At 32.5% G+C, this 144179-nt stretch overlaps 3 protein-coding genes across 3 annotated transcripts; all 3 read right to left on the bottom strand.

Annotated features, from left to right (window-relative positions):
* Positions 1-27572: 27572 nt before the first annotated feature.
* On the bottom strand, positions 27573-43485 carry MS3_00002555 (uncharacterized protein). Its single transcript, XM_051210151.1, has 4 exons — positions 41553-43485; positions 40143-40163; positions 31914-38781; positions 27573-29897 (listed from the first exon to the last, which is right to left on the bottom strand). Exons 3-4 carry the CDS (start codon positions 32038-32040, stop codon positions 29554-29556), a joined length of 471 nt encoding a protein of 156 aa, XP_051073147.1. The 5' UTR covers positions 32041-38781; positions 40143-40163; positions 41553-43485; the 3' UTR covers positions 27573-29553.
* A 37063-nt stretch (positions 43486-80548) lies between these two features.
* Positions 80549-109568, bottom strand: GLIPR2_2 (Golgi-associated plant pathoproteinsis- protein 1). The gene is made up of 10 exons (XM_035731519.2): positions 109386-109568; positions 109288-109334; positions 109157-109237; positions 103599-103771; positions 99644-99718; positions 96752-96919; positions 94019-94081; positions 87854-87904; positions 86251-86319; positions 80549-81195 (listed from the first exon to the last, which is right to left on the bottom strand). The coding sequence occupies exons 3-10, from the start codon at positions 109201-109203 to the stop codon at positions 81131-81133; spliced, it is 711 nt and encodes a 236-aa protein (XP_035586032.1). The 5' UTR covers positions 109204-109237; positions 109288-109334; positions 109386-109568; the 3' UTR covers positions 80549-81130.
* A 6174-nt stretch (positions 109569-115742) lies between these two features.
* On the bottom strand, positions 115743-142301 carry GLIPR2_1 (Golgi-associated plant pathoproteinsis- protein 1). The gene is made up of 5 exons (XM_051210128.1): positions 142116-142301; positions 125902-126074; positions 124007-124081; positions 120058-120225; positions 115743-116229 (listed from the first exon to the last, which is right to left on the bottom strand). Exons 1-5 carry the CDS (start codon positions 142157-142159, stop codon positions 116183-116185), a joined length of 507 nt encoding a protein of 168 aa, XP_051073146.1. The 5' UTR covers positions 142160-142301; the 3' UTR covers positions 115743-116182.
* Positions 142302-144179: the final 1878 nt, after the last annotated feature.

Raw genomic sequence — 144179 nt, 5'->3', positions numbered from 1 at the left:
CGCGCGTTTCGTCCTATTTGGGACTCGTCAGCTGCATGTACCTGCATCTCAGAGTTGATGTTCACTCTTGGACTCGAACTCAGTACTGTTAGCTTCGAACGCCATCGTGTTATCCATATTTGCTTAAAAAGCATGTGACATAAGGCTATATCGATGCAATCCGCACAAGATGTACATATGCCTACATGAGACTGATCAATTGCAGTCTTAAATGACAATGGAAAGATACAAGTAAAACAACACCAAGCGAATTTATTTCACTCGATATCTATCATAAACTCTGAATAGATCTTAACGTTTCGTTTTAATACTGATAAACTACTATTTGATTATTGTTTTCTCATACATAAATCTATTAAGTGAATGCTTATAAAGCATTTGAAATTATCTATAAATGCAAGATAAGGTTTATTTCCTATATGATACATTTAGCAATGCTTAAACCATTACAATTTTAGGCAACAAAAAGAAATCCACTTTCATCAATCAACATAACGTAATCTAATCTTGTGAAAGAAAAGGATTAATTCTAAACTATGCAGATGTTAGAATAATTATTTTACATTAGTAAAAAGATTCAAACCAGATGATAGATTGAGAAAATTACTCAAATGAATGTAAATTGTTCTTAGAGAAAATTGTTCAGACACCAAATGTAACTTGAACAATTAAGATTGTTTTGTTTTTTTCTTAGACAAACCATTAAAATGTAATCAATAAATGTAAAGTACATTATTCAATTAGAAAAAAATTAAACATTCCAAAAATCTTTTATAGTTGAATTCATGAGTCCATTGAAGCTAAACCACCATGGGCACCCGGGCAGTATCACAGCCCTCACACAAATCAAATGAGCTTTGTGTGGTGCATATGTATCTGGTGCCCCCTTGTACCAATATCTGTGTTCAAATAAATAAATAAAACCAACAAGGAATACCTAGAAGCACCAGATGGTCATTTCGTGTTAGTATGGGACTCCTCAACAGTGCATATCGACGATCCTAGTTTAAATGGTGAATTGATCATAACTAGACAACCACTAAAATCTAGTAAGCACTAGACAAACTATTTAGTCCTAGTATGAAACACTTTAACAATGCACAACCACAATCCTCTCATATGAAATCAAACCTAGAAACTATGATTTTATACATGAACGTTTATTCTCTTAACCACTGACGCAGTATCCAACGACGTTAATCAATGTGTGATTATTCAAATAGTAATCGATCAACTATAACTTACTTCTATAATCTCTTTCAATAACAACTATAGGTGAAACAAAGAAGACAGAAAAATATTTGGAAAAATACACATTTATTTATTTATTTAAATAAAAATAAAAATGAATGAAAAGTAATTTCACTGTTTGAAATCATGAGTAAATCGAAGCTAGACCACCACTGAAAACCTGGAAGTACTGGCCGGCCGTTTCGTCCTAGTATGGGACTCCTTAGCAGTGCTTCCTGGTTTTCCATGGTGGTCTAACTTCAATTGACTCATGATTTCAACCAATGAAGTTTCTAAAATCTCCACAAAACCCATTCTGAAAAAGTAATTTGTAATAAAGTGTTGAAAATAAAAATTAAAAAAAAATTAGTATGAATTAACCATTGTTAACACACACGCACACACATACACGCACGCACACTCGCACATACACACTTAAAACACGCGTACACACACTTTCGGAAACGAGGTAATAATGAGCGTTTGTAAATTTATTTTTTCAGTATTTTTTTGTTTTTAATGAGCAGTTGGGAAACTTTTTATTATTTTTTTTTTGAAAACAAAACTAAGTAAACACTTGATTCAATCGAATTTAAGAAAATATGCGTAGTAGTTAGTCACTAATCAATCTATTGAATTAATAATAAGATTTAAATGAAGAGATTGATGTCCGTTTGTTGTTGTTGTTTTGTTTGTTTTTTTAGTACTCATAAAATAGTTTATCTTACCCCACTCAAGTTGTTTCACATTCTCGAAATATACCCTAAATGATGTAGTTAATATTAATGTTTTGTTGATGTTATTGTTGTTGTTGTTAGAATGTTTAGTTTTAGTACTAAATTATTCATTAAAAATGATTGTTTTTATTTCTATTTAATTAATCAGTTGGATAATTGAATATAATGCTGAATTGTAGTGATTAATTATATAAGTACACTATTATTATAATTTAAGATGACTAAATTATTGTAGACTTATAAGCAAAGATAGTGGCTAAAAGTGGAATGCAGGGCGCACGTTTCGTCTTATCTAGGACTCGTTAGTTGGATGTCCCTGATACCCAGAGTTGATGTTCACCCTGAGACTCTAACCTAGTAACGTTCGCTTCAAATGTCATCGCGTTATCCACTTATCTATTGAGTCCCAGAGTGAACATCAACTCTGAGATGCAAGTACATGAAGCTTACAAGTCCCAAATAGGACGAAACGCGCGTCAAACTGGATTCCACTGCCAGCAACTATCCATTTTTGCACATAATGTTTGTGACTTAAGGTAATATGTACATATACTAATAAGAGACTGATCTATTGCATTCTTGAACGTCAATTGGAAGATCCAAGTAAACAATACTGTAGATCACCAACGTAGATGATCTACGTCGAAATGATTGGAGGCCTACTCGAGTTAGACGTGAATGTTGTGACAAACTAGCTAACGTCGAAGTCACACCTCATGGTCAGCACCTTACGTGGACTACCCCAATGACGTATCAAGGTAGGGCTTAGTGACATTTCGCTGGTCCTACAATACCAAGTAAACTTATTGTATACTTAATTTTCAAATGAAATGTTTGTTCATGTTATCTAACGATATGGTAAACTTCATTCTTCATTTAATTGGATTGATTAACAGCATTTATGAACAAAATATGGAAAATATTAAACTTGAGAAACAAGAATAAGCTGATCTATCATTACGATTTTTCTCTTTCAATAATCTGTCTATCAAACAAGCTCTAGGAATTGTGGTTCAAAGTTTTTCACGGCTACATTACTTCACAATGTTTATATTAATTTTAGTTTCAAGATGCATAGTTACTAGCTAATCAATTATTTTAAGGCTTGTCAGGAATCATTGCGAAATTAAGTGAAAAATAACCGTTTCATAAAGAATAATGGTGCACATGGGCTCCAGTATCCTGTGGGAACAAATGGCGTATGGACCAATCGTTGACCACCGGCTACCATGGGAATGCATCTCCTTACGATGCTCCACTGCCTTGTGGTTCAGACCTTCAGGTCGCAGGCTCGGGGAGTGGCCCCCTGAGAAAACCACCTGCTTCGGTTTGGGCACCCAGGCAGTATCACAGCCCTCACACACATCGAATGAAATTTGTGTGGCGCATATTTATTTGGTGCCTCCTTGTATCAATATCTATGTGTTAAAATAAAATAAATAAATAATAAATACATAAAGAAGAATAATTGTGAACCAATAAAAAGAAAAAAAATAAAACTTACTATTATGTCCACGTTGTTTACAGTCTACAGGTGAATAAAGCGGTACTATATCTGTAGAAAGATGAAAATCACTTTGGTGTTCATGTTTTCTTAAAAAAATTTAACTGTTTTTAAACACTGTTCTCCCGCCTCTTCATTGTAAGTGACAAATTTCGGACGATAATGTAACTCACCAACGTCATCATAATCATCACCATTATTATTATTATTATCACCATTATTTTAACCGTGACAAATAAATTCATCATAAGAGTGATACTTTCAACCAAACAAACAATAGTATAACTTACCAGATTGAATACAGGTAAGTAAACGTGTTAACTAATGACTCGTTATAAAGTCTTTACTTCGCATGGAAACTTGCGATATGATATATAAATGAGATTAATTTTGATTATTTGAATAGATGGAGAAGTATTTTTGTTCACTGTTTTTATTTGCTATATAAAACAGGGTTAATGCTAGGGACTGTTTCTATGCTCATCACTACATTCATGTAATATCAATGTATACATTATCTATACAGAGGTTTAAATGAAAGAGAATTTAGTTTGAATTTACCTAGATATCATAACTTTTCTGTCAGAATAACTGCCTTAAAGTTATCTTGGGAACATTTATTAGAATATATTGTTGTAGAAGAGTTTCAGTTTAAGTGACTTATCTTAATCTACCATGATTATAGTCTCACTGTACTAAGTATGACAAAATATAAATATTTAAATGATCTATTGAACTTACATGAACAATATTGAATCCCTTTGCCCGAAGCGCTTGAGCTTCCTAAATTAATAGAGATTAAAGAAAATGTAATTAATGCATAAAACTGTACTGTACTCAGCTGATATTATGAACTGAATCTAAGACCTTCGACCTTGCACTCGAACAATCCATCTCTAGATCAATAAACCAGCATCCAGTGGTGCCATTATTTAACTTCAATCAATCCACGATATTGCGTAACTGCCTCCCATTGACTTCGGTGGGTTAGTGCCTCACACCTTACACGGTTAAGTTATACTGGCCACAGCTTCTCACTAGAGCTCTGGAAATTTCCTTTCGAATCTAGTCACTAGTAAGCACGTGATAATTTTCAATACAAGGTTGTAGAGATCGCTAAATCTTGTTGAAATTATGAACCGACCAATGTTACACCACCAGTCAAAACCTGTAATGCTATTGGCGATTTAATTTGGAGTCTTCCCAGTTCCACAAGATTATTAGGTGATTTCTTTGTGCACCTAGTCCGAGTAAATATCATGGGTTGGCACTGTGGTTTTACCATGCCGTCATAGTACAATAGAAGAACTCCATAGAGTTTTAAAACAACACAGAATTAAAGCATATTACAAAACGACAAACACCCTTCGAAATGCTTTAGTTCATATGAAGGGAAAAAATCCCGTTTATATCAACACAGAATTGTGTTTACAAATTGGAATGTGCTGATCGTGATGCCTTTTATATCGGAGTGTTATCTCGTGAAATCTCGACTCGAGTAAAAGAACATCTTAGGTACACAAAGAAACCACCTAATAATCCGATGAAACTGGAGAGATTCCAAATGAAATCGCCGATAGCAGTCCATGCCATTTTCTACAACTATCAAGGCGATACTGAAAATATAAAAGTAATTTAAAATGACTTTTCCAACTATAAAGAAATGCGAGTAACTGAAGCTTTCTATATACTGTCTAATTCTAATTCTTTCAATAATGAAGAAGGCCTCACTATCCGTTTGACTTCGATAATCTATCTGAATTACCATGTCTGTTTCTATTTACATCTCACATCATTATCGTACATACAAATTATACTCTATCCTTTTGCACCACAAATATCACATTTTTTATCCTTTAACACACAGTCCTACACACAAATACTCAAACATGCTTCACATAAGTCAACATGACCTGAATGACATGACATGACTTGATTAAAACTGTTCCTGGTTGATCACACTAAATATTCCTGCTTTATTTCTTTGAACAATTTAAACTTGAGTTGATTTAATTTGTTCATTCACGTTTTGAAGAAGTGCCTTACACTGAGTGACGAAACGTCAGAAAATTTAAAAATTTAATTTTTCTATTCATTGGGATATTACAAATATATTACTTTTATTGGTAAAACTCAATATTTGATTAGCCTTCATTACGTATTCTAGTTACACACATTCTAGTAGTATTACTTAATCATCTTAAAGATTGATCTCAAAAATCACTAATTTCTATTGACGGTTAAGCTTAAATGCAAGATACTGTATCATCATATAAAGTTTTGTTGACTGCCCACCATTATAAACATAATAAATTGAATTACAACTAGAGACTAATGAAGACTATCGATAACAAATATTTTCACTAATGTAGGTCAAATGATTACAAGAAACACCGGAAATATCTTTATGATCTTTTGTAGTAATCAATATTATATAAATTTGAATTAGAAAAGTTCATTAACACTTGTGTCAATCAAATAGTTTCAGATGTGGCGGCAGATAAATCTTAGTATTTGACATTCAAATATGATTCTTCCATAACTCTACATATCAAATGGGAAACTTGTTTAATTATAAACTTGAAATATTTTTTACATTAGCCAGAGTTCTTTTAAATCATCCCGTTTTTGATATTCAAGATTGCAACTGATCAGTCTTTTTTGGCAAATATGTATATTCTGTGCGGATCAGCTCGATTTAACACTGCTATGGTGTAGATATTAAACCTTAGTCCTGGTATACTGAACTGATAAGTCCCAAATGGAACGAAATGTACATACTGGATTTCGCTACCGAACTGTGTTTAATTTGACAATGACAATGTCAAGGCAAACTGCACAAGATGCACTTTTGGTATAAGGTGTCTGATCAATTACATCCTTTAAAATTATCAACGGGAAGATTCGAATGATCCTTACAATTAAATTAAAGTATATCGCTGTTACACAAGTCAGTAGATATTTGGACTCAGTAATTAAATGTAAAACGCTCAATGTGTTTTACGTAAAGGTTACTGGGTTCCAGCTCGTATGGATATCAACACGAATGCAGATATATCCAGCTGACATGTCCTAGAAAGCACGGAACACGTGTTCTGGATTGCACCACGAGCCACTTCCCAACTCTGCTTCCAAATGTTTATATCTCCAATGGATGGCAAATAATTTGTTACACTTCATTCTGAACTTTTGCAAACAAGTAAAATGAAATGATTTACCTTAGGTTGTTGATACCACTTTTATATAACATAAACCGTGTCAAACTATCGTAAGACTCAGATTTTTCTAACCTCAACTCACTTATGTGTCCATTTTTGGATCAATGAACTAAAGATTTCGTTCCATTCAAATGATTATCATTTATGTGTTAAAAGCTATTATATACTAAATTGTAACCAAATAGTATGATTCGAAATTTCCAATATATCACTGAGTTGTTTTATTAATCAGTATGAAAAACCATCAGTTATTGTGACATGTAATTTATAATACAATTAGGTGAACAAATGATCAAAGAACTTACTTAATGTACTGTTACCTACACATTGAAAAATAAGATAATAATCGCTTAGATACTAATATTAATATATAATCATTGAAAACAACATTCAGACTGTATGTGAAGTGTTATCAAACAATTTATAATATTTGTTTAATTCAGTGAAATATTAAATCCCATATCTATCTGCATAGAATATTCCAAGCAAAGTACTAAACTGACTATTCATTATCGGAAAGGGGTCTCCAGTAATCTATCATTTATTTTGTCAGTTAAAGTAATTTAGAATACTTATTATGTTATTATGTTAATGAATAATTAAAGTTATACCACCATGGAGAGCCTGGAAGCACTGGAATGCCGTTTCGTCGTAGTGTGGGTCTCCTCGGCAGTACGCATACACGATCCCAATCGCGGGACTAGAACACAAGACCAGTAGAATTCAACCGGGTCTGTTGTGAGATAGTAACCCACTGAAGACAATGCTGGACGGTGGCTCGATTTCGTAGATTGGTGAAAGTTAGACATTAACACCGATGGGTGCCAACTCGGTGGTCTGGAAATAAGCGTTCGCTTGAGAGACCGATAGTTCCTGAGTTTGAATCCCGCGAGGGGGTCGTGTATGTGCACTGCTGAGGAGTCCCACACTACGAGGAAACGGGCGCTCAGTACTTCGAGGCTCCCCATGGAGGTGTAGCTTTAATTATTCATTAACATAATAACATAATAAGTATTCTAAATTCTTTTAACTGATGAAATAAATGATAGATTACCAAAAATACGATAGATAAAGTACTTCTGTTGACAAATTCACTAATATACTATGCTGAGTTATAAACTATTAATTCAATAATGTCCAGTAATTCACTAGCCTACATCTATCCTTAGTGAAATTTACTTCTAAATAGATTATTTGTTTATTTGTATACCATTTAACAAGATATACCTTCCAGGAAAAGTATTTCTTCATTATAAGCAAAAATGGAGAGTAGCTAGAAGTGGAATCCAGTTGCATGTACCTGCATCTCAGAATTGATGTTCACTCTTGGACTTGAACCCAGTACCGTTCACTTCAAACGCCATCACATTATCCACTTAGCTACTGAGTCTTTATAGCCACTTGCTTGTGCAAAGTGAATATATTTCTTTATTGCTCTAACATGACCATACTAACTCCAATGTTTTATTTGACTAAAGAATTTATATTGTTTATTTAATCTATGTTTCAATCAATTTAACTTTCTAAACATTGTAATATAGTAATAATTATATTCAGCATTGATCATTGGGCAGAAATTTATCAGTGTAAAGAACTGAAAAGGTTATTTCAATAAAAATCATAAATATATGAATCAAAATATACAGTTTAACTTACAGTCATCATCTGTAAAAGGATTACATTAAAAGCAAAATAGTTTAATTTAGATGCAGAAAACGCTCATGGTAACATATAAGGCATAACTTTAAAACAATCGATTTGATGTTTTTGATTGAGATCATGAATCCATTGATATCAGACCATCATTGTAAACCTAGAAGTACTGGACGGCCGTTTGGTCCTACTATGGGACTCCTCAGCAGTGCGCATACTGCAGATAATTACAAATGGTGGTTATAGCAATTATAAATCATAAGATTTAAAGTACTAGGTCTGTGGTGTGTGCTACTAATGGTGCACATCTAAGTAATATATATTATCAATCGAAAGTGAAATATCTGGTGGCAGAAGGTTAAGAGGATCAAAGGAAAGAGAATGAGAACAGAGAATGATTGGTGTGGAAACGAGAGAACAATCAAATTTGAGACAGTTGATTGACATTTTGCAAGTGAAGTATTTACTATATGGTTGTCGTTTGAAGCGAACGGTACTAGGTTCGAAGTCCAAGAATGAACATCAACTCTGGGATGCAGATAAATCCAGATGACGAGTCACAAATAGGACGAAACGCGCGTCAAACTGGATTCCATCTTTGCTTATAATATTTGTGGCTTAAGGTAATATCGAGGCATTCTGAACAGTATGCACCTATACCAATAAGAGACTGACCTATTGCATTCTTGAACATCAATGGGAAGATTCAAGTAAACAATACCATGTAAATTTATTCTGTAATTTCGTATTAAAATACATTTGGTCATCCCCACCTTAGTTCTCGTTCACTAATAGTGGAATGGTATAACAGATTTTCATTTGAATAAGATGAAGTAAACTTAGAAAAATACGAATCTATTAATTAATGCATTCAAATATGATACAGTGTACGTAATCATAAACTGTATATCTATTTTGGTTCAAATAAAAGTATATTAAACAAAAAAAGAAAACGAGCAGTGTGTAAAGTTTAGTCCAACCAATAAAGAAATTAAATCCTGTCTTTCCAATGTATAGTATTATTCATTACATTAATGCCTATGAACGTTTATATAACGAAAGGTCTTACATAAGTTGTAGAATTGAATAAACAATTAATAGATAATGATGTATATCAGTAGTAAATTTAATGTTTTTATCTTCATAGCTCGTAAACATAAGCTGAATAATGATTAACAAGATGTACCAAATTACACTGATTTCATCTTATTCTACAAATCATATTATTATTGACTTGATAGTGTGTACTATGAAGATCTATTAACTCCGCCTGGAGCCCCTCTGCGGGCTACTGCCGGTCCCAAACCCGGATAAAGGAGGAGGGTTGGGCATGGTGTTAGCGACCCCATCCTATAGAAAACTAACTCGCTAAAAGAAAGCCAACCAGAAAAAAAATATTCGAACCATTTAAACTCTGCCCTGGGAGTCAGAAGGTCTTCAGTTAGAAGAATTATGATGCCTCGTGATGAAAGCCGAGTTCCTTCGGAAGTCACAAGACCGATTCCCCTTCTGACAACCAGAGCAACAATTTAGTCAGGTACATGGAATGGTCGTACAATGTGACAGACCGGGAGAGTCTTCCAAACTGCTGCAGCATGAAGATCTATTAAGTAATGAAACACTAGTGTTCTAGTTTATAATGTAGTAAGTAAACGTTACAAAATAGTAATAAACACTATGTATGTATATATCTATATATGTATGAACTTACTTTCATCTATGAAATAAAGCAGATCAAAGCAAGAAATCAGAAACCGATTCAAATTAACATACTAAATATCTTTTATTTAACTGGAATTATACACTTTGTGAAGTAATCATTATTCCGTTATTCTAGAATTATATATTTTTAGAGTTTAATTCCAAATAGTTGGTTATGATTATGATTTTTTTTCATTTTTTTAAAATACTACTGAAAACTTATAGAATTAACAAGCATATATCATAAATCTGTTTTAAGCATCAGAATGGGGTATTTGTGTGTATGTGTGGATATTATAGTAATTTTAATAGTTGAGATCATGAGTCAATTGAAGCTAAACGAAACGATCGTTCAATTCTTCCAGTTTTTTTCCATGGTGATCCAGCTTCAACTGACTCATAATTTCAACAATTAAAATCTGTTATTATTATTATTATTATTATTATGAATACTATGAATTTTATACTTATCTAATTGAAAAGAGAAAACTATAAACAAGCACTCTTTCATGTAATCGATTTGAACATAGCTCCTTTCCCATATCAAGAATCATCATAATTAATGAATAAGTGAATAATGTACATGGTAGGCAATAAGATACACTTGGAATTTATCATACTATAGACAATATTTTGGTGATTTAGGACGAAAGAATCATTTTTAGAAAATTTTCACTAAATGAAGAAAACATATGGTACATAAAATAAAGCTCTTTCAAATACCGTAAAAATAATTACCGAAATGTAATCACATATTATTAAAGTAACATATTTCTATTTCCTAAACAACACCGTAATCTAATAGTTGAATTCATGAGTCGATGTAAGCTAGACCATCATTGAAAACCTGGAAGCACTGGAAGGCCATTCCGTTTTAGTATGGGACTCCTCAGCAGTGCGCAAACACGATTCCTCACGCAGCGTTGAAATATAGGACCTTCAGCCTCACGCATGAAGGTTTAATCTATAGACCACCGAACCGGCATCCAATAGTGTTAATGTCCAAATTACATCCGTCCATGAATCGCTGAGCAACAATTCATCCGTTGTCTGAGGTAGATACCTGACTCTACCCGACACGGACTGGAATCCATTGGTCACAACTTCTCACAAGAACCCTAGAAAATCCATCTTGAAGCAAGTGACTAATGAGTACTGAATTCAATTTCAATCGTATTCTACATCAGTTAGTCACAACAACGTCATACATTCAGCTCATTATACTTCGTGGAATCACAATGCTTAAAAACGATTGCTTCATGTTCAATCCATTCAACATTTTCATGATTAATTCTGTTTACAATACACACATTATGTGTCAATCGTGAACAATTTCAACAAATCTAACTAACAAATATGTATTGATGGCATCGTTAATGACAGTCAATCTGTGTATAATCACAATAATTGACATACTGAAGTGTAACATATAAAATTGGAATGCATGGAAATGCATGCTGAGTGAAAACATCAATTTCCAATTTATGGTATTCATTTCAAGTGTGAAATTTGTTTCTATCTGTTCGATGTGATGATCTGGCTGACATATGACAGATCAGGTGAATGGAATTACACCACCTTCATCTCACTCCACAAATTGCATTCCATTCACATTGAGGAGAAGTGCTCATCAACTCGATCAATTGTATACATGATCACTTTCCATTGTGCAGTGCCCACACGCACACACATTGTTTCCTCCATACTACTCATTACAATACATATAGGTATATATTTTTTGGTATATAACAGACAAAATGAACTTACTTCCATCTGTGAAAAACAAATCGAAACAAGAAATCACATCAGATATTTGAGTAGTTGTACAAATATTATTTATTTGTATGATGTGATTGAGGTTGGTGTAAATTATGTATTGTTCGTCAATTATAAACATGGATTTCACTCTTATCACCAAATTTGAATGATTTCATTCTCACACTAGAACACAATTCCAAATGTACAGTCACTTATCATCACCATTATCATCATATGAATGTTTAATGGGATTCGAATGACATTGTCAGTCGATGTGAATTTCTGTGACCTATCATCACTTGTCATCTGACAAATGAGCTGTTCGTCAACCACTACACAATCAGCAACATATTGAGGTTTCATCAATCAACACAACCTTTGTTATTTCATTCACAACTATCTATTCTTAAAAGTATTCAAATACTCGTCAATAAAGTCATTCTGTTTACACGTGAATCTGAAACGTGAATTATCTGGTGCACCTTAATTATAACAACCAGTGACCAACAGTACACGATGTGTTTGATTAGTAATATGTGCAATTCACATAGTTCATCTACTATCTGACTACCGACAGTGTGCAATGTCGCAATAATAAACACTTGTGCAATTGAAGTGTATGATACATGTCGAAACTTCACTTAGTTAAACATTTTGTAAATTTGTGAAGTTTGACTAGTAGTTGAGTGGTTCTGAATGTATTAGAAAGTTTATAACGAGAATATGTATAATATTGTGATGATTTTGAACGTACGTTGTTCGTCTTCTAAATTGGGATTAAATCGAATATTTAAATGATATTAGGATAGTGATGATTGTGATTCGACTAAATTAGTGTTTATTATTTGAGCTTTGTAAACCTTGATTAGGCCTTGAGGTTAATATCATGTTTCCTCAGGTTCGTCATATGAATAATCTTTTTGATGTAACAATTTAGTTCGTGTATCGTAACTAATTTAATTTCATAACTGACTGATCCCTGGGTGGTGACCAATATCATGCGTGTCAAGTCCTTCGTAGTGCAGACCGAATGCTATCGACCAAGTTGAAACATGGCCACTAGTCTAGGTTACTCGACATTGCGCGCACCATGTTGAGATGGGTTTTTGGTTGGAGGTAGTCAACAGGAGACTCTGGACCCCGGTTTCGTGCTATTTGGCACTCGTCAACAATGTGTGCCTGTAATCTTGAGGAAACCTGTGCTCTCTGACGGACCCGATCCCATATCACCTAGCTTCACAGTCAGAGACGTTACAACTGGGCTTTCCGGACCGTGACCGACCTCCTGTAGGACTGAGATGATTGGTTACTGGGTGGTGATCAATGTCATGTTTGTAAAGTCCTTCCTAATGTAAACTTTTCCATTAATTTCATTTTAGTAGTAAACGGTGCGGATAGCCCAGTGGTAACGTCTCTGACTGTGAAGCTAGGTGATATGTTATCGGATCAGTCAGAGAGCACAGGTTTACTCAAGATTACAAGCACACCTTGCTGACGAGTACCAAATAGCATGAAACTCGGGTCCAGATTTTCCTGTTGACTACCTCCAACTGCCATCCTATCTAATTTGATTTCATATAATTTCTATCAAACGTTTTTATGAGTAGCCGTCAAAAGTCAATTCTTGTTTCATCCTACATATTTGTGTAATTAAGAGTATACTAAAATGACATCCGTGATGTAATCCGCGACTTAAGCTGAACAAAAACCGCCTGTGGAAGTACAGTGACACTGATCCTGTTAAAAGATGATAATGTTTGATGGATATACCGTATATCAGTTTTATAGTGTCGCTAGTCACTTTACTTATAAAATGCTTATGACTTAATGGTGATCTGTATGGCAATATGTATAGGATCAATGGAAAAATTAAAAAATCCAATACTACTGAATTAAAACCATAATATTTTATTCCTTTTTAGAACAAATAGAAGAATATTTGAAAGTGTATACTAGTTGTTCAAATATTCATTAGTTGAAATTTTTGTTAATTTTCAAAATGAATAAACTATGTTGCCTAATTTTTCCAATGATCAAAATCATCAGTATTTACATTGTTTATGTAGTGAACGAGAACATAAGTGAGGACAATCAAATGTATTTGAACACAACATTACAGAATCTCTTAGTAGAATCTAAGAACCATACAGCAAATACATCATTTACAAAACATCACTTAATCGTATCAGACTTGATTGTTACTTCGTTTCCAAATCAATCATTCTCTGTTGTCATTCTCTTTCCTTCGATCCTCTTAACATTCTGCCATCAGATATTTCACTTCCCATTGATAATATATACTACTTATATCTGTCGACATCAGTAGCATACACAATATATGTAACCAACAAAAATGAATTATAGATACTAATTCAAAATTACCACTAATAGTCATGCTTTAATTTTGAACATTGTTCTGTACTATCAGTTGTTGATCATTAAGTTAAACTGATAATTTTTACAGGGATAAAAGATTCATCATATACACTACATAATAAATATGTTTATTTGTGAATTGAATATGATGAATGACTATTGCCTTATTGATGTTTCGATAATTTCATTAATACCACAGAAAATCTAAAAGGCATTAGAACTTACTTATATAACTAGATCCTGAAATTAAAATGAAGGATAATACATGTAAATATTGTTATTGACTAAAGATACTGAACTAGAATAATGAAGATGTATTTTATTCACATGATTCTATATACATATACTTTCGTGACAATAGTTTTCAAGCTGAGCTGAATGGTTTTCGACAAGTATCATATCTCAATTGGAGTTCCATGAAAATGAATGCATGATATGTAAGTGCTGATAATCAGGTCATACTAAAATCAGGCTGAGTCATCTCAAAAATTGTGCAACTTTTCACATACAAACAACATTTCCAATGAAACAGACTTACTGCATATGAAAGGAGAAGTTTGAAAATATTTACCGTCATATCAATAAATTTTGTTGCTAACGACTTTAGATGATAGCGGTAAGATTTAAAATATTCTGAGCAATTATAACAAAAACGCCTGGAGTCCCCCTGGAGCTACTGCCTGTCCTAAGCCCGGACAAAAAGGAGGGTTGGGCATGGGGTTAGCAAATCCATCCCGTAGAAAAATAACTCACTAAATAAAGCTAACCAAAGTAATTGTAACAAAAGCTGCTGACAAATCATTCCTTACGTATCTAAATCTTATATCAGGTCTATTAATCATTTTTCCCTGTAAGTAAAGATTTTGAAGTTTTCTTACTCTTTCGTGTCCGATCAATTTTTTACTTCAGGGTATGTTTCTAACGTTTCATTATATTTTCTTGAATTTTCTTTTAGTCAGTACTGCCGATTTCTAAGTTATATTATTCTCCTATGTTTATATGTTATGAGAATAATACTGACTGATGATTCTTTCCACAAGGGACTAGGATGTGAAATTTGTAATAAACTTATTGTAAACGATTGTAACTTCATCATTATTGAATAGGAAACTATCCATTCACTGTAAGCATTGGAAAATACTACCGATTTTGATTTAGTGATTGACGCTTCTGGTATTATTGATAAAAATGTAGTGATTAAACGTTTTAAGATCTTGTAGTTGTATGACGCTAAACAAACCGTTTTTATGAAGAGATCTGATGGCTTTAAAAAAACTAAGCTCGAGGAACTTAACACTACTGAAAGCATTACCCTGAGCTACAAATTTATGAAGATCTGATTTCATCAATTTTATTGTTACATCAAAAGCGATTCAACACGAAATTGCAAAAAAATGTCACAACTAAACAAAAAGACACGTTTGCCTAGGAAGACTGAATCGTACGAGTAGATATAATTTCTTGAAAATGGACAATCATAAAGTGTTACACAGTTTCTTGGAGTCTATAGCCTTCACTAATAATAGAAAGATTTGATAAACTAATTTACAAATGCAAACAATCGTTAGGCTTTGAAGCGTATCTGATAAAATCATTTGAACTGATTATATATGGTGACATAACTATTTCACATATCGGTAGTATTAATGTAAAGACATGGAATTAAACTTTGGCAAAATTCTTCTTGTACTATAACAAATTTGTATTTATTACTCCGAAAATGAAGGAATTTAAGCTGAAATCAATAGGGTATCGGACAAAGTCTTTATAATTTTAGTACACTGAAAACGTTCGTCAATAGGATTTGTTGCATAAGTGACGATCATTTGTGTTGTAATTTATTCATTGTATCGTATAATTCACCATACCAACGACAAAACGTTCACAATAGGCTACATAACAATTAGGAAATAAGCAAAGATGGATAGTGGATAGCAGTAGAATAAGTGATTCGCGTTTCGTCCTATTTGGGACTCGTCACCCCCATTGCACAAGCAAGTGGCTGTAAAGACTCAGTAGCTAAGTGGATAATGTGATGGCGTTTGAAGCGAATGGTACTAGGTTCGAGTTCAAGAGGGAACATCAACTCCGAGATACAGGTACGTCCAGCCGACGAGTTCCAAATTGGACGAAACGCGCGAACTGGATTCCACTTCTAGAAACTATCCATCTTTGTTCAGAATGCTTGTGAATTAAGGCAATATCGAGCAAGATGCACAGTATGCAAATATACCAATAACAGACTGATCAATTGCATTCTTGAACATCAATGAAACGATTCAAGTTAACAAAACCAAGTGAATTTAAATAGCAAATAATTTACAAATATTTTAAAAAACCAACAGAACAATTGAACTTACTTCCATCTGTAGCAAAACAAACGAATGAAACAAAGACCTCATGATTATTTATGGGATTAGGATTTTATACAAATTCATTTAATTCATTATATTTTCAGTATGAGTTTATGGAGATTATTAAGTTTTTGATTGAGATCATGAATTGATTGGTGTTAGACTGTGGATACTCACTGGTGAGGAGTCCCACAATAGGATGAAATGGCCATCCAGTACTTTCAGGTTTTCAATGGTGGTCTAACATCAATCGGTTCATGATCTCAATCATTATATTTTATTGAATTGTTATACTTTTAAAGCTTTTACAATTTATAATTTGAGGGAATGATAATTCAGTTATAAACTTTTATTATGCATAATTTCTTATTCCAGAAAATAAATAATTTAATGTACAATCACTTTTAACATTGATACAGTTTCAAGTGCGATACGAATCTCAGTCTAGTTTTTTGATAAAATATTTAACTACTACTGATGAAACATTTCATATAGTAATATGTTTCGTTATTATGTGTTTTCTTTAAGAACCATTATTCGCTTTTACAGAATGAAGAAACTTCTTATATCTAAGTACTATGATAAATAGTAACGATAATACATTATTATGCATGCAAACCCCATTCTGATCATAATCATTATGTGCTCATTAGTGACTGGTTCCAAGATCATTCAATGGAGTGCTAGTGAGAAGTCGTGACTAGTGGAGTCTAACCCGTTTCGGGTAGAGACAGGTATCTACCTAAGACAATGGATGAATGATTGTACAAAATCATGGATCGATGGAAGTTAGACGTTAACACTGCTGGATACCGGCTCAGTGGTCTAGAGTTTAAGTGTTCGCACTCGAAGCTGATAGATCCTGGGTTTGAATCCCGCGAGATGGGGTCGTGAATGCACACTGTTGAGGAGTCCCATACTAGGACGGAATGGCCATGCATAAAACATGTAAGCAATTTAATTTTAAACATAGCAATTATTTAAAGCTGCTAAAATTAATTTGAATTCAAGATAATGAAAATGTTAATAAGATGAGGATGATAATGACTTAAAATTTCAACATACATTGATCACTTTCTGAATAGAAAGAAAAATCAATTACATAGAGTTACACTGAACTAACAGAAAACAACATTTACAAATTGAAGTTCAACTTTATGGATGACAAGTAATTGACATTTATATAGTCAGTCTAAAAGATAGATAATAGTAACTCCAATATTAATGTATGGTTAAAATGAAAGTTTTGTTTATTTAACACTAATTATCTCTCATGTATAAGAGAATAATAACTTCCAGGTCTTCATTGGTTATCTTACAAACACTTAACTATTCTATGTAATAGGGATCATTTCAGTAGGATATTAAACTATATTTAGTTCACTTTCAGTTAGAATCGAATCAATATACGATACTACTAATTCGTAGTTAATAAATGGAGCTTTTGATTATGTTCAAATGACAATTCTTTAAATTAGAACAACACATATAAGCGAACAATTGTTTTCAATTAGATCGTCATCAGGCTTTACTCCAATATACATGAATATCTATACGAACCAATCAATCATCTTATTTATAGTATTCATACTGTAGATAAATCGGAAGCATTTCGAGTGATCTGTTGTATAGCTCCATCATTTCCTAACGGAGTTCGTTCCCGCCTCCTACATATAGCTGAAGCCATAGGAATTCGTACATATAACCCCAATTTATGTGTACAGCAGAAATTCGTAACCCTCATCCCTTCCATGGCCAGTTATAACTTAACAAACGATTTTTTAAAATTTTTGTTATTATGATTTATTTATTTTATTCTATTTTTGTTATCATTAACCTTATTTTCACATCCAGTATTTGTCTGTAATTTTCCGCCTATTGCCGTTTGTATTCTTCACTATCTAATTATTTACACAATTCTTATTACTTATCATATTTTATTATTCCTACTATTATCAGTTCACCTATCTTCCTACTATCAACTTGTACTTTTACCTATTATGTGTAGAGACTTATTCTATTTCATTGTGATTATTGACTCATATTGCCTTGATTGGCTTACATTTTCGTATAAATATTCATGTATATTAGATTAAAGCCTGATGACGATCTAATTGAAAACAATTGTTCGCTTATATGTGTTGTTCTAATTTTCACAATGGGAATCTTAAAAATTCTCTAAATGTTATGTTATTCTTTATTCGCTTTCTAACTGAAAACATTGTACTTTTGTGTCTTATGGTAATTATCACCACTATAATAAATAACACACCACTTGAACTTACTTATATAACTAGCTCCTGAAATTCAAATAAGATAAATTAAACGTATTATATCATATTCTATAACTATTGAATATCAATTAAATTATAATGTACTAATTAACAGATAAAATATTTCAGTGCTTGAGATCATGAGTCAATTGAAGCTAGATCACCGTAGTAAACCTGGAAGAACTAGATGGCTGTTTTGTCCCATTGTGGGACTCAGCAGTGTGCATCCACGACATAATATTCTAATTATATCCTTCTTAATTAAACAAATAACGTCTAACTTTTATAACAATATCTAATCCCCTTTTAAGAGAATAGTTAGAATTCATCACACTAACACGAATGAAACATTTTTGATCAAAACAAGGTAAATAATCTACTTTCATATCATATGAAATCATTACGTGTACCCAGTTATACTTCAGGGTCTTTGATAAAAACCCAAACAGAATGATACATCAGATAAACTGTTTGTCTTGCAATTACTTTCTATGTAATGATATGCGTATATCGTTCTATGTCATGTTTATACTGACTAACAATCTATCGAAAAATATTATGAATAATGGTAGTGATGATTTGTATATTTTACAAAACATAAACATTTTTGGAACAATGGTGAATTTTTATTAGTCAAGTGTTAATGAATTTGTAGTTTCAGTGGGTAGAAATAAAGTGTAGTAATGAATTTAGAAGACGTTTAGGAAGAGATTGAAATCTTGATGTGTGGTGAAGAATCGTCGTCGTCTAAATCACCAACAGATCTTAAATAGCTTACTAATTACAACCACTAATCATTGAACAGTATAGAACTCCTTAGAAGTGCCCATTCAAGAATCTTAATAATTAAACAGACGAATGAAATAACACAATTTTCATAGTATTCGATGGAGTACTTCTTCGTACATTGAGAAAAAGTATTAATTTGCGTTTTATTCAACAAGTACCTATTCATTTCCTAAACAATGATGTATTCATCTTCAATCAGATTCTACATCAGTTAGTCACAACAACGTCATACATTCAGCTCATTATACTTCGTGGAATCACAATGCTTAAAAACGATTGCTTCATGTTCAATCCATTCAACATTTTCATGATTAATTCTGTTTACAATACACACATTATGTGTCAATCGTGAACAATTTCAACAAATCTAACTAACAAATATGTATTGATGGCATCGTTAATGACAGTCAATCTGTGTATAATCACAATAATTGACATACTGAAGTGTAACATATAAAATTGGAATGCATGGAAATGCATGCTGAGTGAAAACATCAATTTCCAATTTATGGTATTCATTTCAAGTGTGAAATTTGTTTCTATCTGTTCGATGTGATGATCTGGCTGACATATGACAGATCAGGTGAATGGAATTACACCACCTTCATCTCACTCCACAAATTGCATTCCATTCACATTGAGGAGAAGTGCTCATCAACTCGATCAATTGTATACATGATCACTTTCCATTGTGCAGTGCCCACACGCACACACATTGTTTCCTCCATACTACTCATTACAATACATATAGGTATATATTTTTTGGTATATAACAGACAAAATGAACTTACTTCCATCTGTGAAAAACAAATCGAAACAAGAAATCACATCAGATATTTGAGTAGTTGTACAAATATTATTTATTTGTATGATGTGATTGAGGTTGGTGTAAATTATGTATTGTTCGTCAATTATAAACATGGATTTCACTCTTATCACCAAATTTGAATGATTTCATTCTCACACTAGAACACAATTCCAAATGTACAGTCACTTATCATCACCATTATCATCATATGAATGTTTAATGGGATTCGAATGACATTGTCAGTCGATGTGAATTTCTGTGACCTATCATCACTTGTCATCTGACAAATGAGCTGTTCGTCAACCACTACACAATCAGCAACATATTGAGGTTTCATCAATCAACACAACCTTTGTTATTTCATTCACAACTATCTATTCTTAAAAGTATTCAAATACTCGTCAATAAAGTCATTCTGTTTACACGTGAATCTGAAACGTGAATTATCTGGTGCACCTTAATTATAACAACCAGTGACCAACAGTACACGATGTGTTTGATTAGTAATATGTGCAATTCACATAGTTCATCTACTATCTGACTACCGACAGTGTGCAATGTCGCAATAATAAACACTTGTGCAATTGAAGTGTATGATACATGTCGAAACTTCACTTAGTTAAACATTTTGTAAATTTGTGAAGTTTGACTAGTAGTTGAGTGGTTCTGAATGTATTAGAAAGTTTATAACGAGAATATGTATAATATTGTGATGATTTTGAACGTACGTTGTTCGTCTTCTAAATTGGGATTAAATCGAATATTTAAATGATATTAGGATAGTGATGATTGTGATTCGACTAAATTAGTGTTTATGATTTATTCTGTTGTAATAATGCTAGTATTTGCACTTACGTGAATGGTAGTCATTCGAACCTCTAGTATTTACGGTGCCTAGAACATCACAAAGCAATCAAAGGCTTGATGCGACTTGTATTAACGTTACTTTTCTTCATGTTCATCCTAATCAGTAGCTTTCAACTGTGGTAATACTTCATTGTATTAACCCTTTTCTTAAGGTACTTGAGATTTTACTAAAATGACATCCATTATTTATTGCATTACTTAGATTGCTTAAGAGCCACTCGTGTATGTGCCAGTGACTTTCAGAAACATTTCGGTTTACTGTTAAGAAACTCCCCCAACAAAATATCTTTGCTGGTAAGACAATAAATCAACTTATTACTCAATATCCATCCTTTAAAATTCTTTCATCATTTACAGATATAATTTGTGATATCTCTTTCATCCCGCAATATAATTTTAAATCTATACTATCTGTGATTAATAAGCATGTTATTAGAAATTAATTATATTTACTCAGAATTACTGTGGGGTTATATTTGTGGTTTGTAGGAGACTTTCAAATCCAACTACATCTCTTCAAACTTCAGTCTAAACAGTCAGCCAATAGATAAAAAACTTTAACAGACAATTCTACACATTGTGTTGTTTTATTTATCAGTATATGGTCGTGAAAATTGTTCAGTTTTGATTAAGATCATGAATGAATCAATGTTTGACTACCATTGAAAACCTAGAAGTACTGGATGACCATTTCATCTTAGTATGGGATTCGCCAATAGTGTGCATTCATGATACCATAAGTGGGATTCGAATTCAGGTTCATCTTAGTATTATTTACTGTAATGCCTGATAAATGCTTAGTTTTACTTGTGGTATCTTTTTTTCCAATGGATATATATAGGAATTTCAAAATATTGCAGCTTACTTAGATAGTTTGCTCCTGAAACAGAAAAAAAAATTATTGTATAGTAACATTATCATACTTTGACTAGTTAAATGAGATTAAGTTAAACCTTTCTATGAATAGTACATTTATGAGAAACACCAACTAATTGTGTGCATTTAAATTAACCAAGTATTATTCGATGGTTCCTTCAGTGGGAATAATCAAATATTACACTTATTGAATATAAATAGTATAGTTTTGATTCAACGTATGGTTTGTAATATTTTTCCTCTCTTATACGTATTATACGATAATACGTTAATAAGTTAATGTGACTTATCACTGTATATCAGAATCAGGATTCGCGACCCAAAATAGAGAACCAGATTAACACTAAAGAATACTTTATTCAATATAGTGAGTCCAGGGTAGAAATCAACGATAAGAAGTAAAATCACATATTGAATAGTTCGTAAACTGTGTCTGTTTGTTCACCCTCAACGACTAATCATACTTTACTTTCATTGTCACACATCAGGTTTATAAATTAACTGTGTACTAAACAAATAGATGAATAGTGTTAATCTAATGCTGAATGTGAAACATGTCGTTAGTGTGTGTATAAATATGAATTGTATAAAAAATTATAGTAAGATAAAAACCTTCATAATATAAGCGTATTTAGTCGTTTATCTTCCCATAGATTTTGAGTTCTAGTATTCCTTCATATCTACACTTACATTTCATTCTTTTAAACCCTGTCCTCAACCTATGGTCATTTTTGTTGTTGCTACGTTATTTCAACTACATTGCTATTCATTTTGTTAATTTGACCCTGCCTTACTAATGTATTATGGTGTGTGCTACTGATGTCGACAGATATAAGTAGTATATTTAATCAATCGAAGATGGAATGTCTGGAGGTCGAAGGTTGAGAAAATCAATGAGAAGAGAATGAGAACAGAGAGTGATTAGTATGGAATCGAGGGAACAGTAAAGTCTTAAACAATTGATGGATATTTTGCAACTGAAGTATTTACAATATGGTTGTCAGGTTTTATCAAGATATTCTGTAATGTATCAAAATGTATTTGGTTGTCCCATCCTGTGTTCTCGTTCACTATACCATAACTTAGGGTCATAAATGGTCAGCAATTTTTCCTAACATTTGATCAACATAATATATACATACAGCCGTTATCTTAATACAATTTCTTTTACAATTTACACTTATACACACACTAACAACATGTTTCACATTCAGCATTGAATTAATACTATTCAACTATTTGTTCAGTAAACAATTCATTTGTAAACCATAATATTTATATTCAGTAATTGTAATATTTGATTATTTTCATTGAAGGATACTACGGCGTGCCTCAGAAGATAGTCAATATAATACGAAACTACTATGATGGATTAAACTGTAAAATTGTGCATGGAGGACAATTGACAGATCGTTCGAGGTAAAGACCGGTGTCAGGCAAAATTGCTTACTCGCACCAAAGGAAGAGAAGAGGAATACCAAAGAACACATTACGCCGGGAAATGGAGATAGACATGAGAAAAATGAACAAGAATTGGATGGAATTAGAAAAGAAGGCCCAGGACAGAGTGGGTTGGAGATAGCTGGTCGGCGGCCTATGCTCCATTAGGAGTAACAGGCGTAAGTAAGTAAGTAAGTAAGTCCACTGAAGGGACTTGAGTCAAACATTCAATGCATGTCAATTTTAATTGTTCATAGTTTTATAAATTCAATTTCAATTTTAATGGTAGACTAGTGACATTTAAAATGATGTAAAATAATCAGTAGTATATATCATCTGACAATTGAATATATGTTATAAGCCAACCAAATGAACTTACTTCCACCTGTAAGATAAACAAATCATATGTAAAGCAATTAATGATCAATGGATGTTAATTATTAATAAATATTTTGCATGCATGATAGAATTTATAATGTCTAAAAAATAAATATAATATCTGTAGTTCAAGTTCCGTGTGCTGATGAGTACTATACTAGGACGAAACAGTTGTCTAGTGCTTCCAGGTTTTCAGTGATGGTCTAGCATAGATGGATTCGTAAATTCAACTTTGAAAACATAAATAATTCATCGCTTTATAAGAATAATTTATCAAATATTCAGTTTAGGTAAATTATAATCAGTCTGTAAACTATACGTATTCATGATCGTTAAGTCTGATTTACGTCCTCTGTCCTTAATCATTTCCCTTAGACTCTTTCGTGCTTCATTTTATACTACTTATTATTATTCAGTAAACAGTTGTATCGCTAGCAATTTTTAAGCTTATGTTGTAACGCTAGTTTGTGGTGTAATATCCTGAAATATTTACATATACTTATAACATTTATTATATGTATCATTATAATTACTTTATCGCAATCATTGTAGCAGTTATTCACAAGTTTTTTATTTGTTTAACCCTTATTTAAGCTCAACGGATTTCATATTGTTCTCTCTTGGTTCGGTTTTTGCTTGTTGATAAGCTGTTACCAAGTTTAGACACAGCCAATAGCTGTGTTTTGCACTATCATATGTTGTAATTATTCTTTATGTTACTATTACAGGAAGCCCTTTTTATTTCAGACAAAAGGACTCCATAAACTCCGTAGACACCTCACAAGTTGAGGTATCTTATTCAATAAAGAACCGCTATTTTAGACAAATTGTTATTTTATGAACTTTGATTTTGCTCATATCTCAATTGGGTGAATTGGACAATTCGATAGACTTAACAATGATAAAGTTTTAAGCAAAATATAATTCTGTTAAACAATTATTGTCTGTATAATAAAATTACAATTGGTGAATAGATAAATATATAAAACGTTGAAAATGTCCTGGTTCATTTTAATTGTATATTAAAATGACAAATTTCATATTCTTAATTTAATATGAAGTCTACTTACTTGAAGAAATACTGCTCTCTCTTTCATATGAGTGTCCATCTATGAAATTATAGGCAAGAAAACAAGACTTTAAATTACTACTACTGATGAATAACTTCACAGAAGGTAATCAAACAACAAATATTTGTAAAATAATACCAGAATACATCCAATGAACACAAGTTCATTGAGCCAGTAAATTTTAACGTCATTTATAATAAAAGCAAGTTCATTGTTGTTGTTGTTGTTGTTGTTGATTTTATGGACTGGAATCAATCAGTTGTTTTTTATTTCTTTGTATCATTAGTAGATTGTCTTGACAGTGTTGTTAAGTTATAAGCATAATTAGGAAAACTTTTAATAGTTATTATATTTAGAGTTCAGGACGTGTGTTTATGCTATTTCAAACACTTCGGGTAGATATATTTGGAATCGGCTTTGATGTTCACACCAGAATGTAAATCCAATGCCTGCCACCTTAAATGCTCAAAGAGGTCCTCACTTAGCTGCTGAATATGTGTTCTAACATTAATGTGAACATTAAATTTAAGGTATAAATACATTTAACTAATGAGTTCGAATTAGGGAAGAGCATACGTCTTGGTTGCTACTGCTAGTCACTCATGAGTGAATAGAGTATAACAGAGAATCCTTCTGATCCCTGTTTTCATTTTCTGATTGCGTTCGGTGGGAGCTTGAGGACCAATAATAATTAGTGTCCTCGTATAGTTTTTCATTAATAGCTATGTCATTTGGTAAATAGGTGGTCATCAGTTCTACAGGTAATATAACCAAGCTAAGTTATGAATGAACTAGACAAAGAATACAATGCTTGACGTAATAACGATCCGATCACACAGGGCACAACAAAGGTCAACTGTTTGTTCCACTTCTCACCATTGCATCACATTCATAACTAACTTTTTACGTTTAATAAGTGTATTTAACAAAATAAAAAGGTAATGGATGATTTAACAGTGTTACCGGACACAAGTTAGATCATCAAAACATCATTGTATATTTCATATAGTACAATTATAATGTTAATTATCTATAAACTTACTACACACTGGTGTTGAACTTCTTGTTGGTCGTCTCATTGATGTTCTGATAGACACACGATTAGAACCCGAAAAGTCATCTGTAGAATTGATTAAAATATTTTACATAATTAGATCAATGAAAATAACGTTGTTTCAGGCTATGATATATAAGTTTATTCAATACTATTTAGCTCAACTCAATAAGATATTCTATAAATATCCTGTAATCTACTGATTATTACATCAATTTGTACATAGATCTAAGATGTCTTACAAGTAAGATGGAATATAGAATACTTAAATGCAGAATATATATGAACAAATCGGCTAAAAATATACCTGATGGTTTCGTATTCGTAACTGTAAAAGTAAATTAAATGAAGAGAGTATGGAAGTTTGAGTTCAACGATTTGAATATTATTAATTTTAATTCAACATGATACAATATCCTTGAATGTTTTTGTACAAAGTAGCTTTTATGTAGAAGAGAAGTTTTTAGTTGAACATATTACATAAAGCTAACATATATGCTGTCGATATTTTCCAGAAAAAAATTTACTTCCTATTTATGTTTGTAGCTTAAAGTCAGTTTTCTCAATAAACCTCAATTTCGCTTAGTTATTGTCAAACTTTAGATTTGTTTTATTTACTTATTTATTTGAACACATAAATATCGGTACAAAGAGACACCAAATACATGTGCGCCACACAAGTCACTTGATTTGTGTGTGGGCTGTAATACTGCTCGGGTGCCCAGACCGAAGTAAGTGGTTTTCTTAGAGAGTCACACCAGGAGCATTTGACTTTAAGGTCTAATCCACAACGCAGTGGGGCAATATTAGGACATGCAGTCCCATAGTAGCTAGTGACCAACGATTTGTTCATACGCCGTTTGTTCCTTCAGGATCATGGAGCTCATGTTCACCACCAACTCACTTAGGTGCACCCTCCGTGTCCACCAACCCGGTTACAGCGTCGGACATTCATTTTTCGTATTTTCAGTTTCTTGAACAGCAGTAATGCCGCGAGAATGCAGTGAGAAGGACTTCCCTAGTAGAGGCTGTATACGCGTGACCATGTTAGAGCAGGGAAAGAGAGCTGACTCTCCCCACCCTCGGCCGTACTAGAGCATTAAGTTGTATCAATTTTCATAACTCCGCCCTGAGCCCCTCTGAGGCTACTACCTGTCTCAAGCCTGGATAAAGGAGGTGGTTTTGGCATGGGGTTAGCGACCCAATCACGTAGAAAACTAACTCCCTATATATGTGTTCATTTGTAAAACTAATTAAAACAAAATATCAGGTTTTATTATCAATGAATTATTTATTCATAATGTAAATTGGTTACTGTAATATAGTTAGTAGTATATATATTCAGTTAAAAAAACTATGTCAAATACATACCTATTGCTGCAAACAAAACAAAAAACAAAAATAGGTGTGTATCACTTTCTTACTATATATATATATATATATTCATTTATTTATAATGTATATAACATAAGTATTTAATTAGAGTCTTCCATTAAGTGATCATGAATAAAGAACTTTTCAGCATAATATGATAAATGAACGTCTTTTTCAAAGTTACAGTTATGTAATATACCCCCTTGTGGGCCAGGGTAATTTTACATTAGTTTCCAGGAGAACCAGACATCATATAGACTTTCACGTAACAACCCAAACATTGCACCCCAGTCCCGTTTAATAGGAGAGCTAGGTTAAACACACAAGTTGTGTTTAAATGTATGAAATTAAACTGACGATATCAGAAGTTTGGTTGTAATGTGTATCATATGTTCGACATAAATTTAGAATTTTTTGTGGAATTGGACTGATAATACTATGATCTGTTCAGGAAATCACTTCAATTAAACCTCCATTAAAATATCTTAAATTTATTTGGAAGAGATATTTCATGATAATTTAACTATTATTATCTAGTTTATCAAAGATCATAAGCTATCACTTGTCTGTAAATGCCTTAAATATACGGCAGATATATCATTTGCAAAAATATTAATATTCATAGTTTAGATTGTTGATTCATCACGGAACATAATCAAAAACCTTAGAGTAGCGAACAGATATTTCTTCCTGATGTAAGACTGAATTATCCGTTATGAACATTCAATGAGGACGAACCTGTAGACCACTGAACTGGAATCCAGTGATTTATCTGTCTAACTTTAATCGACTCGTGATATTGTGTAATTATCTGTTATTTGCTGTAATTAACTCTCTCACACTCAACATAGTTTTACTCCAATGATAACGGTTTCACATTAGAACTCTAGGAATTACATCTTAAAGCTAGTGTAGTGTATTATAGTGTATATATAGTGTAATGTAGGTGAATCAGTGAGGAACGGAAAACTTTCACATGTTGATTCCCAGCAGTGTCACGAATGAGAATACTAGAATGAAACATCTTCTTATTTTTCAATAGTTATATTTTTCTATCAAATATTTAGTGACATGCTATTGCCAGTTCTGTGCAACATTTGTGATTAGACTGAAGCCTCAAATATACCTATAGCTATTGAACATAAGATTTAACAAATTCAATTTAATATTAAGAGGCTTATCTCTTTCACGAAAAGATATTCTCTAATCACAGTTTTCTGATAAGTGAGGTATACTTGAAAAAATCATAAACAATTAAACTTTCTAATAGTGATAAATCTTCTAATTGGACGCTAGATTGTGTTTCCAAAGCTCTTCTAGTAATACACAGGCTAAACCTACACAGAATTCTGAACATGAGAGAGAAGGTACGAAACATGGAAGAAATGCTTTATTTCGAGGTTCGTTTATGTACAGAAAATCCAGGGTATTTATAGCATTTTAGATGAATTTGGGCTTCCGGTAAGTTTTGGAACGCTACTAAACATAGTAGCAGTATAGGTAATCATGCAATCAGAAACGCGACATATGACGTTTCACTTTCTAGATGTTTCTAGTAAGATTTCTATCGCATGTTGGTTGGATTGGGGGTTTCCTCAGAGCTTCCAAAGCCATTTCGGCTTTTTTCGAGGAATTTTCTGGACCTCCCAAACAAACGGCTTATCAAACAAATCTGTAATATGAATTCACTAAAAGCAATAGCCTAAAAACTTTTAGAAATAAGCAGATGTTCCTGAGAAAAGTAATAAAACAAACTTCTCAAATACAATTTTCTAAAGGAATACAAAACTAAACAATATGATTCATTTTAAGTATTTAAATTCATTATTTTAATTATATGAGAATAGTGTATTGTTTAATAAGCAGTGACCAGTGAAGTACAACCAGGTGGTTTGTGAAATAGTAACTCACTAAAGACAATGGTGGACGGTGGTGTGACTTCGTGGATGGGTTGAAGTTGAATATTAACACCGTTAGATACCGGCTCAATGGTCTAGAGCATGTGGTTCACGCGCAATACTTATAGGTCCTGGATTCGAATCCCGCGGGCGGGATATATATATATCGATACACAAGAATTAATAATGAAAAGATTATAATCCAACGTAATTATCTAAATCATCTAACTTACTTGGACGTTCATCTGAATTCATGAAGTTTAAATTGATCACTGTTGGACTACATAATGAATTGTGCGCATCATCTGTATTCGGTAAACTAGTAGTAGTGACATTTATAGTTTTAGGTCGTAAATCTTCAGAACTTCTTGTATATACAGATTTAAAATGTATATCATCATTATTTGAAAATGAAGTAGGTCTGGAACGTTGAAAGTCTCCACTACGTATTGAACCAGTTCTAGAACGTTCATCTTCGTTTATTATAGAGTGTCCTTCAGGTAAATATGGTGTATGATCCCAGTAACATTTGCATCTTTCTAAATACAGAAAATAATTATATATAAGAATTCAAAATTTAAAAAAGTACAGAAATGAGTAGTCATATTTTATCGTTATGTAGCTTGAGAAGAATGCATAAACTGGCTTGTCTGGAAGCTAGAAAAAACTAGGTTGGCTCGACATTGGACTAGCCACTACAGTTATTATTTTATTTACAATAAACCATTTTTACTTTCGCTCATGTATTACTGAGCAGTGGTTTGTCATATAATATATTCTGATACGTAGAGTACCCAGAGTATGCATGGAAATCTGTTTGTGGTGTATGCTACTTATGTCGACAAACATAAGTATTATGTACCATAAATCAGAAGTGGAATGCATGGCAACAGAAGGCTAGGAAGATCGAATTGAAGGAAGCAAAAAGGTAAATAGAAAGGAATCGAGAATTGGAAAAATCATACAGAATGTAATGGACAGTTGATGGGAGATTTGTAACTGACTGGCATTCATTTAATATAGAAGACCAGGAAGAACATTGGTGCAATGATACTTGAGTTCATACAGAAAGACTAGAATGATTTTAAACTTTAAATATAACAATGAATAACTTTCAACTATTAACGCAATATTGATGATAAAATTTCTTAGGATTTTAGTAGTCTAGTGTCTTTGAGGTTCATTTAGGAATCATTTTCACCGTTCTGATAATCATTCATGTAAAAGTGACCTTTAAAGTTATTCTGTAAGTAATAAGTTAATTCGTTCTAGTTAGCTGTCTAGTGACCTTTGTTGTTTTCATATGTTCTTATACTCTTCTTCAGTATCTTTCTGTTAACCACTGATTGTGTGACTAAATAACTTCCGCTTTTTGAGTTTGATCTATATCACTATATTTGATTATCAATCGATCTGAATGTTGTCTTCCTTGTAACTTATAGGTATTCTACGAGTTTCTCCGATTCTAAATTTTAACGTATCTTCATTACAATTCATGTCTGCTTTTGTCCACATTTATTCAAATCATATAATCCCACTATATATCTATTTCCACTTATGCGTGAGTGAAAGAAGATACATAGGATTACAAAAACTTAAACTTTCACAGCAATATAGGGGATTTTCAAATTGTAAATATTCACAAAAGATCAACAATAATTAAGGCTTTTCGTCATAGTAACCTGAATTACATTTTGTAAGAAATCTTATTCAGGAATATAGTTAATTTTTTAAACTTTAATTCATCATTAACTATGTAGGGATACTAACCCTAACTCAGGGTTTGAAAAGTCGGAAAAATGAAAATTTCGCAAATGTGATAAAAATGATCTTGGTGGACTTGTAATAGTATTCCGACACCTGACAATGAGTTTTAAGCGTTCTTTAAGCCCTAACGCTTCAGGCTAGGCTATTTCATTTACTATCCTACATATGTGTTGTATGCAGTATAAGCTATATGGCTATGTTGAGCTGAAGGTCTTATATGAGACTGGAGGTTTGCCATTGATATTGTGGATGGTTCGGCATTACTTTGGCAAGTTTTTCTGACTGTTCATGCATAAAATTGGTTTGCTGGTTAACCGATTTCATTGATACTGGTGGTTGCTTTTTAGTGTTCTCAAGGGCCATTGCCATTTTGACACTGTAACACATGTCTTCATAGCTAACATTAATGAATTTGACTATGGTGTAAGCGAAATAGGTCAACTTTGGCCTGTTCGTGCTGTGCATAATTGATTCATGCGATCATTGATCGGAATAACTATACATGTGACGTGAATGTGTATATGAGTGGTGCGAACGGTCCACCAGGATGCTTGTTACCTGTGTGGTTGCGCCACAGGATTGAGCTGTACTATTCAGATTGTAGCGTTAAAGCCTATACGGTATCTGGTTCTCCTGTGAAGCGAGATTGAGCTGTACTGTTTGGATTGTCACAATAAAGTCTGGATGGTGTCAGATTCTCCTGAAAACCAATGTAAAATTACCCTGGCCCACAAGGGTATATTATATAACGATAATAACTATCGTTAACTATATGCAAGAAAACTAACCTGATAATCCTAGACTTTCTCTAAAAGATCGTCTATGACTTGATCTAATTGAATTACGATCCAATGAATACATACTTTCTGTGTCATTACAAAAACAAATAAAAACATTGAAATGAAACAGGATCATTATTGATTTCAATGAAATAATAATGAGATTGTTTAGAGAGAAAACTACTACGTATCATTCACAAAAACTACTAATGTAAATGTCTGAATACATACTGTCTATCAAAACAAAACAAAAAAGAAATTAAAGAACAGTATAGCTGTCAATATAGTCAAAGTATATTCTGTCCTTGATAATGAACCATCATTCATAATAAGCACTAATTAGTATTCTTAACTATATCACTTAGAATTCTACAATAATGTACGACTGATTGATATCAGTAAATGGATAGAAATAAATGTAAATGTCGTAAATTCTCATCATATTCTGATTGCAAAACTATAGATATGATTGACAAGATTATGTAACAATGAAAAATATTAACTAATGAATGATTCTTAATAGAAAGAAAAATACCTACAGTGTATTAAGAATCATAATAAATAAAGAGAATAAACTGATTTAGAAAGAAGGTACAATCTTGTTGATGAATCGGTTGTTTATCTAGTTTGAAATTATCTGTCGAAGAGATATTTTTATAGTTGAACTCATGAGCTAGACCATCATGGAAAACCAGGAAGCATTGGATAGCCGTTTCGTCTTAGTATGGGACTCTTCGGCAGTGCAAAACCACATTTGCACTCGCGGGATTTGAACCCAGGACCTATCGGTCTCGCTCTCGAACATTTAAGCTGCAGACCACTGACCTGGCATTCAATGATGTAATGTCTAATTCTTATGTTTATTTATCATCAGAACAATTTTTCTAATAAAATATGACGATAGTACAAACTAATTATTTTAATCATATAGAAAAACCACAATATAAATATAGCCTTAACTAGAGCTCATAATATTCAATAAACTAATGATAAATGTCTTTAAAGAAAATGAAATTAAAGGGGAACCATCTTGATTCTACATTTTGTATTGTTTGTTTAAATTATCCCATTGATATTCATGACTGTAATTGATCAGTCTATTACTAGCATATGTGTATCCTATGCTAACTGCCTCGATATTGACTTCAATCACAAGCATTATAAGCAAAGATAGATGGTGGCCAGTAGTGGAATCCAAGAAGCGCGTTTCCTCCTATTTGGGACTTATCAGCTGGATGTACCTGCATTCTAGAGTTGATATTTATTCCATGACTCTAACCCAGTACCTCTTACTTCGAACGCCACTTAGCTAATAGGTCCTGAGAAGATACAAACAAACAATACCAAGTGAATTTATACTTCACCTCACTATACAAACTAGTGAATATCTGGACTCAGTAGCTAAGTGAATAACGTCATACTGTTTGAAGCGACCGGTTCTAAGTTTGAGAAGTGGAGTGAACATCAACTCTAGAATACAAGTATATCCAATTGACAAGTTCAAAATAGGACAAAATGCGCTTCTTACATTCTACTTCTATCCACCATCTATCCTTGTTTACCTTGATTCTTGTTTTTAAACAAACTGATAAAGTTAAATCAAGAAAATTAGTAAAACTATTTGATATACATATAAACATGTTTAGTATAATAACACAAAATTATAATGTATACAATATGATAATTCAAACTACAATGTTAGTATTTGTCACTTTTCATACAAATCTACGATAGAACAAGATTCATTTAGATGATAATTATCAATTTATTTCATTACATAATCAATGACATAATTTATTACATCAGAAGGGGTTTTTGTGGAGATTGTAGTAATTTCAATTGTTGAGATCATGAGTCAATTGAAGCTAGACCACCATAGTTATACACTTAAATCATTGAATAATTCAATGATTTCATTATTCTTCATATGAAACTGATTTAAAGTCATTTCCCTTATCCAATTATTCACAACAACTAACATCTATTGAATTCCATTATTTATATCAATCAATTTAAGTGTATTATTAATTTTTCAGAAGAGGGTTTTGTAGAGATTTTAGTCATTTCAGTTGTTGACATCATGAGTCAAGGGATAGTAAGAGTTGCCTTGACAAATAATGAACCATATAATTCATTGTTTACTAATAATCAAAGAAAAAAAAGATCAATGTAAAGAAAATATAATTGAAGTAGTTGAATAATGAAACATTTAAAAGTAAGTAGATAAAATTATCAATATAATATCCTGCATTATTATAAATTGATTGAAGTTACAAGTGTATACTTATGTATACTAACTTAGTCATTTATAGATAGTATTCATTCCAGAGATCGAAGGTCCTAGGTGGAATATTTTATGGTGGAGCTATGTGTGTATACTTCTGAGGAGTTTTGTACTCGGTAGAGATAACTATTCAGTCCTTCCTTCTATTTAATGAATGTTTTATTTAGGGTCAATTCGAAATTTCAATAACATTCAATAACCTTTATAAGCCCCATAGTAGTTAAAAGGAAGGAAGTAAAGAATTAAGCGTAATTTAGTATTTCATAGTTTGTTTGACAGAATGTATATAGCGTGAATCGAATAAACCAATAGAGATGAATTTATGGGATTTCAATCTTAAATGTAATCCAATATTGTATTGTTTAATTTTATATTGACATGTAATTCCTCTAATGAGATTGTTATATTTTGAGTTTACATTGATGTCATAAACAACTAGTACTTGAAATGTATGAAGCTCAGAAAGAAGAAGAAATGGAGTGGGGTCATTACGGCGATTCAGATGCCTCTTTGACTAATCGATTCCCCGTCAATGTGAATCGTGATTGCTGGGTAAAGTACAATCATCCAAAAATAGCATCGGATGCCGATGTAGTTTTTGGAACACACAATCACTATTATTATAATATTATTATATTTTACTCATGTTTCTAATGAAATAAATTACTTGAAAATTATAAAGACTATTATTTTATAGTTGAGATCATGAGTCAATTAAAACTAGATCATCATGAAAAGCCTAAAAGCATTGGACGGCTGTTTCGTCCTAGTACAGGACTCCTCATTATTTGTCTTAAGTTTCAGTTGTGATCTTTTTTTTAAATCTAAGATAAGAGGATGAACTTAATAAGGTATATTTCGTATTCTATTTAAAGTATAAACTGAGAATCTTTGTCATTATTCTATCCCCATGTTGTTATAACTTTCGAATGAACACTAATCCTTTGGGATATTTGTTGTTAAAAGAAAAATCACTGACTTAAAATGAATGCAAACAGTTATTGTACATGCTGTATAACAAAATAAATGTTATAATATCTGCTGTGAGTCAACACTGAACTAACCAGATAGAAATTATGAATATAGACAAGTAAATGTTTTAATGAATTGAAAATAAAATGGTGAGACTATAATTTATGGACGAATCAATCAGATTTAAGATGATCGATCTTCAAATTTTGGCGGGAAACCAATTCATCCACTTGGTTAATTAGAATTTTGGAATTATAGCTGATGTCAATTCGTGATTAAAAACCATAAATCTAATCTAAATCATAATTCTAATTCTTCACACTGGTTTTTAGTCCTCATTTGATGCTAGCTATTAGGCGGACACTCTCAAAGTCAGCTTAATGTCATTCAAAGGTCATCTATAAATTATAATCTCAACGATAAAATTGTTACATTATTATTTCAATGTAAAGTCGTTTATTATATCATTTTTAGTATAACCTTGTAATTTATGAGAAAGAAAAATTGTAAATAAACATCTATCCATTTGTAACATTTGCCAAATTCATGGATACTGTAGTGACTGTGCTTCGTTGACCAATCACCCTCGTAACCGTTACCATATAATCCTCAGCGGTGTTTGAAATCAGAAGGCAAAGAGAAGTAGTGACTACAGTTTTATTAGCAGATAACTCAGATCAAAAAGCAATGAGGCGAATGAGTGAGTTAGCGAACCGAGATTGTAGAGTGTATATGTGCATGTATATATATAGGGAAATGAATGGATCATCGAATCAATCAAGCAGTTAATGAGTTGCTATAATACACTACTAAATAGATCTTTTACAAAAAAAAAAATAAAAGAAACCATTCCAGAAATGTTATTCTCATCAAAAAACTAACTATCCGACAGTATGATGTAGTAAACTACTTTGTTTCAATATGAGATAGAAAAAAATGTTTTTATACATAGAATGCATACATTTATAGATTGTATTATTTATGGAATATACTCAATTAGTGAGTAGTTAAATTCCATTAAGTACTTTGCTTCAATTTCAAAATCTATATTTATATGTTTTAACAATTCTACCCTCATGATCATAACTGAAATCTTCTCAACACTTTCAAGACAAGTATATTATTACTTTCACACTAATAACACTATACAACTTCTAATCACTTTGACGTTTTATAACATTCATTGATAAACTGTTTATGATGAACAACAATGACAACAAAATTAGTTCTTCATAAAACAAAAATAAAAAAATCCAGGCAATTTATTCTTTAATTTAAATAATCTGATACGCCTTAATAGATGAATCAGATAATTATTCAATTCATTATGGTGATAATAATAATTTTTTTTTAATTTGGCATTTATTAAGATTTTAATGTATGTATATATTATACGTGACAACTATTTGTTTTTTTTATAGTTGTCATAGTAACCAACAGAAGTTTTCTTTTCCTTTTTTTTCTTTTGTTTTTTTTAATTTGAAAACATAAAAATAATCATTTCAAGTTATGTAATAAGCAACAAAATTAAAATTTATTATATAATGAATAAATAAATATAAAGAATGTATTTCTTTAGTTTAAATGTTTATATTAGAATGAAACATGTGATTGAATAATTATAATTTCGGTATTTCTATACTTATACTTTGAAAAGGCTTATTATTGTATAATAATTATATTCTTAATATGATTATGCATTCTATCACTCGGGTTTCTTCTCATTTGCGGATAAATCTTTCGCCTTTTACTAAAGATTAGAGAGAGAGAGAGAGAGAGATAAGTAACCATTTGAGGTATTCAAGTTTCTAATAAGATTGATCCGATTTGAAATGGTATGAATTATTTAATGGAATTTTATCATTCTTGGTTAACATTTGAGTATCGTGTATTGATACTGACATGAAATTACAAGTTGATAAAGAATAAATGAAATTTAACTAGCAATAGAATCTATAATGTATGTGTTTGTATTATTTGTGACTAATAAGCTGAATATACTTGGATTCTGAAGTGAACATCAATGCTGGAATGGAGGTATATAGAGTTGACTGATATTGAATAGGACAAAAAGCATATCCTGGATTCCAATGTTAGTCACATTCCATTCACTCAAAAATAGGAAGGTTAATAGGTTTGGATAGTGTCTACTATTAGAATTTAAGATTAGCATTTCGCTTTATTTAAAATTAACTATTTAAATGTATCTCCAGTTGTGCTGATTATTACACAACAATTCAAACCCAATACACTTGACCAATTCACTATTTACTGAGTCATTAAGTTCAAGTGTTCACTAAATTATTCAGTGGGTGTAATAATATTATTAGTACATTGTAATAACCAGTTATTATCACATGAAGCAAGGTAAAAAGAAATAATTTTCTCAAGTAATAACCTGTCAGATATGATCGGCAGAAATTATCTCTAATTAGAAAAGATTCTTGATCTGAATTCTAAACCCTAGATAAATATATTCTTGTATAGTTTGAACTCATTATGTTAACTTAGCTTTCTGTTACTAAGTGCCCCCTTTTCAAATAACTACAATTTATGGTAATATATGATATTTTTAGCATACTTTTTTTCACTCATCATAATCAGTCAATCAAATAACGTAATTAGGCTACTTGCAATCCCTATCTTTCTTCAATAAAATAATCAAAGTCATTCAAATAATAATTGTGTATCATTTTATTTTTCATAGTTCTATCACATAGTTTTTAACGGTTACCTCTTATATAAATCATTAATCAACAAAGATTGAGAAGTATTATATTGTCTCTGATATAAATGATACTTTGCATTACATATCAAAATAGTGATTACGAAAAGAGTAAGAATAAATATTCTAGCAAAATAGTATGAATTCATTTTATCTCGTTGGTTCATGTCAACTGTTTACAATCTGTGATATTTAAACATCATTATTTTTTACATGAAAGAGTTTGGTCGGAAGTTACTTTGAAGACACATCAGTATAGTATAGTCAGGGTGTAATTAAACTTCATAGATTGAATATTGTCAATATATACCTTATATAAAAGAACATTCTATAACATTGATTGTAACAAGAGTTCAAAAGGCTAGAAACAAGTGATTAAATAATGAGTAAAAACTGATAGGAATTAAATGAGTAATCACTTGTTTCTATCCATCTAAACTGTTGTCACAATCAGTGTTGTAGAATGTTCTTTTACATAAGGTATATATTGACAATATTCAGTCTATTTATTTCAATTACACCCTTGCTATTCTATATTAATATGTCTTCAATATAACTTCCAGCCAAACCCTCTCATGTAAGTAATTATGATTTATACATATCAACGGTTGTAAACAGCTGATGAGAACCAACGAAATAAAATGAATACACACTATTCTGCTAGAATCTTTATTCTTGCTCCCTTCAATAATGATAAAAGGAACTATGTGTATAAAAAAACAATACAAAAATGTATTATCTTAAATTTGAATCACAAAATTCATAGTATAAAAGCCTTAATAATAGCCGGATATAACTTATGAACACTATGATATCATTATTGGAAACATTGTACAGTGAGAATATAAAAGATAGTATTATATAGTTTATTAACTTGCCTCTTGATGTATCGTTATCTGAAAATAATGTTCACTAAATTTTAATTTTAAATTCATTGAAATAAATGTAAATAAGTATTTCAGTAGTAAACATAGTCCAATGATGAAAAAAAAGTTCACAGAATGTTGTGTATATATATACATTTTCTATAGTATTGTGGTGAACGAGAACACTAATGGAGACAATCGAGTGCATTTGAATATAATAATATAGAATCAGTTAGTAAAATCTGAGAACCATACAATAAATAATTCATTTGCAAAATGTCAATCGATTGTCTTAGACTTGATTGTTCTTTCGTTTGCACATCAGTCATCCTCTGTTCTCGCTATCTTTTTTTCGATCTTTCCAACCTTCACTTTCGATTGGTGATGCATACTACTTATATCTGTTGACATCAGTAGCACATGCCACAGTATGTTTATGATAAATCGGATGTTTGATTTAATATTTTAATATAATAGGCTACAATATGGTCTTAAACACATTTATTCCTTCCAATTTTGCTTGAAAAATATATACAATCACATGATTTTAACATTTTACAATGATGCTAAATTGTTCACATAATCATAAGCCAAAAAACAGTAATGCTTACAATTAGAGGACACTCTAAATCTCTTTTATATATAATAATTTACAGTAATGGTTGATTATATTAATCTTCTTAAATTGTTTCTTATTATGTAACTCGAATGAGCTCAGAGAAAAAAACTCCATCAAAATCATCCACCTGAGTAACAAATCTTCTCCACCATTTCAAACTCGAGTGTTATAGTGTTAGTAATAGTAATCAATAAATTTTTTGATATCGTATCTTTGAAAATCCCAAACATCCATTACAATTCATCTAATATAAATATTCTATAGATTTAATTCCTTAATAGTCGACAATTCTTGAGCTGGTCAACTTTTAAACCGAACTATACATTGTTACTCAAATGATTCAATGAAAAAAAGATGTTAAACTGAACTGTTCTAGTATATGTATCAGTATGAGGATTTTTAGAGATTGTAATATTTCACAGTGGTCTACCTTAGATCAACTAGTGATTTCAATGGTGACAAAATAGATATGCATATATATGTATTCAACTGTTTTTGTTGATGAATGACAGTTGCTTTAGCAACACAACTAAGAACATACATAAGTATATTTTTATTAAATAAAATTTGATATTCTACTTTTTTTGTTTTTCGATTGTTAACACAATGAATTTAGTACACCATTAATAAACTATGGTGTATATATAAATAGCTAACTGCATAGTTAACTATGATACATCACTATGTTTGTTATTATTATAAATGTATCTTTGTTCATCTTTTCCGATATTTGAATATGAAGTATGAAATAAAATGAAAATGATTATCTTACTTGCTGATCCAGTATCATTCACTTGTTTAATCAAGATACAAAAAGGCGGTGTTAACAATATTATTATTATTATTAAAGGGTAATAATGTAAGGTAGAAATATGCCATGTTCTACATTATAAGCATGTTACTACAAAGATATGTGTAGTGTATAAACACACTTGTATGCTAGTATGAAGTGGTTTTCAACGTTAGTAAACAAAATAAATGGTGTACTAAGCCAACTATCATAGTTCTAGAGTACAAAATCTGTAATCTATTCCAATTCTAATAATCTAATGTGTATTTGAGAGAAAATCCCGATGCATTAACTTAATGCATATATATACCAATATATCCCTCAATTTATTTGTACCTACCTTTTGTATATTACCTATTTGTACTTTATATGAAATGTAACCATACCCTTTAATTCTTAAAAAAATATTTTCCTTAATTAATAGATGACAAATAACTTCACATAAAATTTAAAGTAACGTTTCAATAGTTGAGATCATGAGTCAATTAAAGTTGGACCATCACAGAGAACCCAGAAGCACTGGATGACCGTTTCGTCCTAGTGTGGAACTCCTCAGCGGTGTGCGTTCACGATTCCGTCTCGCGAGATTCAAACTCAGAACCTATCAGTTTCGAGCGTGAACGCTTAACATCTAGACCACTGAGCTAGCCTGCATCCAAAGGTGTTAATGTCTAAATTCAACCAATCCACGAAGTTGCTCCACCGTCCACCATTGTCTTCAGTGAGTTACTATCTCATAACAGACCCGGCTGAACTCAACTGGTCACTGCTTCTCACTAGAATTTCAGGAAATACCTCTTGAAGCCAGTCATATGTTAATTAATAACAGAAGCTTCATTTGACTAATGATCTCAACTATTAAAATTACTATCAAAATCCACAACATAAACCCTTCTACTATAGAATTAACATTCAGCTAAGTTAACAATCCGTAAAATTATTGAAATCAATCCAATTTATCAACCAAATAGATAAGTCAAACTATTATGAAACCAGGATTCTCGTTAACAAGGAAGATGACAACTATTTAAGGTCAACAAAAAGAATTATTAAACACTTGTGGTGAAATTCTCATAGTTTATTAATATTTGAGGTTTTTCTCCAATGATATGGTTTAGAAAGACAAGGAGAGCTCAAAATATTAAATAACTTAATTTTAGCAAGATCTTCCTGAACGACAGATCTCTACAATCTGTAAGTGACATGAATACGTTAAGTTTACAGATTAATTATAATTTACTTAAACTGAATATTTTGATAGATGATTCTTATGAAATGGTGAATCATTTATATTTATATTTACGAATCAATCTAAGCTAAGATAATAAATATGATTGTAATATAGAGATAAACTAAAATGAAATAACTGAATCAGTTGTAAGATATACTCACGTTTTGCACTTCCTCCATCTGCTAAACATTGTCATTTTAAAAATAATAGATTTTAACAATGCAGTTTACTTCAAAGTCAATAGTTTAACAGTAATATTAATTTATAAATGAATACAATGCATTTTCCTGCGTACTAGTAAGAAACCATGACCAGTAGAGTTAATCTCTGTCGGGTGTGAGACAGTTATCCATTGAAGACAATGGAAGATGACCACACGATGTCATGGATTGATTAGAGACATTAATATCGTCGTCAGTAGTGCAGAAGTTAAGAGTAAAGTGTGAGACCAAAGATCCTAAAGTTGATTGCTGTGTGTAGAATCGTGGATAAGTACCGCTAAAGAATTACATATTATGACGAAACGACCGTTCAGTGCTTTCACGTTTTTAATTGAGGTCTAACTTAGATCAGTTCATGATTTCAGTTAAATGTAATAACTTTATTTCAAATATTTACTACTCACTGTTGACTAATCGAAACTTTACGTACATTTTTGTCCAGTGACACAAAACAAAATATCAGGAAACTAAGAAAATTTTCAGTTAGTCAATATATCATACTATTTGAAATGATCCACGACTATTAATTTATATCGTGTAAATAGTTTGTTAATCTCATTTAGATTTATTCTCAGAGTAACTTGATGCTTTATATAACATGAAACTGTTAAAACCATTGAAAATGAAGTTAATCTCTGCCATCATTTATCAGTATTTAATTTAACAATGATCATATTCACCAACCGATAAAGAAAAACAACAAACAACTGAACCATTAACTGGCATTTTAACGACATTGAATACGTAGTCAACATTCCTGTTCATTATGAAGTATAGATATTAAAATGTTTGGAGTAGATATTTAGTTCTATTTGACAGTCAACTAAAAATATTTTTCCAGTAAAACGTTGGAAAGAAATGATCATTATTATGATCCATTCCACTAACTCAATAAAGTAACTTTAAATTGATGAAAAATAAAATAAAAGTGTATAAAACTTTGGTAGCCCTTAATCTGTCTCCGATTAAATCGTATGAATGATTGTTGTCAAAATATATATACTGACTATTCTCGTATATAATTATCGACTTAAATCTCGTTAGTCAATAACGGAATGAAATAAGTCAAATACGAGAATGGATGTTTGAATACGTATATATTCGTACGCTCATTGTTTTGGAAAAGCAATCAGAAGGATGAAGCGAATAGAAGAGAGCGAAGCGAAATGACTCGCGGTGGAGAAGGCGTGTGAGCCAACTCCATTTCGATCAAGCGTTAATCAATACTTATAGTCACACAAAAATAAGTTGAAGACGTGTGATGAATATGATGAGAAGTGTACACACACCCTCATATAAAAACAGTCAAGGTTGATAAGTGAATAATTAGTAAAGTGAAAATGTGACTCAAGAAAAATAGATAAATCAGAGTGTCCAAAAGCTACAATAAGCTATGTGAACTTAACATAGTAACCGACATTACAAGTCCAAGAAGCATATAAAAAACCTTTAGTTATATAATACTACCATTATGTATTGTAAACATCCTAAGTAATTATTATCATCATTGAGTAAATAATATATTAGAAAAGTGCTTTGTTCTTGTATTTTCTCGAAAAAACAAACAAAAACAAAACATAGATAGCATGGAACGCTAAATGATAAAAAGTATTCAAATATCAATCTTATAACACCGTTCATCCTCATTAACTTGATGAACAAAAAAGTATATTGATTGAAATCATGAGTTAAATGAAGCTAGATCACCATAGAAAACCCGGAAGCACTGGACGGCCGTTTCATCCTATTGTGGGACTCCTCAGCAGTGTGCATCCACGATCCCGCACCCCGCGAGATTCGAACCCAAGACCTATCAGCCTCGCTCCAGATGCTTAACCAACTAGACCACTGAGCAGCATCCAATGGTGTTAATGTCTAACTTCAACCAATCCACGAGATTGCTCGACCATCTTCCATTGTACTGAGGTAGACACCTGTTTCTACCCGACACGAATTAGCTCCACTGGTCACGGCTTCTCACTAGAACTCCAAGAATTTTCTCACGAAGCTAGTCACTAGTTGGTTAAGCGCCTGGAGCGAGACTGATAGGTCCTGGGTCCGAATCTCGCGGCGTGAGGGATCGTGGATGCACACTACTGAGGACTCCCATACTAGGAAAAAACGGCCGTCCATTGCTTCCAGGTTTTCCATGGTGGTCTAGCTTCAATCAACCCATGATTTCAATCAAAAACTTAGCAATCTCAACAACCCCTAGACTGAAAAAAATATATCATGAAGAAGTAAATAAAAAAGAAACACAATATTTGTAATATTCCAAAATTAGATTTTCTAACGTTTCGTAACTCAACTTAACCCACTTCCTCAGGGAATAACTAACCAACATTAAAATGAATCCAAATTCTCTTGGATACGGAAGTATATAGAAAAATTTTTTATAATTCATATTTTAAATTGTCAATATTGTAATTCTATTGGCTATTGGTTATTACTTAAATAAAGTTTTTTTGTTTTTATTTTAGAAAAATAAAGAATCATACGGTTTTGCATTACTGAAATTATCCACTTGTTTTATAAAAACCTATCTGTATTACTTTTAAAAGAGTAGTGTATTTCAGTTTAGAAAAGAAAAAGACTAAAACAACTTATTGCCTTTGATAACTTTATATATTAAATATCATTAATTTGCTTTTGATCATTTCGATACGATAATATCTTTTATGGTATGAGGCGGAAACCTGGCGAACTACGAAAACCATCATCCAGGAGATACAAGTGTTTATTAACAAATATCTACGCAAAATACTTCGAATCCGTTGGCCAGACACTATCAGTAACAATCTACTGTGGGAAAGAACAAACCAGATTCCAGTGGAGGAAGGAATCAGAAGGAAGCACTGGAAGTGGACAGGACACATATTGAGGAAAGCACCCAACTGTGTCACAAGACAAGCCCTCACATGGAACCCTCAAGACCAAAGGAGGAAAAGAGGAAAACCAAAGAACACATTCAGTCGAGAAATGGAGACAGACATGAGAAAAATGAACGAAAATTGGATAGAACTGGAAAGAAAGGCCCAGGACAGAGTGGGTTTGAGAATGCTGGTCAGTGGCCTATGTTCTATTGGGAGCAACAGGCGTAAGCAAGACAGTTGGATTCAGGTTAAGACTTACTCAACAGTTAGGTGTGAAACAAAACTTACCAGTATACCGGCCTGTAAAAGAGATATATTATAATTAATCATTCTTTATTTACAAGAAGAACAAAAAGTTCAACCGATAGGAAGTAAGCGTGTTAATTTGGCTCAAATCATCCATAAATCTTATATTATGAGTTCTCATGATAATATATTGTGTAACAATTATGTACAGTATAATTTTAAAACAACAACTACATAAATAAGTGTAAATAATATTCTTATATACATTGAAACTAAGAACACAATTCAAAATTGTATATTGAACTGGAATAATTCAGACTGGTAGAATAAACTATTAATGAGTTTATTGTTCATAGAATGAAGGTTTGTGGAGATTGCAATGATTGTAATGGTTGAATTCATGAGTCGATGTAAGCTAGATCACCAATGTGAACTTTGAAGCACAGGACAACCATTTCCTCCTAGTATGGGATTCCTCCAATCCGTGTCGGATAAAGAAAGGTATCTACCTCAAACAATGAATGGTCTCACAACATCATGAATCAATTGAAGTTAAATATTAACATCGTTGGATACCAAACAAATGGCCTAGAGGTTGAGCGTTCGCGCATGAGACCGAACGTTTTGGGTTTGAGTCTGGCATACTGGGTCATGGATACTCACTGCTGAAGAGTCCCATAGTAGAACGAAACGACCATCCAGTGATATCAGTTTTTCAATGGTAGTCTAGCTTACGTTGACTCATGAATTCAATGACTAAGGATTTACTGTTGTCAATAACTGATATTACAAGTCCGTATTGTGTATTGATTTTGGTTTGCATTTGGGAAAGCTATAATTTTCATTGCTTCTTTACAATAAAACTTTTCTTAAAATACCATTTTCCAGAAAAACTAACTGTATTTTATTTGTAACTTTTGCTATCATTTGCAGGTCATTAAACCAATCATTATTCGGTTACTTGGTCGGACATTTAAAAAACACTGTATCCTCTGATCTCGATAATTTAGTTATGAAGCTTTTATTATTGTTCTAGACAAAAATCATCAATATAAACCTTAGAAACAATAATGTGTTTGTTTTAATTATGAGATTGGCTAAAGTGAAGATAATAACCTCATAACTATACCGTCTAGTTCGGAGAACGCAAAATCTCTAAAAAAAATTCATCTTTTGAGGATTTACAACTGTATGCAAACAGTATACATAACAACTGATAAGTGTTAAGCACCGCAAATGTATTTCATATTAATCTAGTAGTAAACGATCGACAAATATTATTTCCCTACAAAATATACATGTTCTTTTCTTATTATTTTCGTATAATATCAAAAGGGGTTTCGTGGAGATTTTAGTAATTTTATGGTTGCTATTGTTACTGAAATAGCAACTGTAATTGATTAGAAGGGAGAGCCATTTTCTCTTTCTGGATGAATCAGTACGGTAATAGAAAATACAGCATGACAAATAAACAACCAATATCGTTCAAAGACACCAACGACAAATCTGTATACTGATCGCCTTGGCTCGCTTTTTTCACCCCATCGCCAATGATATGTCTTGTCAGTTGAATGTTACTTCTTAGAACAGTTCGTCGCTGGTTGTTGTGTCGGAAACTCTGATCACTTATACTCGAAACAAGGGACCTCTGAAATTCTCACGACGCGAAAGTAAGAACACAATTGTTAAGCGTTTCCAACACAACAGCCAGCGACGACCAGATATAAAAAGTAGCATTTAAACAAAACAAGACGTATCAAATGCATAAGTCAATTGTAGTTAGACGACTATGGAAAACCTGGGAACACTGGATGGCTGTTTCGTTCTAGTATGGGACTCGTATATATTATTTTAGGTTATATATCCCAATACTTTCGAATTTAGATAATGACCATTACATTTAATTATTTACTAATAAATAATTACATACATATACACAATGTTTCACAGGTTGAAATCATGAGTCAGTTGAAGCTAGACCACCATTGAAAACCTGGAAGCACTGGACACAATGAACATCATGTCAAATTGGAATAGCATATTAATTCAAATATATTTATCATATTTTATTTTAAAAATTAAATATTTACTTTCATTGTCACCTATGGAAGCAAATCATGTAACAAAAAGGAAAAAAAGGAAACAAAATATATGTAAGTATATAAACATATAAGCGAAGAACAAATGTAATTCGATTGTAACTAGTTGAATTTCGCTATTGTTCAAGTTGTGGAATTATAATTGATCAGCAACTTTTTGATTGTGCGTTTATTGTGCGGATGACCTTAACATTACTATTAGATGTAAAACATTTGAAAGTAAAGTTGGATAGTGAGTAGTAGTGAATGAATATTTCATTCTTTGTGAGATGAGCCATTGTGATATGCCTGCAGCTCACAGTTGATGTTCATTCTGAAACTAGAACTTAATAACTTTCGCTTCAAATGCGAATGTACTGACGATGATGATGATGATGAAATGTGTATCCTAGATTCTACTGCTAGCTACTACTCAACTATGCTTAAAATAGAACAAATAAATTTTAACAATTTAAGTCACAAACTAATATCAGATAGATCACCATTAAAAATTTAAAAGCTTTAGATGGCCGGTCTGTTCAATTGTGAGATTTCTTGACAGTGCTTAGGTCGTGGATGCTGACTGTTAAGTCAAATTTCCTTGAATTCTCTTTAATCACTACACACTAAAGTGTTGGGCTAACTTCAAAATGAATCTTAATTTTCATTTAAATATTGATTAGGTGAAGCTGAAATATGTTACACAATTAGTCACAAAAAATAATTCATTATTTCACAGTGCATTATTATAAGAGATCAAATGCTGTGAAATAAAACTTCGAACCATTCGAGTATACTGGAAAAAAAACCATGACTGTTATGCTATTTTTATGTAATAATAAATTGTTCTGGAAAAATTGCTACAAGGGTAAAGAAAGATTTATAAAACATTTACGTAATATTACATAAGAACTTTCATCTGACGTTGATCGAATCAGTTTCACAGTATTTAAGCATCGAGTTGATATGAGACATTAAAGAGGAAGAATGTATTTTAAGTAAATCCAACGTTTTGCCTGACAATCTGGTTCAAACGTTTTCAAGGAAATTTAATCAAACACCAGAATTACCGATTATATTAATAAGTACCTAGATACAAATACATTCTTCCTCTATTATTTACGTAATTTTCACAATGGATTGTTAAGTATAATATAATACTACATATCAACGTTGTATTATAAATATAATCAAGTCATCCAAAGCTTTTAAGAGTATATACTTTCACTAAATTAGTTACTAATAAAACAAGATATTATTCTCAGAAGGGGTTTGGTGGAGATTTTAGAAATTTCACTGATTGAAATCATGAGTCAATTGAAGCTAGACCACCATGGACTAGTGATTGACTTCAAGAGATACTCATGGAGTTCTAGTGAGAAGCCGTTACTAGTGGAGTTCATCCAGGTCTGTTGCGAGGTAGTAACTCACTGAAGACAATGGTGGACGGTGGCGGAACTTCATAGATTGGTTGAAGTTAGACATTAACACCGTTGGATGCCGGCTCAGTGGTTTATTTGGTTAAGCGCCTGGCGCGAGACTAGTAGGTCGTGACTTCGAACCTCGCGGGATGCGGGATCGTGGATGCTCACTGCTGAGGAGTCCCATACTAGGACGAAACGGCAGTCCAGTGCTTCGAGGTTTTCCATGGTGGTCTAGCCTCAATTGACTCATGATTTCAATCGGTGAAAATATTATCCATCTAAGCTTTTTAATCTTAGAAACGAATGTGATATGTATTGTTCAATAACACACACTGAATAATAAAATAAACCATGAATCTGTATCGTCTTTTGTTATTGTTTAATAATTTGTTGCAGTTATATCCCGATAAGAATAATGAATAGTAACTTTTGGAATCCATTTATGGAACAATATTATACGTATATTTTTATCGTATAATTTTTAACTAAACTATACATATTCATATCTCTCTTATTATGAGCTTTAGTTTGACCTATGAACTATTATTATGCGATTTACCATTCTTGAGTTATGCCCTGTCTACCAATTAGCATTTCCAACATTCAGAGCTACATTTGGCTAAATCTTGTACAAATGTTGTTTACTATTTTATGGTACCATGTGGTTTGTCTGGTTGATATATAAACCTAGTATGTTTGAAATACATAATTCATATCACAGAGGCTGAGATTGGTGTTCTGGACTTGACAGGCTGGGCTAGGCAGGAAGAAGGACAGATAAGGATTCTAGACTGCTCGTACTTGTTTTATGCGACATTGGTCCGATCGATAGTTCACTGTTCTCTGATTGGCGGTATCATTACGTTATACAATTAGTAGGACACAGCGCAGAAATTATAACAGCTGTTTATAATTATTATCCAGTTGATAACAGTTTGTGAATGAAAACTATCACTATAAAACACATAAGAAATCTCATTGAATTGATTCTATTATCTTCATTATTTTCAGAGTTTATTTAAAGTTATAAGAAAGATAATTTCAAATATACAACTTACCAGATCTTTTAACTCCTTGATAATGTGGTACATTCCATCCGAAATCCCCTCTATTACCTACAGGTAAATAACGTCCAACAACATATGCTTTTGTTTGATCTTGACTTAAGGCTAATCCAAATCCAGCATGTGTTGTGGATTTCCAAATCATCTGAGTAAAATGACCTAAAAATATCAAAAATGAAAATGAGATTTAATTTGTTAACCAGTTGTGTCTTGACATGAAGCATTTAAATTGGATTCCTTTTTTCATCTTATTTTCGAACACTTTTCCGCTAATATGAGTAACCTGACACTAGTTTAAAAAAAAGTACAAATCACGAAAATAAAACAGCCAATGTAAGGAATCGTAGACACTTACACTATTCCTGCCTCTTATCAATGTCCACATCATATGTTATTTGTAATGAGTAAGTTGTTATCCGAATCCTATATAAAATGCTAGACCTTTTAACAATTCATAATAAATATATGATTAGAGCTATGACTGTATAATGTCTGGTGGCAAATGATCAATATGAAATCCAGTTTAGTATCACAACAACCTTTCGTAATTAAAATATGTTCTTCATCTACTCCGGTACATTTAAGATGAAGATAGAGTCTTATAACAAAAATTACGTGAAAGATCAAAGTTTGATATTTTCCTCGACTTTTTTTGCACCAATCTGATGTATTAAATGCATTGAAAAAAAGACTTGGAATACCTGACCAGTTGTACTGGCTGTACACCTCATTATTTGAAACTAGTGTTGTTAATGACAGTTAGACAGTCAAATAACAGACATACACTATTAAGTAGGCTGAACATCAGGTTAAATTTGGGAAATCTATTTAATTTAATCATTGGGACCAATCGAATTGTTTCAACACATTCAAATAATGTCTTCTCTGTTTAAAACATTTAGCTATTTACGTACGTAATAAAATGCTATCTGTTTTTCTATTTTAAGTAGAGCTTAATGCTTAATGTATATCTCGAAACTAAATGAGCAATAGAGATGGATGGTGGCTAACAGTGAAATCCAAGACGTGCGTTAAGTCCTATTTAGGACTTGTCAATTGTATGTACCTGGATCATATGGTACATGGTTGGAGTCCTGGAGTGGACATCAACTCTAACATGCCGATAAATTCGGCTGACGAGTACGAAATAGGACGAAGCTTGTGTTCTGAATTCCACTGTTAACTACATTTCATCTCTGCTTACAATGCTTGTAAATTAATGATAATATCGAGTCAATCCTCTTAGGATGTAAATATTCCAACAGAGACTGGTCAATTGCAGTCCTAAACAATAATCGAAAATACAAATAACCATTATATATGAATTAGTTAAGTAATGGGAAGCTCTAAAAGATGAAATTGTTTTATACTCAATCAAGATGGTTTAATTAAGATCTTTAATATTTCCAATACGTAGGACTATTCATTTTATAGAATAAAGTTTCGTATTCAAACCACTATGTTTGTACAAAATATACACCACTCAATATAAATTGTCTTTCTTTTTTAAATGAATACTAAGATAGTAAGTTTGAAGGTTGAAGAAGTAGTTGTACATTCAATCTCGATATTATTATGCAAAAGAATACTGAACTTTGATACTTTCATTCTCAAGTTAAGAGTTCCCGAAAAACACGTATTAATGGAACTGGTTAAAGAAATGCACAGTATCATATTTATCATTATGATCATTGCAACTCACGTGAATTTGGATGATAACATTGATTAAAGTCATGATAGTCAATCTCACTATACCAGGTCTGTGAAACTTCTTCACCTAAAAAGAATTATAGTGATAAACATGATAATAATATTCAGTAGGTTACTAAATGATCTGCATATTTAGCTAAAAGAAATAACGATTGTAGAATATATTTCATAATCTGCCTTTTACTTCCGGTCTGTTGAATAATAGTAAAAGATTATAAGCAAAGATGGATTGTAACTGGACACACCTTTACTAAACCTTCAAACGATTTTCACATTTCACTATTTAATTAACGTACGTTTGAATCACGAAATGGTCTTTATTAGGTAGATTATTATTTACTAAGACCTAATATCTAATATAAATATATTAAATTATTAGACCCGAATAGACTTAGTTTTCATATTCTTTGATATTAGTCAACCAACTGTTTTCATTGAATAAGTGGTGATTGGGAAAAAAAATCTAGATCCAGAACTTCTTTCTGATTGTCATAATCACTCAGGTAACATACTAACTGATAAACCTGAAATTCAGTTGTCCCAATTGGTATCTGCATACTCACTTGTCTAGAAACAAAATGTAACTTTTATTCAGTACTATTAATTTCTTAATAATTCATTGGTTATAGTCGAAACCTCCCATGTTATCAATATTTATATCTTTAACTTGTATAAGTTTTCTAAACCCAATCCTTTCAAAGACATCTATAACATTAATCTAAAATTTGATACTAGTGTGGTGTGTGCTACCGATGTCGACAGATATAAGTAGTATATATCACCAATCTCAAGTGAAATGCTTGGAGGTAGACGTTTAAGAAGATCAAAGAGAAGAGAATGATTAGTATGTAAATGAAGGAACAAGGAAGTCTGAAACAATTGATTGGCACTTTGTATAGTTGTATAGTTTTCAGATTTTACTAAGTGATTCTATAATTTTGTATTAAAATACATTCAATTGTCCCCATTGGTGTTCTCGTTCACCACACTAGTATCGATCCAACTGTAACGTAAGCATTAAAACCAACTTGATCAGCTTCTATAATACATTTCAATAGGACAATCCACAATCGTGTGTATAACAAATGAAGTATTAATAATTACAAGAAATAACAGTTTACAGTTGTAACATTAAAAAAGAAATTATTAAGTTTACATTGTAAAACATTTGACAATTCATATTACATTCATTATTTAGTAAGTTCTATTTAATGTTACATTACTGTCATTCATATTATTAAAATACATTAATATTCATTCATCATTTGAACTATCATTAATTTGAGGTCAACATCAGGTGAGTAAAACTATTTCTTAATAGTACATACTGTTCTCAATATTGACCAATAAAAATTAATACCAATTTAATCTGCAATGTACTATTATGATAAATTCAGATGGATAATCGCTAGCTGTGAAATCCTGGACTCGCGTTTCGTTCTATGTGGGGCTCGTCAGCTGGATGTATCTGCATCTTAGAGTTGATGTTCACTCTGGGACTCGAATTAAGTACCGTTCGCTTTAAACGCCATTGAGTTATCCACTTAGATACTGAGTTCTGATAGCCACTTGCTTGCGCAATAGAGTAAAGTTTATATTCACTTAGTATTGTTTACTTGAATCCTCCAGTTGATGTTTAGGACTTCAATTGATCAGTCTGTTAATGATATATGTGCATACTGTGCTCATTGCCTTGATATTGCCATAATTCACAAGCATTATGATCAAAGATGGGTCAAAGATGAAGCGATCGGTACTGGGTTCGAGTCCCGGAAGGAACATCAACCCTGTGATGCAGGTACACTCAACTGATGAGTCCCAAATAGAACGAGGCGCGTATCCTGAATTCCACAACAAACCAATATCTAACTTTGCTTATTATGCTTTTAAGACAATATCGAAGCAATACGCATAGTATGCATATATGCCAATAAGAGACTGACTTAATGTAGTTCTAAACATCAATGGAAAGATTCAAGTAAACGATACCAAGTGAATGTATTAGTATTTATAATCTTTTTTTTCTGCATTAAACAGTTTGTATCAAATTAAGGCTCTGTTTATAACTCTATCACCAAAGCTAAGAATCTAACCATTAGTTAATAAATAGCAGAATAGCATGATAAAGTATCTGTTTCAGTTACTACAAATAATCGAGTATACATAATTATTATTGAGTCTATGTTTTAAAGATTGCCTTAAGATGAACAACCATTAAATCGAAAAATTGAATAGTGATAAATATACCCTTGGCGATATTTCAATGAGCAGAAAACTGTATTTTTGATGTTTCGTGACTTAGTGTAAGCCACTTCTTCAGAATAAAGGAAACATTGGGATATAACGAAAAAATATACAGTTGTTATTAAATTTCTATCCGATGCTCGATTTATTTGAAAATATCAAGTCTAATCTTGACATTGATACTAACAAACTGAATAGTAAGATGTTCATTACGCGAACTAAATGTCATGGAGTAGTTTCCGTCATATGTGTTTACTCTAAAAAAGTTTCGAACCTGAGATAATACTTCTGTTTATTCAACTCCAAGTTTTAATGTCTTTCCGTATGATGACAGTTTATGATGATATTAGGTCTTAAATGTAGTAGATCTTACGAACCAATTATTTAAGAATTACAAATAAATGATAAATAGCAACTAACTATGAATTTACTGCCTTTAACTTGATGTATTTTATAACGACTATATTTTAAACATAGGATACATAAACTACTAAGTTAGTAGCTATTCGGATTCAATGGCTTTTAGGATAACATTTCAATGTTTTAACGGACAAATACTGGGTTCGAGTCATGATGACGACACCCATCTGGGAAAATTCAGACAGGAGGAAATGAGTATCATGTATTTCAGTGCCATTCAAAAGCAGAATATAAGAAAAATATGTCACCGACAACAACTCAATCTTCTCACGATGCACATGTATGAATAGAATCTAACTAATTCTGGTCCCTAATAACAACGGAGGAAATATATAAATCCTTACAAATATCATGAAGTTATATTTGTTCATTCTATTTAGTGATTAAATCACCATGAATAGATCACTAACTCATGGAACTAACAGAATGGTGTGGGGAAAACAGTTGTAGAGTAGGAGGTAACGCTTCATTATAGTCTAAATTACATAAAAAGCAAAAGAAGTAAGTAATTATAAATGTTCTAACCAAAACGGATCTAATTCAAATCATAATTTCAACATTAGGATTAAAATTCATAGCCGTTGCACAAGCGGACGACTACCTGGACTCATTAGCTAAGTAGTGGTGCGTTAACACTCGAGGCAAAAGGCTCCGGGCTAGAAGTCCGTAGTGGATATCGACTTTAGGCACCCAGGTACACGCAACTGACAAGTCTTAAACAAGGGGAAATGCACGTTCCGCATTCCACTGTTATCTAAATTCCATTTATTCTATGGAGATGTTATTTTAATAACTGATTTGCAAATTTTAGTTTAATTCAAGTTAGATTTCACTAAAGATTGATATCAGACGACGAGATTTGTTATTATTTTGACTGAAACTATGATGATTAATCAAATCAACTGACGCACTTGATCAAAAATCAATTAGAGTGGTATATGTAGGCAACTGTAAATCGAACTGGAAGACTGAAGATATTATAAACACCTTGAAAACTAGAGATCTGGAAGACAAGGAAGTCTAAAAGTCTTTAACTAGAATCCATAGTTCGTAACAAAAATAACCATCAAATCGACATTCCAAGTTACGATCAGTGATTCTATTATAGGTACCACACAGTTTCGAGAGAGCACTCATTACTGAATCTCTGAAATGAATTCTTAATAACAGTTTGGTAATCCGAAGTGTAAACAGTTTATATCATGTTACGAATAAGAACAAAAACCAGTACACACTTTGTTTTAAAATAGGATTTCTAAATTAATATGACTCCGTACATATAACAAACTGTTATTACCTGTTATTTGACATGGTGCCACAGACATTTTAAAAGCCAAATTTTCTCCATAATCATTATAATTACTATGATATAGTTTTTCAGCGTCAGCTAAATTTTCAGCCCATTTTTGTGCTGAAATCATTAATTCTTCATCTAATTGAAGTTCTCCACATCCATGTAAAGAACGAAGTCTTTAAATAATATAAGATATAAATTATAATTATATTATGCAATACACTATTCAGTTAGAAATCATGATAGTGATTATATACATCAAGATATGCATTTTTTATAATATGGTGCAACTCCATCAGAATAATGGTGAATAAAACATATTAGTGTGGATAGAATGCATCAGCTTACTAATATTAGCATAATATAGTAATAATAATGTAGCCTATTTATAGTGAATAGATTCATGTGCTCAGCTTTATGCTACATAGTTTGTGTAATAGTGCCCAGGAACTGGAATTCAATAAGATAGAGCTGTGTTTGAACCTATGAGTTGAATGCTACTATACCAACACTTCATCTACTCAAAAGATTGTCTTTAAATTACACCTTATATTACATTAATATAATGATACAAATAATATTCCATATTAACCTAATAGAATCATTTGATAACATTAAGTATTAGTGTTATCATTTATCTGGGTTTCATATTTTATTCTTCTAGAACTTTCTTTCTTTCTTAAAATCAATAATTCGAATGAAATCAGTTTCTAATATTTCAAAGATTTCAGTATGAATTTAACATTCCTACTAAATGTTGCTTACTTACTAATCACTTTCAAAGATAGAATCATTCATCAAACTATTTAGAGATAGTGCGCATCCACGATCCTGCTCGCGGAATTCGAACCCAGGGCCTTCAGTCTCGCGCGCGAACGCGGCCGTCCAGTGCCTCCAGGTTTTCAATGGTGGTCTAACATCAATCGATTTATGATCTCAATCAAAAACTTAACAATATCCACAACCCCTAAACTGATATTTAGAGATAGCTTGGATTTTTACAAATGATATAATTTATTCATTCAAGAAAGTACAATGAAACAAAAATTTAATTCAACTTTCGAATATCCGTAAATCACTAACGACCCAAGTTTTAACTTGAGAAAGTATGATTATTTTCACAATTTAACCATTATGAGGTTAATTTATTTAAATGATTTAATCTAATGTGATAAATCTACTTATATCACGGTACGTTGAACAGATGCTTTGTTCTTATATTAGATTCTTTCTTCTTACTTTACATCTAAAATATCATCACTGAAGTTAGCTTGCTTGAATATTTGGACTACCTGTTGCTACCAATTAGACGTTTCAACAAGTTATCCATTTTCTTGTTTGTTTTAATAGATCATTATGCCTATTACTTGCATAATCTATTCAATTAAGAAAGAGCACAATTAGAAACATTGTGGTTGCTAGCAATATACATCGAAAAGAATATACATTAATCAGATATCGATTCCTGAACTGCTAACATCTAAATGGTGAACACAATATTTATCTCAAGGATCGACCAAGAAATAAGAAAAGGAAACTTGTTGAATTACATTAGGCTGAAAATTCTTAATTACACCAAAAATATAATATTGAATAAAGTCACTAATAATCATAATAATAATACTAACCATTTCTACTCTTAGAAAACTATGGAACCCATATCAGCTATTATATCAATATATTCATATATACGTATAAAAACTACCTCCCAGACAACATGTGGAAATACAAGTTGGTAGAATTTATAAACGTACAAATATAAACCATAACAGATATATTTCAATTTGAATGATAACTGTATATATCCAATTTTAGAATGAATTATATTGAATGAACAGTATTGAAAATATCACTGTTTATTTCAATGAACCAAAATATCAGATTAGGGATTGTGGAGATTGTTAAGTTTTTGATTGAGATCAATGGTGGTCTAACATCAATCGGTTCATGACCTCAATCAAGAACCTATATATGGTATATATTATCACAATTGATTGATCACTGGGTGGTGATCAATGTCATGCTTGTCTAGTCCTTATTAGTGCAGATCGAATGCTAACGATCATGTTGCAATGTATATATATATATATATATATATATATATATATATATATATATATTATCAAATAAATTTTATATAATTATCTCATTGAATATTCAATTTTCTTCTGTGTACATTAATGTTATAAAAGAATTGGTAGTGATCACAGATCTAGATGATCAAACTAAGAGTTGTAAAATCCACCATGAACAGTTTTGAATTACATCTTGAACTAACGTCATTCTTTAGATAAATTTAAAACTTGTAAAGTGTTATGCGAAATGAAAATAAATAGTCTTGCTTATTTTATAGTCTATTAATTAGTATTATTTTGAATTAAGCCAGAACAAACATGGATGAAGAATAATATGAATTCATTATATATCGTGGTTTCTCATCAGCTGATTACAACCAAATATTTATTAGACTTTTACATTGGGGTAAGATATAGTGTAGAGCAATTGACATAAGTGAATGTAAAGAATTAGAATGACAATGGTCAACAATGATAACTATATATACATTTGTGCAAGGACAGTTCAGAGATTATTTGGTGTTAGAATTAAGGAAACATTGAGAATGGGTGATGCAATAGTTGAGTAAAGCTCGAAGACAGATAAGATAAATTATGTGGTAGTTTTAGAGATAATGAAGGGTTTACATGATTAATTAAAACAAAACTGGTAAGATGGGTTATGTAACAACTGAATAGGATTTGGAGAGTTTATATAATTTATGAGAATCAAGTGAGTGGAAATGTATGAGTGAAGGGGTGGTTTAAGAATGCGGTAATGGAAGAGAAATATAACAAACTAAACATTAACGAAATAGAACTAATGACTAAAAATTGAATTACTAGGGTAGTAATAGGTTTATTACTATCTCCCTTTGAATACATAGATCAGGTTTGAATTGTTTTTTTTATCTCGAAGTAGTATTTCTTTGTCTGCTAATAATTTTAAAAGCATGAGATGTAAACGGTATGCCCGGTGTTAAGTAAATGCCGGGCTATTGTACTGTTAAAGACCGTTGTAAACTCTTCAATTCCTATTCAAGTATTACGCCACCATCTTACTGATTTTTCAATTTCATGAAAAGCATGTAAACCCTCCATTACTTCTAAAATTATCACATAATTTATCTTATCTGTCTTATCTGTCACTCAACTATTACATCACACTTTCCTAATGTTTTCTTATTTCTAACACCAAATAATCTCTGAACTGTCCTTGCACACATGTATATATAGTTATTATTGTTGACCATTGTCATTCTAATTCTTTACATTCACTTATGTCAATTGCTCCACACTATATCTTACCCCAATATAAAATTCTAATAAATATTTGGTTGTAATCAGCTGATGAGAAACCACGATATATAATGAATTCATATTATTCTGCATCCATGTTCGTTCTGGCTTTATATTTAAATTCATTAAGGGAATTAATTGCATGGAACAATATTCTGATAAACTTTTAATCCTCTCTACTTGCAATTACATAAAGATTTCTAAAAAAAATATCTAAAATTCCTTCTATTATATTACTGAACAACTAAAATGATACGGAATTTATGGAAGATTTACATCATTTATTTATCCATTCTGCTAGATAATTTGTACTACAAAGGTTATTCCGGTAAGTCACTAAGACTGGTCAATTAAAACTAATACGTAGCCTCATTGAAAATAAAATAGTAATGATTTTATTTCAAACCCTAAAAAAATGTTTTTTTTTTGAAATTGTGGATTCTGTAAATGTCCGTAAACATTTATCAGATTCAATATAGTGAAATGTATTAGCTCGTGTTGGTGAGAAAAATGATCTATTCAAACATCATTCTGTATAACTAAGTTGTAACAGAAATAGATAACTGATGTATTCATCAGCTCATCAAATGCGATACAACAGTGATTCATTTACTGATCAACCTATTGTTGCTGGAAGACAACAGAGAAATTCGTGTGACGTTCCTGAATAAACAAACTTCGTATTACTATCCTAATTAAAAGACAACTATTTGTTGATATGACTTCCCTACCATGGCTTTTTGCCGAAAATTTACCACCTTAGTTGATAAAAATTGATTAAATTAGTCCCTATTAAATAAAGATTAACTTAACTATTGTAAAAAAAATGACGTAACCACGTTGACAAACTAACCTCTTAGAATAACAGAAATATTCATATACTGGTTAATGTGTAATATAGAAATTAGTTTCTAGTGAATTATAACTATTTATTCAATATTATCTTTATGAAAAACCGAACGGTCCTATAGTATTCTATCAAGCTAATAGTTATAAACTAATATACTGTTAAGTCTTACTAAAAACTATTACCTAGGTAATGACGCTTAATAGCATCCCGATAAAGCCTAACATTCTACACTAAATTTGTTGTTATCTCTCAAAGAAAAAATTACCAATTAATAATGTAATAAAGAATATTTGTAGCTCTGGTGATTAATTCTAAATGGGTTTACTTCTCTAAGCTGGATTTTTTTAGTTGTAAAGTTTCCATTACTCTTCTGGACAATATTATTATTACTATTAGAATAAATCTCGAGTAGAAGTCAGAATCTTTACAATTAAACATCCCAGCTCATAGAAGTAAACTTCGCAGGAAACCTACTTGAATATCTGCTCTACCTTCTCCTATCATTTAGATATTTCAACAAGTTATTTGTTTTCGTTTGTTTTAACACATCATTATGTCTAATCATCACATAAACCATTCAAGCACTTTGTAAAACGTTTAAGATCTTTCGCTTTATAATTTATAAAAAATGTACAAACAGAGACATCACAGTGTCTGACAATATACAGCAAAAAGAATGAACATTATTGAGATATCGACTCCTGAACTGTTAACATCTAACTGGTGATCATTCAATATCTATGGTTGGGTTTGATCAAGAAATAAGAAAACGTAACTTGTTGAAATACATTGTGCTAAGACCTCTATATTGTACTAAACATATATTGAATAAAGCTAATGGTAATACTAATAATTTCAATGGTTAAGATCATGAGTCAGTTGAAGCTAGACCACCATGGGAAATCTGGAAACACTGGACGGCCGTTTCGTCCTAGTATGGGACTCCTCAGCAGTGAGCATCCACAACCTCGCCCCTTGCCAGATTCGAACCCAGGACCTACTGGTCTCGCGCGCGAGCACTTAATCATTAGACCACTGAACCAGCATCCAATAGTGTTAATGTCTAACTTAACTATTGTAGAAAAAATGATGTAACCACGTTGACAAACTAACCTCAGAATAACAGAAATATTCATATACTGGTTAACCCATCTGATATTAATACTAATAATGTTAAAGTAGACAGTCACCAAACTGTTCATATACATATATACATATCAGTAATAAAATATCAAATTAACTGTTCACTTACCGATTATGCTCCCGTATAGCTTGTTGATTAAAACGTTCATTAATCATCTTAAATTAATACTTATTACTATGAATATATCTTTAGAAAAAAAAGAAGAAACAGAATGAAAGAAATCAAAAAACAACAAAAAGAATAAGACCATAGTAACTATTGAATTTCACTGAATACTTTTCATGATTATTATCAACAATTAATATTGAATAAACAATAATCATAATTATAACTACGACTACTACTTAATGAATTTACAAAATAAAAAAAAACAAATAAACAACCGAGTCACTTTTTTTTAAAATAAACTTTCCATTTAAATAGTTCAATTTACTAAACACAAGGTTATTATAATCATTACTATTATTATGATGATGCATTATTATTAGTAAATTGAATATGTGTGTTTCTTCTTTATTCTACAATTGGCTTCACGTGATTAAAAAGATCTAATTCATTTATTCATTCATTTCTATTGGTTAAAATAGTTGCTATGATCAAAATGTAAAAGAAAAAATAATAATTTTTTTTAAAATTTTTATGAATTTATTCATTATTAATATAAAGATGAAGAAAAAAACCCAATTCATCTTAATGATTGGATTATATAGAAAAATGAACGAAAAAAGAAAGAAAAAAGAAAAGAAAGATAGAATAGCAGAAAGAAAGAAAAAAAGATTGGTAACTTAAATAGAAAGAAAAGAAAAGAAGAAAGACAAAGTAAAATACTAATCACATACTGTGTAAAACATACAATTCCATTTGACAGTTTATTATTAAATACTTATGACAAATACAGGTCATAATGAGTTAGATGATTGTAAAAACTGTAGTAGTAATAATAATAATAATACTTATTATTATGATTATTACCTTCAACATACTTATTCCTACTGAGTTTGTACTGATTTATATAGTTGTAAATATACATACAGATATGTGATAATTCTAAGGAGAATTTTGGTATACAATACATAATGGTATTAACTTTAGAATTCAATTCTATTGTGTATATATCTGTAGTATATTACATTAATGACATAGTTTTCTTCATCAGTATAACTAATGAATAAATGAGTAAGTACACGTGATTAGTATTAGAAATCTTTACAGTAAATTGATGAAACATACTGTCAAAGATAATATTTTTTATGGTACATTTATATTTTAATAGGAAAATAATATATATACTCAAATGTATATAAATAAAGGAAGGAAGGATATACAGTTAGTTTTAAAGTCGTAGTCAATAAAAATAGAATGAACCGAGAGAAAGAATTTCGGTGAGACTCTAATTTATGGACGAGCCAATCAGAGGCGTTTTAGAGATTTCAAGGTTACGGCGCCAACTTCAGTGCTTAATACTAACGTACGATCGGTTCACAGGGAATTTTGTACAAAACGTGATAATTGAGCGGTTATAACAAATAAAACGGCGAAGCTATAATTTGTGGACGAAACAATCACATGTGAGATAATAGATCTCAGATTTTAACGCGAAAGCCTTTCATTCATTTGGCTAAATAAGTTCTTGGTATTATAGCTGATGTCAGTTCGTGATGAAAACCCTATATATAATTCCTAACTAAAAGAAATTACGACAATTATCGCCAACTGGATAATAAAAGCACCAGTAACACTGGATGCAGCCAGGTACTACAATATATACGGATGTTTGGAGAGAGTACAGACTCCTACATAGGCTTGGTTATGTGCATCATATCATTATCCACAAGTAGCATTTTGTGCACTCAACAACCGGAATGCACATAAGCAATATTGAAGCTATGTGGTCGAGGCTGATAGGGTTTTTGAGACTCTATCATGGCTCCGGAGGCCGACTATTCTGTAGCCGTATGGATGATTTCCTCTACTGCACGCATTACGATTTTAGAACCTCTGAACCACTTTCTAACCTTGACAAGTTTTTGAACCACGTATAAGAAGTAAATCCACTTTATTTGCTTGGTTTTGTATAATATATTTTTACTCTATACTGACTGTTTGCTGATTGGCTATTATTTCTCAAGGTCGCTTAAGATTCGTTCAAATGTCGTCCATAAATTAGAGTCTCGCCGAACTTTCTTTCCTCTTAATTTTTCATCATGGCTCTACACTAATACATATATGTAAGACTTATCAAGTAGATACGTTACGTAATAATTATATAATGACATATCGATTATAAACTAACGTTGAGTAATTAGAAGAACAAAAGGATAATCAATGTCATTATTCGAAAATCAAGCAGTTGCTACGTTTTCTGTACCGCCTTCCTTAACCTTTGAGTTACATTGTGTTTCTCTTCAAAGTAAATTAATGCCTATCATTTACTACATTTTAATTTGACCCTCTAGTTGTCTTGTTAGATTCTTTCTAACTAAACTTTTAGGATACATTATATTGTATAGATGATATCGGGTTATCTTATCAAGAAACACATGGAGTATTATCAACCTTTAAATAAATGTTACATGATGCTTCAAGATATTTATTGATTATGAGAAATAGTGATTATGATTTGTTTGCAATTAGTTTCAGTCGAAGTTGTGTCACATGAAAGCAAAAATTTTAAATTAGAATGAGCTGCTTATATACATAAGGATCACGAGAAACGAAGGTCAGTACGTTTCTCGTTCTACTTTTACAAAAACATTCAGGATGTGTCAGTGAATTTCTATCTTTATCGTAATGCAATTATCAAAGGTAACAAGACTATATTGAGAAAAAATAAAGTGGAAACTATTCTTAAACTTTGTCCTTTACGTTGTTTAAAAAGTACATTCATTTAGCAAATGAAATTTCACAATCAATTACTGATTCTAAATACAGTGTGATTGTATAACTTCTTTCTCAAGGGGAATCAACCAAGACTTAATATTGCACTGAGCTATTTTCATGTGATGCGAAAATTCTACTCAAACAGTCTAATGGAGTGATAAAACCTTTTAAAGTTAACTCCAATTGTCTTTACTTATATACTTATAACTACGGTTACAAGTACTTCAATGGAATGGAGTTTTATCTAGAAGGGTTTCTTGACCCATATAAAAAATGATGTCAATTAATATCCACAAATCCTGAGGTAGCACCGTAGAGAAATATATGTCATGGATACAATAGGTCCCAATAGAGTTTTAGAATAATAGAAAGTAGCAGAAGCTATTCGTCATTTTTACTCCTATTTTGAATGATCCTACAAATGTTTAAAAAGGTTTGTACGACAAATAACCTTTGCAAACATCATCCCTTCTCATTGTGAGATAGTGGGAATTGTTGAATTTCAATTAAATCATGAACCAATTTCAGTCAGACAACTAATAGAAACCTGGAAGCATTGGATGAGTCTGATACTATGGTGAAATGTCTGTCCAGTGCTTCAAGGTTATTCATTTCTGATTTAATGACAGTAATACCTTTATTGTTCATTTTCTAATTTATAATTGATACTATAATAGACTTTATTATTCTTCCCATTAATCCAATACAATATTTCATATGTTTACCGGTTTAGCTATTTACATGTTTACTTTTTCATACTCTCGTCAAATATTATTATAACTTAATACTTAACACTGTAGAATGATCTGAATCAAGCATCACTGAAAACCAGGGGATCCCGGATAGTAATTTTGTCTTAGTACACGAATCTTTAGTAGTGCACATCCATGACTCTGTCACCATAGGACGAATATATGAAGTTCAGTCTCACTCAAATACTCAATCTCTAAACCACTGAGCCAGCATCCAATTGTTGCGTGCTACTGAACAGTCCAATGCGAGTATGAAGCAGCTCTTTACTTATTCCCGGTTTTCAGTGATGTTCTGCTAAGATCATTCGTGACGCTAACTTCGAAATTGCGAAATCTCAATAAAAGTTAACTTAACTAAACCGCAAGTATATATGTGAAGTTATTAGGTTGATTATTCGTAAAATAAACAAAATAGTAACCTACAGGATAATTATTTAATGATAAACTAAATAACTCTATGAATGTTACGTACAAACTTGCATTCGTGAGTCTACGAAATATAACATTCTCCATAAACCCCATTTACCAATGATAATCATGTACTCTCTATTAACCAATTCCATGAGGCAATTTACGAAGACATAGTAACAACCCGTGTTTAATGGAGTTCAACCTAACATAGGTATTCACAATGACAATGGATGTCAGCAGCATGACATCACAAATTCACTAAAGTTAGACATGTAAACGATTGAGTGGTAACTCAATGATCTGAAGGTTAAAGACTAAGACGATTCTTGAAAGTTTTAGGTATTGCTATTTAAGGAGATATTTGATGGGCATTGATGATGTGTCTTATACTTAGACTAATCCATTTTCTAATGCCTCTTGCTTCCTAATAGTACCTCAACATGAGTTAACGCTTGACGAATACAGTATCGGTTATGGTATGATCTATTTATTCTAGCTAATCGTTACCTCTAAACTAATTATATGAACAATATTTGATTTGAAAGTACTTCGCTTTTAGTTCTATAATATCTCTATTAATTCTATTTATACTCAAACTACACATCGGTTAAGAAAATCACAATATACACCTGATAGTATACAACAATTTCTATGTCGAAACACTTGATAATCAAAATGTTTCATTATTATCCTATTCATATTTAAACTACCCCTTTTTCTATATATCTCAATAATTCTTATTATAAATGATAAAACTCATGATTAAATTGAGATTTAGAATAGAATATAAATATTACTGTGTTTTATTCATGCCTTGAAACTGTCATAATTGACTGATTCTACATAATACATTCTCATTGTCACATTGTAATAAAGATTTCGAATAAATGAATAAAATAGAATGATTATGTAATAAAAATTATTGCTTAAAACGAAAAGGACAAGAATATGAAATTCTTTGAGTTTCCTTCATTTTTTATTTTATTTATTTTAACACATAGATATTGGTAAAAGGAGGCCTCAAATACATATGCGCCGCACGGATCTCATTTGATATGTGTGAGGGCTGTGATACTGCCTGGGTGCCCAGACCGAAACAGATGGTTTACTTAAGGGGCCACAGCCCGAGCCTTTGACCTAAAGGTCTGACCCACAAGGCAGTGGAGCATCGTGAGGAGATGCAGTCCCATGGTAGCTGGTAATCAACGATTGGTTCATACGCCATTTGTTCCCGCAGGATACTGGAGCCCATGTGCACCATTAGTTTGGGATCCGGTTAAAGCGCCGGACATTCACTTATCTTCCCCTCATTTTCGTAGACAACACCCGTGGTGTGAGTAGGCAGTGAGTAGGACTTCCCTGACAGAGGCTGTGTACGCGTGGCCATGTGAGAGCATTTCAAGAGGGCGAGCGGACTCTCCGCACTCTCGTCCGTACCAGGGCATTTGGGGGCGGTTTCCTTCAAATAAAAAATGATTTACCATATGATAAATCATGTTCATTTATTGTCATCATATAATTGTATAGACGTAATGTTGATTACTCTAATCCTATATCTTGAGATTTAATTTAAATATATATCTAACATTATGAGGCAAGAAGGGTGAAAGTATAAATCTGGAAGTAATATACGAAGTATTATCAGATGTTGACATAGTAATCTAGCGTTTAAACTTTTGTATATGAGACCGTTGGTCTGGAGTTTGATCACCTGTTTTAGGGTTATATATGCATAGTGATGAAGAATCTCATACTAGAATGATACAGGGTGTCTAGTACTTCGTTGTTTTCAGTGATTGTTTAACAACTACAAGAAAAAGAATCAGTGGTGTTAACCATGAAATTAGAAAAAACTCTCTATAAACCCTTATAATGCTTATTGACAATGTTTTTATTGTATACTTGGTAAACACTTGGATTGTTGTATTTTTACATTTTACAATTGCTGAACTATTGTTTGATTCATAAATTATTGTCATATATCTTACTGTTTGAGACTTTTCACTTATTTATTTATATCCATTTTATCCTAGTTTTATACCACTTATGATTAGGTTATGTACACACTGTAATTCCCTAATTGTGTCACTATGCAGTCAGTCACTTCAGGTATACTAATATATGAGTTTTTAATCATGATTGAATAGAGTATTGCAGAGAATTCGTCTGCTGAGATTGAATTAGAAAGAATCAGAGGACCAATATGCAGTAAAGTCATGATTATTTTTCAATGTTTGATGCGTCAATCGGCAAATAGAATCTCACCGATTCTATCGGTAATACAAATGAATTAATCAATAATCCGTCTCAAAGATATATATAACTACTACTATAATCATAGCTTGTTCAGCCGAGTACCAATACAATAAACTAAGTATCTGTTTCCTCTTTTCCCAGTTTCATCAACTTCACGTTCATATATTTTTATAAATTGAACGTATATAAATTCCCGGTATACATATATCTTCCATATAATTTCTTCAATGATGGAATGTTAACTAACTGAATTAATGATTATTTCTTCACTTTCTTTTTATTTGTTTGTTTGTTGTTGTTGTTGTCGTATTAAGAATACATAAATTTATTCGTAGTAATACTGTTGATGAATATATAATTGACAGATAATACCACATATCGGTTTTTATTCTCTAATGATCTAATTATAAGGTTGTGAAGATTGTTGAGATCATGAGATCATGTACATATATAGTCCAGAGTGTTATGTTGATTATTATTACTAATTTTTATTTTGACAACGCAAAATCGAACTATGTCATTTCAATTGATTTATTTAGGTAAGATACTTACCATTTATGATATGAATGTGGGATTTAAAGGTAGTTAATCAATGGATTCATTAAAAAGAACTACCTTTCTATTGGTTTTAAGAAACTTTCATTTAGCTAAGCAATCTATTTTTTTAAAGATGCTTTATAGAACCACTAAAAAATTAATAATTTTATTAAATACATATTCATAAGTGAATTCTAATATGATTCCATAAGCCTGAAACAATACAGGACCTGGCCCTTCTATCCCGCCCCCCGCACGTACACGAAGAAATCCAGATGAAGACAACTAGAGTAGTAGCAGCCTCTGCATCAGTAGTCCTCAACATACACAAGGGGAAATTCAAGGTCCTTAAATACAACACGGAGAACACCAACTCAATCAGACTTGATAGAGAAACTCTGGGAGATATGGAAGCTTTCAAGTACCTAGGAGCACCAACGATGAATATGAAGGATCAGATGCAGACGTAAAGACGAGGATTGGCAAAGCAAGGGTCTCATTCCTACAACTGAAGAAAATATGGAACTCAAAACAACTGTCAACCAATATCAATGTCAGAATCTTGAATAGGGACGTCAAGACAGTTCTTCTGTACGGAGCCGAAACGTGGAGAACTACTGCAACCATCATCAAAATAGTATTTATAAATAGTTGTCTACGCAAGATACTTAATATCTGTTGTCCGGATACCATCATCAACAGCCTTTTGTGGGATAAGACAATCTAGCTTCCAGTTAAGGGGTGGGATTAAGACAAGACGTTGGAAGTAAATAGGAATACATTATGGAAATCATCAAACTGCATCACGAGGCAAGCGCTAACCTGGAATCCTGAAGGGAAACAGAAAGGAGGAAGACCAAAGAACACATTACGTCGGGAAATAGAATCAGATATGAAAAGGATGGATACAGACTGGAAAGAACTACAAAGGATTGACCAGGACAGGATTGGATCGAGAATGGTCGGTGTGTGGCCTATGCTCCTCTACAAGGGATAACAGACGTAAGTAAGTAAGTAAGTATGTTGGTAAGTAATTAAGTAATCAAGTAAGTAAGTAGGTGGGTAGGTAAGTAAGTAAGTAATTAAGTAATTAACTAAGAAATTAGGTAGGTAAGTAAGTAAGTAGGTAGGTAGGTAAATAAGTAAGTAAGTAAGTGGGTCATTAAGTACGAAGTAATAGGAACGAAGAGTTCAATTCTTAAACATTCAACCGAATTTGATTTCTCAACTAATCAACAAACTGACTTTAATAATTATCTTTTGGATTGTTTTAAGTATCCTATGATCGCTCGTTATTTAATTCCTCAAAATAAAAGAAATTATACTTATGCCTCAAATGAAGCCTGATCATTAGCTACTAAACAAATATATCCTGAACTTCTTTTTTTTAAGGATTAATGAGAAATTATTCGATTTATTGACTTGATCCCAAAATTAGTTATATATATCTATATATACAAATGGGCAAAACACATATAAGTGAATGCAATCGTGAATGAATGACTGAAGAAGGGTGAACCTAATAAAAAAAGTGATTAAGTGTATGAAAACAAGTGAAGAAGAATAGTATAAGATGAGAGAGACAGTCTAGTTAGAAAAATACAGCTGGGATGAATCCTTTCAGTTAAATTAATTTTCATTTTGATGAAGAATTTCGAAGAAAATTATACCAAGATCTCTATCGGCTTCAATATGTGATAATATCTCAAGTTGTTGGGTTACACTATCTCTAGGACCTCTACCAAGGAGTAGCAAAGGACCGAGTGATAACAGTCCTATATAACGTTCTCTTTATATCTTGGCATCCTGTCATAAAGTGACCATCTCTCCACTCCTTCCAAACCATTTCAGAATCGTTAAATAAAACACGGTGCGGAAGTCACTTAGATAACATTCATAACACATGTCACAGCCATCGGAACTAGCTTTGCAGGATGGTGACACTAATTGAATTATCCTCACTATCTCTTGGCACACATCGCAAAACCTCGGCATTACTAACATAGTATTGCCAGTAGATTTCGGGAATAATTTGGAGATAATGACAGTCATTTAACATCATCTCGAAGAGGCGAAATCTTACAAATCGCTATACCGGGTAAACATTAATCAAAGCTAAACTCTCGGAACTGCTCTACCTGAAGTTATTGTTTATATTTCCGTAGTTGTTGTGGATGCGGAGGAATAGACCAATAATTATCATATTAAGTCCAATCGTGTCCTTGGACTTTAAATGGACATTTCCTATTGGTCGATATCTGTTCACTTGTTGAATATTGTACAAAATGTTGTTTTCTATTTTATGGTACGATGTGGTATGCTTGATTGGTATATAAACAAAGTATGTTTGAGATATAATGATTCATATCTCCGAGGCTGTGGCTTGTGTTCTGGACTCAACTGACTGGGCTAGACAGGGAAGCGGGACCAATCGAGAATCTAGGCCGTCCGTTCGTGTTTACGTGTCACTGTAATCGATCGATAAGTACGCTGCTCTCTAATTTTCCAGTCAAGGACACAACAATTAGCACAGGGTAAAAATCGACCAACTTAAAGTCATAACAGTAGTATAGTTAATAAATATTTAAATTATTTCCCTACTTGTAAGCTTCTGTTGACGCGTAAACCATGTCATATATTCTATCTTTCTCAAATACCTATCAAATTGTTCTCTTCCACATACGGCGTATTTATAACTATATTGTAAATTTTTTAAAATATTTTGATGTGTGGCTAAGATTATTAAAGTTCAATTGTATGATCAAACTGTATAATTAGAGGCAATCTACTTGTTTAGTTGTTTTCCATTCTGGCGATCAGGCAAGGGAGTGTAAAATATCTGCACTCTAGACTAATAGTTGCTAATTATTGTTTCTGGATATTATCTCATTGTCATCGTGTCATTGGTTAGTGATAGGTCGTTCGGACTAGACAGACAATCTAGGTAAATAATCAGTTCTGGAATTGAGTCTTATGACTATTCACTTGTCATTACAACTCGATGATATGGGCCCCAATATACTATACTTGACTTTCGTTTCAACGAATATTGGACATAAAATCATAAATTTGTCGGTATTTAGATGGTTGAATAGTCTACTTGTTCCACAAAGGACCTTAAACTATTCAACAACCCTTGTTGGTTTTCATATCATGATTAATACTACCACATATATCACACTGAGCCTGTATAAAAGGGGATCTGACACTGCTTAGAATGTATTCGTTCATCGACTGAAGACCAGTATACACTATTATTACTATTACAACTGAGGAACATCTGGAACTCAAAGCAACTGTCAACCAACACCAAGGTCAGGATTTTCAATACAAATGTCAAGACAGTTCTACTGTATGGGGCAGAAACCTGGAGAACTACGAAAGTCATCATCCAGAAAATACAGGTGTTTATCAACAATTGTCTACGCAAAATACTTCAGATCCATTGGCCGGACATTATTAGCAACAACGTACTGTGGGAGAGAACAAACCAGATCCCAGCGCAGGAAGAAATCAGGAAGAAGCGCTGGAAGTGGATAGGACACACATTGAGGAAAGCACCCAACTGCGTCACAAGACAAGCCCTCACATGGAATCCTGAAGGTCAAAGGAAAAGAGGAAGACCAAAGAACACATTACGCCGAGAAATGGAGATAGACATGAGAAAAATGAACAAGAATTGGATGGAATTAGAAAAGAAGGCCCAGGACAGAGTGGGTTGGAGAATGCTGGTCAGCGGCTCATGCTCCATTGGGAGTAACAGGCGTAAGTAAGTAAGTAAGTACGTAGAGGCGAGGGCCAGTCATTGGCCTGGAGTTTTGGTGTTATAATCAACGCATTGAAATATACTAGTAACTACCTGTAATTTCCAATTTTTCACATTTTCCAGGGTTGTGCAGAATACTGCGAATATAAGTATAATAAATCTCCGAAATGAACGCTTGAATCGGTTTCTTAACCTGTTCTGATAACCCCAGGCTTAATCTACATGACATCTTGAACATGAGAGCAAAGGCGTGAAATGTGAAAAGAATACTTTACTCAGAATTTAGTTTATGTACAGAATATCGAGAGTATTTATATTACCTCAGATGGTCTTTGATTTTTGGAAGGTTCTGGAACCATACTAAACATAGTAGCAAGATAGGTAATCATCCAACCAGAAATGTGACACGCGATTCTTCACTTTCTAGATGTTTCTGAGAAACTTCCATTCAATTCTGACAGGATAAAATATTTTTCAGAGTTTTCTGGTCAATCTGGACGCTTTTAGGGTTTCTTTGGCCTTTTCCAACACATTTCTTCTTTCACAAAATAAGAATTCACCTTTGGATCTACTTGGTATATCAGTTCCCTCATTTCAATTCCGCTTCGTAAAACATAAATTGTTCAGGTCGGTAGTCTCTCATTTTATTTTCATGCGTACAACATCACTAAAGTTTTTTGTGGCCCAATCGTTCGTTCTATGTAGTCCCACTCTTGTATTAGTAATGTAGTGAATAAGAACATGAGTGGGGACAACCGAATGTAATTGAGCACAAAATTACAGAACATCTCACTAAAATCTGAGAATCATACAATTAATTTGCAAAATATCAATCAACTATCTCAAACTTGACTGTTCCTTTGTAAATATTAATTCATTGTCTCAGATTTCATTGTTCATACATTTTCATATCAATTGCTTTCCGTTTCCATTTTTTCCTTCTGGATCTTCCACTAAAATACATTCTATATCTGACCATCGTTATATACTACTTATGTGGATATAAGTAGCTTACATCACAATAATACTGTCTTTGTTGTACTGGACTTCAACAATGAGTAACAATGTTTAATTATTTGTCTTCATGACAAAAATGATCAATATTTGAGTATTAAAGTGATAGAATTGAAAATACACAGAAAATATTTATGATTTAATTGTATTTACTATAATACATAATTGTATTTTCATTTCATTTCATCTTATTATAATCGGTTATTTATTCGTGGTAGGTAGTTATAAGAATTAAAATTGTTTAAATCAACATACATACGTCATTTATTCAAAAGAGGACTCTAATGTAAAAATTCAAAAGTATTATTTTGGTTATTGATTTTGTTATTTTCTAATAAATGCATGACATTATAATCTTAGAGTTGTTGCCATAGCAACATAAATTTTAATAGTTTCATAGTAAAAATCATTAATATAAGACCAACAAATAATTTTGAGATTTATTTTACCACACGTATCAAAAAATTTTTACATAAACAACTATGTCACTTAGTTATTAGATGATAATAAAACTTACTCATTATCATTATTATTATTACTATTATGGAGGTTTATGAAGAGATTCTTCGGTATTATAGTTAACATTACAAAATGATCTTAATTAAATGAATCATGTGTTCGCTAGTGAGTTATAATTTCAGTGAAAAAAACTACAACTTATTATCAGTGGAGTTCAATTATGTCAAGTGTGAGTTAGTATTATAAATTGAATGAATTCGAATATGTAAGCATTTTGGATGACAGTTCTTTAGCATAGAGGTCAAGCTCAAGAACCTGAAGGCTATGGGTTCGATTGCTATTAGTGTGGTCATAGAAGGTTAATGCCGAGGTGTTCAATACGAAGACGAAGCATCTGTCCAGTACTTCAAGCTTTTGATTGCTTCTATAACTAATATCATTCTATAACAGTAATTATTAAAGTTAATGAACATTCTTTAAAAGATATTTTTTTCAGAGAAACTGATGATTTTTTATATTTGATCCTTTGACGGTTCTATTTTAAATGAATGACATTAGAAAGTTAGAGAAACTGAATTGTAATAAATACTGTTGTAAACTAACAACGAATATATTATCAAATATTTCATTTCTTTATATGTTGAGTAATTAATACTGTAATAATAATGATAATAGTATTTATTATAACTGTTACCTATTATATTGCAACGAGAATTATGAATGGTAACGTTTGAGTAGCTAAAGTATGCATATTCATGTTCCTCTTAATATGAACTTTATTTTGACCTATAGACTATTATTAGACGATTTACCATTCTTAAGTTATGCCAAGTCTATCTATTACAGTCTCCCACAATCACAGCCACTTTTCGGCTTGATGTTGTACAAATGTTATTTTTCATTTTATAGTGTGATGTGGTCCGTTCTGGCTTGTACATAAACCCAGTATGTTTGAAATATATGATTCATATATCGGAGACTGAGATTGGTATTCTGGACTCAACAGGCAGGGCTAGGAGGAAGAAGTACTGATATGGACTGTAAGCTGCTCGTATGGGTTTATGTGTCATTGGTCCGGTCGATAATTCACTTTTCCCTGTTTGTCAGAATCATTGCGTTTGTATATTAATAGGGTACAAGGCCATAAGTTATAACATTACCATTATTATTATTGTCAGATATATTCGACAATACCTTACCTAAAAGAGAAATTAAGTAATTTGATTTAGAACTCCGATACATCACAAATTTATGTTTATTCAAAATAAATCAACAAACAAAGAACATTCTCCAGAAAATGATAAACGTATTCCAAAAGCCTCAGCAGCAGTAGGTCTCAATATACACAAAGGGGAAAGCAGGATTCTCCGATACAGCACAGAATGCACCAATCCAATCACAATTGACGGAGAAGATTTGGAAGATGTAAAAACCTTTACGTATTTGGGCAGCATCATTGATGAACAGGGTGGATCTGATGCAGATGTGAAGGCGCTGATCGGCAAAGCAAGAGCAGCATATTTACAACTGAAGAACATCTGGAACTCAAAGCAACTGTCAACCAACACCAAGGTCAGGATTTTCAATACAAATGTCAAGACAGTTCTACTGTATGGGGCAGAAACCTGGAGAACTACGAAAGTCATCATCCAGAAAATACAGGTGTTTATCAACAATTGTCTACGCAAAATACTTCAGATCCATTGGCCGGACATTATTAGCAACAACGTACTGTGGGAGAGAACAAACCAGATCCCAGCGCAGGAAGAAATCAGGAAGAAGCGCTGGAAGTGGATAGGACACACATTGAGGAAAGCACCCAACTGCGTCACAAGACAAGCCCTCACATGGAATCCTGAAGGTCAAAGGAAAAGAGGAAGACCAAAGAACACATTACGCCGAGAAAGGGAGATAGACATGAGAAAAATGAACAAGAATTGGATGGAATTAGAAAAGAAGGCCCAGGACAGAGTGGGTTGGAGAATGCTGGTCAGCGGCCCATGCTCCATTGGGAGTAACAGGCGTAAGTAAGTAAGTAATTCCAAAAGCCGTATAAATGTAGAATAGTAAGTCTATATACAATCATACTAACAAATCAAAAATATTTAATTATAAAGTTTACTTTCAACAGTTGAGATCATGAGTCAATTGAAGTAAGACCACTATGGAAAACCTAGAAGCACTGGACGGCCGTTTGGTCCTATTATGGTCTAGCTTCAATTGACTCATGATCTCAACTGTTGAAATTACTACAATTTCCACAAAACCCCTTCTGATAAAAAGTTTACTGTTAAGAAATTCATCAAACACAAGGGATCGAAGGTGATCAGAAATGTCAACTAAAGTGTATGTACTATATACTAAGAAAACAAAAGATCAAATAACCTGGAATAGATATCGATGATCCTCTTAATTAGAGTTAAATGAGCTACGAATACTTAGACAAATTAGATACAAAATAAAGGTTCAGAATGATGTTAATGAATCATTAAGGCAAAGAGGCACAATTATTACATGATAGAAAAAGGAATGACCATTAAATATGAAATAGATGATACAATAATATAACATTGTACATAAAATTAATAGAAGTGAATAATCGGCGAGACTATAATTTATGGACAAACCAATCAGATTTGGGATAACAGGTCTTAGATTTTGGCGGGAAATCCATTCACCCACTTAGCTAAATAGAGTTTTAGCTTCATAGCTGATGTCAGTTCGTGATGAAACTCCTAATTCTAATCCCTCAAACAGGTATATAACCCTTATTTGGTGCTAGTTACTAGGTGGACACTCTCAAGATCAGTCTAGTGTAGCTCAAAGGTCGTCCATAAATTATAGTCCCACCGAATAATCTAGCAGAATTTAATTAACAGTTATTTAATACTGTTCTTACTGTTGAACTGACATAAATAGAATGACTACTGATAACCATTCATTGATAAATAACTGTTTCGTCTTAAAGAGAGAATGAACGAAGTTTGGTGCACAAATTTTCATGTTTGCTCTCTTTAAGATAATAAAACGAGCTATGTGTATAAAAGGTTTCGTCTTATTTCATCCCTCTTCAACGATATTCATACAATAGTCTAACACTAAGCTTTTAATGGTTGAAATCATGAGTCAATTGAAGCCAGACCACCATGGGAAACCTGGAATCACTGGACGGCCGTTTCGTCCTAGTATGGGACTCCTCAGCAGTGCGAATCCACGATCCCGCCCCCTCGAGATTCGAACCCAGTATTATACTATTTATATTATCACTGATTATTCAATGATCTACACAGCTATTTAACTCAAAAGCTAAGAACATTCACAAATATACAATTCATTAATTATTTTCGTTTGTTACTAAAATTCCTTAACAAAAAAATCGAATAAAAAACTTTTTATTCCCGGAGATCAAAAACATCAAATATCATAGAAGAAGAATGATTCAACTATGATAGAATGTATACAGACTATTAATAATCGTTTAGTTTATCGATAGAATGTTTATTTGATTGACATAGAAAATTTTCAGTACACAAACACATACACACACAAACAATGAAGCTTAGTGATTATTTTGACTGATTTCATTTTGTTTGTAATAAAATTCCACAATAAATAGTTCATCGTAGCAACACCAACAACAACAAATTAATGTAAATCATATGAATTTCGGAAGTGTTATTCCTTTAATAAAGAATTTTAACTCTATAGGATACCTTTTTCTTTCATTTTTATGTATGTAATTGAAAGACGATAAATGACAAATTACTTTCATTACCAATGATTTATTATTATCAGGAGGCTATTTTGTGAAAATTTTAGTAATTTTATAGTTGAATTCATGAGCCAATTGAAACTAGACCACCATGGAAAACCTGAAAGTATTGAACAGACGTTTGGTCCTAATATGAGACTACTTGGCAGTAAGCATCCACTATTCCACCCTTCAGGATTCGAACCCAAGACTTATCGGTCTCGTACGCGAACGCTTAACCTCTAAACCACTGAGCCGACATTCGTAGATGCGCACTGCTGACGAGTTCTACACTAGGATGAAACGGCCGTCCAGTGCTTCCAGGTTTTCCATGGTGATCTAGCTTTAATTGACTTATGAATTCAACTATAAAATTATTTATTAATTAGTAGTCGATTAAATTCTCAGTTAAACTATGAACAAAGACTATCGTTCAAAGAAAGAAAAACAGTATAAATATTTTTTTACAAATTTTTCGAAATAACTCGTTAGAAACTATGCAGTTATTCATTAGAAACGTATGAACTACAAATGGAATACATCAGAAATCAATATATTAGTATTTCGATAAATTAAGTGGTTTCATATCATTAAATCTCTTGATAAATTTAATATAGACTAGGAATTACAAATTATATTACTTTATTATGTCGGTTACACCTCGTGGAAGAGTATAGACCGCCTATCAACCATTCTCCATCTAACTATGTCATGGACAATCCTTTCCAGTTGTTTCCTGCTGCTATTTATTCTTTTCATGTCTAGTTCCGATTTTCGACGCATTTTATTGCTTGGTATTCTTCTTTTCCTTTTTCCTTCAGGATTCTATGTTAGCACTTGCTTCGTGATGCAGTTTGATGATTTCCATAATGTACGTCCTATCCACATATCCACTTTCAACGTCTATTCTTAATTTCCTCTTTATATGGAAGTTAGTTTGTTCTCTCCTATAGTAGGTTGTTGCTGATGATATCCGATCAACGGGAAGTAAATATCTCGACTAGGCAATTGTTAATAAATACTTGTACCACTTTGATGATGGTCATCACAGTTCTCCATACGAATTATACACCCTATTTTATTTTAAGGCTTCCTATGTCAGCTGGAAATAGTTTGAAATCACAAGAAGTAATTTTAAACAAAGATTGAATATGCTTCAGTCGATGAAGTATTATCGGGTGTTGGAAATGAAATTAGAGATTATAACAAGAATAATATACCACAAAATAGGATTGACAAATATTTACATATACTGTGAAAAAGTATAGTAGTAAAAATGAATGGTGGCTAGTAGTGTTGCCCAGGATGAGAGTTTCGTCTTATTTGGGACTCTTCAGCTGGATGTACCTGCATACCAGAGTTGATGTTGTAGACAGAAGAGAGAGTAGAGTAGTGGTGTTATAATTACTAAGTAATAAAACGAAGAGAAATTAGATTACGTAAAAGTAATGAAATTAATAAACAGTAGCATAATAATTATTCAACATAATTATGAACAAAGTCTAGTTAATGTACAAATCGTAATAAGATTATGTAAAAGAAAGGAAACTAAAAAAAGTTATTTGATTGACATTCATTCCACATAGCTTGACCGCCAATTGAAGTTTATGCAGGCGAAGATGAAGAGGGCGTCCATTTTGTCAGATATAGTGTTTTTGACAATTGTATTAGTTTATTTTGTAGATGATGTTCGGTTTTCCCTCTTTTGTTATTTCGTACTTTGATTTGCATCAAATTAACAGAAGTAGTTTTGCTATTTTGTGTGCTACATCTACTCCAAACGGCCTTAATAATCTTGTTGTTATTTCTGATGTCTTCTATATCTTCCCTAGTTCTGAGTTTCTTTAAGGCTTTTTGTACTTGTGCGGTCGTTTGGGTGTTTTCTTTCTTCAGTCGAGTTGGCAGTACTATGGTTTGTCTAATTTCCTGTTGAGTTTCTTCATTTCTTCTGGGATTGTTGAGTTATGACAGTAATGAACTGAAGAATTCTAGTTTTGAAGCGTCACTTGTATTGTATTTAACCTCGTTTGAAGGAGGTTTTCTTTTATGTTCATCAGAGATTGTTTTGTCTGGTTGATCATTCAGTTGATTATGTTTTCTTCTGCGGGTGGTTTTAAAACCTTGATTATTTTTCCTTGAGGGTGTTTCTTCTTTGTCCTCTGTGTCGTCTGCTTGATACCACAAATGCTGCTGTCAGGATTGTTAAACATTCTCATGTAAGTATCTCCATCAGCTTCCTCTTTTGTTCATCCACGATCATGATACACCTAATGATAACTGATGCACACTACAGGATCCACAAACATCAATACATAAAGAAACTTAACGGGAAACAAGACAAACCATAGGACCACAAGCTAGACAGAAGAAAGACATGCTGTGTTGTATGTAGAAAAATTTGAACACTTCACTTCCACCTGAAGTTTGTGCTGATAATGTTGTTCAGAAGAACAATGAAAGCTCCACGACCAAACTATTTAGCTTAGAAAATAAATCTCCATCTAAAACTGGTAACTTTGTGTACCTGGTGAAAGTTTGTTGTTTATTTACGTCCAGTAATAATGAAATCATATGTTGATGGGCCATATTGTGTCACATCGATGTGAATTTATTAGTTTCCTAGCTCTTATGGAGTATTTAACATTGGCCTCACAAAGCGAGAGCTTTCCAAACGCATCTCAAAACATCATCCTGTGTGGATTTTTAAAGGTGAATGTAAACCAATCAGAAGTTCAGTATTAAAACATCTGATCACATGGCCCCACCTTGTAAGTCCTTCGAAACCATCTATATATTCAGATGGCTTAATTATTAAGGAACTCAAATCAATAACTTATGTATTGGTGAATCGTTGTCAATCCACCATTTCCCACCTGAACTCTATGTGCGAAAGCAACACATACAAGCAATCATTCTTCTATAGCCCTTGCACATAATTTTCATAAGCGATAACTTTATTGTTAATACATCCTTTTAATGTTCTTAATCTTCTTAATTTTTCATTACTTATAATTATCATCACGTTTTTTTATTTAAGAGTTGAATTCATGAGTCAAATAAAGCTAGACCACCATGGAAAACCTCGAACCACTGGATGGCCATTTCGTCCTAGTATGCGACCCCTCAGCAGGGTGCATCCACGATCCCACTCACGGGATTCGAAACCAAGACCTTCAATCTGATGCGCGAACACCTAACCTCTAGACTACTGAGCCGGCATTCAGTGGTGTTAATTTCTAAACTAAAGTAATCCACGAAATTGAGCAATACATCCATCATTGTTTTTAGTGTGTTATTATCTCACAACAGATCCGGTTGATCTCCACTGGTCACATCTTTTCACTAGAACTCCAGTAAATACTTCTTGAAGCCAGTTACTAGTGAGTATTTGATGATTATTACCAGAAAGAGGTTTTGTGGAGATTGTAGTAATTTAACAGTAGTAATTTATTATTTCTATTAAACAACAATATACATTTAAATTGAAAGTAAACAGTATCTTCAGTTCATATGACTAGTTATTTACAAATTTACATTCGCAATATTCATTTAATTCTTCTATACAACATAAAGAGATTTATGATTGATTAGTTAATTGACGCCTAAACGTATTTAAACCAGATAAAGTTACGGATTTTGTAGTAAATCAACACTAAATAAATGTCTCTAAATAATTAAATAAGACCAAAACTGTGGCACAGCATATGTCTCATAAATCATGAAATACTATTAACTTGGAATGTTATAGTCAATTATTATGAGAACATACGTGTTAACGTGACACCTGGTTTTATGTAATAATATGGTATTGTCACTGCTTACTGGTGAGTTCTAGCTCACGACAAAATACATCTAGTACTCCTTGGTTATTAATAATCATATAACTGATGTAACTTCATTATGAAGACCAACTACAAATATTTCGAATATTGATCGAGTTTTATTATATGACTGACTGAAATGAATTTTCAATCAAGATAAAAGGATCATACTAACTGAAGCTAATATCAAACCTTCGTAAGTCTTCTGTGTCAATAATGATTACGTATTCAACGATTAAAACTGATATTATGTAATGTAGAATATTTCCTGTCAATATAGACAATCGGTAAACACTGATCAAAATGTACTCTTAAAATGGTGAGTTTTCAGGTATTTTTCAGTTTACACAGCTTCAAGATAAAAGCTGTTTCAATAGCATACTAATATCACTAAAGTAATTACTTGGTATTGTTTACTTGAATTTTCCCATTGATGTTTAAAACTGTAATTGGTCAGTCTCTTATTGGCATATGTGCATAATATGCCAATCGCTTCAATATTACTTAATTCACAGGCATTATAAGCAAAGATACTGGTTTCGAGTCCCAGAGTGAACATCAACTCTGAAATGCCAGTACATCCTGCTGACGATTCCCAAATAGGACGAAACGCGCGTCCTGGATTCCACTGCTAGCCACTAGTCATCTTTGCTCATAAAGCAATCCTTGTTTACAAGATCTGTTCTATAGTTTCAATTAAATAATTTATTCAAATCTGAAACCCTTAAAACAGAAGATAAAATTTGTTTAAAAATTGCTAATCAATATGGAAAATAAATGTCTAATAGATAAAGAGGTCTGAATTACATTACAATACATAAAAAAACAGTACATAAGCTAAACTACTGAACATTTTAAAAGTAGTATAGAATAATATACAAAAAGCAGACAGGAGAAAAATGAAGTTAAGAAATGCAAATCACATTTAAAATCCTTAATTCCATTTTTAACTGCCTGAAAAAATCACTTTAATGAAACAAAACTTTGACTGCTCCTTTTTATCATTTAGTACAGTCATTGTAAAAGATTATCTTGTCAATTTTTTTGTCGAATAAATCTTTCGAAACATTGACACTGTAATCCATGTAAAGTTATGAGTTAGTCTATATTAACATATAACAAATTATAATTATTATCACTTTTTTGGTCGTATATTAAAACCAATTGCTAACTAAATAATACTGCACCTCTTCGCACATTTTCGTTGGCTCTTCTTCTCTGTTCGAATTGTACTTTCTAGAAGGTTCAGGAAATAAAGTATAATATGATACATTAAGTGGAAAACAGAATTTTGAGATTACTTTTAAATAAAGATAACAAAAATTAATTATACTTTATTTAATCACCAAGAATATACATCGTTTCCTGGAGTTTTTTGTCAAAGAAAGCTTATCACTTCGTGTCAGATTTTCTTAAATGATTTTAGAGTTACACGTAAAGGGAATAATGCTAAGAACGTATCTTGTTAATAATATTAAGACGAAAGGGCCGTCCACTGTTTCCTGGTTTATCATGGTGATCTAGCTTAATTCGACCCATGAATTCAACAATTAAATTACTAAAATCTTCACAAATACTCCATTTCTGATAAAACCAATAAAAATCGGAACTAGTAACTTGTACCAAGTTCACTACTTCCTTCCTAATCTTTTAGCCGATCATTACAAGTATACATGTGACTAGATGTGTTTTAAATACCAGAGTGAAAATAAGTATGAATACAACATATGGATGACGTATCATTAGGGAAATCAGTTACCACGAAATTACAGATACACTTCACTGATAAGTCCAAAGTGTTATGTCCTAGTGAAGATTAAATTATAGGTAACTTCTAAAAACTATTTACGGACAAATATTATACGTACATTCTTATTGCATAACTATTCAGTAACTCAATTATGCATAGCTACGGTAGCTCCATTTTGACCTATAGACTATCACTATACGATTTACTATTCTCAAGTTATGTTTAGTCTATTAATTACAGTCTCTCACACTTACAGCCACTTTCTGGCTAGATCTTGTACAAGTGTTATCTTCCATTTTATAGTGTGATGTGGTTCGTTCTGGCTTGTATATAAACCCAGTATGTTTGAAATAAATGATTCGCATAGTGGAAGATGGTATTGGTGTTCTGGACTTAACTGGCAAGTCTAGGAGGAAAGAGAATCAATAAGGACGCTAGGCTGCTCATACCGGTCGAACGTCATTGGTTTGGCACAGTGCTAAGATTGTATAAATCGTATTCCGATTGACGAATAAGTCACGTCATAATTAGCCGTGCTAAAATCCACAACAGTTAGTAACACGAAATCTATTTTTACTATCTCCGATGTGTTACCCAAAACCGATGAATATCGAAGAAAATGCAAGTGGATTGATGCATTTTGATGTGTAACCTGACTTCAACCTGTTCCATAGAAATACATCAATTGTCTAGTACTGAGCGACATGATATTGGTTCTAATTAAATGATCAGTTATGTGATACCAACTTTTTGACAGGAAAGAGACCGTGAATAGAAATGGTTTGACTTTTAGTTCAGATAAAAAACAGTTCACTAACCATTATATCCAGTGCTTTTGATTAACCTACAATACTGTATTAAATAGTTTAAATGATTAGGATCAACTTAAACTCATTCGAATTATTTTGTTTGACTGATCATGAGAGACTACCTAGCGTCTTATTATGAATAATCTATGAACTATTAGTTTCATAATAAGATTTCTTCTTGTGAAAAACATCATTTACTTATACTTAGAATCCCCCTGATAATATGACGATAAATCTGAACAATGATTCTGTCCTCATTCACTTAGAATAATGTTTACCTAGTGTTCCTAATGATTAAAGTCATTTTGAAAACCTCAACTTAATTAATTAAATATTTGAGTTCATGGGTCAATCTAAGCTAGACAACTACGGAAAAGCTGAATGCACTGGACGGCCGTTTTGTCGTAATATGGGACTCGTCAACAATGAGCATATACGATCCCGCTTACAGGATTAAGACAAAAAATGTACGAGTCCATAATAGATCTATATATATATACTTTATTATTATTATTATTATTTTGGACTGACTTTCAATAAACTAGTAATTTCTATTTATGGACTTTAAAACACTGAAAGTTCAGTATACCTTTAAACACTTTCACTAACGACTAATAAGACTGGACATATAGGGTTATCCTCTTTCCAACAACTCGCTAGTTTTCAATGCTAAGTTCATATTTAGTGTGTGGCTGGCTACGGAATCAAGGGCATGAATCTTGTTCGATGAATTAACATCGTAAAGTTATTGTCAATACGAAAGTTTGAACTCAATACCTTTCTCTTTGAATGCTTTTTACTGAACCACTGAGTTGTGGTAGCTACCGACTTGTTCAACTGGTGTGAAGAGATTAAAAAAGGTTTGAATTACCTTGTTGTCAATATTTTGGACAGCAGCCAATCAGTCTCTTATATTTCGAGCGTTTGAAGTGAAAGGTACTAGATATAAGTCTCATTGTGAATATAAACACAAAGATATACGTATATCGAGCTGGTGAGTTTCAAACAGGACGAATTGTGTGCCATCGATTTTATTGCTAGCCGCATACCAAATATAATAAAACTCGTAACAATGAAACATCGAGACATTTCTCTCAAGATTCACATATGGTGACGGTGTGTGGTCAGTTGTCGTCCTGAATATTATCAGGGATAAATTATAAACCCTTACTAATAACCTAATTTTACAATGAAAAACCAGAAGGCACTAGACAGCTATTTCGTCTTAGTACATGACTCTTCAACAGTGAATAGCCGCAGTCTCACTACTGGAAATCGAATCCAACAACTTCAGGCTTGTGCTTGAATACAAGTGACTAAGTTCTGAAGGTAGTACCGGAGTTCCAGCGAAAAATCGTGACCAGTGAAATTTAACAATGTCGAGTGTGAGGTAGTCACATATCAAGTGCATTGGAAGATGGTTTTTTTCGACATTGGGGTTTGGCTGAATTCAAAGTTGTAAATCAATAAATCATGGCTCAGTACTCTAAAGTTTAAGCGTTTACGTGTGAGACCGAAGATGACGGGTTCAGTCCTCAGGGGTGGGGTCGTCGATGTGCAACACTGAAGTGTCACATACTATGGTTAAGTGACTCCATAGTTAACGGAATATAACAGAAACCTGACAGGGTTCGAAATTTATAAAACTATTCTAGATAATTTAAAAAAGTAATCACGAAGTGAATCTAAAGAGTAAATCATTTAAGAGGGTCGTTGATTTGTTAGACCAAATATAAGGATTATTTTATGTGTCCTTGGACTACATTTCATTGTTTACATAATTTTAGAGAATGTATGGTAGGAACATCCACAGGTAGGTCTCTTATCATTTAATGAATGAATCTAAATGATAAGTACGGTGTCAGTTATTCGAATACTACATTCTTTGCTACGTTTTAGTAACTCTGTAATATGATCAGTTTAAACTTGCTTATACAGAATGATTGACAGTTGATCAATAAAGTCGACTGTAGATGCGTTGGCGAAATATCACTTCACATACGCCAATGCACGTCTTTTAAGTTACCAAATTCGAGCAACCATCTGAGAAACCTCATATTATTTCATGTCGGGTATCGGTTTATTTATTGTAATAAAACGTCCCAGCTTGGAGTTGTGGAGGTCGTCGGGTTTCGCTGAAGTAATGAATCGATCGATGCTAGTGTTATGTTTCGATGAGAATAGTGGATGTTATCTGTTGGGATCTATTTATGGATCAATACGATATATATTTTTATTGTGTAGTTGTTAAGTAACTAAACTATGTATATTCATGTTCCTCTTAATATGAACTTTATTTTGACCTATAGACTATTATTAGACGATTTACCATTCTTAAGTTATGCCAAGTCTATTTATTACAGTCTCCCACATTCACGACCACTTTTTGGCTTGATGTTGTACAAGTGTTATTTCCCGTTTTATGGTGTGATGTGGTCCGTTCTGGCTTGTATATAAACCCAGTATGTTTGAAATATATGACTCATATATCGGAGACTGAGATTGGTATTCTGGACTCAACAGGCAGGGCTAGGAGGAAGAAGTACTGATATGGACTGTAAGCTGCTCGTATGGGTTTATGTGTCATTGGTCCGGTTGATAATTCACTTTTCCCTATTTGTCAGTGTCATTGCGTTTGCATATTATTTGGACACAATGCCACAAATATAACAGTTAGGCCATCATTGAAAGCATGGAAGCAGTACACAAATTATGAGATTATATTCCATTGTTTTCGTTGGGTAACTACCTCACACATGACACAAGTCAACTCTACTAGTCACGAGAATTCCTTCTCTAAATGTAATCACTAATGACAATATGATAATTATCAGTATAGGATTATGGTTAAAGTTAGACATTAATAATATCGTGGTCTAGAAGTTAAGCGTTCTATAGGTGAAACCAAAGATTTTAGGTACAAGTCCATAGTGTGGCATTTCAACATTTATCTTTAAATAGATTTATTAATCTCATATTGACTTATATCAGATGGGTTTTGTGGATATTATAGTAATTTCAATGGTTAAGATCATGAGTCAATTGAAGCTAGACCACCATGGAAAACCTGGAAGCACAGGACGGCCGTTTCGTCCTATTGTGGGACTCAGCAGTGCGCATCTACGATTCCACCCCTCGCGAGATTCGAAACCAGGACCTACTGGTTTCGTGCGTGAGCACTTAACCACTAGACCAATGAACCGTATCCAATGGTTTTAATATCTAACTTCGACTGATCCACGAAATTGAGCGACACATCCACCATTGTCTTCAGTGAGTTATTATCTCACAACAGACCTGGTTGAACTCCATTGGTCACTACTTCTCACTAGAACTCCAGGATATACCTCTTGAAGCCAGTCACTAGTGAGCATATATTGATTAATATCAGATGGGTTTTGTGGATATTATAGTAATTTCAATGATTAAGATCATGAGTCAGTTGAAGCTAATCATATTGATTTGTAGAACAATTATGAAACTGTGTAATAAATTTGTTTGGACTAAGATACCTTTTCTTTTTAGTCAATGATATAATTATTATTACAAAACAGAATGTTGAATAATTATAGACCATCATAAAATTATTTAAAAATTCCGGGGTGTTTTTTTGGCGTAGTAAGATAAGTGATTTTGTTGTTCAGTAAAACAAAATGATAGAGAAACTAATAGACAGATGAAATATATAAGAAAAACTGAATTAAATTTACACAAAATAGTGTATATATTTACCATTGTTACTATTTGGCGTCGTTCCATTTGGCCAGTTTCGTTTAGAACTATCTACCATTGTAATATGATCTAGTAAATTCATTTTAAAAAATTTAATGATAGCAACATCATGTGATATTGATAAGTAGATTATTATTATTTTTTTAATGTTTATCACTAAGACGATTCCAAAAAAAAAATTTTATTTTTGCATTTGCACAATATTGATTAAAATGAATATAATACAAAAATAAGACTAGACAGTTTGTATTCCAACTTATTTAATTAACTTTTAAACAATATTGCCAAATGAATGAATAGTATTAAATGATAAAGATTTACAATGAGAAGCAGTGATAAGTGGAGTTCAACGGAATCTGTTGTGAGATAGTAACTCATTGAAGACCATGGTGGATGATGGCTTAATTTTGTGGATTGGTTGAAGTTAGAGATTAACATCGTTAAAGGTTAAACGTTTGCGTATGGGACCGACAGGTCCTGGGTTGGAATCTCACGAGGCAGAACCGTGAATGTGTTCTGCTGAGAAGTCTTATACTAGGACGAAACGGTCATCTAGTGTCTCCAGGTTTGTCATGGTGGTCTAGCTTTATTCGACTCATGAATTGATTTGAGATTTCTTTATCGTTTTGAATAACATTATTAATGCTTAATTGATATGGAAATAAGTTCAATGATATTCTATTAGTAATAAGTTAGTTTTTTCTGGCAACCTTGTTTGTAATTTGTTATCACAGTTGTCGTTTGTTTGTGCGTTTGAATTGACTGTCCCGTTCGATTAACCACTGATCATTTTATTGTTTGAAACATACTCTGATAACGAAATACTAATCATAGAATAATTGAACTCATTTCTACATCAATTAAGCATTGATAATGTTATTCAGAACGATAAATAAATCTCCACAAATCAATCATCCAGATAACAGAATTCAATAACTCTGAAAGAATAAATATTATGCATTTGGTTTCCGCATTAATTCTGAGCAAAGCCAAAAAATAATATTTTCAAATTATCAACGATGTATAGTTTTCAAAAAATCGAATCCTTAGAAGCCATGAATAATGAAGTTATCTTCCAATTTACAAATGTTGTTTACTCTTAGCTCCCTTCAACAATGCTCAAATTCTAATTCCATCTAATGCAATATAAAATGGGTTAGTAGTTATTGTAAAGTCTTATAAAAAGACAGATATTTAAACACATTTATTATGTACTACTAAAGGAATAATCTTAAAAATTAAAAAATTTCAAATCTCGACAGTAAATATCCATGTTCTTCTATCTTGAATTCTTGAAGATTGAGAAATCCAAGAAGAATGAACTATGGAGTTTATACAAGTTAGGTCTGAAACACGAACCAAAGATATCCCTAAAAGCTGGTCATATAATATCCCTAATTGAATGAAGTAAAAATGTTAACTGTTGAATACTAGTTCAGTTACCTAATTGTTAGGAGATTTCCACCGAACCTAAAGGCCCTAAGTTTGACCCTTGATGAGGAAATGGTAGCTCATTATTGAGCAAGATGAAATAACTGGTTAATGCTTCTCAATACAAAATATATATTCACTGAATTTTAAAAAAAAATACTCAGAGATTTACTTGAACCATTGTTGTCTCTTCTATCTGTCTCTCGAACAATAACTATTTCATCTGAAAACGTTCAAACAAAAAATATAATCAATATAGTTTCTATCACGGACTGAGTATATATTATGTCAACTGTTTAATGTAAAAGGATTACTGAAAGATTATTTCAGCTATATATATAAGATAATTTAACAATACCTACCAGCTTCTTTTTGCGGATTGCATTTATAATCATCAGAATTCGTAGCAACCCCTTTACTGATAAACCACAGATTTAACATTATTTCATATGATTTTGAGTTTATCAGTTTTTATAATGAATAAAATTTACAAATTAACCTATTAGTGAGCCAGACGCATTTGTGTACAACTTAAATTATACAACTGGGTCAATCAAAATAAACAACAGTGAACTAATGAATTGATTCAAGCAATGACATATATTCTGTAAGTCTAAAAGGTTGAATTAAGGAATCAGTCAACGTCCATCAGACTACTGTGAAAGTAAAACAAAATAGTAAATTACTTCTCAATTAATTTCTCATCATAGTTTTTACATAAGTATACACTGCTGAGGCGTCCCACAATAGGACTTCCAGGTTTTAATGGTGGTTTAACATCAATCAGTTCATGATCTCAATCAAATCCTAACTGATAATAAGTATATACATTTGATATTCGAATAATAAAAATCCATAGCAATTTGATCGAAGGGAGTTAATTGAAATCAAAGTTGAAGACGTTTATAGAGTTTGATTTAATTTGTAAATTATATCCCTTGTAAACAGATATTAGTTAGGTGACATTTGAACAGTAAGAAGGAACTGAGCTGTCCTAAGTTCGAACTCTACATCAGTGCACAACTTCAACCACACCAGAGATCGAACTCAGGATATTCAGGTCTTTCGAGAAATTCTTAATTAGTAAAACCACTGAATCAGCCTCTAACGGTAAAATTTCAACTTAATTTCATTCTCAACATGTTTACCCACTGCCAATGGTGACAACTGTTCCATTTTTGGCATAGCTGAAGTGCATTAGTGCGGATTACTTATTGATTTTCAATGATATTTCAATTGTTATCAATCTGTGACTAACACAACACACACAATTACCGCTGAATTTTGTTTTTGTTCAAGGATGTATATGAGAAAGATAGTGCATTAATAGTGAAACAGAAACAAAATTATTTTACTGACTTATTATTAAAGTTTATCACTTAAATAATAAACATGAATAAAGGATTAAGGGATCAAATAATTGTTTAAAAATGTCAATGAAAACTTCCAAGTAAGTAGATGATTAAAGAGTTGAGATCATGAGTCAATTGAAGCTAGACCACCATGGAAAACCTGGAAGCATTGAATGGCCGTTTCGTCCTTTTGTGGGACTCCTCAGCAGTGCGTATCCACGATCCATCAATTGACTCATGATCTCAACTGTTGAAACTACTAGAATCTCCTAAAAAACCCTTCTGATACTGATCAACATATGCTCATTAGTAACTGGCTTCAAGATATATATCCTGGAGTTCTAGTGAGAAGTAGTGACCAGTGGAGTTCAACCAGGTCTGTTGAGAGATAGTAACTCACTGATGACAATGGTGGATGCGTCGCTCAATTTCGTGGATTAGTTGAAGTTAGACATTAACACCGTTGGATGCCAGCTCAGTAGTCTGGCGGTTAAGTGTTCGCGCGCGAAACCGGTAGGTCCTGGGTTCGAATCCCGCGAGGCGGGGTCGTGGATATGTACTGCTGAGGAGTCCCACAATAGGACGAGACGGCAGTCCTGTGCCTCCAGGTTTTCCATGGTGGTCTAGTTTCAATTGACTCATGATCTCAACTGTTTAAATTACTACAATCTCCACAAAACCCCTTCTAATAAATGATTAAAGTAAAGAAAAGTAGCTTATTTCAAATGAATTTCTAATACATCCACTACAAGAAGTGATACCTGAAAGAATAAATCTGGTCGAACAAGAAATAAATAACTTTATAAACTATATTTGCCTCCATTCAATGATCTGTATTCATTAAGTATTCGAAAAATAGTTATTTTTCTAATAACCCTCTTCTAAATTTTATATCAAACCTCAATGATTAATGATCAAGAATGAGATAAGGAACTTGTCAAATTCTACACTGTACGAGACAAAATATATCATGATCAGTAAATTGATTTATAACTTGAATCACTGACATGAAGGTTCCAATTCATTATATTTTACTTTAGCCATAAACTTTCTATATACATGAAGGTATTTCTTTGTGGATAGATGGTTAAGCAATTTTAGCTTAAATGATTTATATCTAAATTTTATAAAAGTGCTCAAAATTTTCATGATTTTAGACATATAACATTCCGGCAAATTTCTACTAAAGGCTATTAATAGTTTCAACATATATCTCAATGAATTCGATTTGAAATGGTTAGGATTATCCTGTTGTTGATGTTTTTCACTGAAATTTGATCAATCTCTGTTAATATATTTGCATCTTGTGAGAATTGTCTAGTTATAGACATTATGACACAAGTTTATGTAGAATGGATAGAATGAATCAGGCATTGACATTTAGGATGTATGCTTTTTCCTACTTGGGAATTGTAAGCTGGGTACCAGGTATATTCAGCTGTCGGATCTCAAATAGAACAAAATGAGCATCCTGTATTCTATTGCTAGATACTTTCCGACTGTTCTATATACTTCAATCATTCCATTCAAGGTATGTAAGTTTTAATTATTTTAAAAATAGAAACTGAACGCCTGTCATTATTTAGACAGGCGATATTCATTCAACTCATCATGATTGATGACCGGTATATGCATTAAATGTTAAATGTATATTATGGTCACAGTAGTGTAAATCAAAACGATGTAATTGACAATAAATATTTTAAAATTTACTATAACATCTAATCGATCAATGTTTATGGTTACGGACTTGGTGATCTAATCGCAGGTCATTTACATTACTGAAACGTGTCCATATAAGAATTGAATTGTTACCATTATTAGCAGATAGCAGCACATTAAAATACACTAATCAAAGAATGTTTTGAAATTGCCATATTAAACTGTAAACCTTCAATCATTGACAGATATAAACAAACGTTAGATAGATTATAAATGAATAATAATAATTTTATTCTATACTGTATATTTAGCACAATATAAAGTTGTCAGCATACATCTCAATCAGTTTTTCTCAAAATTTTTAGTCATTACAAAGTCAATACACATAGGTTTCGAAGAAAGCAAGAACAAATATTTAATCAGAACATCAGGAATTCATTCTGTTTTAAAAGTTAAATTCACGAATCGATCTAAGCAAGACTGCCAATGAAAACGTAGATCACTGGATGGTCGTTCCATCCTATTATGGGACGACTCAGCAGTGTGCATCCACACATACAAGATTCGAACCAAGAACCTTCATTCTTGCACACAAACGCTCAACCCCTAGACCACTGAGCTAGCATCCAATGGTGTTAATGTTCAAGTTCAATCGATTCATGATATTGCGCAACACTTCATCCATTGTCTGAGGTGGATAATTGTATCCACACGACACGAATTGGACTCCAACGATCAGAGAATCTCACTAGAACACCAGCAGTTCCATCTTGAAGTGAGTCACTAGCACGTACGTGATCATTTTCAATATAAGGATATGTGGAGATTATAGTATTTTTAAAGTTGAATTCATGAGTTGATCTATAAATTAGATAATCGAGAGGATGGAATTCTGAGTAGAGCAACTCATCCAATATTTCAGCAGTATTGTTTAGATGTTAAATACGATATTGTAAAGTATCTGGAAATATTTTCGTATCCACGACTTCTATTGTACTTATTTTACTTTTTGTCACACGATATATAAAGCGACAGAAGTGAGTGGAATAGATAGTCTGTATTTAATAAAATAACACACTCCAGTTGGTTACGAAATTTCAGATGTCTATCCACAACCATATTCATAATAGTTTTTCAAAATTCACTCAACAAATACACTTCATTGTGTTATGCAACGCAGCATTAACCCTTCACAATAGTTCAAGTACAAATAATAGGGAACAGTAATGCTTGACACTTATCGTAAACATTAAGAAATAAGTCTACTTCAAGTTGTATATTTTACTTAATGATCAATATCAGAGAGTCAAAAATAATCGATTCTATCCATTTTCTTATTTCATCATTTTGACATTAACACCGTTTGATGACGGTTCAGTGATTTAGAGGTTAAGCGTTCATGTGTGGGACTGAAGATCATTGGTTTGAGTCTCGTATAAGGGATCATGGGTGCGCAATTCTGAGGAGTCTCCTGTTAGGATGAAAAACGGTCGTTTATTGCTTTCGGCTTGTCGACGGTTGTCTAGCTTAGATTGACTCATGAATTCAACTACTTAAATTACTACAGTCTGCACAAATCCCCATTTTTGTAATTTTTTGAGTATTAACAATCGAAACCTTTAAAAATAAAACATGATTTTCCACCATTTTGAATATACTTCAAAAGTCTAACTCAATATAAACCTTTCACAATCATTGGAATAATTTGTATGTATCTCTATCTACTACTAAAACAAAATGAGTAGCTAATTCTTTAAACTGTGCATATAATAACGTCAAAAAACTCCATTAATTAGCAGAAAACTAATTATAGTGACTAAATGTAGAAGTTGACTGAAATAATCTGGGATTAAAATGTTTTTTGTCATTAAGCAGTGATCACTGAAGAATTAATAAAAATCAAAAGTAATGGATAAATGTTTTATCTCATTTCTATAGTACATCTTTTAATCCCGTTTAAAGTTGTGGGTCAGCACCCGGATAGCTCAGTGGTAACGTCTCTGATTGTGAAGCTGAGTAACACAGGGTCGAATCCGTCGGGGAGCACCAGTTCCCTGAAGATTACAGGTACACCTTGATGACGAGTGCCGTGTAGGACGAAACCCGAGTCCAGGGTTTCTTGTCGACTACCTCCAACCACCATCTAATCTCAACATAGTGCACACAGTGACGGGTCACCTAGATTGGTGGCCACATTGCAACTTGGTCGACAGCATTCGATCTGCACTAATAAGGACTTGACACACATGACATTGATCACCACCCAGTGATCAATCAATTGTGATTTACGAAGTGTCTTAAATGAAGACTAAACATATACCCAGTACACACTAGTTTCAAATTATTGACTAGATGTGATTAGGATTTAATTTAAACTATAGTTAAACTATAGAAGTCTCTTTACGAAACATTCTTGAATGTTTTATATTCTAAAGGATAGATCTTTATATCAGATTAATGAACTTAAAAATGATGGTTGAAACTACAACAGTAATAATAGTAATGATAGTATTAAAAATAATAATAGTTTCCATTATTTAAATTATATATTTACTAGGAAAACTTCAGGTTTTACAAATTCTTGTATCAAAACATTATACAGATTGAGATAGATTCAAGCTAATTATCATGAATTGCACCGAGGCTCTTCAGCACCTCTCCAACAATTAAGTTTGTTTACGTTCAATTTTGTCGGGTTCTTTTACTAACTTATTTAACAGACAGTGTTATTCAAACTGTAATAATTTGTCTATTTCTTTGTACTAATATTATTACTATCATATTTGTATAAATAGGTATACTTGATCAAATGTGACGGCCTAACCATTTATATATCTCGCTAGCGTAAATGCTATTCGCTTATACATTACTGGATGAATCATTTGCTTTCCCATAAACATATCCGTATGCTACACTCATATGATTTTGAGATATACATATATTTGACTCTGCATTCGCTTACTCAGGCATATTAGCCTTTCTTCCCGAATTCATTTGGTTTACTTGTAATTTTGCTATATGCGCTATCTAATAAAATAAACTATAGTCAGCGCTTTATGTTACCTTCTGAATTTATACACCGTTGAAATTTATTTGATAACGGTTAATAAAGTGATTGATCAATGAATCTTAATGAATTGTTTCAAAGCCAAGTCATTACAGTCCTAATTCATGTCACACCATTTTAGAATATCATTTATATGAATTTTATATTAATAGGAGTGATTTATACACTTATTTTAGGACCGTTCTTCTTCAATCTTAATTTCCTATGATAAAAACTTATACAAATGGAAAATTATTAATTTCACAATCAAATCTACCTCGACAGGTTCTTCTTGGACCATTTGGTTCATCATGTTGGTAAGAAAATTCTTTGGATTTAGCTGTAATAAATAATGGTTATTTAAAATTAATCAATTTGACATGGTTTTTTTAAAATATTAAATACTGAACATTGAACATTTTAAAATTTTTTTGGTAAGACTATAATTTATGGATGAACCAATCAGATTTGGGATAACAGGTCTTGGATTTTGGCGCGAAATTCATTCATACATTTGGCTAATTAGAGTTTTGCCTTTATAGCTAATGTAAGTTCGTGATGAAATTCCTAAATCTAATTTCTAATCTTTACTATGAACTGTAAATCATAATCTTAATTTCTCAAACAGGTTTATAATCCTCATTTGGTGCTAGTTATTAGGTGGATACTCTCAAGGTCAGTCCAGAGTCTCTCAAAGGTCGTCCATAAATTATAATCTCATCACTTTTCTTATATTCATGTACAATGTTAAAAAAATATGAAGTGTTTAATCAATTACATTTATTTAAAAATTGAATTCATGAGTCAGTTGAAACTAGACCAACATGGAAAAGCTGGAAACGCTAGAGTGCCGTTTCATCCTAACATGGGACTCGTCGTGGATGTACACTCATGAGAAGTCTCATACTAGGACGAGATAACCGTCTAATGCTTTTAGCTTTTCCATGGCAGTTTAGCTTTAACTGACTTATAAATTTTAATTCTAAATGAAGTTTTTTTTGGTTGAGATCATGAGTCAGTTGATGTTACACCACCGTTGGAAACCTGGAAGCACTGGACGGCCGTTTCGTCCTAGTATGGGACTCCTCAGCAGTGCGCATCCACGATCCCGCACCCCGCGGGATTCGAATCCAGGACCTACTGGCTTCGCGCCTGAGCACTTAACCATTAGACCACTGAGCCGGCATCCAGTGGTGTTAGTGTCTAACATCAACCAATCCACGAAATTGCACGACCAACTTCCATTGCACTGAGGTAGATACCTGTCTCTACCCGACACGGATTAGCTCCACTAGTCACGACTTCTCACTAGAACTCCGAGAATTCCCTCACGAAACTAGTCACTAGTGAGCACATACTGATAACTAAATGAAGTGTTTAATCGATGTTATTTAATCTATCACTAATTTTAGTTATAAATACATTTCATTTTATAAAATTCTAAGATGATGACATTTAATATTTCAGTCAGAACACTTTTGTGATTCTTTTGAAGTAAGATCTTGCACTAAACTTTCAATCATAAACGTTTTTTGTTTTATTTTGTAAATAATGTACCATCAATTAAAACAAAACAAGAAAAAAAATAATTTTCTCATTGTGCTAATAAAACTAAATTGAAAACACTTTTTTTTTCTTGAATCAGAATTTTTGTTTAATCATTCAAAACTGATTTATGAAAACATTTTAAGCGAATACTTTACATATTTATATGTTTTCTAAGAGAGAGGTAGGAGTATTCTATCAATCTTGAAAGATAAGCATTTTAAGCAAAGATGGATAGTGGCTAGCAGTGGAATCCAGGACGCGCGTTTCGTCCTGTTTGGGACTCGTCAGCTGGATGTACCTGCATCTCAGAGTTGCTTAAAGTGCTTGTAAATTAAGGCAGTATCGAGGCATACACACAGTATGCACATATGCCAATAAGAGACTGATCAATTTCAGTCCTAAAACATCAATGGGAAGATTCAAATAAAACAATATCAAATGAATCTTGAAAGACGTTTGGAGTAACCATGATAGTGTTTCTTTTTCTTAGTGAATAAATGAAACATAGTATGGAGAATCGGTAGATAAGAAAGCTAACAAATTGTACGTCTTCTTCTAAATTTTATAACCGCTGTTTTACTTTTTTTAGAAATTAATGAATCTTTAGTAGACGGAACTACATAAGAGATTTGTTTCATTTTGACTCGTTGCTATGGTGACAAAAATTTGATACTCTATACTTGATTAACTGTTCTTCGTTTATCCAAGATATTTTTGTTACGTCCATATACCCGACTAATTATATCACGTGATACAACCACCATTTACAGACATCGACTTATACGATCAGACTAATCACTCATGAATCTATACGAGCAGCCTAGAATTCTTATTGATCTAAAGAGATAATAGCTTCTCACCAAACCCAAACGGTTGAGTCCAGGATGCCAATATCAGCTCCCGCGACACGAATCATATATTTCAGATATACTGGGTTTATATACAAACAAACCAGACCGCATCATATTATAAAATAGAAAATAACAATTATACAAGATCAAGCTAAAATGTGGCTGTGATTGTGGTAGACCATTACTAATAAACTGGGAATATCTCAAGAATAGTAAATCGTAGGATAACAGTCAATTAGTCAAATAAAAGCTTATAATAAGAGGAATATGAATATATATATAGTTATTTAATAGCCATACAATTAGAATATCCGTATAATATTAGTCCATATGTAATTCCTAACGGTTACGATTCACTTATTGTCTTCCGGATATAGTAATTTTGATTACTAAAAGCAATCATATTGTAGACAGTTTCAAATTTGTTAGGTAATGGTCATTATTATTATTTACACTTTACTATAAAATCTTGAAATTACTAATTTGAAAATAATTACTTCAGTACTGTAGTAAACTTTAACTCTCACTTCTCCTGAATGATTTCAGTGTCATCTGTCTGTACTGTAATTAATATTCACTAACTAATCTTGTAATTTCTAAGGATCACTTACGAGTTGACTGTCCATGGATAGGTCGAGGTATATTTTCTTGAAATTCACCATATACATTCCCAGCTGGTTCATAACGTCCTACTACAAAGACATGATGTCCATCATTTGAATATTGAATGCCAAATCCTGCTTTTGATGTATTCTTCCAAATAACCTGCGTAAAATGACCTGATATTAGTGAGAAGAAGTAAAATAATCATTATGTGCATTTCTTTAATAAAAATTTAACAAATGTAGTTAATTATTAGTTTTATAATTTGTTTCATATGGTTATAACTAGAATTTTTTAAAATTTATCATTATGAACGGTTAGATTATTCGTTTTCATTTACTTCCTTAATCTTAAGTTTTTGTTTGATTTATAGACAGTTACTATATTTTATTCTAATCCAATAGTAATGTAATCATGAGCTTGATACAACTGAGGAACATCTGGAACTCAAAGCAACTCTCAACCAACACCAAGGTCAGGATTTTCAATACAAATGTCAAGACAGTTCTACTGTATGGGGCAGAAACTTGGAGAACTACGAAAGCCATCATCCAGAAAATACAGGTGTTTATTAACAGTTGTTCACGCCAAATACTTCGGATCCGTTGGCCGGACACTATTAGCAACAACCAACTGTGGGAAGGAACAAACCAGATCTCAGCGGAGGAAGAAATCGGGAAGAAGCACTGGAAGTGAATAGGACACACATTGAGGAAAGCACCCGACTGCGTCACGAGGCAAGCCCTCACATGGAATCTTCAAGGCCAAAGGAAAAGAGGAAGACCAAAGAACACATTAGGCCGGGAAATGGAAATAGACATGAGAAAAATGAACAAGAATTGGATGGAACTAGAAAAGAAGGCCCAGGACAGAGTGGGTTGGAGAATGCTGGTCGGCGACCTATGGTTCATTGGGAGTAACAGACATAAATAAGTAAGTAAGTGCTAATTTTGGCACACATGGTATTTCTTATTTTGTTGTGTGGTCAGTAGATCTATGTATTCATATATGTAACTTTTGCGTTAACATCCATCGTCATCTGATTAGGATTATATAGATTTCGACTAAAGTTATGTTGCAGAAGGTGAATAAGATTGAAGAAAAGAGAAAGAGAACAGAGAATGATTAGTGTATAAATGAAGGAATATTGAAGTCTGAGACAACTGGTTGACATTTTGCAAATGAACTATTTTTTGTTTAGTTCTCAGATTTTACTATGATATCCTGTATTTCTTCATTCAAATATACTGGATTGTCCTCACTTGTGTTCTCGTTCGCTATATAACCAATTTGAGAAAAGATGGCTTATGATATTTGATGAACAGATAAAGCCAAGCTGGTCAAACTAATTTGTTCAAAAGGTTATTTATTAAATCAGAAAATTCATTGAAAATAGCATATCTATGAAATAATGTAAATAAGTTTTCCATGATGATCTAGCTTCAATTGACTCATGATCTCAACCATTGAAAGTAAATAAGTTAGTTTACGGAATGTTTGTTTTTTTCGTTTGAATCATTATTCTAAAAATGTAAGTTTTCAACTATACAATAATACTTTTGATGGTTTATTACATTTGTGGTTGACCTTGAACAAGTCAATGACCATGTGAGACACATAGATCCTTTATGATACGATGATATTAGGAATCAATTAATGATCAAATGAATTCATTGACATTTATTAAGTCATTAGAAGGAAAAAGGCTTTATTTAGGAAATTAAATTTAAGCCAGTTACAGATAAGAGAAGAATAAATTCATTAGATCTAAGTTAATAAACCAATTCATAAAACAAATAAGGTTCAGTGCACGAAATTTGTTAAAACTTCGGAACTGTCAGTTTGGCGTAAATAGTTAGAAACAAAAGTTATCTTAACCATAAGGACTTTGTGACCATTGTTAAACTCTATAATTTGCATCACTAGGTGGTTTCGACTAGACAACTGAGAACCACTGAACAGATCTTTTTTTCTTGCATGGGATCTTTCCGTACGAAATATCCAGCTCCCCTCCCCGAAAATCGAACTTTGGATGTTCAGATCTAAAAGTACAGACCGACAAATGGTCAACGGATCGTCATCCAATCGTTTTAATGTCTAGGTTCAATCGATTCGTGATGTGGTCCAACCATTTTTTAATCTCTTTTGATGCATCACACTCACCATATTTGAACTTTACTAGTCAAGATTTTTTATAAGAACTCTGAGAATTGACTGCCCATGTCAGTCATTATTAAATTATTGAAGGGTAGTTAACCAATGAATTTTGAAAGCTTTTGACAATTTTCTAATCAATGTGCATACGTTCGTTGGTCAATCCTATGAAGTTGCGACACATATTTCTTAGATAATCAATATCTGTCGGCAATCCGTCAAACAGATTCTTGTTTTTTCAGTGGAGTTCCGTTTTTTGAGCAGGATTGTTTGGTCATGATGTCTTTATTGTTCTTCTGAACAAAATTATCAACGCGAATTTCCGGTTGCTGCGATTCATTCCAATTTCTTCACAGATGACTGACAGCTAGTCCTTCTGACCAGTCATATATGGACAGATTTGAATAGATCATTCCTACCTGAATTCGAGTTGACGTTTATCCTTTAGGACGCTGACCCGACATCTAATGGTGTCGGTTGACAGTGTTGCTCGAGAATCTCCCATTGCCATTTGTGGACAACTGTATCACAACTGACCTGGTTGAACTCTCTTAATCATGGCCTCTCACTATAAACTTCTGTAATTACCTATTGACGTTAGCCATTAGTGAGCACTTGTATATTGTTAGTAGTATGGAAGTTTTGTGGAAATCGTTAAATTTTCAAGTTTTAAACCACGGATTGCTGTTAGTTTGCTTAACACTGATAAACATAAAACATTGGTTGTCATATATGATTATTCCTACCTGTTTGACTTTGAAACTGTTTATCAAAATTGTGATCATGAATTTCATTGTACCAGTTTTGTGTTGCTCGAGCCCCTATAAAACAAAACAAAATCTATTTTTAACATTACAGATTGGTTAGGTATGAATAAGTCAAGAGATATTACTCTTACACCGAGATAACATTATTGAATTAATTATTCAAAGAAACAAATTTGGATTATATTCTCCAACCAAGAAAATTATGTAACAATTTTATGGTTTATGTTCATATTTCGTTTCATTTCATTTCAAAACACCCATTGAAATGATATATAAACGTTCACAAAAATAGAAACATCTCTATAATTCCTGGTATTTATGTAAAGCCTTTGTTTCCAACATGTATTTTATATTGATTAATTTTGTTTATGGAAGAGTTTGACTTTATTGTTAGACAATTTGATAAACTCATGCAATTAGCAAAAACTAAACCATGTAACATATAGATTGAATAAGGTTCAAAGATTGGAATTCATTTGTTATACATTAGATTTGATAATGAATAGTTTTATTATAGTATTTTTCTTATCTCATAAGTGTAATTGAGGTACTGGGATTTCTGGTTAGGTTTTGGTACATTCTATTAAAGAACAACTGGAGATTATTGCCATACAACGTAAAGTATGGGAACTCAAATAAACCGGACATGACAACACTCCAATCTTAATAATTTACACATTAATAGATAAGAAATTTATATTTTGTACAGATATAAAGTTCGTAAAGGAACAACTCGATTTTTGTATTAGCAGTGTGTATAAGAAAGTTAACAAACTGAAAACGATGACAATTAAACAGGTATTAGCCAATATTATTACGGAAAACTGAATTATGGAAATGTCATCGAAATAATTCTCTAAAGAAAAAAATAATATGTGCGAACAAAAAATGAGATAACCCGATTTCTTCTTAATAGCGTAGATTCTACATCCTATATAAAATTCAATTCTCAAATTACTATAATATCTACAAAACTTTTTCTGATACTAATCAATATATGCTCACTAGTGAGGGTCTCCAAAAGGTTTTTCCTGGAGTTCTAGTGAGATGTCGTGACCAGTTGTGTTCAACCGGGTCTGTTGTGAGATAGTAACTCACTGAAGACAGTGGTTGACGGTCGCGCGATTTCGTGGGTTGGTTGAAATTAGACATTAACACCGTTGGATGCCGGCTCACTGGTCTGAAGATTAAGCGTTCGCGCACGAGACCGACGGTCCTGGGTTCGAATCTCATGAAGCAGAGTCTTGGATGAGCACTGTTGAGGAGTCCAGCGCTTTCAGGTTTCCATGGTGTTATAGCTTCAATTGACTCATGAAATCAACTATTAAATTACTATAACATCCACAAAACCCCTCTTTGTTATATATTTGTTCCTGAAATAATATCATCATTAGATGAAAGAAATTTTCTACTTTAAAAAGATTCTAGTCATTCGTCTGCAAACAATTATATCATACTCTAGTTATTAATTCCTATAAAGTTTATCCAGTTTAAGATTACTATACTTTTCAAATATTTATCTATCAATATCGACACAGAAAAGTACCAATTAATTTTTGATAAAAAGAATAACGACGCTTTTAGGCCTTCGAATGACAAAATGTCAAAGAAATATCACATATCAATTTCTAACCAAGATGTTTACTGTTTCAGTCGATTTATTAATGGAACAGAAACCATCTGATGTAATGGAAAAAACAAATTGTTGATATTATATCTGAGCATGTGAAAGCAGACAGTTATTAAAGGAGAGTAGTTTTATGACCTTTTGTAAGCCTGATTATCAGTTTAGCTCACCCATATCGTCAGTGGGATGGAGAACCTTCGACTTACCAATTGAAATATCAACCAATGAACAACAAAAAGTCCTCAATGCTTATTGATCCTCAAGTTGTTTCTAACCTGAGGTCCAATCAAAAACCAGTGATAGATATCAAATCAATTCCCCATTGTTCTACACTCTATCATAACTCAAAACTCGTGCAATAATAAACCTGATATTTCTGACTTCAGAGAAGCACAAATTACTATGTGTACTCTAATTGGTCAGAAGTAATATCAATCATGGTAGTAGAGTTACAGAGACTAAAAAGTATAGCCAAATAAGAAAATCAATTTTAAATCTCGTAGATATAAGATGATTAAAACAAAACAGTTCTAATCAACCTTCAACACATTGAAGAACCCGTAAATTATTGTGCAATAAAATAAAAGTTTAAACGAAGATAGTGAATCATACAGGAAAACTAATTATTGATCTGCGGATACAATTTTTAAAAAAAATATTAGAAAGCCCAAATATTGAACACTTTTATATTTTAAGATGAAATACAGTCACGTAAGGTGACTACCTCGACATTTATCTCGATTACTAATTTCAGTTGCCGTTAGCCTAAGTTAATGTTCATCAGATCATTACCATTAAAATAAAGTCAATATTGAGTAATTGTCTAAACTTTCTAATTGTCAAGATTCACATACATTAAAGGTTAATCTAACAAGATATAGACACCACTAACCCATTATCCTTACTCCATTGATGAATACGATCGATTTCATCTAATATTAGCTAACATTTAATTTTTAAACACATTTTTGTGGTATTTCAACGCTATTCATTTGAAGTAATAGAAACAATGCGTCTTACAGAATAATAACTCAACTAGTACAGCAATGGTAAAACATTAGTTTCTTTCTTACCAAGTAGTATAAATCCCTTAAAATATAAATGTCAGTATGGGGCTCCAAAAATTGTTGGATTTCATTAAAATCACGAATCAATCCGTTAGACAAACATTAGAAATCTGGAAACACTGCGTAGCCGTTTCATCCTAGTATGGAATTACTCATCAGGGTTAATAATAGTCTAAGGGCTAGATTGTTTGCATGTAAGACCAAAGGTTCTGTTTTCTATTTCCGGTTACAAGGTCATGGATAAGCACTGCTAAGTAGTTTCATACTAGTATGAAACAGTCATCTTATACTTCTAGGTTTACAATAATTGTCTAACTTCTATAGACTCATGAGTTCGATAAATTATAAATATCCATAGAAACCAACGGTTTAAATAATTCAAACTAAGCTTTTTTTTTCTATCATCATTTTCATTAAACAACATGAAGAACTCATTGTGTTTTACAACCTATCTTTTAAAAGAAATCTAGCCAGTATATCGAAATAAAATATTGTATTTATTTCAAATTTTTTAGACTCTGGAATAACCTACCACAATCTATCCGTACGATAAAATCACTCCCATTATTTGTTCGCTGCATCGATGCATACTGCTCCTTTGAAAATGCATTGAATGATCTAGCATCTGTAAGTGTATCTCATTCCACAAGTAATATTATGGGAACTTTAAATGTTTAGCCATCTTTATTAGTGCATTCCCTAAGTAAAACCACCTACTTGCTGTCACTTTATGGTAACCCCATCCCTAGCAAGTTTAACTAATTTGAATAACATGAACAGTATATCATTGTGTCACATGAGACACGCATTTAGGTAGACCTGGTTGATATATTTTGGTAATTACTACTTTGTTGTTCCGTGCTCTCTGTTTCCGTTTTAATTTCTCTAGTTGTAGATAATTATCATTAATTCGATCTGGCACACGAAATGACCTTAATTACTCCGTTCATAAATCAACGGGCTGTCCATTTAAGAAATATTAAAAATTGCCGGCTGGTGCATTGGATCGCTGTAATACATGTACTTCCTAAACAACTACTGAACTAGTATACTTAAAACTTTCTTCTATCACATGTTTGTTCTGTACATCTAATGTTACTATTTATATCAAATTGATCATACCTGTAAACTAGCGTGAATTCTGTAATTATTATCTTCAGAATATAAATTAATATTATTATTACTATTATTAATTCAATTAAGATTCAGTAAATAAATTAAACTAAACACTATAACCAACCGGTCAATTCCGCTTTCCCAGTAGATTGTGATGTTGCCAAATTTTCACCATATTCATCACATATACTATGTTTCATAATTTTCATACGTGCAAGATTATCAGCCCAAGCTTGTGCTTCTCTAGCAAGTCTTGAATCATATTTCAGTGGAGGACATCCATGTAATGCACGTAATCTGAATGTATAAGAGATAAACAATATAGGATTTCTTATTATCATGTAAATAAAGTATGTATATACTTTCATTGTAAATAAAAGAGCTCATAAAATTACTTTCTACAATGTAAGCTACTTGAAATTTACATAGATTATATGTTAAGTGATAGACAGTTGTCTATTATTATATGTGAAAATTATATTTGAAATAATCTCAACGATTGAAATTTAAATAATTCCAACGTTTCGTCCATCTAACTTGTCTGGACTTCTTCAGGGTAATAATCAAAATCATCATATAATGACTTCTCTTTACTCGGCGCCCAATTTCTGTCAAACTATTTGTTCTAATCTTGACGAATATTCGTATAAGTTGTCTATTAGTTTCACAGAACTGGATTTGAATAGATTAAATTTTATTGAAGAGAAAAATCAAGATCTTACTTTAGTTAATCAGAAAAGAGACTTGTTGTTCTACACTGAATATACATTGAAGTATTCACAAAGTGACTTTTAAATATATAGTTGTGATAATGTCTATAAGTATTAACTATATTCATTTCATAGAAATTCAATTCATCTACAGAGTTTAATGCTTTGTATTTCATAATACATTAGCTGAAATCAGTCCAATTCATATATGATATACTGTTAAAATGAATTATTATACAGTCCTTATATTCGGTCGGTTTTGTCACTTACAATATTGATGATAACTTTCAAGCACATATAATTAAATATCATTTAAAAAGTTTATGATGAAATGATATTCTTTTATTTATTATTCCGGTGTAAAGATTTATTGACATCATGAATCGACCAAAGTTAGACAACCACTGAGAATCAGGAAGAACTGGAAAAAGAACTGTTTCTTACTAGTATTGGGCTCTTTAACAGTACGCATCTATGACCCAACAACCGGGAGTCCGGCCTAGGACCTTTGGTATTGTGTGCGAACACTTGACCTCTAGACATCTAAGTTGGGATTCACTTGTGCACCAGTCTAAGTTCAATCAATTCGTGACACTGGAGGGGGGGAATCTTCCACCGTCTTCTGTGGGTACCTACCTCGTACCTAACATAATTGGTCCTAATAAAATTCGCCAATCTTCCCAACCCTATGAATACGGTGATAATCAATATCTAGCAAAAAAGTAAGATTTCCATTAAGTCTGTTATCTCAATTATCTAAAGCTATTTATATAATTCTTCCATGAACACACTGAACACTACCAACCTACCAGATGAAAACACCAAATGGAGGGAAAAGTTAGAGCTTAAGATGAAATTCATAGTGAAACTTATGCTTTTATATGCGGCTCTCACTCATCAATTAAACGAAAAAAACAACCCTGGAATGCTTGATATCCAACACAAACTGAACATTGGGAAGGTATACACTACAAATTCACGGACACTTAACCTATCTGTTAACTAATCAATTTGTTATTCAAACAACGATATTTTCATTAAATAACGTCTCGAAATCAATAAAATACTTTAACTTTTAAAGTTTAGTTTATTCCATTTGACAAAATCTTATAATAAATTAAATTCATTTAATATGATACATACATTTTCATATGCAAAAACACTTTGTTAATTATTTTATATGAATTATGCACAGAATCACTATCATGTTACATTTAAAAAATCAATGAAAGGTTCTCAATGAAAAAGAAAAAAAGAGAGAGATAGAGTAGACAATCTAAAACTGTGGAACATTTAACTCATTTTTGTAATTATATTATCATATTACATTATGCGTAATAAAATACAGTTATACCTAACCGTTGTTGCTACCTTGACGCGGTGGTCGCGCTTGCCTATCGTGATAAAGCAACCGAGCTATACTGGCTGAAACAACCGTTCCTCAAGGTCCTACCACGTCAGACAGGTCTGTTGAAGGGCGGTAAGACTAAAACCAACAGACCAAAGGTCCGAAGGCGAAGTCGTACTGTTGACTGTACAGAGGTGTGACAGCAGTAAGGTGCTTCCTTCAGACAGCCGGCATGACAACGATGCTGCCTTCCCACAAGGAGGGGTGGGGTTAGAAAAGGTTGACCCCAAAAATGCACACTTTGTCTTATCCCACGGTTATCCGTCTCCGGTAGAAAACTCTCAACAAGTACGGAGCTAACACAAAAATTACTCATAAAAAGGTCGTGTGTGACCGACCTCAAGCAGTTGTCCCTTGGGCACTGCGGTCACGCTCTCAGGTCACTAAGACCACCTCTAATCCAATTTCCTCTTCAGGTACCTCCAGAAGAACCCTTCTGCGGTGTGGGCAACCGCCCTCATAACTCTAACAGCACTCAAGATGTGAAATAATCAATCTACTACTGTTACTATGAGCAATACAATCAAACTATGGTCAACTTAAAAATTTACAACCACTAATTAAACTTGGAATCTTGTAGTTCATGATTGTCAACATTTTCCTTGTTTTCTTGATATCAGTTTATTTTAAAATAAAATGTAATCTGATATTTAATATGCTTGATGTATTGGAAATTATGACAATCCACACAAAAGACACTAATTATCTTAAATAGAAATACAAGGAAATGATTCTTTTTATATTATTCCGTTAGTCTTTGAACAGTAGTCAAACAGATATAAATAGATTAATATATTTGTTATATCCCAATCAATAGAAAAATTAGATTTTCTGATGTTTCGTGACTTGGTGTAGTCCACTTCTTCAGAGAATAAATAACCAAATCAAATTTAATCCAAGTTTAAATAGTACAGAGGAACAACACAAGAATATATTATGTGCGATTAATCAAAAGAAAAAAACAGAGGTGAACAAATCAATGCCATGTCATTTTGGTCAAGGTGATTCATAAGTGTCATGTATGTAAATTAAATAGAATTATTCATTAAAACAGTATGGGAAAACTAAATAATTTCATTAGACAATGTTGTCAGATCATAACAAATTAAAGAGAAGCATAAAAAGATTTTACTTAGGATATAATGAACAGTTGTGTTATGCATGATTGATACAGTATTTTATAGTATAAATGTGTTTCTAATCATCTAATTTAGGATTACTGAGCAGCGATTTCTTCCTATCCTTTGAATCCTCAGCTTTTCAAATTGATATTCTTACATCAGATTGAAATCCGAATATTTAAGTCTCGTGCTTAGTTTGACATCCTTAAACTTTACAGTTGTAATTCGATGTTTGATTGATTAGATTTCATTTAATTAGTGACATAGAATTACAGTCTATCAATTCCACCAATGATAATTATCTGACTATCAGTATGAGTAACTCTTCATATAAATACATCCCCATAAATCCTCAAAATCTATCTCAGAATTGATCATTAGTGCGGGATTGTGAACATACACTACTGAAGAATCTCGTGCTGGAACGATACGGCTATCAAGTGCTTTCAAGTGTTCACTGATGGTCTTACTTAAACCAATTCATGAATTCAACTGTTCAAATACTACAATCTCCATAAATTCTTATTTTGAAAATAAATTTCTTTTGATTTGATGATAGCTCCTGTAAATTTGCTTCATATGAACCAAATAGCTGCTATGACTACGAAAGTTTAAAAAGCCATGAATTCAGTTTTGTATTCATTAGAATGCTACAACTATATTATGTCTGTCATGAAGACTTCTATTATTTTAATCAATGAGATCATTTTTAATTCCAAAACCCAACAAATTATGGAAAAATTTACCTTTATTTAACAGCTATTGAGTATTTGTTCTTTCGTTTTAAACTACCTATAAATAGTTTAATGAATTTACATTGCGGCTAACAATGGAATAAAAGATTTGCATTTCATCCTACATAGAACGCATTAGATGACTGTATCATTGTATCAGTGCTTATATTTTTATTGAGACTCAAACCTAGTACTTATCTTAATATAAGCATTAAAAATAGAATCCTGGTAAATCAAAATAACAATCATTAAACAGTATAGATCTTACTATTAACCGAACTACAGATACACTAAAAGTGTCCAACTAATAGAATATATTCAAGCAATTTGTTCAGAATGTACAAAATGACAGTAAAGAACAATAAAAATACATTTCTCAATATCAGTCATAGGATAATACAACTTGAAAACATGTATATATGTATATATATATTCTGTGAAAGATATTGTCATTTGAATCAGTACTTTGAGATGGTGGAGAAGATTTGTAGCTCAGGTGGATGATTTTGGTGGAGTTTTGTTCTCTGAGCTGGATCAATCAGAATTCAACAAGCATATTGAAATTAATCCAATTTACCAACCAATCAGAAAAATCATGCACAACTAGAGGAACAAAAATCAAAACAATGGGAGACACAACCAAAACAAAGAAGTAAACAATGACAAATTTAAGGTCAATAAGAACCAATCAACATCGAGGTGCACAGAACAAGTTGTGAAACACATATAGAGAAATTCGAACACTTCACTTCCACCTGAAGTTTGTGCTGATGATGTCGTTCAGAAGAACGATGAAAGCTCCATGACCAAACCACCCAGCTCAGAGAACAAAACTCCACCAGATTTAGTATTTATTAGTAAAGTCTCTTGGTCAAAACATAGTTTGAACGTTATCCATATATACAAACCCAAATATAAATACACACTTTCAGTCAACTATACATAACATGAAATTACACAGACTAAATAAACTCAAAACAGTTTACATAATGCACTAAGTATAACTAAATAACTGAAAGCAAAACAAACAAAAAAAAAACAAATCAGGAAGTACACAATGAAAGTTTCTTTTAGGTGTAAGACGTTTGATCTATACTATCTTATTTATTTATTTATTTGAACACATATATATTGGTACAGGAGTGCGCCAAACATATATGCGCCACACAATTTCAGTTCATTAATTGCGTGTGGGCTGCGTTACTGCCCGGGTGCCCAGACCGAAGCAGGTGGTTATCTTAGGGGGCCACACCCCGAGCCTTTGACCTAAGGTCTAACCCACAAGGCAGTGGAGCATCGTAAGGAGATGCATTCCCATGGTAGCCGGTGACCGAAAATTGGTTCATACGCCATTTGTTCCTGCAGGATACTGGAGCCCATATGCACCATTGGTTTGGGATCCGGTTAAAGCTCCGGACATTCGCTTTTCGTCCTCTCATTTTCGTAAACAACATCCCCGCCACGAGAAGGCAGTGAGTAGGACTTCCCTGGCAGAGGCTGTATACGCGTGGCCGTGTGAGAGTATTTCGAGAGGGAGGGCGAACCCACCCCGCTCTCGGCTATACCAGGGCGTTTGGGGGCTATACTATCTAACCCATCCTCAATCCTTTTTTATATAAATAAACTAAGTTAATTAAGTATACTTTACAGTAAGTTAATACAATAATATAAATAGTTAAATTTGAACAACAAAGAAAATCCCATCTTACCGATTATGTTCATTCAATGCATCATGATTCAGTTGTTCGTCCACCATTCTATCGTTTACAAATAAGTTTAAATGATAACCACTTAATTGAATAAACTATAGAATTACTCAATCTTATATTTATATACATACATATGTACATACACATGTCAATTATATTTAAAAAAACAACAATAGAACTAATTATTGAGTGAATAGTTGAACATTTTGAGAATACAAATATGTCGTACTTATTTGACTGCATATCTTTCAATCAATTATATATTATATAGTAAACATATTTTATATTATGAAAATAAGATCCTTCTTCTTTTGTTTTCAAACGAAAGAAGCGGTGAACAAGAAATATCTCTGATGTAGTTCTCTTTTTTGTTTTTGTATTTAATCTTCTTGGACAGTTGTCATTAATGATAAATTAATGAGTGACATGATATTATAATTGGCAATTTATAATCTAATTAAATTAGTCAATCTAATACTTTACAATACTTTTATAGGTTGATTGAATTCAATTCTAACTAACCATTTAAAAGTATCATTCAGAATGATTGGTAATTTCTATCATGTGAATTAGAATAGCAAACATAAAAGAACAGTACTGTTTTTCAATTACAACTTCAGAGGAATTCGCTCCAATATGCAGTGATATATATATATATATATATATATATATATATATATATATATAAAAGCAAAATATTAAACTAAGTAAGGCACTGTGTTAATCAATGATAACTTAGAAATAATTTAGATAGTATGTTGACAGACGTAATTGTGATTCAATAAATCAACCAATTTGATAACACAAATCAATAATTGAATATATAGTTTGGATAAGCATCTTTTAACATATTTTCTAATTATTCAATATTGTACAATGATATAATTAACTTTACTACTTCTACTACTACTGTGGTGTGTGCTACTTATATCGACATAAGTAGTATATGACGTTAGTCGTGAACAGAATGTCTGGTAGCAGAGAGACAAGTGGATCGAACAGTAAAGAATGGAAACAGAATGCAATCTGTATGAAAATGCAAGAGCAATGAAGTCTGAGTCATTTTTAGACAACTGATGGACATTTTGCGAATTAAGCATTTACTTTATGATTGTTAGATTTTATTAACAAGTCCTGTAATTGTGTGTTAAATATATTCGATTGTCCTCACTCGTGTTCGTATTCGCTACACTACTACTACTACTACTACTACTACTACTACTCTTAGTGATGTCAATTATCTTTAAACTAAGTGAAACTTCACGATGTAATGAATGAAAACTCGGGCGAGAACGACCGAATGTATTTTAATACGAAATTACACAGTATGTTGGTAAAATATAAGAATGATACATTGAATGCTCCACTTGTAAATTTTCATCACGTGTCTTTCACATTCTATGTAATTTTTAAAACTCATAATTCCTTTCTAATTTTATTTCTCTTTTCTTCAATTCGACTTTCATAGTCTTCTACTGCCAGGATTTCCACTTCAGATTGGTGTTACATACTGCTAATGTCTGTCAACTTAAGTAACATACACCATACTGGTACATTATTAATCTCGATATTTATTATGTATGTAAGCGATATATGAATAGCTATGTCTCAATTGTTTTGTTGATACTCAAGTGTATAGAATTGTTTGCACAAACTATTTATGTGCTAGAGTATACATATTAATGAACAAATCTTCGGTTAATTTATTGAAACGAGCCAGTTGATTCCCTCATAAAAACTGCAGATTATTAGTTTGAAGGCAATTATAGCTTGCTACATTAAGAAACTTTTGGATGTTAACAATACTTTATCCAATAAATACTCAAACTGAGGTCACTTCATAATAACCCTAACTTCATGAAAGCATGGTTGTTCTCTTTTTATTCAAAATATCAATGAATTCTGTCGAAAATTAGAATCTTCCATGCTTCACTAATGATGCATGCACAAATGATATTCTCAACTCCTCGTTATTATTAAAAATCCGGATAGTGAGTTGTCAGTTGCAACACACTAGAAAATATAAACATCTGCGAGTTACATCAACGCAAAAAATCTCAAGGTTATGGCCCCCGATCATTCGACCAATATTTACGGCACTCATTAAAATGCATGACTCTGATATAGAGATCTATTTACTGTCTCAGAAAAACTTCCTAACAATTTTGTGTGAACATTCGTCAAAATTTGAAAGTTTGGATAGAAATTGAGCATCAGGTATGTCGAAGTTATTCGATAAAAAACTACAGTTAGAAATAATCTGAATAACTGGAATTTAAACAATTTGAATGTTTGCTCTAGTCATCTAGTCCGCATTACTAACACTAAAGGAAATGATAACAATGAAAAAAATATAAAAAAAATAGTCCCCATAAAAGTAAATTTGATGAGTGTAATGAAGTATATTTGAGGAAAACATTCAGACGACTAGATGTGAGAGTGAAACAAGCACAATCAACTATTCACATATGTTTCTGAATCCACAGGAGATCTCAAGATGTTGAAGAACAGATCAGCGATAATATTGTATTAAATAGAAACAATTAAATTAGCTTTAACAGATCACTCAGCATAACTTATTTGTATATAATAAAAGGGACAACGATCGAAACACCGCATATATGAGCAAATCCTAGCAATCCAAATACACCCTATGGAATACAGTTGATAATATCAATATGATTGTTGATTTATTAGAAGAAACTTAGTCGTTGACATTCACTCTCGTCTTTATTTGTTCACTGAATATTGAATGAAAAGAAAATACAAATCCACCTTCACATATGCCAACAAGAGAATGATCAATTGCAGTCCTAAACAACAATGTGAAGATACAAACAAACAACACCGAATGAATTCCCGAAACATTTGTTTTCACTAAGATTTTTTCATAATTATATACTACTTATCTTCTTAATGTCTATGTCATATGCAAATGTATTAGTTATAATAATTTTAAATGTTAGTATAAGCGGTTTGTGAGGTTTGTACAACTTTCTCAGTTTAAACCACGAAATGATCTTAGCTAGACCACCATTAAAGACCAGAAGGCAATGAACAACAATTCCGTTCTTGTATGGGACACCTCATTAAGTCGTATTCACAAACCCTCAGGCGGAAATTTAACTTAACGCTTTTGATCTTATAGTTGGATGCCAGCTCAATGGTATAGAGGTCAAATGTTCCCGTGTTATATCAAAGGTCCTAAGCTCGATTTCCGTTTGCAGTCATGTGTTCACTCCTAAGCAGTCCCATACCATGACAAATCGGCCGTTCAGTATTTCTAAGTTTTCAATAGTGAACTAGTTAAGGTCGCTTGATCATTGAAACTATGAAAATTATAAATTTAGTTAAAAATACCATTCAATCTGTTTTACCAATACTTCAACATAATCAAATGTAGTTGTACTACTCATATTGATAAAGTATGAATACTAAACAATATAATAAGTTACTCTAATATTGATCATCCTAATATAAATAATGAACTAATAAAAATAAATGAACATTATCATTGTTATTTAGTTAAAACTCATTACACTTACAATAATAATATTTTCTAACTAAAAGAAACTACATTGGTATAAATTACAAAGGTAAGAACATTCAGTTCATTTATTTTATGTTTTTTAATGATTTAATGATGTTTATGTGTATTTTGTTGATGAAGTCATTAGATTATTATTATTGATTAATATGACGGAAATAATATTCGTTTAAGCAAATAAACATACACTAATTGTAAATTACATGGGGTGATAAAAAATTCAACAATTTTCTAATAATAGTTGAAGTCATGAATCGATCTAACCAAGATTACCAATGGAAACCTAGAAGCATTGAATAACTATCCAGCCTTAGTATGGGACTATTCAGTCGCCCCCTAATGCCTTGGTACGGCTGAGAGTGGGAAGAGTTCGCTCTACCTCTCGAAATGCTCTCACATGGTCACGCGTATATAGCCTCTGCCAGGGAAGTCCTACTCACTGCCTTCTCCTGGCGAGGGAGTTGTTTAGGAAATTGAGAAGACGAAAGGCGAATGTTCAGTGCTTTACCCGGGTTGGTGGACATGGAGAGTCTACCTAGGAGAGTTGGAAAACCCTGATTCCAAACCAATGGTGCACATGGGCTCCAGTATCCTGAAGGAACAAATGGCGTATGAACCAATCGTTGGTCACCGGCTACCATGGGAATGCATCTCCTTACGTTGCTCCACTGCCTTGTGGATCAGACCTTCAAAGGCTCCGGGTATGGTCCCCTAAGAAAACCACCTGCGTCGGCTTGGGCACCCGGGTAGTATCACATCCCTCAGACATATCAAATGAAATCTGTGTGGCGCATATGTATTTGGTGCCTCCTTGTACCAATATCTATGTGTTAAAATCAATAAATAAATAAACGTTGTTTTGACCCATCGAATCATGATATTGCGCATTACTTCATCTATTGTCTGAGGTAGATAATTGTATCCACACGACACGAATTGGACTCCAACGATCAGAGCTTATCACTAGAACACCAGCAATTTCATCTTGAAGTTACTCACTAGCAAGCACGTGATTATATTCAGTATGGGGATATGTGGAGATTATAGTATTTTTAAAGTTGAATTCATGAGTTGATCTAAGCTAGATCACCATTGATAACTTCAAAGCACTGTTTGATTTTCGTCAACAGCTTACAACCAATAATATTTGAAAGTTATAGTTACAAAATAGTTTGAAATTAATTACGTGAAGGAGTTTAATTGGAAATTGATACGATCACGCATCAGTATAGTATAGTTGGAGTGTAAATAAATTTAATTTTTTAAAATAGAATATTGTGAATATACATCTAACCTGAAAGAGCGCCTACGAGAGATGGCGTCAGTGAACGTCAAAAGACTGAAACTTGACTGTTTATTAATCCCCTTAAAATAATTTAAGATATCAACCTGATGTCCTGTGTTCATGCGATGACTAGTAAATGCATTAAATTATACTGATGTGTGATTATAGTAACAAACAACAAAACACTCTCACGCAACCAATCTCAACACATGTAAAGTGTTGATTAGAGGTAGTAGACAGAAAACAATGGATATAGCTTTCATGTTGTTTGACACTCGTCAGTAAGGTGTCACTCTGAACCTGTGTTACACGGCATCGTATCTGTCACAGAGCATCAGGTCACTCGAGATTGCAAATACACCTTTCTCACAAAAGCCAAACTGACCGAAACCTAGGTCCAGCGTTTCCTGTCTATATACAAGAAAAATATGTCAATGAAATTGTGTAAAACACTTATAAATTAGATAATCGAGAGGATGGAATTGTGAGTAGAGCAACTCATCCAATATTTCAGCAGTATTGTTTAGATGTTAAATACGATATTGTAAAGTATCTGGAAATATTTTCGTATCCACGACTTCTATTGTACTTATTTTACTTTTTGTCACACGATATATAAAGCGACAGAAGTGAGTGGAATAGATAGTCTGTATTTAATAAAATAACACACTCCAGTTGGTTACGAAATTTCAGATGTCTATCCACAACCATATTCATAATAGTTTTTCAAAATTCACTCAACAAATACACTTCATTGTGTTATGCAACGCAGCATAAACCCTTCACAATAGTTCAAGTACAAATAATAGGGAACAGTAATGCTTGACACTTATCGTAAACATTAAGAAATAAGTCTACTTCAAGTTGTATATTTTACTTAATGATCAATATCAGAGAGTCAAAAATAATCGATTCTATCCATTTTCTTATTTCATCATTTTGACATTAACACCGTTTGATGACGGTTCAGTGATTTAGAGGTTAAGCGTTCATGTGTGGGACTGAAGATCATTGGTTTGAGTCTCGTATAAGGGATCATGGGTGCGCAATTCTGAGGAGTCTCCTGTTAGGATGAAAAACGGTCGTTTATTGCTTTCGGCTTGTCGACGGTTGTCTAGCTTAGATTGACTCATGAATTCAACTACTTAAATTACTACAGTCTGCACAAATCCCCATTTTTGTAATTTTTTGAGTATTAACAATCAAAAACTTTACAAAAGAAACATGATTTCTCATGCAATTGATGTATGGTCAACAATTAAAAAAGTAAGTATAGGGGTTGTGGATATTGTTAAGCTTTGATTGAGATCATGAACCGATTAATGTTAGACCACCATTGAAAACCTGGAAGCACTGGACGGCCATTTCGTCCTATTGTGGGACTCCTCAGCAGCGCGCATCCACGATTCCGATCGCGGGATTCCAACCCAAGGCCCTCAGTCTCGTGCGCTAGCGCTTAACCTACTGGACCACTGAACCGGCATCCTACGGTGTTAATGTCTAACCTCAACCAATCCTCAAAATTGCGCAACTATTTTCCATTGTACTGAGGTAAACACCTGTTTCTACCCGACACGGATTAGCTCTATAGGTCACGACTTCTCACCAGAACTCCGAGGTTTTTCTCACGAAGCTAGTCACTAGTGAGCACATGGTAATTATCAGTATAGGGGTTGTGAAGATCATTAAGTTTTGATTGAGATCATGATGATGTTTCGCACTGCTGAGGAGTTTCACAATAGGACGAAACCGCCGTCCAGTGCTTCCAGGTTTTCAATGATGGTCTAAGATCAATCGGTTCATGACCTCAATCAAAACATAGAAAGTGCATTTTGTCCTCCTATTTGAGACTCATCAGTAATTTATCATTACTAAAAAGATCCAACTGATTTCTTTTTGAAACATTTAATAATATATTGTCAAAATAATACCCAACAGTAAATGAAAACAAAACAAATCTATATCATGAGAAAATAAACTTTTAATAATATATATAAAGGAATTCATTAAACAAACAGATCTATCAAGTATTTATCTCATCATATTATAAATCTCCACTTATTGTGAAATAAAGTCAACTGATAACAAATACTTATATATATATATTATTTTGTTTTAAATGAGCAGTCATATTTTGATCGTGATCCATTTATTAATAACGTATATTTAACAATTGATCGAATCCAGATACAAGTTACAATATTGAACATTTACTTTCTGGTATTTTGTTAAATTCATCTCCTGCAAAAAATAATAATAATAATAACACTTTTAAGTGTTAATTTAATATAAATACACAATTATCTACTTTCTAGTACGTTAACTTTTAAAATAACAGGTTATATATTTGTGTTTTGTTACTGGGATAATAAATATTTGCTCCCTATCAATTTCCACTTATGATAATTGAATACTGTTGACACTTTTATGTACAAACAATCGAAATGGATAGTTAATTATATTGCATTTGCCTAACAATAACAATTACATAGTATCATGGACGTTTAATTTTTGCTTGTTTACACTTGTTGCTCTTTATACAGGAGCATAGAACGACCACTAGCATTATCTATCTGACTCTGTCCTGAAAAATCCTTTCCACTTGTATCCAGTTGTCATTTGTTCTTTTCATGTTTGATTCCACTTTTCGACGCAGTGTGTTTTTTGGTTTTCCTCTTTTTCGTTTCCCTTCGGGATCACACGTAAGCGCTTGCTTCGTGATTTTCGTAATGTACGTCGTATCCACCTCCATCGTCCTTTCCTAATTTCTCATTCAACTGAAAGTTGGTTTGTTCTCTTCCACAGTAGACTGTTGCTGATTGTATCCGGTCAACAGACATTGAGTATCTTGAGTAGACAACTGTTTATAAATACTTGTACCTTTTTGATGATGGTTTTAGTAGTTTTTTCATGTTTCAACTCCATACAGTACTGTCTTGACGTTCGTACTGAAGATTCCAACTTTCATGTTGGTTAACAGTTGTTTTGAGTTCCATTTGTTCTTTAGACCTTGCTTTTCGAATCCTCGTCTTTACATCCGCATCAGATCGTTTACGTTCATCGATGATGATAACCAGGTAAGTGAACGTTTTAATCTGTTCCAGAGTTTTTCTATCAAGTATGATTGGCTTAGCGTCCTCTCTTTTGTATTTTTGTTGTTATCTTTTCCTTTGTGCCTACTAATCTAGAGGTTTTGCTACAGTGGTTGTCTTGACCTTCATTTGTTCGTGTGTGTGAGCTCAAAGGACTAAGACATCTGAGAAGTTCAAATCGTCTAGTTGCATCCACCGTGTCCATTGTATTCCTGTTACGGACATTACTACTCATAAATTAAAACCAATTAATTTCACTCACTAAGTTACGAAAATTAACAAGCAATATTTAACTCATAATCACTACTCTAGAAACGCCAAACATTCATCAAAATGATTTTTTTTATCAACATTTACTCAAACTTCGAAACATACTTGCATACTTAATGTAAAATGTTGATCATACGCTTATGAATGAAGTTATCTTACATTATCAATTTCTCTTCTTGGAAAAGAAGTATCGCTTTAATATCATTTAGCGAATCATCAATCTCAGTAGATTTTTCCTCATCAACAGTAAAAATAAACAAAATGTCATTAGCGCTTATGAAACTCTTCTAAAAATCATTATTCAAAGCAATTATTACACTGATTTTTATGATGACAATAACATCTCGGTGAATAACAAAGCTAACATGTTGGTTACTAAAATTTCAACCACACTTTAAGACAATTATGTCTGATATATGTGTAGACATTCATTTTATGGGAGTGGGAAGTGCTTTAATATCGCTTCATTATTTCAGATTATTATCTGTACAAGTAACGAATTTACACAAGTTTATTGAACTAAGGAAGAAAACTATATATGATTGAATTTATTTAATCATCATTTATACATAACGTTTCATTATACAATGTTCAAAACCACGTACACTTTATCTTACAACTTTTATAAACCATAGTTATCTAACTAATATAAAGGTGAGTTATTTGCTTACTCAAACAACTAAAGTTCTAACAGCATTTTGTTTTTAAAAAAAAAAACAATGTAAGGACAGAACATTATGGGAATAAAGAAATATGATGTATCTTAGGTTAGATTTTTAAAAGAAAACATTGATTGGGATCACTAATTTGAATTACTTTTACGTTATTCTTTAGAATGATTAAAACGGTTTGCAGAAAATTATTTAAAAAATTAATGAAGTAATCTGTGAGTAATATCATATTGGTCTTAAAGATTATGTATGTTATTCAAATATATAAACACTTTTGATTACCAAAGTATCATCTATTCAGTGGTCTAGGGGTTAAGCGTTAGCGTGTGCGACCGAAGATCTCGGGTTCGAGCCTCACATGTGGGATCGTGGATGCACACTACTGAAGAGTCCCATACTAGGACGAAACGATTGTCCAGTGCTTCCAGGTTGTCGACGGTGGTCTGGCTTTCATCAACTCATGAATTCTATATTATTCAAAGTAGACTATACGGACATTGTTTGCTATCACAGCATGGTTTTATTAGAGTCAGCTACATATAATTTGCCACTGGATCCCTTCGTACTTTCTTTTAAGGAACTGTCTAAGTTAGGACGTTTCCTCTGATTTATCCATTCTACCAACCAGTTAAGATAATCACTCATAATCAAACTAACATTATTATCACTCAGTATGATAAGCAAACAATAAGGTACTTTTATAGGTCTAACAGAAAATATCAGTTTAATTTATTATAGGATATACTCAAAATGTTTTAAGTTAATGAGGAGTGTGTGAATTAAGCAGTGATAGATAAGTCTACCATTTAAATTTAGTTCTGAGTCTTTCCATACAGAAATCTCTTACTTATTGTAAAAACTAAAACGGTATGTTTTGACTAGATAAGTTTTTATAAGCGTCAAGATCTTAACTGGTGGGTAATCTAGTTGAAATTTAGGTTGAGTTTCTATAGTTTACAAGATGGTGTGATTCATCTCTGGAATTGATTGATATATAAATGTTAATGTCATCATGTTTCAACAAGACAGAGTTCTTCGAAGTGAAATTATCCTTCAAAGTTGTGATGAGTCAGCAAATGTGTTGACGTTAAGATGAATTTATTGAATTAACGGATGATTCACTGATTTGAGAATTAAGTCCTGCTATTAAACTCATAAGTACTGATTATTCAACAAAACAGATCATCCCATGAAATTTGTCCTCCTTCTTACCAGATAGATTATGAATTCCAATATCAAGTTACTAGCTAAATCAAGCAATAGATCATTTAATGACGGAGCGATTGACAGATGATGTTTGTGGGAAACTTCAAAGGACATCTGTTACCTATTACATTATATTCAATTAAGTTCCTAAAATATATCATTTGCCCCATCCTATTATGTATGCCTTCTATTTTCATAAACTTTAAGAACTTAAAAAAGCCTGTTTTGCTTATTGCTGACGATTTAAATACGACCCTTGTAAATCCAAATGACTTGTTTTCTATTAGCTTCTTCAAGGTAAATGACAAAATGCTACTATTGAATTCTCGCTTGGTGATCTTATCATAGCAACTAGAAACATCTTATTCAGCTTCACTGCTGTGTAGAAAATTGATTATTAAATTCAAAAACACGTTTAAAGTTGTCTCATGTTCTTTACATCTTGACTAACACTATAGTGATCAGGAATCTATCCTCTTTACTAAACAACATAAACTAAGAATTATCTTAAACACAGGTTTAATGGAGTTGTAAGTGAATAAGATCCAAATAGGGTGAGACATTTTGCATTGTAGAGATCAGTAATTTATCAAGGAGTCTATTAATTTTTGAAAGTAACTGTTAACAAATTTTCCCTTTGTGCAGATAAGGATTAAAATAGAAAAGGAGTTTACGATTCACCAGCACACCTCCAGCTTAAAGAACTCCCTGGTCTTACTGATGTTTCTTCACTATTATGGGAATCTAAACACATATTTTGTAACAACTCGTGTGTTATAAATTAATAATTTCACTAATGGATATAAATTATTGTCATTATTTCTGCTTACTTGGTGGAGGCGCTTTCTTTGGTTTCGGTACATTATCTGCATAATAACCAATTATATTTCCGGCTGGTTTGTAACGCCCCACTACGTACACTTTCTTTCCATCTTTGGAGAATGCAGAACCGAATCCTGCTTTATTAGTTGACTTCCAAATTACTTGAGTAAAATGTCCTGATGCCAGATAAAAAAATAAGAATAACTTAACATTGAAAATACTTTATAATTCCCTTTTTTCGATGACAGTTGTAGTCATACTGTAGTGAACGAGAACACAAGTGGTGACAACTATGTGTATTCGGATGCACAATCACCGAGTTTTATGGCAAAATGTGAATACCATACGTTCAATACTTCAAATGAGAAATGTCCATCACTTGTCTCAGATTTTTTCTCCCCTTCATTTTCATGCCAATCACTCTGTGTTCCTGTTCTTTTCTATTCGATCTTCTCAACTTTCTGCTGCCAGGCATTCCATTTTCGATTAGTGTTACATACTACTTATATCCGTGGAAATGAGTGGCACGCACCACAATACAATCTGTATTTATTCATTATCTAATTTCTAACTCGTTTATCTATCAGGTTACATATAATCACTGAAACTTAATGAGGGATACTAGTGAAGGTTATCGAATCAATCATTTACTGTTATTGGTATAAGATGTTTGTAGAGATTATGATTTGTAGTACAGAGTAAGTTTACTCAATGAATTGATGAAAATGACCCTTATCTAATCCCAGTAGAAGATTAATCAGCACTAGTGGTTTTTGAGAAGATATTTCAGTTTTCTTTTCACTGATTAACAAAATCCTAGAATGCTAAAAGACTTAGGAATCAAGCATAGAATGTTGGGTATACACTGTTGAACAGCTCCAAGCATAAACGTCACCTTGTTCGTAGAGAAATTTTCAGTCGGAACAAGTCTGTAAAAAGGATTAACTTGTAAGCAGATAAATTAATTACAGTAATATTATTCACTCATTATGAGTTCTTATAATCTCGCTAGTTAACCATTGCATACATGTGACCGGAACGATTCCATCTATAAATCAATCAGTTAATATATGGACATTTTACCGATTAAAATCTACTTGAATAATATAATAGAGAGGAAATTTGTACTAAAGAGGAAACCAGTTGTTGAAGCATATTATGTCATCATGAACTAAATATACATTTTATTTCCATTCACAACTATCCAGCATTGTTTGTAACTAATCATAGTCAGTAAACTAGCCAAAATAATAGCACGGTTCATTCAAAAGTGAATAAGAGAATGCTTCGGAAATCTGTACAAACCTACAACAATCTTTACTGTTGAAACTAGATTGCTTAAATTATTTAAATGTGATTCAAACATTGTTTGAGATCCAGTTGTCAAATGAATCATTGACATTAATAAATAAAACTAAACTAAAGCTGAATTTCAAATCATCAGAACTAATTGTTGACAAATTCAATTTAGTGTACTTTATTATGTAAATAAAAAGAATCTTAAATATTTTAAGTCTGTAGTGTTTATTTAACTAACCACTTATCTATAATCGTTGCTATCCTTTAATATCCTTTCTATTGTTTACATATTAATGTAGTCTTGTGTTTATCTAGTTATTCCAAAGTACGTTATTTCTTGAACAACTTGAAAATAAAACTTTGTTTTTAGATAATACAAATCATGAGATAACTATTTTTAGTAATATACTACTTATTATATTCCCTACAAATCTAATTGAATACCAAACCATGGTGAAGTTTGAATGGGATGTTACTAAATAAAGCATTAAAATATCTCTGCACTTGTTGGTAGAACATGCTGACGAAGACACTCGTGGAGAAAATACGATTGTTCTCAAATGGAGGTCTGCCTTTAGGCGACATTATCCTATTTTTTTGAACGAGAAATGTACTACGCTCATATGATTTTGAGATGATTTAGAAGATTTGTAGGTTAGATGGGTGATTATGATAGAATTTTGTTCTCTGATCTGAATGGTTTAGTCGTGGAGCTTTCATTGTTCTTCTGAACGACATCATCAGCACAAACCTAATGTAGAGGTATATCTGTGTTTCAATTGTATTTCACCAAGAAACTGGAAATACTTTGTAGTAAATAGACGTTTATATCCATTGATATCTTAATTTGTCATCGCTAAGCCTAAATAAGTAATCGTGAGTATCCAGTGAAAGTGTATACATTTTCAGTTAAATATGTAAGTATTTACATGTTGAAAACTATGTGGCACGTTGAAAATCCATTTTAATAAATTATAAGCAATATTTTTGTTCAGGTGAACCATAGTATTTTCATTTTCATTCAAGTATTCTTGGTCGCTGTTCTTTTGGTAAGTTTGACATGTCGAAGCATCATTCTCAAACTCTAATTTTCATGATATGTTTTTTGTTTGGTATATTAGAGTGAACCACAATGAATCAAGTTCATAACAAGCAATTGAGGATTTCTTTTGTGTTGCACTTTATGCTACTTATCATTATTAAGTAGTGAAAATTGACCTTCCATTAACATGAACAGAGCTGTTATCTTATAACGAACATCAAACTATTATTTTCTTTTCAGTCTGACCCTATTACCTCAAAATCTTCTGTATTACTTCTGAAAACTCGCTGACATTTTGTCCTTCTCTTTTATATTTATAACTAATCAGAATTTCATATATACTTTGACAGTAGAGTTTGACAATTAAAGAGTTTTTAGATGAAATAAAGTATCTTTCTTGAAAAATCAAGTAGTTTAAACTGGTTACAAACAAAAAGCTTCAATCGTTATGGTGAATAAACTGTGACTTCTATTCACGAAATCAAGATAAACAAGATAACTTGGGTTTGCACATAAGTTAACCTAATAATATTTAGATTTTATTATTCAAACGTCAGTGAATATTTGATAAAATTGTAGATACAGACCATGTTGTCGGAGACTTCATGAATAACGAAACAAACGGTTTGAGATAATGGAAGAGATGGCTATGATCCGGTCACAGTAGCATGGAACTTCTTATTCTTCGTCTTCTCTTAAGTCTTAGCTTTTAAAATTATATTGTGTTTTTTATTCGATGAATGAATTCTTGATTCTTGAGTAATGCTGTCTGTCTCTAACCTTTCCTACTAACCACCATCCATCTATGTCTAAAAATCCTTATGAATTAAAGTCAATAGCAAAGCAATCCACATAGGATGTACATATGGTAAAACATTGATCACTTCCAGTGGGAAGATTCAAATAACGTATATAAAATTCACTTGATTACAGCTACATAAACAAGTGAACAAGGTGATGACAAAGCTAACGATAATGGGATTGAATCAAAGTATATTCAGCCAATGGGTCTCAAATGGGACAAAACGCGCATTTCACTGCTAACTACTATTTATCTTTTTTCTTAAAATACTACTGACATAATTTTTACTACTATTCTGACATTTGTACTGATAACTTTATCTCACTATTATGATATTGTGAGGCAGGCAAATGGAAGCGATGCATCACAAACTGACTGGACACTATTGGATATTTAAAGAATTTCACAATTACTGTTACTCTTCATCTGATAAAATAAATAGCTAAAATTTGACAAGTAACAAGTGAAAGCAAATATGGACAGTGGCTAACAGTGGAATCTAGGACGCGCGTTTCGTCCTGTTTGGCACCCATCAGATGCAGATGCACCCAACTGATGGGTCCCAAACAGGACGAAACGTGCATCCTAGATTCAACTGCTAGCCACTGTCCATATTTGGTTAGAAAGCTTGTGACTTCGGAAATATCGAGACAGTCCGTACAGGATGCACATATTGCCAACAAGAGACTGATCAATTGAAGCTTTAAATAACAATCGGGAGATGGAAGTAAACAACACCAATTGAAGGTAATAAATGAATTTAAGAAATAAAAACAAATTTTAAATGGACTATTCTTTTTTGGTTGTCTTATACCTGTCCCAGGTTGATTTTGTCCATTGAAATCATGTTGCTTAATTTCATCGTACCAATTTCGAGTTGCTTCACGACCTTTCAAAGGGGAATATTTAAAAAATATGTTTTTATGTACGTAATAATACAATAATGTCATCTATTTATAAGAGAACTACTCTTCATCATAATAGTTATTTTGAAAACGAGTGATTAAATAAATGAATCTGTAACAGTGTACCAGTATATACTAGTTGATTTTAGATATTTAATGTCTTATAACGGATTACATGAAGCTTGTTAGGTCCTGTCTAAGGTTAGTTATATGAGACTGATCGATATTTACGTACCAAATCACATAAATTGCAAGAACGGTGGGATGTGTACATACTTATATATTCGAGCATGTTTCGAGGAATTTGAGATTAAAAGATGTGAAAGTTTTAAATATTCCAATTACTTGGCATTTAATCAACACGGGACGTCTTCTAATCTCTCAGAATCATCGTCATACAAAAAGAATGCATCTTCTTGATGAGTTACCGAAACAATTATGATTAAAAGACACCAAACCAGATTTATACTCTCAAAAAGAGACAGTCATCAGTTTATCACTGACTTGATTAATTCATAATTCCAAATACAACCATACTAATTATTATTACCAATATTATTATTTCTTTATTATTGGGTACAACTGTTCTGTATTCATTGCTCAGCCGATTATTGCTACGCATCAATTCGTTTAACTCTGCGGACTTATGAGAACTCGTGGATTGTAACATAGTTGTTGGGACGGCTTCCGAGAACTACAACGGAGCCTCCAGAGGCTCTAGAAGAGCCAAAGTGTCCCACGCGATCACAACATAATGAGGCTTTCTAGAATACCATCGTAGCAGTCTACTATTGGTCAGTAGTGTAACATGTGTCTTTGAAGATTGGTTGAATTATAATGTTGATTTAACGAACTCTAATATCTATAAATACCCATGGTTTTCTGTACATTCTGATCCTTTCCCAATACGCACTTTCTCCAATCGTCATCTGTCTTCTCATTTCCAACTTGGGAGGGTTCTAGCATTCGAGTGCTCAAGTCATACGCGGTGTATTAAGAATCTAAGCTTCTAGATATAACAATAATTCACTCTATCAAATATCATTTCCAAGATAATTACTGACTCGTCTTCCGCCCCCCCCTCTGGATGTGTTTCGATTTCCATCTTCAAATAACGATACATATAGATACTGATAGCCATAGTCATCTCATTTTTCTAAAAATTTGCTATCTCTATTGTGTCATATCGTGCTATGTTTCAATATAAATTCGGTTGTAAGCAGCTGAAGTGAAATCACTAAATAAAAATTAATTCATTTTAGTCCGTCTCAGTTGTTGAATAGGAACAATAACGGGGCGGATTTGCATGTATAAAACATACAATCCTCTTTGAAACTAGCACACAACAATACCATCATGCACTATCCTATCGCTCTTGGCAGGTCATGCAACGCGAACGTCACAAGAACACCATTAGGGCATACGACAGGCTAGGTGCCCCAATTGTTGAATTAGCTTTATTTAAATCTAATAATGGAACTAATTGTATGACTTTTTTCTGTTATAATAACAAGTTTTCTCAACAGATATAGTTCCTTGGATTTTTTTTCTCTGTTCTCAAGTATATATGCCTGACAAATGTCTAACATTACCACAAATATATTCAGTTATGTGTTGAGTCTAGGAGATTTTACGATATATTTGTGTTTGGACTGTTGTAGAAAACAATCATTATGCCATTATTCTAAACAATCTCAAATACAGATGTACAAAAGCAAATACATCATTCTAATCTGTAGGCTTTTCTAATAAGATAATTCAAATATCTTAAAGATATTCAGATATACATAGGTATTCAACTTACCATTCAGTGATGCACCGGCTGTAGACATTTGAAATGCTAAATTTTCACCGTACCCATCTGCTTTACTATGCTGCATACAATTTGTTGAAGCCAAGTGTTCAGCCCACTTTTGAGAATCACTAGCCAGTTTTGAATCATAACTTATTTTCGGACAACCATGCAACGCTCTAAGTCTGAGATAAAAAAAATTCTATGTGTACTATGGATTGTGACAAAATCTTTTTACCACTTAAACGAAGCACAAGGATTAATTTAAGAATTATTTATAATTTTGTGGGGAATAAGTGGTGTCGTTGAGATAATTATTGTGTAGAGTGCTATTATGAACTGAAAATAGTGGAATTGTAGTGGACGAACACGAAGGTGCAGTTAACTGAATTTACTATTTAATGTCAAACTACTGAGTGATTTTGTGAAATATTTGAAAACCATATATCAAATATCTGATTCGCACATCCACCAGTTGTTCTTTTACATGCTTCATGCTCCTTTCAATTTCGTCCTTATTACGATCACTTTCTGTTTCCCCTTCTGTCCTCCTCAATTAAATTTTCTCAACCTTCTCTTGACAGGCATTCCACTTCTGATTTATGTTACATACCACCAATGTCTGTTAACATAAGTAGCATGCACCACAGCATGAACATTATTACGAGAGATCCAGTTGTAGAAACCCGTTCAATCCTCTTAAACTGCCGAAGGTATTATTAAACAAAGAAATGTCAAGTAGGAGATAATTCCAGCGGTAATAATGATTCAATAATTCAATATCGAGCTGTTTAGACTTATGCAACTTTGATTTGAACAACCATATCTTTACAAATTTTAAACTTCCTTGAAGTACATTTACTAAAAGTCTATTTGGAAAAAGGATCAAAGTTAGATCGTCATTGTGATATATTCATTGAAATAACCAAGTAAACTAATTTAATTGTTTTCATCTGATGTCATAAGTTCATCTACAAATGGATTCATAAAGAGAAGGTCATATAGCGCCTATTATTTAGGCGTTTAAACTATTTTTCCTTGCACAGTCTTATTTATGATTAATCAATAATTAAAACTTAACCAAGATGATATCAAGACGTATTGTTTATTCAACGTTCACCATGAAAAGGAGATCCAAATCGGCAAAACATATTTTAATGAAGATATTCCAATAGCATTCGAACCCTTACTTCATTCAGATTATGAGTTTTCATAAACAAGGTGAACATCGATGGTCCTTATACTTGTGGACAATTATTTCAACATTTTTTTTCATCTGTGCCAAAATATCTTTTATTGGGTAATTCTAATTTAATATTACTAAGCTCTCTATATTTTCATCCCACCGTAACGTTCCTGACTGTTCTATTATTTGATGTGAGTCTAAATCCCAAAGAGAGCATCACTTTCATGAAATTTGTAGACATACTTTAGTAATCAAAACCTTAGATCCAGGGCTTCCTACCGTTTACCCCCATCCACTTGACATAATGTCGAACTCTTAAACCGGTGACAACATTACAAGTAAACCAGTCGAATTTGATCAGACTTGAAGAATATACAGGTGTGACGTTATACATCACACAGTAATCAATCATGCATTTAAAGTGAAGTCCAGTTGAAATTTTAAATACAAGTGTAACAACTAAGAACTATCATGAATATAGCTGCAAAAGTTACCATTCATCTGTTTTTAAATATTTATCTTTCAAACAAGCTACTTAGAAAATTAAAAAGTAGCTACCTGAATTTGGCTAAAAAACAAAATGTTTAATCATTTGAAAATACTTCTTCAACTTAGATGAATCAACATTTGAGACCATGAGTCATTTGAAGCTAGACCACCATGGAAAACCTGGAAACACTGGACGGCCGTTTCGTCCTATTGTGGGACTCCTCAGCAGTGAGCATGAATCAGTTCAATTAAGTTATTATAGTGATAAACACAACAAATTTGCATTTTCTCCAAATATCATATGAACTAATTGGCACGGAAAACCTGCAAAAAAATCTTGTAATCCACATTCTAAATGAAAGTATCTTCGGGTGAAATGAATTATTCTAATCATTTTACACTGTGGCTATTAGTCTTCTTGCTATTCCAGTCATTTTAAAACTACTAACTTTGTGAAATCGTACTCTTTCTGAAAAAAATTGGTTAAAAAGTTCATTTCTCAATATTCACATCTACTAGACATCTGCCATGCTATAGTGCTGTTTCTACAACTTACGTAGATTTACAGTATTTAACAGATGTATGATAAGAAAACTTATGCAGAAAGTGGTAAGCGTTCATTGATTTCGTTGGTTTCATTCAGCTGCCATTTGGGAAACTTTCGGAATGTTAATGGTATGAGAACCACAAAAAAGGAGACCAACAGTGAAATGACTGCATCTGTCAACTTTTCAACGGAGCTCACCTGATTTATTGTTGATGAATAACTTCCTGACCGTATCTGTACCTTGGTGTGGCAGTCAGGTACAACAATTACGTCTACTCTATCGAACGACACTGGTTAAAACATTTGTTCTTCGAGGTCCTTTCGTGTCATACAGATCGGTTGATAAGACCAAAAGCAGTAAACGGCAAGTCTGCTTGCCATCTTGCTGTCAAATGATTTTGAGCGTAATGACAGCAAGCGTTTTATCTACAGATAATCAGTTTTTCCATTTCTGCTGCCTCTTCTCATGGGAAGAGTAAAGTCATAAAAGTCAAAGTCTAGACTAAATACACTTCATTTTGACCCATGGGCCTGCATTTTTGAAGTTAAGACATGAAAATTACGGAATTAACAGATCTAAGGTCAATTACATACATGCCATATGTGACAGTGGCACACAGTTGTCTCTTAGAATCTGCGCTCATCATAATAATCACTAAGCTAGCTTAATTCTCAAGTATCTTAACAAAACCCTTAACCCAAAGGGTGTAAAACCAGGGACAGTTACTTATCTACTAATTACCTAGATTATTTTTTGACTAATCAAGAGTGCGTACGCATTACAATGTTTTCCTAATCTAAATAAATTATGTCAAAGTATTCGACTTGTTTTGACGATCTTCAGAAAGCATGTTTAAAAACAACAAAATATGTATTCTTTTCTCAAAATTTGTTACAACTTTGACAGGAAAAATGTATAGAATAATAAATGTTCCGGAATATTCTGTGACAATTAGAAACAAGTGTCTTATGGGTTTTTATAAATAAAGTAGAAATGTACTTCAAGTGGCACCAGTTAGACAGATAGTTATCGATTATTATTATTTTTATTATTATTATTATTATTCGATTTACAGAATAATGTATATGCAAATAAATCATCTTTAATTTCTAGTTTAGAAACGAGAACCTTAAATATTTTAATCTAACATTCAACAATAAGTAACATCAGTTGGAGAATTTTTAAAAGACCTTTATTTCAATCCAATTTTAAACTTTTAAGCATTTTATGGGTAACTTGTGGGACCCTTTATTTTGTCGTCATTTAGATCGAACGATGTTTGTTGACGGGCTCTTCACTTTGGTAGCCCGGGATCTGACTCCAATTTGATTGTATGAATGATTGTTATTGAAAGTTATTTGTCGTCTATCCTCGTATATAATCATCGACTTTAATCGCGTTAGTCAACAACGTAATTAAAGAAGGCAAATAACGAGAATGAACTTTTGAATACATATATTTTGTATGTGAAGCGAAACGACGCTCAGTGGGGATGACGTGTAAGCCAACTTCCATTATTCAAGCGTTAGTCAATATTTGTAGACACACAAAAATAAGTTACACACATGTGATGAATAATGGGATGGGAAGTGTACACATATGTACGCTCATATAAAAACAGTTAAGACTGGTAAGGGAATAATTAACAAGGACAAAATATGACTCAAGTAGAATGAATAGATTGGGCTGACCGAAAGCTAGAATAAGGTATATGGGCTGAACACAGTAACCGACACTACAAACTCTACATAAAAATCGAACTTAGAAAATATGAGATTTCTAAACTACTGATATATGCAAAACAGTTATCCACCAGTTTAATGGCTTCTCAAATGATATGATTTCATAGTGAAATCAATATTCATTTTGAATATATCATTACTAAACAATTCGTAACCATGATAAACAATATGTAAGCTGACTTTTATATCCAATAGTTTTTAATTTCATGATCATACGTGATTACATGCACATCCACTGCCAAAGAAGTCCTACTGATTTCCTTCTTGAGGTGGGGGTGTTATTTGAGTGGACGAAAAGCGAATGTCCGGTGCTTTAACTGGGTTGATGGACACGGGGGATCCACACAGGGGAGTTGGAAAACCCCTATTCCTAACCAATGGTGTATATGGTCTCCACGATCCTGAAGGAACTAATGGAGTATGAATTTATTGTTGATCACCGACTACCGTTTGACTGCATCTCCTGACGTTGCTCCACTGCTTTGTGGATCATACCTTTAGGTCTAAGGCTCCGGGTGTATTTCCGCAAGAAAACTACCTGCTTCGGTCTGGGCACCCGAGCAGTATTACAGCCAACACACAAATCAAGTGACTTGTGAGTTGCATATGTATTCAGTGCCTCCTTGTATCAATATTAATGTGTTCAAATAAATAGAATATGTAGTGGATTTAATATATGAACCAATGATAGTGTATGATAAGCTATTTATATTACTATAGTAAAATAATTATCAGCTTAAAAACTAAACAGATTTTTGCTCTAAGGCATTTGCTGGTTATATGTTACTATTACAATTACAGAACTTCAATATGTAATGATTGATTCCTGATTTCGACCCTACAATATCATTTAACATTTCTATATTAACGTCAATACAGGAATTCAGTTTGTCACATGATATAAAACTATAATTTCTCTAATTTTGTTGTACTCAAATAAATCAGTATGGTTACATAACGACCAATTAAGTCATTTGTCAATAGAGATCTATATTTCACTTAAAAGATAACCAAAACATTTAGGCACTTTAATATCAATGATCAATTTTACTCTTTACTCTTTATAAATCAAATAAAATTAGCAACTACTTAACAGAAAGAGAAAAAAAATCTTTCGAAAGAGTATCCATGTCATGAACTTAAATGATGCACTGAATACAAGTCAATGAATATTGATGATTATTGATTTTCATAATAAAGTATTTTTTTTAAAATTACAATATTTAGTAAGTATTATGCAATGTTTGAGAAAGAAATCAATACTTCGATTAATTGATTGGATATATATATATATATATATATATATATATATATATATATATATATGTCCCAATTTTGATTGGTTATTTGATTATAGTCAATCGATACATTGAATTTAGGGAATAAAATAATTATCATGAATATCATTAGTAATAAGAGTTTGAATGATTTCATTATTGACAAACAAAAATGAGTTCCAATAGTTGAACTCATGAGTCATTTGAAGCTAGACTATCATGGAAAACCTGGAAGCATTGGATAACCGTTTCGTCGTAGTATGGGACTCCTCGGCAGTGTGCATCCACGATCCTGCCCCCAGCGAAATTCAAACGCAGAACTTATCAATCTCGCGTACGAGCACTTAACCATTAGACTACTGAGCCACTAAGTTCTTTGATAAGTCTTTATTAGTGTATATGGATTCTGTGTAGATAGCTTCGATATGACCAATTTGTCGCTAGTTTTTTTTCAAAATAGATGTATTGTGACTATCAATGGAATCCAAGATGTATATATCATCTTACCTGAGACTTGCTAGCTGAATGTACCTATATCATAGTATTAATATTCATATTAAATCTGTAACTCAATGATTTTCATTTCAAACATTAAAGGGTTCTCGAAATGAATCAAACAAATTAGTTGTCATCCAACAACAATAACAACAACAAAAATCATACATAGATTTAGGTAACCATCTGTAATGACATAAATTTGAATTTTATTAAAATAAATCCATAAACAGTAGAAACATCTACTTATGCTTTGTGTTTCTATTGATAAATAGACAAAAGAAAATGTTGTCAAGAAATTTCTATCGAAAACATAACCATATTATTTATAATGTATAAAATCAATATTTCTGTTTCAACTATTTCCCTTTTATTATTACCAAATTATCTTTGATACAAAATTGTATCAGTCGTTAACAAGTTTTTCTTTTTAATTGAATTAATCAGGTCAAAACTATGGGAAAACAATTAATAGATATACATCTAGTTTATCTGATCGAAACAAATAAGATACCTTAAATACATATGAATGTAGACGGTTTAACATCTTTTCATTGTTTTGATGAGAAACGTTTATGTGACTATGTGAATTAATGTTTAAAAAGTTAATTAATATTTCTATAACTGATTTATTTTGATCAGAAGGGGTTTTGTGGATATTATAGTAATTTCAATGGTTAAGTTCATGAGTCACTTGAAGCTAGACTACCATGGAAAACCTGGAAGCACTAAATGGCCGTTTCGCCCTAGTATGGGATCCCTCAGCAGCGCGTATTCAAGGTCCCGCCCCTCGCGAGATTCGAACCCAGGACCTATCAGTCTCGCGCTTAACCACTAGACCACTGAGTGGGCATCCAAGTTTCCAGGATTTCAGTTTTACTATGGTGGTCTAGCTTAAAATGAATCATGATCTTAACCATTCCAATGATTTATTTTTCCTAGTATTTTCATATTAAACAAATTTATGTGTATAAATAGGAGATAGCAAGATCAATTTAGAATAGAATGGTAGAGAAGATTTGTATATCAGGTAGATGATTTTGATGGGAGATACAACCAAAATAATGACATAAACAATGACAAGTTTAGGGTCAACAGGAACTAACCAACATCGAGATCTATAAGATAAGCTGTGAGTCATATGTGGAGAAATTCTAATACTTCACTAACTAAAGTTTGTGCTGATGATATCATTCAGAAGAACAATGGTGAAAGCTCCACGACTAAACCATCCATCCTAGAGAACAAAACTCCATTAACAGAAAACAATATTTATAAGAATTCAATTTTAAGCCTACCTTAAATTGCTTGTGAATACTAAGTATTGTGTGTACTTTGATTTCATAATTCTAGGAAGTGAATAAAGTGCTCTATTTGATATCTTATTATTTCGCGTTCTTTTAAAATCGGTTTCAAGAATTACACTGATGAATTACTTAGTAATGGTTAAGATTCTATTTTTCTAGCCATTATAGTTCTACGAGTTCTAACGGTCAAGTTGTGATGTGACCATGAGTCTAAGTGACTCAAGGTCTTACGGTCTATCTGGTGTTAAATGACTGGAAGTAACTGTCAGTAGATCCTGGATCTAGGTTCCGTGCCAGTTTGTACACATCGATAAGCTGCACTTCAACCCTTGAAAGAACTGATATTTCCTATAGGATTTGAACCCTGGCTACTCAGTTTCACAGTCTAAGACGATATCACTGTGATTTTTAAACCGCGATTGACCTCAGTAGAAAGTCTCCAGTCTTCAGTCTTACAGTTTATTCTTCGCTATGGTTCTTACCGCTTTGAGCCAAACAATTGCCGTTGATTAAATTGAATAAGATCCCCCAAATTGAAAATAACAACTTTAAGTCAGCTTCATAAAAATAAATCATTCTGACTATAAAACTGACGATTTATACATTAAACAAATTAAAATTGTTATCTGACTTTCTGTATTAAGATAAACTATGGGAGATAATTTTTTATTTGTTATTTGATTGAAATTTTATAATCATTACCTTTCGATTAACAAAATAATAACTTCATTCTAATGAATTATTTAAACTCTCCATTAATGCAGGGCTATTAAAATAGTGAGCGAATAGTGAGTAAATGAACTGATCTTATTAGTAATGTTATGAAAGCAAACACCAGTGGGCACAAACAATTGTCAGTTTAGGGGTTGTGGAGATTGTTAAATTTTTGATTGAGATCATGAACCCATTGATGTTAGACCACCATTAAAAACCTGGGAACACTGGATGACCGTTTCGTCCTATTGTGGGACTTCTCAACAGTGCTCATCCACGGTCCCTCTCACGGGATTCGAACCCAGGGCCTTCAGTCTCGCGCGCGAACGCTTAACCTACTGGACCATTGAGCCGCCATCCAATAGTGATAGTGTCTAGCATCAACCAATCCACGAGATTAGGTGACCATCTTCCATTGTACTGAGGTAGACACCTGTTTCTACCCGACACGGATTAGCGAGACTGAAGGCCCTGGGTTCGAATCCCGCGGGCGGGATCGTGGATGCGCACTGCTGAGGAGTCCCACAATAGAACGAACAGGCCATCCAGTGCTTCCAGGTTTTCAAAGGTGATCTAACATCAATGGGTTCATGATCTCAATCAAAAACAAACAATTGTGTTTGAATACAAAATTACAGAACATCTCGGATAAAATCTGAGAACCATATAGTAACTACTTCATTTGTAAAATGTTTATCTGTTGTCTCAGACTTCACTGTTCTTTCATTTCTACATCAATCACTCCCTGTTCTAATTCTCTTTTCTTCAATCTTCTCAATCTTCTACTTCTAGGCATTCCATTTTCGATTGATGTTACATACTACTTAAATCTGTCCATATCATTAGCACACACCACAGTAACACTGGAAATATTTTCATTTTATTTATTCAATAAACTAATTGAATATTATTTCTACTTGTGTAGGTGAGAATTTCGATCGAAAAACCAACGTATTATTATCGTATATTTACATTTGAATAATAACAAATGTTTTTTTAATGGTAATTACCAGGTCGGAAACTAATTCAACTGACTAATATAACCAACATATTTAGGTATTTCACTCTTAAGAACAGATTTGTTGATGTTGAAACAAAACGTGTTTGTTTTGTAAAGCTAAAATTAAATTAACTACTTCTATATTATTGGGCTAATATGCAGTTACTAAATCAAAGATAATGGTAGTTTAGTGTGAGCTATCGATGTCGGCAAATATAAGTAGTATGCGTCGCTAATCGAAAGTGGAATGCGTGGAGGCAGATTTTTGGGAAGATCGAAGAGAACGAGAACAGAGAGTGATTGGTTTGGAAACGGAAGAACAATCAAGTCTGAGACAATCGAATGAAATTTTACAAATGAAGTATTTACTATATGGTTCACAGATTCTATCCAAGATGTTCTGTAATTTTATACTTAAATACATTTGATTGTTCCCGTCTGTGTTCTTGTTCACAACAGTTGGACTTAATATAAAAGTCTGTCGTTTAACGCCGCTACAGACCTCACCTCATGGATGTAGGAAACTTAACAAATCATAAAGCAAATAATGGGAAATAATACTAACGATTATAAAAAGATAAATATGAAAAGTACGATTCAAAATGAACAGATTATTCCATAGAAGAGAGAATCGGGAATGACACCTAATGTAAAATTTTGTAGCAGATAACGCATTAGCAAAATTACGTAATGTGACTAAAAACAATAATAATTGCTATGTTTGAAGAGATTACGAAATCACCGAAATCTGAGAACGGAACGAAGACCCAGTGACACAATGACAAGATAAACAAACTATTCTGATGCGTCCTAGCTCCGCTATCTAGAAGGAGACGTCCAGGTTCAGAAGAAAGAAAAATTATTCCACAAGAAGCCAGAAGCACGAATAACAACAAGTACAACTCTAGTGTATATATACAGCATAAAAATGTCCTTGGAAAAGGTCGTAAAATAGTGTATTCAAAGAGGAAACGAACCAATTACATTTAGGGTCCTTCCAAGTGGGAAATACAATCTGAAGGTAAAAGTGGGTGCACTGGACACGAAAACAAGAAATTGAAATTTCCAAAATAAGATTACAAAAATAAGACGTTTGTTAAGTGAGTTCTAAGGATCTAACATCTTCAACAATAATGTGATCGCTTGTGATAAACTTTAGAATAACTAGTTACTTAATACTTATTGTAACTGAATAAAGATTGATATGACTCGATGCATAAAGTAATGTGATAATGTAAATGCGAATTTACTGTACAGCATACATCATATACTCACCTGGTCAACAGTCAAACTTATATAAATTGAACTTGACAACACTTGACTCATGAAGTAAAACTTGATAAACCAATTATTGAAATTATTTTCTACTAGAATTTCATTAGATTACAAATTGATAATTAATGACTAGTAACTTTAAAACAAATTTATTTTACCAGTATAGGGGTTGTGAAGATTATTACTTTTTTGATTGAGATCATGAACCCATTGATGTTAGACCACCATTAAAAGCCTGGGAACACTGGATGACCGTTTCGTCCTATTGTGGGACTTCTCAACAGTGCTCATCCACGGTCCCTCTCACGGGATTCGAACCCGGGGCCTTCAGTCTCGCGCGCGAACGCTTAACCTACTGGACCATTGAGCCGCCATCCAATAGTGATAGTGTCTAGCATCAACCGATCCACGAGATTAGGTGACCATCTTCCATTGTACTGAGGTAGATACCTGTCTCTACCCGACATAAATTAGCTCCACTGGTCACGATAAGAATAGGAAGACATCAGACAACGATTTATTTAACATTTAAAATAATTCAAAATGACATAACGAATATACTACTTATTAGATGATTTATTTACAGTCAGATTTATATACATTAAACTAAGTAGTACTTGACATTTATCAGTAAATAGTTTACAGAATAAGCTTAGATATCCAATACTATAAAATTAATCACCTAAAATCAACGGATATAACTAACATGATTAGATGTCATAGAAGTTTGTAAAAATAAATCAATATCGTATGTAAATCACAATTGAAATAGTTAGGTTCTTACTTACCCTATCAGTAATAATATTGTATTTATGTACTACTGAAATATTTGTAGAGTTAAGAAATAGGTTGAAAGAATCAAATTCCAGACTCATAGATCTTAGGTTATAGGACATAGGTTCATCTATTTTAATTAGAGTAATTCACTATCAGGAAACGATCAATTAACGATAACTGCATAAATATATAATTGGTTTCATTAAACTTAATTGTTTCTAAAGCCAACTAGCTTTGAACGTCTCATCTGTTTTTCATATGCTTTCAGTAAGATAATGAATACAACTGTGAGCAAAGATAGAGGGTGTCTAGTAGGGTAATCCAGGACGCACATTTCATCCTATTTGAGATTCGTCATCTGAATGTACCTGTATCTCGTAATTGATGTTCACTCCAGGACTCGGACCCAGTACCATTCTCTCCAAACGTCGTTGCGTTAAGATGAAACTCATGCCCTGGAAATCACTACTAACCACCATATATCTTTACTTGTAATATTTGTGACCTAAGGTAATATCGAAGCAATCCATACAAGATGTATATATGCCATTAAGAGATTGATCAATTTTACAATCTTAAACGTCAGTGGGAAAATTCAAAGGACTAATACAAAAATGAGTTATTGAATACAATTATTTTAAAAGTTTATGTATAATTACTACATAAACAACGCACCTAGAATTTTAAAAGACACTTTAAATAACGAATATAACTGGATTAAGCACATAAATTACAACTAAGATTACATCATGACTGAAATTCGTTGTTGAACGTACGATGTTTGCTTGTTTGGTTTTTAATATAAAACTATGTGTTATCAAATAGTTTATCTGAAACAGTATTTTTCGAATCGATAATATTTTATGTCAGAAACAATGTTGATTGTGAATATTATTGTGAAAATAAATAATGAATAAAATAATGCTGAATTGAATTTACTATTATTAAAAGTATGTAGGTCATATGGTTATGGACTAGTAGTAACAAGGTTTCGCCAAATTTTTTTTTGAAATTTCAATGTTATATCATAGAATTTTGTGAATAAAATATCTCTCGACTAAAAATATTAGGTATTATTGAAAGTCTAAAATTACTGGACAACTACTTTGTTCTAGTATGAGATTCATCAGTAGTTAGATGGTGGTTGGAGGTAGTCGACAGGAAATCCTGGACCTGGGTTTCATGCTACTTGGCACTCGTCAGCAAGGTGTACCTGTAATCTTGAGGGAACTGGTGCTCCCTGGCGGATTTGATCTCGTGTCACTGCGACATGATCGATAGCATTCGATCTGCATTAATAAGGATTAGACACGCATGACATTGATCGCCACCCAGTGATCAATCAATTGTGATTAAATCTCAGTCCTACAGGAGGTCGGTCGCGGCTCGGATAGCTCAGTGGTAACGTCTCTGACTGTGAAGCTGGGTGTCACGGGACCGAATTTGTCAGGGAGCACCAGATCCCTCAAGGCTGCAGGTACACCTTGTTGACGAGTGTCAAGTAGCACGAATCCCGGGTCCAGGGTTTCCTGTCGACTACCTCCAACCATCATCTAATCTCAATATATAGTGCCCGCAGTGTCGAGTCACCTAGACTGGTGGCCACATTGCAACATGATCGGTAGCATTCGATCTGCACTAAAAAGGACTAGACACGCATGACATTGATCGCCACCCAGTGATCAATTAATTGTGATTAATCAGTAGTGTACATCTGTAGCCTCTCAACCAGGAATCGAACCTAGGACTTTTGATCTTTCTTGTAAACACTAATTCATCACTAAATGGTGTACATATTTAATTTTAATCAATCCATTGTGATGCCTGAATATTTTCCATTGTCTTTGGTGGGTACGTTCCTCATACCGGAAATGACTGAACACTATTGGTCCCTGCTTCTTACTATAAATCTGGAAATTTCTTCTCAAAACCAGTTATCAGTGAGCACATGATAATTATTAGTATAGGAATTGTAAAGATTGTTGAATGTTATTGACATCACAAACAATGGCCACAACTTCTATACTGATAAAAATAGTAGTGTAGAATAAATCCTAATATGTTTTTTTTTTATTTATACTAAAGATATAAACTTTTATACAGTTCATTTTTACACAAACGAATTACTATCTGGACTCAGTTGTTAAGTGGATAACACGTTGGAGTTTGAAGTGTTTGGCACTGGGCTTGAGTCCCGGAACGATGTGGATACATCCAGCTGACGAGTAACATAATGAAAACGTGTCCTTTTTTTGATCAAATTTGTAACGAACGTAATTATGTATTCTTCCTTGTCATAGAAAATGCGGATAAAAGTTCCTAAAATATCGGTCTTAATGCTATCATTTAGCTCATAACCAAATCTTTTGAATATATTTCCTAATTTACTAGATAATACGTCTCCAACATTTTGTTTAATTTATCACTTAACATTCTTTTAAATAAAAAATCGGTTTTTATGAAGTTTTGACTTGAATAAGGATATGTGGATTTCACTGCTAACCATGTTCCATCTACTCTACGTGTAAACTTATGCCATAGTGACTATCTCAAGGCAATCCTCATAGGATTTACGTGTTCCAACCGAGATCAATCAAATTTCAGTCAAAATATCAGCGACTGGACAATTCAAAACATCACAAATTAAAATAATATCAACGTTAAGTTAATTAGTAATTTCCTAATAAATACACTGCAGTAAGCGGTTACTATTTGGATCCTGTTCTCAGCATAGGACTTCTCTATTATTCTGAAATATAGTTTTCCGAAACCCACTTCTGTGACTGAACGTCAAGTTCGTTAACTATTTAGTCATAATCTCAACTATGTAACACTTATTACAATTGTACCCCAATCTGTAATGGACATTTGGGATTCAATGTTTTGTAACAACTCTAAATAAGTGGACCACTGAAAATTATTGAAAAAATGAAAATATTTCTCAGAAATCCAACCAAGAATTAACAAATCATACTAGGCTCAAGGATTCTTGTCATAGGTGTCCTCGAAGCGTTGCCCGTGGTCCGTGGAAAGACCAAGTCATAAATGTTGAGGTTAAGCATAGGACATTTGACAAAGATGGCAAATCAGTTGATAAGGTTGTAAATCTTCAATAATTGTAGCGGTCCAAATATATTTTATATATGCCTAACTGATGCCTACCACGATATTACATAAGTAGTTTGGAAAGAAGCTAGGGGCAGCCGAACCAAGACGTGACGTCAGTCCATGAAGTCTTTAACTGTTATTCTAAACCATATGGATAAAACAGACATTGTGGAAATCATCAAACTACATCGTGAAGGAAGCGCTAACTTGGAATCTTGAAGGGAAGAGGCATCAAAAAGATGAGTAGCAACTGGAGACAACTTGAAAGCATTACCCAGGACAGAGCTAGATAATGACCGCCAGTGGGCAGCCTATGCTCCTCCATGAGGAGTAACAGGCATAAGTAAATAAATAAGTAATTATACTAGACTCAATTACTTTTGTTTAAGCAAAAACCTTATCAATAATTGTCAAGACGTTTTTCATTATGACTGAAGTTATATTGAAAAAAAGAACATAATAAGCAAAACAAATCTATCGGAAATTAATCGATATCCCCATGTAATTTGGATTTTTTAGAAAAACTGTTCATATCATAGTTACACTACCTTAGAGATTAAAAAATACCAAAGTATACCGCTTAAAAACGACAGTCAGCAAAGATAAATATGTTTCATGTGGTATAAAATCACTAATGACATTTACAAAATTATTTATTTCATAAAATAAAACCTATACATATTTGTTTTAAGTTGTGGCCTTCTGTTCTTTTAGTATGTAACGCAATGAAACTTCCAATTAGATAACAGTGGCTTATCGACCGGACCAATGACGCACAAATCGGTACGAGCAATGCAGAGTCCTTATCGGTCCTTTTTCCTCCTAGCCCTGGCCGTTAAGTCCAGAACACCAATCTCAGTCCCTGCGACATGAATTATGTATTTCAAGTATACTGGGTTTATATACAAACCAAACAGACCACATAGCACCATAAAATAGAAAATAACATATGTACAAGACTTAGCGGCTGTGAATATGGGAGGTTGTAATTAATAGACTGGGCATAACTCAATAATTGTAAATCGTATAATGATAGTTTATAGGTCAAAGTAAGGCTTGTAATAAGAGGAGTATAGGTAAACATAATCTAGCTACTGAATACTTATACATTAAGAATATACGTATAATATTTGTCCATAAATACTTCTCTAAAGTTACCATTCATAATGGTCGCCAGGATATAGAAAAAATTAAAGAATTATCCTTATGTGATTCATCACAAAATAATTTTGTTTTATAATTTTTAAGGATAAACGTTTAGTAGTTATTTCATGTAGTCAGTTTAACTGTTAAGTGACTCCATTAAATAAACGTTATATAATAAATAGTAATCGATTTGTACCGAAATAAAGTTCAACTTAATCTATGTACAAATTAATAAAATACATGATAGGAATCTGAAAATACAATACAATACAACCCTACAACATTCAATGTTTGGATACGTTCAGTAAAATACTTGAATAATACAATACAATAGTTGAAATCAAGAGTCAATTTAAGCTAGATCACCAGTGAAAACTTAGAAGCACTAGACGGCCGTTTCGTCCTAGTATGGAGCTTCCTAGCGATGTAGATCCACGATCCTACACGCGGGACTCAAACCCAGGACCTTCAGTCTCGTGAGTGAACACATAACCTGTAAACCACTGAGTTGGCATTTAACAGTGTTACTGTCCAATTTCAATCAATCGATGATCATACGCAACCTTTCATCTATTATTTGAGAAGGATTAATATCTCATACCCGACACAGATTGGACTCAAATGGTCACGGCTTCTCACTAGAACATCAGGCGTTACATCTTAAAGCTAGTCACTAGTGAGCACATGATTATCATCGACTACTGAGGAGTTCCATACTGGGATCAAAAACAGTCGTCCAATACTTCCAGGCATTCAAATAGTAGTCTAGTTTAGATCAACTCGTAATTACAATTGTAAAAATACTACACTCTCCATAAATTCCCCATACTGAACAATAGTTATTACTTCTAGATGTTGAAAATGCATCACTTTTTTTTCTAAAAGACTAGATTTTGGGAATTTCTGTTTGTTGTTTTGTTCTTTTAGTTGAGATGAACTACATTAATGAATTAGTTACTATTATCTTAATTACATTGAATTTGTAACATAAACTTGTTCTCATTTCCGACAACCAATAATTAAATCAATATTTTGTAAGGGATATCAATAAGAGAGATGTAACTATTCTTTACAACAACAACAACAACAAAAGAAAAGCAAAAAAACATAGTAGTCACCGCAACATCTTAAACAAAACAAAAAAAGATTTTATATAACTTACTCATTATGAGCTTGTATAGCGTTCTTATTAAGTTTATTTACCATGATTAGTATTAAAATTAAAAGTCAAAATGACCATTTTATTATTTTTGCGGACATTTGCATTTTTTTTTCAAAGAATGAATACGGACATATCAAGAGGCAACAAACACATTAAGACATATATTATATAATCAATTAATTCTCATGATTTTTATTAAAATAATCCCATAATCATTTCCTCTTATGAATATATATATATATATATATATATATATATATATATATATTGGGGGCTAGTGACATCTAATCATGATTTCAAAGGATCCTTTGTGATCCGATTCTCGAACACAATAAAATTTATAGTTTACATCGCTAGATAACTTTATTTAGAATATTATTAAAACCATGTATTACGGAATAGATGTTTCATTCTAGTTTGGTTCTCCTTAGAAGTACCTATTTACGATTACACACGGGGGGGGGGTTGAACTCACGAAATTCAGGCCTCTCAATGTGTGTTGAACCTTCAAACCAATGAACAGGTACCCAATGATTTCAATGTTGCTTAACTGTTTTCTGATGCCGTTAGTATATAACTATCCCACATTTGACATAGATAAATTTCACTGGTCACAGCATTGCATTTGAACTATTGAAATTACCTTTAAAAACTAGCCACTTATGAGTCACTAAAGTACAAATTATAAAATTTAACAATCTCCACAATCCCCCATAGTTGTAATAGCTCTTACTGACAGAATTCTGTTGCCGCTTAAAGTGTACGTTTCACAGAATGATCGTTGAGCGGGTTCCAGGTTATTATTTTATTTATTTATATTTATTTAAACATATAAATATTAGTACAAGGAGGCACCAAATGGATATGCGCCACATAAATCATTCGATTTGTGTGAGGGCTGGGATACGGCCCAGGTGCCCAAACCAAAGCAGGTGGTTTTTTTAAGGGAGCCACACCTGGAGCCTTCGACCTAAAGGTCTGATCCACAAGGCAGTGGGGCAACGTTAGGAGATGCAGTCACATGGTAGCCGGTAACCAACAATAGGTTCATACTCCATTTGTTCCCTCAGGATACTGGAGCTCATGTACACCATTAGTTTGAAATCAGGGTTTCCCAACTCCCCTATGTGGATCCCCCGTGTCCATTAACCCAGTTAAAGCACCGGACATTCGCTTTTCGTCCACTCAGTTTTTTAAACAACACCCTCACCTCAACAAGGCAGTGAGTAGGACTTCTGTGGCAGTGGTTGCATGAACGTAGCCGTGTGAGAGCATTTCGAGAGGGAGAGCTGACTCTTCCCACTCTCGGCCGCACCAGGGCATTTGTGGGCTCCAATTTGTTACACAAAATATTAAGCAGAAATACATAGAACGTAAAATACCAACAGTGATAAAAATGATTGTTTAAGAAAGAGCACCTATACAATGATCGGTTTAATTACCATGACCAAGATTTTAATAATTCTAAACCTTAATCATTTAAAAGCTTGTAATGTAAATTTCTATTAGATCCTTTAAGATCTTCATTCCTGAATTTAATCACCAACCAACTACTACTCTATTTTAAACCAAGAGCATCAATGAAAGCTTCAGTTAACTAATTATTTTTAGGAAAAATAATTGAAATTTTATAAGGAAATTTAAAAATTGATATGGATTAAGAACAGGATTCTCGTATATGTTTCGACTTTCCACTCGTAAAATTAAAGATTCTTGGAAAAATTTGAATTTGTGCCTCTGTAAACCTTATTTAAGACACATTCGAAGGTTCATTACAAATAACTATATTCATAGCTCTTGTCTAATGGTTACAAATGTCTCATGAATGGTACAATCTAATTTACTGAGTTTCTAAATCAAAGTATTGTAGTGAACACTAACACCAAATGTATTTGAATGCAAAATTATAGAACATCTCGGATAAAATCTGAGAACCATACAACAAATACTTCATTTGTAAAATTTCATTCGATTGTCTTAGACTTGATTTTTCTTTCGTTTCCACACCAATCACTCTCTGTTCTCGTTCTCCTCTTTTCTATTTTCCTAAACTTCAACCTCCAG

This window comes from Schistosoma haematobium, chromosome 1, assembly GCF_000699445.3.
Source record: "Schistosoma haematobium chromosome 1, whole genome shotgun sequence".
In the NCBI taxonomy this organism is placed as follows: Eukaryota; Metazoa; Platyhelminthes; class Trematoda; order Strigeidida; family Schistosomatidae; genus Schistosoma; species Schistosoma haematobium.
The sequence above is the reverse complement of the archived record's forward strand: the minus strand, read 5'-3'. Positions and strand labels throughout refer to the sequence as shown.

Coding starts and splice junctions, on each gene's coding strand:
- MS3_00002555 (XM_051210151.1), bottom strand. CDS start 32,040: ATGATCCTGTTTCATTTCAATGTTTTTATTTGTTTTTGTAATGACACA. Junction 29,898..31,913: donor AGAAAGTCTAGGATTATCAG/GTTAGTTTTCTT, acceptor TTCTGTATTTAG/AAAGATGCAAATGTTACTGG.
- GLIPR2_2 (XM_035731519.2), bottom strand. CDS start 109,203: ATGGTGGACGAACAACTGAATCATGATGCATTGAATGAACATAATCG. Junction 87,905..94,018: donor TCCAAGAAGAACCTGTCGAG/GTAGATTTGATT, acceptor GAACGTTTTCAG/ATGAAATAGTTATTGTTCGA. Junction 86,320..87,853: donor AAGAGACAACAATGGTTCAA/GTAAATCTCTGA, acceptor TGAATTTACTAG/ATCATATTACAATGGTAGAT.
- GLIPR2_1 (XM_051210128.1), bottom strand. CDS start 142,159: ATGGTAAATAAACTTAATAAGAACGCTATACAAGCTCATAATGA. Junction 124,082..125,901: donor AGCCGGTGCATCACTGAATG/GTAAGTTGAATA, acceptor CCCCTTTGAAAG/GTCGTGAAGCAACTCGAAAT. Junction 120,226..124,006: donor ACAAAATCAACCTGGGACAG/GTATAAGACAAC, acceptor ATCTGGCATCAG/GACATTTTACTCAAGTAATT.